The sequence below is a fragment of the Oncorhynchus tshawytscha genome, linkage group LG03 (genome assembly GCF_018296145.1).
Source record: "Oncorhynchus tshawytscha isolate Ot180627B linkage group LG03, Otsh_v2.0, whole genome shotgun sequence".
Classification (NCBI taxonomy): domain Eukaryota; kingdom Metazoa; phylum Chordata; class Actinopteri; order Salmoniformes; family Salmonidae; genus Oncorhynchus; species Oncorhynchus tshawytscha.
The window spans coordinates 30,824,322-30,968,500 of record NC_056431.1 but is presented as its reverse complement, the minus strand read 5'-3'; the positions used below and the strand labels follow the sequence as shown (position 1 = coordinate 30,968,500).

At 43.1% G+C, this 144,179-nt stretch overlaps 1 protein-coding gene across 5 annotated transcripts; it reads right to left on the bottom strand.

Moving 5' to 3' along the window:
- Positions 1 to 35,598: 35,598 nt before the first annotated feature.
- On the bottom strand, positions 35,599 to 128,619 carry LOC112234346 (transcription factor HIVEP3). Of its 5 annotated transcripts, none has more exons than XM_024402406.2 (7): positions 128,415 to 128,619; positions 52,184 to 56,872; positions 51,750 to 51,898; positions 43,202 to 43,377; positions 40,666 to 40,767; positions 38,347 to 38,978; positions 35,599 to 37,931 (listed from the first exon to the last, which is right to left on the bottom strand). In XM_024402406.2, exons 2-7 carry the CDS (start codon positions 56,459 to 56,461, stop codon positions 37,608 to 37,610), a joined length of 5,661 nt encoding a protein of 1,886 aa, XP_024258174.1. In that variant the 5' UTR covers positions 56,462 to 56,872; positions 128,415 to 128,619; the 3' UTR covers positions 35,599 to 37,607. The 5 variants fall into 5 exon arrangements, with proteins under 5 accessions (XP_024258174.1, XP_024258195.1, XP_042170201.1 ...); XM_024402427.2 differs by having other exon boundaries at positions 38,359 to 38,978; XM_042314267.1 differs by lacking the exon at positions 128,415 to 128,619 and adding an exon at positions 82,741 to 82,906.
- Positions 128,620 to 144,179: the final 15,560 nt, after the last annotated feature.

Here is a 144,179-nt window from a genome sequence, read left to right as displayed (position 1 = left end):
GATTGGGTTCAAGTCCTGGCTCTGGCTGGGCCACTCAAGGACATTCAGAGACTTGTCCCGAAGCCACTCCTGCGTTGTTTTGGCTGTGTGCTTAGGGTCGTTGTCCTGTTGGAAGGTAAACTGTCGTCCCAGTCTGAGGTCCTGAGGGCTCTGGAGCAGGTTTTCATCAATAATCTCTCTGTACTCTGCTCCATTCAATTTTTCCTCAAACCTGACTACTCTCCTAGTCCCTGCTGCTGAAAAACATCCCCACAGCATGATGCTGCCACCACCGTGCTTCACCGTAGGGATGGTGGCAGGTTTCTTCCAGACGTGACACTTGGCATTCAGGCCAAATAGTTCAATCTTGGTTTCATCAGACCAGAGAATCTTGTTTCTCATGGTCTGAGAGTCTTTAGGAGCCTTTTGGCAAACTCCAAGCGGGCTGTCATGTGCCTTTTACTGTGGAGTGGCTTCCATCTCTTCACTCTACCAGAAAGGCCTGATTGGTGGTGCTGCAGAGATTGTTGTCCTTCTGGAAGGTTCTCCCATCTCCACAGAGGAACTCTTGAGCTTTGTCAGAGTGACCATCGGGTCCTTGGTCACCTCCCTGACCAAGGCCCTTCTTCCCCGATTGCTCAGTTTGGCTGGGCGGCCAGCCCTTGGAAGAGTTTTGGTGGTTCCAAACCTCTTCCATTTAAGAATGATGGAGGCCACTGTGTTCTTGGGGATTTTAAATGATATTCAATGCATACATTTTTTGGTACCCTTTCCAAGATCTGTGCCTCGACACAATCCTGTCTCGGAGCTCTGTGGACAATTCCTTCGACCTCATGGCTTGGTTTTTACTCTGACATGCACTGTCATCTTTGGGACCTTATATAGACAGGTGTGTGCCTTTCCAAATCATGTCTAATTGATTTCATTTACCACAGGTGGACTCCCAATCAAGTTGTGGAAACATCTCAAGTATAATCAATGGAAACAGGAAGCACCTGCGCTCAATTTAGAATCTCATAGCAAAGGGTCTGAGTACTTATGTATATAAGGTATCTGTTTTTTTAATTGCTAAAAATGGCTAAAAACCTGTTTATGATTTGTCGTTATGGGGTATTGTGTGTAGATTGCTGAGGAAAATGTTTTATGTAATCCATTAGAATAATGCTGTAATCTAACAAAATCTGTAAAAAGTCAAGGGGTCTGAATACTTTCCAAAGGCACTGAACATTAAATAATTCAGGCAAGATGTGTTTTGAGAACATGATGCGTAATTTTGAGGTCTGAGTATTACGTTCATCTGATTAGTCATTGAACAAGATAAATGTGGTGCAATGGAAATTGAAGACCAGTATGGAAATAAGCTCTGGGCTTTGTTTTTTAATCATTTTTGATGTATTGAATGTTGTCTCCAGCTGGAGCAACTTACTACTTTTAATTATACAACCAATTCAGTCAATTAATCTAAAGGATGTGGTTATGATGAACACTTCACCTAATAATGGTAATTGGGTTGAAGAGAGTTAAAGACAATAGATGTGAGGCTAAGGCCAAGGTACAATACTCACAGTAAATCATAAGACAACCCTTATGACACACTACCTCAAAGTCAGCAACATACCACACAAAACATCTCATGCAATACAGAAGCAGTGTTTTGAAAATGAAGGCTACAGACCAACAGCAATATCTCTACTACCATTGCCAGCTATTACGTTGTCGTTGTTTTGACAACTGCACTGTCACAGAAGTAGCTAAACTGTTTCCGGAATTACATTTGACCAAAATATTCTTGGTGCATTCCCGAGAAAAAATATCCCTTTATCTCTTGTTCTGTGATGGCTGGCATTAGCCCATGCACAGATAAACCGACAGCTCTCTTCCCTGCCTGAGGGTAGTGGTGCCCCCAGTGCATTGTGCCACCCACACAGTGCGCGGTGAGTGACTGGCCCAGGAGCCAAGGGGGAATCTTACCACAGCCATGCAGATAGCCAAATGGTAGCACTCACTCATGCAAATGAACTGTGGCGTTAATCTCCCCACACACTCAGATTAGCCAGGTTAATCAAGAGGGATTTTATCGCTAACTCCATAAAGTAACTCAGGTGTTCGTTAAAGCCACCGGGGCATGGCCGATGAATAGATGGTCAATTATCTGATAGGAAAATATGGCTAATGTGTATGGAAATGCTGCGTGGATACAGCTGTCAGTCATCAGCATCAGTGTGGGCTGTGATGAGCTCTGTCAGATGTAGATACTGGGGGCCACGTGTCTCGATAACACACACACACACATATCTAGAGTATGATGAAAGAGAAAAAGAGTTGAGTGTGTTTTTTGTCCAGGCATATGTGTAAATCTGAATCAGTTTTACTTGTGTAATGTATGACCATAGGAGTCTCGACGCTCTTCTGAACATTGCTGATAATTTATGATAATATACGTATACTATACTGTGGTTCTTGTGGATGTGAATAAATGTATGTTATCTTTTTCAAATGGTCTATTCTTCACCGGTACTGTATCTAGTATGCAGTCTGTTGACAAATATAACATGACATAACACACATACACATTCAGAGGAGCACATGTATAGTGCAGAGATTTGAACCCGCAACCCTCCGCCTCTAACATCTAGGCTACATACTGCCTCACCTATTTGTGCAAATATTCCAAGATATGTTCCCAGAGTCAAAGGGATGGCAACTCTCTGTGAGTACTACATGTACTTTGTTTTGGTGAAATTGTGTGTGCCTGCTGGGAAATTACTTCGGTGAGAATTGGCACCTTAAGATGGAATATAACAGAGTACAAGTTCTTTAAACTGATACTTTTCCTACACAAGGATGCTTGGCATCTTTTGCATTAGACAAATTGTCCATGAAAACATGTATTATGCCACAATAGACAACATTTCCTGGGTAAACTAAAGACATAAATCAAGTATGACATTCACATTAATGAGACATAAACAATGTTTGGTACTATTCTATTTGTAGAATTTACAATCATGGAAGAATAATGGGGTGAATCATGAGATCCAAATGCTAAACTGTTGGGAATGAGAGATTAACAGATTTATCTATCAGGATCTCATAGTATCAACTGTCAGAGCTAATCTGCCATATCTACCAGAGGAAACAAGAAAAAACACTACCTCCTCTATTCCCCCCTCTATTATCCTGGCAAGTGTCTTCACTGATATTTTCAATCTCTCCCTGTCTGATTATGAAATACCAACATGTTTCAAGCAGACCACCATTGTCCCTGTGCCCAAGAACACTAAGGTAACGTGCCTAAATGACTACCGACCCGTAGCACTCACGTCTGTAGCCATGAAATGTTTGAAAGGCTGGTCATGGCTCACATCAACACCATTATCCTAGAAACCCTAGACCCATTCCAAATTGCATACCGCACCAACAGATCCACAGATGATGGAATCTCTGTTGCACTCCACACTGCCCATTCACACCTGGACAAAAGGAACACGTATTTGGAATGCTATTCATTGACTACAGCGCAGCGTTCAACACCATAGCACCCTCAAAGCTCAACACTAAGCCAAGGACCCTGGGACTAAACACCTCCCTCTGCAACTGGATCCTAGACTTCCTAACAGGCCTCCACCAGGTGGTAAAGGTAGGTAACAACACATCCGCCACGCTGATCCTCAACATGGGTCCCCACAGGGGTGCGTGCTCAGTCCCCTCCTGTACTCCCTGTTCACTCATGACTGCACGGCCAGGTACAACTCCGACACCATCATTAAGTTTGCTGATGACACAACAGTGGTAGGCCTGATCACCGACAACGATGAGACAGCCTATAAGGAGGAGGTTAGAGAGCTGGCTGTGTGGTGCAAAGACAACAACCTCTCCCTCAACGTGATCAAGACCAAGGAGATGATTGTGGACTACAGGAAACTGGGCTGTAGTGGAGCAGGTTGAGAGCTTCAAGATCCTTGGTGTCCACAGTAAACCAAAATGGTCCAAGCACACCATGACAGTCGTAAAGAGGGCACGACAAAACCTATTCCCCCTCAGAAGACTGAAAAGATTTGGCATGGGTCCTCAGATCCTCAAAAGGTTTTGCAGCTGCACCATCGAGAGCATCCTCTGGTTGCATCACCGCCTGGTATGGCATGCTCTCATGCATGTGCTGTTAGTAGAATAATCTATGTGTCAATGAAATCTGTTGCTGTATTTTTTATTTTTTTGTATTATCTGTGATCGTTTTGTTTGTCTTGTTTAGTTTTTTGAATCATTGTAACCAAACTGTATGTGTAAACATGTATATGCAGGGCCCAGCTGTAAAAGGGACCTTGGTCTCAGTCTGTGTTCCTTGTTGAATTGTTTTATTTTTTTAACTGCTAGGCCTCCGACCACAAAGCACTAGAGGGTAGTGCGTACGGCCCAGTACATCACCGGGGCCAAGCTTCCTGCCATCCAGGACCTCTATACCAGGCGATGTCAGAAGAAGGCCATACAAATTGTGAAATACTCCAGCCACCCTAGTCATAGACTGTTCTCTCTGCGTCCGCACAGCAAGTGGTATTGGAGCGCCAAGTCTAGGTCCAAGAGGCTTCTAAACAGCTTCGACCCCCTAGCCATAAGACTCCTGAACAGCTAATCAAATGGCTACCCAGACTATTTGCACCCCCCATGCTGCTGCTACGCTCTGCTTTCATCTATGCATTGCCACTTAACCCTACCTGCGTGTACATAATTACCTCAACTAACTTTTTGTATTTTCTTAAAAATGCATTGCTGGTTATGGGCTTGAAAGTAAGCATTTCACTCACCTATTTTATTCGGGGCTTGTGATTTGATTCCACCACAAACCAAATGCATGCTTTTCAACCGTTCTTGACCGAGGCACTGGATTCACTGGGCCGTGGAGGCGCACTGGAGGTCTCAAGCAATGAGCCTGCACAACATGTCCTTGCCGGGCTACAGGGGGTATCCAGCAAGTGTGGCGGGTTGGAACAGACCGCACTGGGCTGTGCTGGCGAACCGGGGACACCGTGCGTAGGGCTGGTGCCCTATAACCCGGGACGAGGAGACTCACTGGAGACCAGATGCGCTGAGCCAGCTTCATCCCTCCTGGCTCGATGCCCACTCTAGCCCGGCTGATTCGAGGAGCTGCGATGTAGCGCACCGGGCTATGTGTGCGCACTGGTGACACTGTGCGCCTCACTACATGCCCGGTCACTCTCTCGCCACGGTAAGCACGGGGAGTTGGCTCAGGTCTCCTACCTGAGTTTGCCAATCTCCCCGTGTGCCTCCTCCCCCAAAAAATTCTGGGGCTGCCTCTCATGCATGATACCTCGAGCCAATTCCTCGTAGTGTCGCCGCTCCACTTTAGCTGCCACCAGCTCCGCTTTCGGATGGCAAATCTCTCCCGGCTGTGCCCAGGGTCCCTTGCCATCCAAGATTTCCTCCCATGTCCAGGAGTCCACTCCACACTGCTTGGTCCTTTTGCGGTGGGTAGTTCTGTAACGATGTTCGTCTGAGGAAGAAGGAGTAGACCAAAGCACAGCGTGGTACGTGTTCATATTTCCTTTAATTAACTGAACACTAAATACAAAATAACAAGAGAATAAATGAAAACCGAAACAGTCCCATATGGTGCAAACACAAATGGAAAACAACTACCCACAACCCATATTTGGAAAACAGGCTCCCTAAGTATGGTTCTCAATCAGAGACAACGATTGACAGCTGCCTCTGATTGGGAACCATACCAGGCCAAACACCTAGAAATATAACACACAGAACCAAAACATAGAATGCCCACCCAAACTCACGCCCTGACCAAACTAAAATAGAGACATCAAAAAGGAACTAAGGTCAGGACGTGACATCTGCACGGTTCTGACTTATAATATGTGGACAACTACAAAGACCGAGGTGTCTGGCTAGACTGTAAACTCTCCTTCCAGACTCATTTTAAACATCTCCAATCCAAAATGAAATCTAGAATCGGCTTCCTATTTCGCAACAAAGCCTTCTTCACTCACGTCCCCAAACATACCCTCGTAAACTGACTATCCTACCGATCCTCGACTTTGGCGATGTCATTTACAAAATAGCTTCCAACACTCTACTCAAGCAAACTGGATGCAGCCTATCACAGTGCCATCCGTTTTGTCACCAAAGCCCCTTATACCACCCACCACTGCGACCTGTATGCTCTCGTCAGCTGGCCCTCAGTACATATTTGTCGCCAGACCCACTGGCTCCAGGTCATCTATAAGTCTATGCTAGGTAAAGCTTTGCCTTATCTCAGCTCACTGGTCACGATAACAACACCCATCTGTAGCACACGCTCCAGCAGGTATATCTCACTGGTCATCCCCAAAGTCAACACCTCCTTTTGCCGCCTTTCCTTCCAGTTCTCTGCTGCCAATGACGGGAACAAATTGCAAAAATCGCTGAAGCTGGAGACTTATATTTCCCTCACTAACTTTAAACATCAGAAGCTAACCGATCGCTGCAGCTGTACATAGCCCATCTGTAAATAGCCCACCCAATCTACCTACCTCATCCACATATTGTTTTTATTAACTTTTCTGCTTTTTTGTACACCAGTATCTCTACTTGCACATCATCATCTGCTCATCTATCTCCCCAGTGTTAATTTGCTGAACTGTAATTACTTCGCTACTATGGCCTATTTATTGCCTTACTTCCTCATGCCATTTGCACACACTGTATACAGACTTTCTTTCTTTTTTCTATTGTGTTATTGATTGTACGCTTGTGTATTCCATGTGTAACTCTTGGTTGTTGTTTGTGTCGCACTGCTTTGCTTTATCTTGGCCAGAACTTGTTCTCAACTAGCTTACCTAGTTAAATAAAGGTGAAATATATATATATTTAAATAAAACATTCCTGGATCAGACAGACAGCTGCGTCATGCCCATAGGGGGCACCAAGTCACATGCCCCCTGAGATTGTCCAGTTTAAACATTTTCAGATGTTACATCTTTTACTAAACTTGTATTTTCTTAGTCAAAGTAAAGTGAAATAGGGTGGTCATAATGTTTCATGACAGTCATAATGCTTCATGACAGTGTCATAAAGTGTATTTTAAATATGATGAAAAAAAACATGACCGTAAAGAATTCATTACAACAACAAAGGATTTAAGAAACAAATGTCATAATATGTAATGACAGCTGACATAACTTGTCGTAACCTGTCATAATATGGTCATAACACTGTCATGATCTATATATTTACACCTGTTGTGACACATATTGCATTATTTTATGGCTGCTTATGACACCTACGTAAGAGTGTCAAAACCCACATTTTGTTTTTTGGCAGAAAAAACTGTCATCCCAGGATGTCTGACCCTAACTGGGCTCAGGGGCGGTCCTCTGATTTAGTTCAAATCCAATTCCCTTTTTTTTTTTTTGTAACAGTATTTTTTATTGGAATTTCACAATTTTCACCCATATTAAGAGATACAACAACAGAGACAAAGCACACAGAACAAAAACAAGAAAAACAGCACCCACTTACACATATCTACGCGCATATATATATACACATACATACATACATACATACATACATACATACATACATACATACATACATACATACATACATACATACATACATACATACATACATACATACATACATACATACATACATACATACATACATACATACATACATACATACATACATACATACATACACACACATACATATACCCATGCATATACACACACATACGCATACATACGCGCACGCACGCACACACACACAAATCAAATCAAATTTTATTTGTCACATACACATGGTTAGCAGATGTTAATGCGAGTGTAGCGAAATGCTTGTGCTTCTAGTTCCGACAGTGCAGTAATAACCAACAAGTAATCTAACTAACAATTCCAAAACTACTGTCTTATACACAGTGTAAGGGGATAAAGAATATGTACATAAGGATATATGAATGAGTGATGGTACAGAGCAGCATAGGCAAGATACAGTAGATGGTATCGAGTACAGTATATACATATGAGATGAGTATGTAAACAAAGTGGCATAGTTAAAGTGGCTAGTGATACATGTATTACATACGGATGCAGTCGATGATATAGAGTACAGTATATACGTATGCATATGAGATGAATAATGTAGGGTAAGTAACATTATATAAGGTAGCATTGTTTAAAGTGGCTAGTGATATATTTACATAATTTCCCATCAATTCCCATTATTAAAGTGGCTGGAGTTGAGTCAGTGTCAGTGTCAGTGTGTTGGCAGCAGCCACTCAATGTTAGTGGTGGCTGTTTAACAGTCTGATGGCCTTGAGATAGAAGCTGTTTTTCAGTCTCTCGGTCCCAGCTTTGATGCACCTGTACTGACCTCGCCTTCTGGATGATAGCGGGGTGAACAGGCAGTGGCTCGGGTGGTTGATGTCCTTGATGATCTTTATGGCCTTCCTGTAACATCGGGTGGTGTAGGTGTCCTGGAGGGCAGGTAGTTTGCCCCCGGTGATGCGTTGTGCAGACCTCACTACCCTCTGGAGAGCCTTACGGTTGAGGGCGGAGCAGTTGCCGTACCAGGCGGTGATACAGCCTGCCAGGATTGTGCATCTGTAGAAGTTTGTGAGTGCTTTTGGTGACAAGCCGAATTTCTTCAGCCTCCTGAGGTTGAAGAGGCGCTGCTGCGCCTTCTTCACGATGCTGTCTGTGTGAGTGGACCAATTCAGTTTGTCTGTGATGTGTATGCCGAGGAACTTAAAACTTGCTACCCTCTCAACTACTGTTCCATCGATGTGGATAGGGGGTGTTCCCTCTGCTGTTTCCTGAAGTCCACAATCATCTCCTTAGTTTTGTTGACGTTGAGTGTGAGGTTATTTTCCTGACACCACACTCCGAGGGCCCTCACCTCCTCCCTGTAGGCCGTCTCGTCGTTGTTGGTAATCAAGCCTACCACTGTTGTGTCGTCCGCAAACTTGATGATTGAGTTGGAGGCGTGCGTGGCCACGCAGTCGTGGGTGAACAGGGAGTACAGGAGAGGGCTCAGAACGCACCCTTGTGGGGCCCCAGTGTTGAGGATCAGCGGGGAGGAGATGTTGTTGCCTACCCTCACCACCTGGGGGCGGCCCGTCAGGAAGTCCAGTACCCAGTGGCACAGGGCGGGGTCGAGACCCAGGGTACTATGGTGTTGAATGCCGAGCTGTAGTCGATGAACAGCATTCTCACATAGGTATTCCTCTTGTCCAGATGGGTTAGGGTAGTGTGCAGTGTGGTTGAGATTGCATCGTCTGTGGACCTATTTGGGCGGTAAGCAAATTGGAGTGGGTCTAGGGTGTCAGGTAGGGTGGAGGTGATATGGTCCTTGACTAGTCTCTCAAAGCACTTCATGATGACGGAAGTGAGTGCTACGGGGCGGTAGTCGTTTAGCTCAGTTACCTTAGCTTTCTTGGGAACAGGAACAATGGTGGCCCTCTTGAAGCATGTGGGAACAGCAGACTGGTATAGGGATTGATTGAATATGTCCGTAAACACACCGGCCAGCTGGTCTGCGCATGCTCTGAGGGCGCGGCTGGGGATGCCGTCTGGGCCTGCAGCCTTGCGAGGGTTAACACGTTTAAATGTCTTACTCACCTCGGCTGCAGTGAAGGAGAGACCGCATGTTTTCGTTGCAGGCCGTGTCAGTGGCACTGTATTGTCCTCAAAGCGGGCAAAAAGTTATTTAGTCTGCCTGGGAGCAAGACATCCTGGTCCGTGACTGGGCTGGATTTCTTCCTGTAGTCCGTGATTGACTGTAGACCCTGCCACATGCCTCTTGTGTCTGAGCCGTTGAATTGAGATTCTACTTTGTCTCTGTACTGACGCTTAGCTTGTTTGATAGCCTTGCGGAGGGAATAGCTGCACTGTTTGTATTCGGTCATGTTGCCAGACACCTTGCCCTGATTAAAAGCAGTGGTTCGTGCTTTCAGTTTCACGCGAATGCTGCCATCAATCCACGGTTTCTGGTTAGGGAATGTTTTAATCGTTGCTATGGGAACGACATCTTCAACGCACGTTCTAATGAACTCGCACACCGAATCAGCGTATTCGTCAATATTGTTATCTGACGCAATACGAAATATCTCCCAGTCCACGTGATGGAAGCAGTCTTGGAGTGTGGAGTCAGCTTGGTCGGACCAGCGTTGGACAGACCTCAGTGTGGGAGCCTCTTGTTTTAGTTTCTGTCTGTAGGCAGGGATCAACAAAATGGAGTCGTGGTCAGCTTTTCCGAAAGGGGGGCGGGGCAGGGCCTTATATGCGTCGCGGAAGTTAGAGTAACAATGATCCAAGGTCTTTCCACCCCTGGTTGCGCAATCAATATGCTGATAAAATTTAGGGAGTCTTGTTTTCAGATTAGCCTTGTTAAAATCCCCAGCTACAATGAATGCAGCCTCCGGATATATGGTTTCCAGTTTGCAGAGAGTTAAATAAAGTTCGTTCAGAGCCATCGATGTGTCTGCTTGGGGGGATATATACGGCTGTGATTATAATCGAAGAGAATTCTCTTGGTAGATAATGCGGTCTACATTTGATTGTGAGGAATTCTAAATCAGGTGAACAGAAGGATTTGAGTTCCTGTATGTTTCTTTCATCACACCATGTCACGTTAGCCATAAGGCATACGCCCCCGCCCCTCTTCTTACCATAAAGATGTTTGTTTCTGTCGGCGCGATGCGTGGAGAAACCCGCTGGCTGCACCGCCTCGGATAGCGTCTCTCCAGTGAGCCATGTTTCCGTGAAGCAAAGAACGTTACAGTCTCTGATGTCCCTCTGGAATGCTACCCTTGCTCGGATTTCATCAACCTTGTTGTCAAGAGACTGGACATTGGCAAGAAGAATGCTAGGGAGTGGTGCACATACACACCCATACATACGTACACCATTTTCCTCTTCCCGCTCGGTGCTTCTCTCACCCCATCACCATCATTGCGTCTCTCAATACATACATTTTAAACAAACTTACAAACAGAAATTAAACAAAAAAGCTCAGTTTAAACCAAGAGGTTAGGTTCCACACATGGAACGTACAGTGTAGTTCTGAAATACATAGATCCCTGCCGTTCTAAGAGAATCCTTGCAGCATAATAGCTGATACCTAAGGTTCTAGGTAATTTAGATAAAGTTCCAATACTTTGTAGAACTGGTCTGTTTTAGAATGCAATGTACATGTCAGATATTCCAGAGGCACCCATTCAAATAGTATCTTATGCCAATCTTTAATAGAAGGAACCTTATCACTAATCCACTGTAAAATAATGTTTTTTCCTCGCTGCGAAGGTAAGGATGTTGTAAAGCCTCCTTTTACCCACAGAAGTAACATGCCTACTAGGGAGACCTAACAGTAAAGAAACTGGGTCCAATTCTAGGTCAACCCCTAGGGTCTTTTCAATTTCTTGCAGAACAACAGACCAGTATCTTTGTATTTTGGTACATGACCATAAACAATGTGTTAGGGTGCCTGTATCAGTTTTGCATTTAAGACACTGAGGGGAAGAGGAAGTGGGGCTAAAAGCATGTCTGCGATTTGGGGATATATGCAATCTGTGTATTATTCTTAATTGGATTGCTCTAGTACGGTTACATATAGATATTGTTTTTGCATATCTCCAAATGTCCTCCCACATCTCTTCGTCAATAGTAACAGACAATTCTTTCTCCCACACTTGTTTCACCCTCTGTGTGTTGACAGCAGAAAAGGACCTTAAAGTATCATAAAACAGACTTACAGACATTTTCCTTCGTGGGAAAAAAGCATTATTTCAATGACAGACACATCAGGGTTACCAATTAAGGTGGTGCTCTTCAGAATATAATGTCTGACTTGTAGGAAGCGGAAAAAGTCCTGCTTTGGGAGTCGATATTTCTCGACCATCTGCTCAAATGACAACAAAATCTTATCAGCAAATAAGTCATTTAGCCTGCGTACGCCCTTATTAAGCCAAAAGTTAAAGCCAGCATCCAGCAATCCTGGACTGAAATCTGGGTTGTTAAGAATTGGGGTAAGAGCAGATGTTAGGTTGGACCTTCCCAGGAAGCGTTGAACTGACCTCCATACTTTGAGTGTGTTAAGTGTAACGGGATTATTGCAGTGATCTTCTACAGACTTGAAACTTCTGAAAAATAAAAGATCCTGTAAGGGGTATTTTGAAAGAGAAGTCTCAATGTCTAACCAAATAGAGGAGTCATCATTTGTGATCCAGTCAGAAATATAACAAAGGTGGGCACACCATTGATAGAACCTGATATTGGGCAGGTCCAAGCCGCCCATAGAACTTGGCAGCTGCAATATTGCCATCTTAAGTCTTGGCTTGCATTTACTCCATATAAAGGAACTTAGCCATCAATTCACATCCTTTATTACCTTATTGGAGAGTAATACTGGGATCATTTGGATTGGATAAAGTAGTCTAGGTAAAATGTTCATTTTCAAGAGGGATATTCTACCCAACCAAGAAATCGGGAGAGAGTTCCAACGCTCCAGATCCTGTCTTATTGTTTCAAACAAGGGAACAAAATTGGCTTTGTACATTAGCTGGAATTTAGGAGTTAGAAATATACCCAGATACATGAAACCTGAGGGAGACCATTTAAAAGGGAAGGGGGGAGAAGTATTAGGTACAGAGTGTAGGCTACCAAGTGGCATAGCCTCTGACTTAGTAAGGTTAATCTTGTAGCCTGAGAATTCGCTGAATAATTCAATAATATTAATAAGAGATGTAATTGAAGTCTCGGGACTAGAGATGAATATCAGGACATCATCATCATACAAGCTTATTTTATGGTGAACATCACCAATGAGCAGCCCCTGTATAGCAGGCATTACCCTGATGGCCTCGGCCAGTGGTTCCATAACGAGTGCAAAGAGGAGGGGGGATAAAGGACAGCCCTGTCTGGTACCTCTGTGTATAAAGAAGCTATTTGACCTTAGCCCATTAGTAAGGACAGCAGCCTGAGGATCATCATATAAAACTTTCACCCATTTTATAAATTTGTCCCCCAGACCAAATTTATTTAGAGCAAATAATAGGTAAGACCACTCCACACGATCAAATGCTTTCTCAGCATCTAGGGAGAGCACAAGACCATCCACAGCACTTTGTTGGTAGGCTTGAATTACATTAAGAAGCCGCCTGACATTGTTGCATGACTTACGGCCCCTAATGAAGCCAGTTTGGTCTCCTTTCACAATTAGTGGCAGTGAGTCCTCTAATCTGTGGCTAGAATTTTAGAAAGCAATTTTCTATCCACATTCAGAAGGGAAATTGGTCTGTACGAGGAACAAGACTCTGGACATTTTCCCTTTTTGAGAATGAGTGAAATGTTGGCTTCTCTCAGCGTTTGAGGGAGTTGGTCATTTGAAAATGAGTGGTTAAACATATCACGCAATGGCTCAAGGATCAGGCCATGGAACTCTTTATAGAACTCACTACAAGACCCGTCTGGTCCTGGGGCCTTACCATTTTGCAGATTCTTAATTGCGAACATTATCTCTTCCTTGGTAATAAGGGCATTAAGGAGGGACCTCTGCTCTTCGGAGAAAGTAGGGAGCTCAATCTTACAAAAGAAGTTCTCCATTAATTTGGGTGCATCCTTTGGCAGTTCTGAGGCATAAAGGTTTGTATAAAATTTCTTAAATGAGTCACTTATCAATTTATTTTCATATAAATGATTACCATCAGAATCAGTAATAGTAGCAATTGACTGAGAGTCAGCCCTCTTTTTAGCTAGGTATGCCAAGTACTTTCCTGGCTTATTGCCATGTTCATATAGCTTTTGCCTGACAAATCTCATTTTCTTTTCAGCGTCCTGTGTTAGGAGAGAGTCTAACGTTGATCTAATGACTGATATTTCCTTTAATAGGGCAGGAGTGGGCGTTTTAATGTAGTCCTTCTCTTTAGTTCCTAATTCACCCTCTAACATTTTTTGCTTTTCCCGCTTTTTCCGTCTCTTAGTAGCTGTGTATGACATAATCAGACCCCTGGCATACACTTTACAGGTCTCCCAAAGGAGTGAGGGCTTATCTGTTGATTGAGAGTTAATAGAGAAAAATGCTTTAAACTCTGTAATAAAATATGATGTGAAGGTATGGTCTTTAAGAATGGTTGTGTTCAACCTCCAATGTCTTGACCGATTGAATGCCCCGTTGAGTTTTATGTCCAGGATCACCTCAGCATGATCAGATATGACTATGCTTCCTATCCTAGCGGATAAAACAGACTACAAAGACGTCCTGGGCATAAAAAAATAATCTATTCTAGTCTGACATCCATGAGGTGCAGAGAAAAAAGTGAACTCTCTGTTGGAGGGATGAAAAGCTCTCCAGACATCCGCATACCCCAGATCATCACAAATAGCTTTAAGTGACTTAGCTTGAGGAGAGAGTGAAGCTATACCGCTGGGAAACTTATCAATAAGGGGGTTCAACAAGCAGTTAAAATCTCCTCCAACCACTGCAGTGTCCAAGTTTAATTCTGAAAAGTCTAGAAATGTCTTAGTGAGGAAATCAGGGGGGTGAGCAGGGAAGTAAATATTCATTATGGAAATGTTCTGCCCTTGTAAAGTACCATTAATTATAACAAAGCGACCAAATTTATCTTTCACATAATTCAAGACCTTAAGTGGTAAGTTCTTTTTCACCAGAATTGCTACACCTCTACTTCTGGATGTAAACGATGAGAAAAACACTTGACCAAACCCCCCTTGTTGTAATTTCAGGTGCTCCTTATCATCCAAATGAGTTTCTTGCAACAGGGCAATATCAACATTTTCTTTTTTCAAAAAAGACAGTACCTTCTTCCTTTTAATGGGGTTATGGCTCCCTCTAATGTTCCATGTACATACACGCAGTCTGTTACCTGCCATTGTATCTTGACCATTCAATATCCAGACTGGATCCTACTGTAAAAGTGGGGTGGCACCTTTTTCCATGTGTTGAACTCTCCTCTATCTCACTGAGCATAAACAAACGATATGAACCCTGAACTCGAACTATACTAAACCCAAAAATTAAACATCTAAAGATCCAAAAGGGGGTTTTCCCACTAGCTAACATGCAGGGGATTTCAACTCTCCAATGTAGACTCTTAAGTCCGCATTGCCGCTCAATAGCCTCATCCTTTATATGTATGGAATAGAAAATCAATAGAAGAAGATTGAGGCTCTTCCACCTAAAACCAAGCCTGGGCACCAATATGGATTCACACATATCTCAGCCTGAGCTATAGCGGCTATTACTTTAGCAAGAAAAATAATAAAGATATGAATATTACTGAGCCGGAGTACGTGAGGACTCACACCACTGTTTCATTATCAGATTCAACCAAAAATAAACAAAGTTATTCAATGCTGTGGAGGTGCAGCTTAAAGTTATTTACCCGAGAGAGTCAATAAACGCAGCAGCCTCTTCAGGTGTGTAGAGCTTTTTAGGTGATCCGTTGACCATAATCTTCAATGTGGCCGGGTACAACAGTGCGTAGTCCATCTTCATTCTCCTGAGTCGAGCCTTCGCCTCATCAAACGCTTTGCGTCTTCGTACAACCGCTGTGGAATAATCATTGAAGAATGAGACCTTTGGACCTTTATGTTGACTACCATCAGAGCCGATGTTTCTAGCCGCATCCATGACGCGCTGCTTGTCGGTGAAGTTGTGGAACTTTATAACCACCGGCTGTGGGCGCTGATTGGGACCGGGTATCAGTGCTTGAGAGCGATGGGCTCTGTCCAGCTTCACACGACCAGCCTTAGGGTCCATTTGTAGGTAGCCAGGGATCCATTCCTCAAAGAATTTTACTGAACGTGTCCCTTCAGAATTTTCCGGGAGTCCCACTACACGAATATTGCATCTGCGTCCTCGATTATCCAAGTCGTCAATGTGCTCCGCCATTTCGTGCACCTGTTTCTCAAATGCTTTTATCTTAGCGTCCATAGATGTAGTTGAAGTTTCCACTGCAGCAATTCTTCCTTCCGCCTCAACAACACGTTTCACAACCCTCTGTATTTCAGCTGAATGGGCTGCTATTGCTTCCAAGACCGTTCTTATCTTAGCATCGATCACTTTAGTAATGTTATCAGTCATCTTTTGAATCATCAGGTCCATTGTGCCTGTATCCGCAATGGTGTTAGCTTCGCTAACGTTAGCTAGCTCCTCATGCACATCCACAGGGGTGGTGGTTTTGGTCGACTTCTTAGTAGTCCTATTGGGCATGTTGTCGGAGATTTTTGCGAAATAGTTGTCAAGACTCATTATATGGTAACTTATTTAGCCAATTCTACCACTTTTTCAAGCTAGGAGATTAATGTAAGAATATAAATTTACGAATGCCACGAGAGCTCGCTGAAACACCGTGTTCTCTCTACGGCGCCCCAATTCCCTTTTTGAGTTTTCCTTCATTAAACAGTCCAAAAATCACATTGTAAAATTGTGTAAACAGTATCATACTCATTCATTAATCTTATACAACAATTAGATGTAAACCTCATATCTGAGGCTATTATATAAACAGCGTTATGGTAATGTGGCCACACTGTCTCCCATGAGCTTCCCAAGTTGTGACAAACAGACAGTTCGTAGCTGGATTCTTCATTGATCTTTTACACTTTCTCCGGAACATGAAATTTGTTCGTACCTCAAGTTCTGTGAGGTGGAAGGATTTCCTTTGTCCTCTATGAAAGTTTACCCTATCTCTAATACTGTGTGGCCATGAGGCAGGGTCTTCTGAGGAATTTACGACCTCTGACCACAGCAGCATAGTTGAAGGAGGAAAGTGGGGAGGCAGGGTGAGGTCGATGGGGTTGCTATACTCAGAGGCCAACGACATGACAGCATGTTAATATTGTATCTGAATTATTAATATTCGGCTCCCCTACTTCTTAATACATTTTAACACCTACTTTACCTAAAACCTCTGGGTGACTGCTTGTTCTCTGCTAAAGCAGGACCACTAGATGTCACTAATGATTCACATAGATATAAGAGCTGTTTGCACTTCACATTTCTAGCTACAGTTGTTTGCAATTTGTACAGCAGCAAGCGTCTGTCGGAGCTGGGCTGTTTTACTTCGAGAAGAGACACCTCATGGTTTGGTTTTTATCTAAGTGTAAAAGCACAGTGGAGCAGAGGTCACTAGAGATCCTCATCTGCCTTGTCAAAAGGAGATTATGCTTGTCATCCCAGAGCCATAAAGAGCCTTCAACATTTAAGTAACAGAATAATACATGTCAGTATCTCTGTTAGTTTATGGGTAAAGTGCAGTACACTAGAGCTGGGTGACATCTCCAGTAATGTTTTATTATGTCATACTTTTCTATCACTCTGTCTAAAAATTAACACTTCCATCACTGTAGCAAATATCTGACATGACAATAATTTAAAAATGCATTTCTAACTGCAGTAATTGCACTGATTTGTAAACCATTTATCATGACATGCTATTTTCAGGAATATAAAACAATGTTTATATTCACATAAAACTGTGCCTTTCCCACAGTGGTGGAAAAAGTACCCAATTGTCCTACTTGAGTAAAAGTAAAGATACGTACCTTTAATTAATAGAAAATGACTCAAGTCAAATTAAAAGTCGCCCAGTAAAATACTACTTGAGTAAAAGTATTTGGTTTTAAATATAGTTATACTTAAGTATCAAAAGTAAATGTATTTCTCTAAAATGTACATGTCACGACTTCCTCCGAAGTCGGTCCCTCTCCTTGTTCGGGTGCCGTTTGGCAGTCGACGTCACCGGTCTTCTAGCCATCGCCGATCCACCTTTCATTTTCCATTTGTTTTGTCTTCCCACACACCTGGTTTCAATTCCATCAATTACATGTTGTGTATTTAACCCTCTGTTCCCCACATGTCCTTGTCCGGTATTGTTTATTTTAAGTGCTTGCGCACGTTATGGCTGGTGTGTGTCGGGTTTTGTACCCATTTATATATTGTCCTGTTTTCCGGTGGTTTTTATTATTAAACTGCCGTTGCTCTAATGAGTCTGACTTCTCTGCAACCAGTACGCACCCCTTACAGTACAAGTAAAAATGATTTCTAATTGCTTATATTAAGCAAAGCAGATACCCACATTTAAATTTTTTTACTGATGGCGAGAGGCTCAATCCAATACTCAGACATAATTACAAACAAAGCATGTGTTTAGTGAGTCCACCAGAACAGAGGCAGTAGGGACGACCAGAGATGTTCTCTTGATAAGTGTGTGAATTAGACCATTTTCCTGTCCTGCTAAGTATTCAAAATGTAACGAGTACTTTTGGGGTGTCAGGGAAAATATATGGAGTAATAAGTACATCATTTTCTTTAGGAATGTAGTGAAGTAAAAGTAACATTTGTCAAAAATATAATAGCAAAGTAATGTACAGATACCAAAAAACATCTTAAGTAGTACTTGAAAGTATTTTGACTAAAGTACTTTACACCACTGCTTGCCCACCTGTCACGACTCTGACCGAAGGAGGCTTCCCTTCCCGTTCGGGTGGCGCTCGGCGGTCGTCTTCACCGGCCTACTAGCTGCCACTGATTATTTCCTCCCCCTCCTTATGTGTTTATTGAGTGCACCTGTTTTGAGTTAGGTAATATAGTAGTGAGGCTTTATTAGTCAGCCGGCCCGCCTGGTTCCTTGTGCGGGATTAATTATTGTGACCGTCTGTTTGGTGTACTTGTGTGCACGTCTATGGGTTTTGTGTTTTTCCCATTTTTGTGGTTTTTCCTGGACAGTTTAAGTTTAATGTCTCTGAACCATTGATCAATAATTCCCTATTACAGAAGAAAGAACACTATTTCCCATTTATCGTTAGTACTCTATTGACTCTCATCCTCTTGACCTCTCGTCCTCTGTCTCTGCGTTGTGTATTTATCTACATCCTCAACTGTATCCATCCACTCTTCATGATGGTCACTCACAAATCTACATAGAGACATCAGTAGGGTTATCTACACTTCAAACAGACTGTGGGCAGTCAGAGCACATCAAAGGGGAAAAAGGGGAATACTTTAGTGACTTGCACACAAAACATCTGGAGACACCCTATTTTGTAAGTTTCATGTCCCAAATAGAAGGGAGGAAGTGATTTGGAATTACTCCATACCTCCTCCACGGCAGTGTGCAGAGGAGGTGAAAGTTCAGAGACCGACAGGGAAGCAGGGGATGTTGGGTTGGGGAGTTTATTAAAGATTAGTAATTGTGCATGGGGGTGTGGTAGCAAATTAAAAACAAAATACCAACAGCAAGGAGCGAAGACTATTCAGAGACTCAGCCCTCTACTCTACTTTCTAAACAGAAGGGGGTTAGTGTATAAACTGCTTATCTTGCTTTTCCCTGACTTGAAGACACTCCATTGTTATTGATATGAAGTCGGCTGCTGCCTTTTGGCATGTGTTGTGGTGTGTTGCTGCTGCTTCTGCTGCTTCTGCTGCAGAGACTGAAAGGGGTTGTGCTCCTCATGGACTCATAACCTCTGTCTGCAGAGGTGTCATGCCCCCTCAGATTTTTCATTTTAAATTCATTACTTCAATTACTCAACTTCATTTCTAAGCCCACGTTTTATCAAAATTATTTATAAAAAGATCTGTCAGCTGTATTTTGCGGAGGGGGCACACTGACTGGACCAGGCAAAGAGGACCCATCCCTTGTTCTCCCTAGTAAGTGGTTCCTTCCAAGGTGCACCAAGCAACAGAGACACACATCGTTTGATTTGATTTTAGCTGCCGGTGGTAGGCTGGACAAAAATGTTCTGTTGTTTCTCTGTCATACTAGCCAGCTAGCCATTTTATGAAGTTGACTTTAGCTTTATCCATCAAGATAGGGAACCTATCTCTCAACCGTATCACTAGCTACAACCTCTCCCTCAACGTGATCAAGACAAAGGAGATGATTGTGGACTACAGAAAAAGGAGGACAGAGAACGCCCCAATTCTCATCGACGGGGCTGTAGTGGAGCAGGTTGAGAGCTTCAAGATCCTTGGTGTCCATATCACCAACAAACTATCATGATCCAAACACACCAAGACAGTTGTGAAGAGGGCACGACAACGTTTATTCCCCCTCAGGAGACTGAAATGATTTGGCATGGGTCCTCAGATCCTCAAAAGGTTCTACAGCTGCAGATGCTGCAGACAGCATCCTGAATGGTTGCATCGCCGCCTGGTATGGCAACTACTCGGCCTCTGACCGCAAAGCACTACAGAGGGCATTACGTACGGCCCAGTACATCACTGGGGCCAAGCTTCCTGCCATCCAGGACCTCTATACCAGGCGGTGTCCGTGGAAGGCCCAACAAATTGCCAAGGACTCCATCCACCCTAGTCATAGACTGTGCTCTCTGCTACCGCACGGCAAGTGGTACCGGAGCGCCAAGTCTAGGTCAAAAAGGCTTCTTAACAGCTTCTACCCCCAAGTCATAAGACTCTTGAACAGTTAATCAAATGGCTACCCGGACAATTTGTATTGTCCCCACCCCCCATTTATACACTGCTGCTATTCTCTGTTTATTATCCATGCATAGTCACTTTACCTCTACCTACATTTACATATTACCTCGACTATATGTAAGATGGCACCGTTTCTTAGATGGCACCGGAGAAGAAGGCAGGCGTTTTCCGTGCCCCCAGCCGATTGTGTTTTATGTTTGTTTATTTGAAACATATTTTTTAAACTTATTTTGTACATAATGTTGCTGCTACCGTCTCTTATGACCCCAAATAACTTTTAGACATCAGGAATGTGATTACTCACCACGGACTAGCAGAATCCATTTCTTCTTTCACGACTCTGACGAGTCTGACGCAAAGGATATACTGCCTCGTCGGGAACAGATCTCGATCCCCGTGATTTGCGTGAAGAGGAGGTGGAGAAAGAGGGGCTGAAGAGCGGGCTGCCCTCTGAGAATTTGTAGGAGATCGAATAAACATCCCACTTCCCTCCATTCTGCTTGCAAATGTGCAATCCTTGGAGAATAAACTCAATGAGTTAAGCAAAAGATTAAACTACCAACAGGACATTAAAAACTGTAACATCTTATGCTCCACAGAGTCGTGGCTGAACAACGACAATATCAACATACAGCTGGTTGGTTATACGATGTACCGGCAGGATAGAACAGTGGCGTCTGGTAAGACAAGGGGCAGCGGACTATGTATGTTTGTAAATAACAGTTGGTGCACAATATTTAAGGAAGTCTCAAGCTATTGCTCACCTGAAGTAGAATATCTCATGACAAACTGTAGACCACACTACCTATCGAGAGAGTTTTCATTCATCGTAGCTGTTTACATACCACCACAGTTTACATACCACAAGACAGCATTGAATGAGCTGTATTCCGCCATACGCAAACAAGAAAATGCCCACCCAGTGGCGATGCTCCTAGTAGCCGGGGACTTTAATGCAGGGAAACTTAAATCAGTTTTACAAAATTTCAAAATCAGAAAATCAAAATGACAAAATCAGCATGTTAAATGTGCAACCAAAAAACTAACTCTGGACCACCTATACTCCACACACAGAGATGCATACAAAGTTCTCCCTCACACTCCATTTGGCATATCTGACCATAATTCTATCCTCCTGATTCCTGCTTACAAGCAAAAATTAAAGCAGGAAGCCACAGTGACTACCTCAATAAAAAAGTGGTCAGATGAAGCAGATGCTAAGCTACAGGACTGTTTTGCTAGCACATACTGGAACATGTTCTGGGATTCTTCAGGTGGCATTGAGGACTACACCACATCTGTCATTGGCTTCATCAATAAGTGCATCGAGGACGTCGTCCCCACAGTGACTGTACGTATAAACCCCAACCAGAAGCCATGGATTACAGGCAGCATCCGCACTGAGCTAAAGGGTAGAGCTGCCGCTTTCAAGGAGCGGGACTCTAACCTGGAAGCTTATAAGAAATAGCACTACGCCCTCCGACGAACCATCAAACAGGCAAAGCGTCAATACAGGACTAAGATCGAATCGTAGTACACAGGCTACGACACTCGTCAGATGTGGCAGGGCTTGCAAACCCTTACAGACTACAAAGGGAAGCACAGCCGAGAACTGCCCAGTGACACGACAAGCTAAACTACTTCTATGCTCGCTTCGAGGCAAATAACACTGAAACATGCATGAGAGCAGAAGCTGTTCCGGAAGACTGTGTGATCATGCTGTCCGCAGCCTACATTCCCAAGCCCACAGGGCCAGACGGATTACCAGGACGTGTCCTGCGATCATGCGCTGACCAACTGGCAAGTGTCTTCACTGACATTTTCAACCTCTCCCTGTCCGAGTCTCTAATACCAACATGTTTTAAGCAGACCATCATATTGCCTGTGCCCAAGAACACTAAGGTAAGGTGCCTAAATGAATACCGATCCGTACTACTCACGTCTGTAGCCATGAAGTGCTTTGAAAGGCTGGTCATGGCTCACAATCAACACCATCAGCCCAGAAACCCTAGACACACTCCAATTTTCATACCGCCCCACCAGATGATGCAATCTCTATTGCACTCCACACTGCCCTTTCCCACCTGGACAATGCTATTCATTGACTACAGATGGGCGACACCTGGAGGGTCCTCAGATCCTCCAGGGCAAAGACAGCTGAAACCGATAAGGGTGTGACAGATACAAAATTAAATAAAACAACAAGTTACAACTTTTATCATTACAACCACAACAATCTCTTAAACTGACCTGGCGGCACCAGGGAATCAAGATGCAAGGAGATCTGCAGGCTATTCCAAGAATGGGGGGCATTAAAAGGCACTGTTTTATGTGAATATAGTTTTATATAAATATGGTTTTACATTCCTGCAAATAACATAGAATGATAAATGGTTTACAAAACCAGTTCACAGTCACTGCATTTAGAAATGCCTTTTTAAATGATTGTCATATCAGATATTAGCTACAGTGATGAGTGTTAATTTTTAGACAGAGTGATAGACATAATGATAGACATGTGTTGACATAATAAAACACAAATGGAGATGGCACCCAGCTCTCATGCACCCATACACTAACAGAGATAGTGAGATGTATTATTCTGTTAAATCTTGAATGTTTTTTATGGCTCAGGGATGACAAGCATTAATCTCCTTTTGACGGTAGATTGAAGGTAGATGAGGAGCCCTAGTGAGCTCTGTTCTACTGTGCTCCTGCACTTCGATAAAAATCTAACTATAAGGTGTCTCTTTTGAAGTAAAACAGCCCAACTCAGACAGACCAATGCTGCTGTACAGATTGCAAAAAATGGCAGCTAGAAATGTGAAGTGCAACCATCTCTTATCTTTATGTGAATCAGTAGTGACATCTAGAGGTACCGCTTTATCAGAGAACAACAGTCACCCAGAGGTTATAGGTAAATTAAGTGTTAAAATGTAGTAAGACGTAGGGGAGTAGAATATTAATATTGAAGGTGCAGTGTGCAGAAATTGCTCCTTTTCCTGGTTGCAAAAATTCTAATAGTTCACCTAATTTCAGTGTATGTGACAAAACAAGCAACAAGTGTACCATCTAAACCACTGTGAAATATATTTTTAAGAAGAAGAAATATTGTATTTTTCAGCTGTTTTAAACTAGTGTACAAATCTGAAAGTAAGCAAAAACAAAACTTAAGAATGGGAAGCACCTTTCTGCCTATTGAATCATACCGCTTGAGATGTCTGTATCCTCCTGACAAGTGGTTATTTTTTAAATTAAACTAAATATGTTTCTCTGCATCTCTGCTAAAATCTGGGTAAAATATTTAAATGAATGGAAGTCTTATTTAATACATGTAGATATTGCTTGATTTTCTAAAGTCTAGCAACCTTGCCAGGAGGCTTGCCAGCTCTGATAGTTAGACAAGCTACTCTAACTTGATTGATAGCTTGAAATGTCTTGGTAGCTAGTTATGAGGTTGGGAGATTGGGAATTTATCTAGCTGGCTAGCTAAAGCCAACTTCATAAAATTGCTAGGTGGCTAGTTTTACAGAGAAACAAAACCTTTTTGTTTTATTTATTCATCAAGAAGAAATAAATAGGCTACATAGCTTAATCAAAATGAATTTGCAAACCTACTTCCTGCCCATTACCAGCTGCTAAAATCAAATTAAACACTGAGTGTATATTTGTCTGTTTATTTTGATCCCCATTAGCCTTTCCAGAAGCAGCAGCTACTCTTGCTGGAGTCCACCAAAAAAACACAAAACTTGACAAGCAACAAAACACTGATACACTGATAGACAAGGAAAGTCACACAAATTTAAAATACAACAATATACAAACAATGCAACTAAAAAAAAAAGTTTGTTAAAGCGTGTCTGTGTGTGTGTTTGTGTGTCCCCACTGTTCCATGAGTTGCTTTTTAATTAAAAAATGTAAAGGTCACTTTGCTCTTTGCTTGAGTAATTAAAGATGGAAGGGAGTTCCATGCAATCATGGCTCTGTATTAAACTGTGCATTTCCGTGAATTAGTTTTGGACTTGGAGACTGTGAAGAGACCACCGGTGGCATGTCTTGTGGGGTATGTATGGGAGTCTGAGCTGTATGTTATTTGATAACGGAGAAAATCTGAAATTCTCAACCCGAATATTTCCCATAAAAACAAGGAGAAGCAGTTAATCTCTCGTCAACTCTCAACCAGAAAGACTGGCATGTATGTTGTTGATGTTAGTTCTGTATTCGCAGCTAAGGGCAAGGCGTGCCGCTATGTGTTGTCACTCTCTCTCCTCCTCCTCCTTGCCTCAATAGACCGGTCATTTCCATTTCTATTTTGTTGCCAACCTTACTTTGCTACCTGACAACTTTACGTTTTTTACTTTTTAATTACTGTTTATATTTTTTGTTTTTCCCTCACTCGACTTTTTTTCATTCAACTTTTTCACTCCGGACGCTTTATCTGGACATGGTTCATCAAGAATTCAAACAGCCAAAGCTAAGTACTAACATTAACATGGTGCCTTCTAATTGCAGTCGCTGTACTCATAATATACAGGAGAACGATCGCCTTACATCGAGGATAGATGTGCTGCAAGCCCAGCTTCAGATGCAATCGTTAGGCAAGGGTAATTTCAGTGTAGGAAATGATGAAACAGCGTCTGTGCCACCAGTAAGTACACATAGTAGTACAAATCCCCTCGCACGGTACCCACAGCCGGACAACATTCTCATGGCTTCTGGAGGGAAATGCTGTAGAGAGTATAGAGATATTGAGATATTGTTATCCACGTCAGCCCAAACGATGTTAGGATGAAACAGTCAGAGGTCACCAGGAGCAACATAGCTTCAGCCTGTAAATCAGCTAGAAAGATGTGTCGGCATCAAGTAATTGTCTTGAGTAATTGAGTGATGAGTCTCACAACTCAATTGCTGGTTGAAAACTGTTTTCTGCCCCTTCCAAAAGATAGAATTTGTAGATAATTGTCCCTCTTTCTGGGACTCACTCACAAACAGGACCAAGCCTGGCCTGTTGAGGAGTGACGGACTCCCTCCTTGCTGGAGGGGTGCTCTCATCTTATCTACCAACATAGACAGGGCTCTAACTCCTCTAGCTCCACAATGAAATTAGGGTGCAGGCCAGGCAGCAGGCTGTTAGCCAGCCTGCCAGCATAGTGGAGTCTGTCACTAGCACAGTCAGTGTAGTCAGCTCAGCTTTGCCCATTGAAACTGTCTGTGCCTCGACCTAGGTTGGGCAAAACTAAACATGGCGGTGTTCACCTTCGCAATCTCACTAGAATAAAGACCTCCTCCATTCCTGACATTATTGAAAGAGATTGTGATACCTCACATCTCAAAATAGGGCTACTTAATGTTAGATCCCTCACTTCAAAGGCAGTTATAGTTAATGAACTAATCACTGATCATAATATTGATGTGATTGGCCTGACTGAAACATGGCTTAAGCCTGATGAATTTACTGTGTTAAATGAGGCCTCACCTCCTGGTTACACTAGTGACCATATCCCCTGTGCATCCTGCAAAGGCGGGGGTGTTGCTAACATTTACGATAGCAAATTTCAATTTACAAAAAAAACAACAACGTTTTCATCTTTGGAGCTTCTAGTCATGAAATCTATGCAGCCTACTCAGTCACTTTTTATAGCTACTGTTTACAGGCCTCCTGGGCCATATACAGGGTTCCTCACTGAGTTCCCTGAATTCCTATCGAACCTTGTAATTATAGCGGATAATATTCTAATTTTAGGTGATTTTAATATTCACATGGAAAAGTCCACAGACCCACTCCAAAAGGCTTTCGGAGCCATCATTGACTCAGTGGGTTTTGTCAAATTTGTCTCCGGACCTACTCATTGCCACAGTCATACTCTGGACCTAGTTTTGTCCCGTGACATAAATATTGTGTATCTAAATGTTTTTCCTCATAATCCTGGACTATTGGCCCACCCTCTTATTACGTTTGCAATCGCAACAAATAATCTGCTCAGACCCCAACCAAGGAGCATCAAAAGTCGTGCTATAAATTCTCAAACAACCCAAAGATTCCTTGATGTCCTTCCAGACTCCCTCTGCCTACCCAAGGACGCCAGAGGACAAATATCAGTTAACCACCTAACTGAGGAACTCAATTTAACCTTGCGCAATACCCTAGATGCAATTGCAACCCCTAAAAACTAAATACATTTGTCATAAGAAACTAGCTCCATGGTATACAGGAAATAACCGAGCTTATTGATGGTGTTGGAGTCGTGTTTGACCACGCAGTCGTGGGTGAACAGGGAATATAGGAGGGGAATAAGCACGCACCCGAGGGGCCTCAGTGTTGAGGATCAGCGTGGCAGATGTGTTGAACGCTGAGCTGTAGTCAATGAACAGCATTCTCACATAGGTTTTCCTTTTGTCCAGGTGGGAAAGGGCAGTTTTGGAGTGTGATTGAGATTGCGTCGTCTGTGGATCTGCTGGTGCGGTATGCAAATTGGAGTGCGTCTAGGTTTTCCGGGATGAGGGTGTTGATGTGAGCACTTCATGGCTACCAACATGAGTGCTACGGGGGGTAATAATTTAGGCAGGGAGGTTGCAGGATCGGATGGAAGACAGAGGCGTCATACCCATAGGGGGCACAAGGGCACGTGCCCCCCAGATTTGTCCTGTTTTAAAAATAATAGTTCAGATGTTAAATTAATTATTAAACAGAATTTCTAAGCCCACTTTTTATCATAATTATTTATAAAAAAGAACTGTCAACAATATTTTGCGGAGGGGGCACACTGACTGGACCAGTCAGGAGGATACAGATAGCTCAAGAGGTTTAAATGTAATCTAGCACCTTATGATAATATCATATTTGTGTATTAATCATGATTTGATTTATTTAACTGTTATTTAGTTAAGGGAAACCCATTGAGACCAGCGTCTTATTTTCAAAGGTGCCCTGAGCACAGCTATACAACTATACAACAGTACAAAATTATAACTCTAACAAAAAAACTACAAGTTACAGTACAACATTCAACATTGCAACCACAACAATCTCTTATTTTAATCAAACCAACTGCAAATCTCATTCAACACATCTACAGTAATACTAGTCTTAAACTGCCCGGGCGGCCCCTGGGATTCAAGATGCAAGGATTTCTGCAGGCTATTCCAGGAATGGGGGGCATTAAAACTGAAAGCGATCTACCTAGATTGGTATGGATTAGCGGAACCTCGAGAGTTATCTATCCCTGTGAATGGGTTTGGTGTCTTATTTTAACAGTGAAGTATGTTGGAAGCTTTTTCAGCAGAGCTTTGTAAACAAAAAAGGAGTAATGAAGTGATCTACAAGACTTTAGTGATGGCCAGCTGACCTTCTGATACAGGATGCAGTGATGAGTATTAACCTGTCACCTGTGATAAAGCGAAGTGCGCTATGGTAGACTGGATCCAAGGGTTTTAGAGTGGTCCTGCTGCATTTTTATAAATAGTGTCATCATAGTCCAAAACTGGAAGGAATGTTGATTGTACAATCTGCTTCCCGCTGTTTAGAGAGGCAAGATCTATTTAAAAAAATCTTTTTAACTAGCTCTTCCGTATGTGTTTTAAACGTTAGATCTTTATCAATCCAAATGTCCAGATATTTATAGGCAGGAACCCGCTCGATGAGAGAACGATCCAATGAGTAAACATGTAGGTCATCAAATAAATTATTTTGTGAATTAGAGAACATACAGTATATTTCGTTTTGCCCGCATTAAGTACACGTTTTAAATCAACAAGGGCATTCTGTAATGTAACAAAATCAGATTGCAGCTCTAACATAGCTTGGTCAACAGTTGGTGCAATGGCATACATAACTGTATCGTCTGCATATTGACTAATATTACATTGGTCTATCTATATTAATAGATAGACCAATATTATTTATATAAATAGTAAAGAGAACAGGTCTCAAAACAGACCCCTGCAATATCATAATGCCATGATATGTGCCTGTGTTGATGATGTGTGGTATTATCCCATGTACTGTTGTAATTTGGATGTAATATTCTAGACATGTTAGTGCAGTATGAGATGTGTGGATGACAACAGTCAGAATGACACCCTCATTAAAATGCAATTTAACAGGTAAAGAGGTATGCTTACATAAACCACCACCTGTCCCCCCCTCCATCCATCATAACATACTTTGTGCCCCCTCTAAAACAATGGGTGATTGACACGCTTGGAAAGCATGGTCGGTCTGTAGCCTTTATCTTCCTCACAAATATTGTATTTAATTCACCAGAATATGTTACATCTTCATCCCATAAATATTGAAGGCAGTACAATGTTACAGCTACCTTTAGACATATAGCCAGTAGGCCTACCCCCCACCTGAGGTATATAATTAACCCACCCAAACGAGGCCTATCTGAAATATGTAAATTATCAAAGACATTGCCAGGTAGCCTATTGTTCTGTCAAAGATACCTTCGTAACAGATTGCTAAACTGCATTTTATATGGATAATATGAACGGTTTTTGCCAGGCAAAACCGGAGAAAATGAAACAAGCACTTTCTGGTCTAATCTGGATCTAATCTAATCTGGATATGTGCACCCACCTTTGCAAGCCAATTTGTCAAGACGCACAAATATTTGGTTCTTATGAAACAAAAATAGAACTGTTTGGCCATAATGACCAATGTTATGATTTCCCATTTAGTGCTAAAGTCGTGCACCCACGACTGCGTGGCTGCACGACTCCAACACCATCATTAAGTTTGCTGATGACATGACGTTGGTAGGTCTGAACACAGACGACGATAAGACTATAATAGGGAGGTCAGAGACCTGGCATTGTGGTGCCAGGACAACAACCTCTCCCTCAACGTGAGCAAGACAAAAGGAGCTGATCGTGGACTACAGGAAATGAAGGTCCGGGCACACCCCCATCGAGGGGGCTGTAGTGGAGCGGGTCAACAGCTTCAAGTTCCTCGGTGTCCACAACACTAAGGAATTAAGATGGTCACACACACCAACACAGTCACAAAGAAGGCACGGCAACTCCTCTTCCCCCTTAGGAGTTTGAAAAGATTTGGCACGGACCCTCAGATCCTCAAAAAATGATACATCTGAACCATTGAGACCATTTTGACTGGTTGCATCATCGCCTTGGTATGGCAAATGCTTGGCATCCGACTGCAAGGCGCAACAGAAGGGTAGTGCGTACGGCCCTACACATCACTGGGGCAGAGCTCCCTGCCATCCAGGACCTCTACACCAGGCGGTGCCAGAAGGCGGCCTTAACAATTAGACTCCAGCCACCCAAATCATAGACTGTTCTGTTCATAGACTGTTGATTACTTCCGGCGCCGACAGAGATGGCCGCCTCGCTTCGCGTTCCTAGGAAACTATGCAGTTTTTTGTTTTTTTACGTGTTATTTCTTACACTAGTACCCCAGGTCATCTTAGGTTTCATTACATACAGCCGAGAAGAACTATTGAATATAAGATCAGCGTCAACTCACCATCAGTACGACCAAGAATATGTTTTTCGCGATGCGGATCCTGTGTTCTGCCTTACAACCAGTGTAACCGAGTGGATCACATGCAGCGACCAAAAAAAAAACGACTCAGAAAAAGAGGGAAACGAAGCGGTCTTCAGGTCAGACTCCGGAGACGGGCACATCGTGCACCACTCCCTAGCATTCTTCTTGCCAATGTCCAGTCTCTTGACAACAAGGCTGATGAAATCCGAGCAAGGGTAGCATTCCAGAGGGACATCAGAGACTGTAACGTTCTCTGCTTCACGGAAACATGGCTAACTGGAGAGACGCAATCCGAAGCGGTGCAGCCAGCGGGTTTCTCCACGCATCGCGCCGACAGAAACAAACATCTTTCTGGTAAGAAGACGGGCGGGGGCGTATGCCTTATGGCCAACGTGACATGGTGTGATGAAAGAAACATACAGGAACTCAAATCCTTCTGTTCACCTGATTTAGAATTCCTCACAATCAAATGTAGACCGCATTATCTACCAAGAGAATTCTCTTCGATTATAATCACAGCCGTATATATCCCCCAAGCAGACACATCGATGGCTCTGAAAGAACTTTATTTAACTCTCTGCAAACTGGAAACGATTTATCCGGAGGCTGCATTCATTGTAGCTGGGGATTTTAACAAGGCTAATCTGAAAACAAGACTCCCTAAATTTTATCAGCATATCGATTGCGCAACCAGGGGTGGAAAGACCCTGGATCATTGTTACTCTAACTTCCGCGACGCATATAAGGCCCTGCCCCGCCCCCCTTTCGGAAAAGCTGACCACGACTCCATTTTGTTGATCCCTGCCTACAGACAGAAACTAAAACAAGAAGCTCCCACGCTGAGGTCTGTCCAACGTTGGTCCGACCAAGCTGACTCCACACTCCAAGACTGCTTCCATCACGTGGACTGGGAGATGTTTCGTATTGCGTCAGACAACAACATTGACGAATACGCTGATACGGTGTGCGAGTTCATTAGAACGTGCGTTGAAGATGTCGTTCCCATAGCAACGATTAAAACATTCCCTAACCAGAAACCGTGGATTGATGGCAGCATTCGTGTGAAACTGAAGGCATGAACCACTGCTTTTAATCAGGGCAAGGTGTCTGGTAACATGACTGAATACAAACAGTGCAGCTATTCCCTCCGCAAGGCTATCAAACAAGCTAAGCGCCAGTACAGAGACAAAGTAGAATCTCAATTCAACGGCTCAGACACAAGAGGCATGTGGCAGGGTCTACAGTCAATCACGGACTACAGGAAGAAACCCAGCCCAGTCACGGACCAGGATGTCTTGCTCCCAGGCAGACTAAATAACTTTTTTGCCCGCTTTGAGGACAATACAGTGCCACTGACACGGCCTGCAACGGAAACATGCGGTCTCTCCTTCACTGCAGCCGAAGTGAGTAAGACATTTAAACGTGTTAACCCTCGCAAGGCTGCAGGCCCAGACGGCATCCCCAGCCGCGCCCTCAGAGCATGCGCAGACCAGCTGGCCGGTGTGTTTACGGACATATTCAATCAATCCCTATACCAGTCTGCTGTTCCCACATGCTTCAAGAGGGCCACCATTGTTCCTGTTCCCAAGAAAGCTAAGGTAACTGAGCTAAACGACTACCGCCCGTAGCACTCACATCCGTCATCATGAAGTGCTTTGAGAGACTAGTCAAGGACCATATCACCTCCACCCTACCTGACACCCTTGACCCACTCCAATTTGCTTACCGCCCAAATAGGTCCACAGACGATGCAATCTCAACCACACTGCACACTGCCCTAACCCATCTGGACAAGAGGAATACCTATGTGAGAATGCTGTTCATCGACTACAGCTCGGCATTCAACACCATAGTACCCTCCAAGCTCGTCATCAAGCTCGAGACCCTGGGTCTCGACCCCGCCCTGTGCAACAACATCTCCTCCCCGCTGATCCTCAACACTGGGGCCCCACAAGGGTGCATTCTGAGCCCTCTCCTGTACTCCCTGTTCACCCACGACTGCGTGGCCATGCACGCCTCCAACTCAATCATCAAGTTTGCGGACGACACAACAGTGGTAGGCTTGATTACCAACAACGACGAGACGGCCTACAGGGAGGAGGTGAGGGCCCTCGGAGTGTGGTGTCAGGAAAATAACCTCACACTCAACGTCAACAAAACTAAGGAGATGATTGTGGACTTCAGGAAACAGCAGAGGGAACACCCCCATCCACATCGATGGAACAGTAGTGGAGAGGGTAGCAAGTTTTAAGTTCCTCGGCATACACATCACAGACAAACTGAATTGGTCCACTCACACAGACAGCATCGTGAGGAAGGCGCAGCAGCGCCTCTTCAACCTCAGGAGGCTGAAGAAATTCGGCTTGTCACCAAAAGCACTCACAAACTTCTACAGATGTACAATCGAGAGCATCCTGGCGGGCTGTATCACCGCCTGGTATGGCAACTGCACCGTCCTCTACCGTAAGGCTCTCCAGAGGGTAGTGAGGTCTGCACAACGCATCACCGGGGGCAAACTACCTGCCCTCCAGGACACCTACACCACCCGATGCTACAGGAAGGCCATAAAGATCATCAAGGACATCAACCACCCGAGCCACTGCCTGTTCACCCCGCTGTCATCCAGAAGGCGAGGTCAGTACAGGTGCATCAAAGCTGGGACCGAGAGACTGAAAAACAGCTTCTATCTCAAGGCCATCAGACTGTTAAACAGCCACCACTAACATTGAGTGGCTACTGCCAACACACTGTCAATGACACTGACTCTACTCCAGCCACTTTAATCATGGGAATTGATGGGAAATGATGTAAATATATCACTAGCCACTTTAAACAATGCTACCTTATATAATGTTACTTACCCTACATTGTTCATCTCATATGCATACGTTGATACTGTACTCTATATCATCGACTGCATCCTTATGTAATACATGTATCACTAGCCACTTTAACTATGCCACTTGGTTTACATACTTATCTCATATGTATATACTGTACTCGATATCATCTACTGTATCTTGCCTATGCTGCTCTGTACCATCACTCATTCATATATCCTTATGTACATATTCTTTATCCCCTTACACTGTGTATAAGACAGTAGTTTTTTTGGAATTGTTAGTTAGATTACTTGCTCGTTATTACTGCATTGTCGGAACTAGAAGCACAAGCATTTCGCTACACTCGCATTAACATCTGCTAACCATGTGTATGTGACAAATAAAATTTGATTTGATTTGATTTCTCTCTGCTACTGCATTGCACGCGGTACCAATGCACCAAGTCTGGAACCAATAGGACCCTAAACAACTACCCCCAAGCCATAAGAATGCTAAATAGTTAAACAAATAGCTTCCGAGACTATCTGCATTGATCTTTTTTTAAATAACTATTTTGCCTAATTAAATATAGTGATGCTACTGTTAATTATCTATCTTGTTGCCTAGTTACTTTACCCCTATCTACACTCAGTGACCAGTTTATTAGTTACCCGGTTGGAACCCCTTTGTTTCAAAGAACAACCCAAATTATTCAGGGCATGTAAAACATTGCACAATTGGTATCAAAGGACCTAACCGTTGACACCAGGCAGGAGGGGCCAAATCCTCAATGCCTGTCTGCCTGCTTTATATAGCAAGCTACAGTCATGTGACTCACTGTCTGTAGGAGAGAACCATTTTCATGAACAGGGTGGTGTACCTAATAAACGGACCTCTGAGTGTATATGTACGAATCTACCTCAATTACCTCGTACCCCTGAACATTGACTCAGCGTCACGATCGTCGTCAAGGAAATGACTGGACCAAGGTGCAGCGTCGTAAGCGTACGTTCTTTTATTTTAAATGTCACCAACAAAAACAAACAACAAAACGAACGTGAAACTCTGTAAGGCTATACATGCTACTAACAAAGACAACAACGCACAAATGAGAAAAGGAAAAAAGGCTGCCTAAGTATGATTCCCAATCAGAGACAACGATAGACAGCTGTCCCTGATTGAGAATCATACCCGGCCAAAAACAAAGAACCAGAAAGCATAGACTTTCCCACCTGAGTCACACCCTGACCAAACAAACAGAGAATAAAATGATCTCTACGGTCAGGGCGTGACAGTACACCCCCCCCCAAAGGTGCGGACTCTGGCCACAAACCTGACACTATAGGGGAGGGTCCGGGTGGGCATCTATCTTGGTGGCGGCTCCGGTGCGGGACACAGACCCCGCTCCACCTCTGGCTCCCCCCACTTTGGTGGCGCCTCTGGTGCGGGGACCCTCGCTGCAGGCCCCCCGGACTGGGGACCCTCGCTGCAGGCCCCCCGGACTGGGGACCCTCGCTGCAGGCCCCCCGGACTGGGGACCCTCGCTGCAGGCCCCCCGGACTGGGGACCCTCGCTGCAGGCCCCCCGGACTGGGGACCCTCGCTGCAGGCCCCCCGGACTGGGGACCCTCGCTGCAGGCCCCCCGACTGGGGACCCTCGCTGCAGGCCCCCCGACTGGGGACCCTCGCTGCAGGCCCCCCGACTGGGGACCCTCGCTGCAGGCCCCCGACTGGGGACCGTCGCTGCAGGCCCCCGACTGGGGACCGTCGCTGCAGGCCCCGGACCGGGGACCGTCGCTGCAGGCTCCGTGCCATGGATCGTCCTACAGGCTCCGTGCCATGGATCGTCACTGGAGGCTCCGGGCCATGGATCATCACTGGAGGCTTCGGGCCATGGATTATCACTGGAGGCTTCGTGCCATGGATCATCACTACAGGCTTTGTGCCATGGATCATCACTGGAGGCTTCTTACGTGGAGCCAGAACGGGTCTCACCGGACTGAGGAGACGTACTGGAAGCCTGGTGCGTGGAGCTGCCACAGGGCTTACCAGGCTGGGGAGACATACTGGAGGCCTGGTATGTGGAACCGGATCAGGTCTCACCGTACTGGGGAGATGCACTGGAAGCCTGGTGCGTGGAGCAGGCACCAGATACACTGGGCCATGGAGGCGCACTGGAGGTCTCAAGCGTAGAGCTGGCACAACCCGTCCTGGCTGGATGGTTATCTTCGCCCGGCAAATGCGGGGCGCTAGCACAGGATGCACTGGGCTGTGCAGATGCACTGGAGACACAGTGTGCAGAGCCGGCGCAGGATATCCTGGGCCGAAGAGATTCAGCCATGAGCGCTGAGGTGGCACAATCCATCCTGGCTGGATGCCCACTCTAGACCGGCCAATGCGAGGAGCTGGAATATAGCGCACAGAGCTGTGAACGCGCACTGGAGACAATGTGCGCTTCACCGCATAACATGGTGCCTGACCAGTACCACGCTCCCTACCGTGAGCATGGAGAGTTAGCTCCGCCAACCTCCCCGTATGCCACCCCAATTTTTGGGGGGAAGTGGCCTCCCGATCTTCCTTGCCAGCCGTGACCCTGTGTAACACTGGGCCCCTTTACTAGCTGCTTCTGCCTTCCTCGCTGCTTCCACGGCAGGCGATCCTTTCCAGCCAGGATCTCCTCCCACGTCCAGGATCCCTTTCCTTCCAATGTCTTCCCATGTCCACTCTGTCTGCTCCTTCTGGCCACGCCGCTAGGTCCGTTTGTGGTGGGTTGTTCTGTCACGATCGTCGTCAAGGAAATGACCAGACCAAGGTGCAGCGTCGTAAGCGTACATTCTTTTATTTTAAATGTCGCCAACAAAAACAATAAACAACAAAACAAACGTGAAGCTCTGTAAGGCTATACATGCCACTAACAAAGACAACAACCCACAAATGAGAAAAGGAAAAAAGGCTGTCTAAGTATGATTCACAATCAGAGACAACGATAGACAGCTGTCCCTGATTGAGAATCATACACTGCCAAAAACAAAGAACCAGAAAGCATAGACTTTCTCACTTGAGTCACACCCTGACAAAACAAACATAGAGAATAAAAGGATCTCTACGATCAGGACTTGACAATCAGTACTGGTACCCTGTGTATATAACCAAGTTATCATTACTCATTATGTATTTATTCCTTGTGTTATAATTTGATTCTATTATTTTTCTCTACATTGTTGGGAAGGGCCCTTAAGTAAGTATTTCACTGTTGTTTTCGAAGCAAGTGACAAATAACAATTTATTTGATTTTGTTGATATTAACTCCAGTTGTTATTTTGTGGAATTCAAACAGAAGCATTCTATATGTATTAATCAATCAGTATTTTTGTTGACCTATTAAAAAAATTATACAATTTTTCAAAAACAAGAAAACAAAACAAGTAAAATAGCCTCACAGAAGTCTGGTGCAATTTTTATTGGTTCAGAGAAAAAAAATGTCCTGTGTGAAAATCTTTTGGGCACTTGTTCCATATCCAATCTTAAAAGAGAACTTCCTCTCCCTCTCAAGTCTTTTGAGAATATTATGAAAAAGACAGACACATGACTAAATAAAAATGGCATGTTTTTTTCCTCCAAAAATGTCAAGTAAAAAAAATTAAAGAATAACTTTCATAGTTTTACAAAATAATAAACATGGAGCACTCTTCTCTGTACAGAGACATAACATTGACTATCTATTTTTTTTAAATATGACTTCAGTGCATTTTCTTTGCAAAGCGCTCACTGTTCCTTCAATATACCACCTCATATACCATATTTTAGAATACCCTGACATCAACGCAATGGCCTTAAAGGGATAGTTTGGTGTTTTGGCAATTAATTATTATGTCTCTGCATCCAGTATGAAGGAAGGTAGAGGTGCTGTAGTTTTGTGAGCCAATGCTAACTAGCTTAGTGCAAAGACTGGAAGTCTTCGGGTACAGCTAGTTAGCATTGGCTCACGAAACTACCTCTAACCCCAAACTATCCCTTTAAGGATACAAACAATCAATCATCACGCAACACAGGAACCCCCTTCTTGGAAACACAGAGTGTAAATCAAAACTTCACAGCCTTTTTTCTTTGTTGTCATCTCAAGACACAAACACAGAAAGAAAAGGCACAAGTAACTACAGTTTGGGTAATAGTGGACAAAGAGACAAAACAAATAAATGTGAATTTATTGTTCATTAACGATTTTGGTCATTTACAAATGTATTCATATTTATTTGACATATATATTTAAATATATATTAAGATAGCAGTATCAATAGAGATACAGGTAAGATCAAGAGATTTAAAGAAATCGTCAAAAATAAAAAAGTGCATTTTATAACAAACCTGAATATTGCAGAAGAACTAACATTTAATTTAACAATTGAATTTAAAACTGTGTAAAAACAAAAGCAATACAAAACCCAAAAACAAGAGTTGCAACAAAAAGCGTAAAGGATTCATGACGTATCAAAGTGCTCTGGCCTTGATTGGTTGAGTCTCCACCTTAGCTTCTTCCTCTACCAATTCTGAACCAGTCGTTCTGGACCGCAACCCTTGGTGGCTCCTGCCTCTCAGACAGCTATCCAATCCTGTGTGTGGGAGGGGGGACTGGCTGACTAGGGGGATGGTCCTGCCTGGCTGTGTGAGGGCCATCGTTTTCTGGTCTCTCCCTCAGACCTGTATGAGTGGGAGGAGCTGTGTAAGCTGTCCTTTTGCATTGTGTTTATCATCCCTGGGTCCATCCTACCCTGGTGCGAGGTGGAGGGTTTGGAACATATGGGTGGGGTTATACTGGGAATGCAGTTATGAGTTATGGGGGTCCTGCACCTGGGGGTTTCCCTCCTGGTCTGGCCCAGTAAAAGCCCCTCCATTGGGGGAGAGGAAGGTCGAGGTGGGGGTAGTGGGGTGGGAACGGGGACGAGCCTGCACCATCTGAATGCCCCCAATGGGGATCATCAGGTAGGGCACCCTGGCCTGCTGGGAGTGCAGAGGCAGGTGGCTGAAGATGCGGTCCATGGACTGGGACTGGGCTTTAGGGCTGTCAGTGGGGGACAGACGGAAAGCTGGGGGGAATGACAGGCAGGGCTCTGGACCAATCTGCCCTTTACTTGGTGTTCCTATCCTCTCCTGTATGGGGAGCAATTACCTCATCATCACTTCACACAGTAGAACAAAACACTGGACATGCTTTCACATTGCCTTTGGCTAAACTGGGCTTCCAATGCAGATTTTAAAACACAGTGGAGGGGAGCAAGCAAGACGCAACCACAGGCATTAAACACCATCAGCCGCGAGCCTGATGATAGGAAAAAAACTCTCAAAAGTACATTTACAAAGTGTTACATAGTTATGTATTTAGGTCTCTGCTATTCTCATATAGTGAGTGTTAGCTTAGTACCAAAAGGGAAATTACTCTGCAATAAGATGTGTTTACTACTGACCATTACTGACAATGTAGTTATGTGGAGGGATGGCTAATTACATCTAATTTTGTAACTGACAAAACTACAGGATCACCAAGTGAATTATATACATAACTTACCATTGAACCCACCTGTCTGCGATCGCTGGCCATCATACTGGGGATGTCCCATGGCAAACGACTGGGAGACCTGCGAGGTCTATGTTGCACCCCCAGGGACGAGGGAGAGGCCCGGGCCCACAACACCCGATACTGGCTAGGGGACAGAGGCCGCAGGGGGTACAGGGGGGATAGAGCTCTGATGGGGGATGGTTCTCTCTTGGAAGAGCGCGAGAGGTGTCGGTTGGGGGAGGCCAGCTCCAGTCTGGGGGAAAGGCTTCGGATGGGAGAGCAGCTCTCACTGCTAGGGGAGAAGGCCCTGGGGGAGGCGTCCCAGAACAGTGCCCTCCGGCTTTCTGGAGAGGAAGCATGCCCGCTGGGCCACAGTCTATGGGTGGGAGAGGGCTCCTGGCTGAGGCAGGGATCTGGCTGGGGTTCTGGGGCTGAGGGGTCAGGCGTGCCCTGCTGGGACCGTCTTCCGCTGCTGGAGTGCCCCCATGTGGACAAACGGCGGTCGGGTGAGGAGGACGGCTCGTTGTGAGATGAGTACTCCTCTTCATCATCCTCGTCATCGTCCTCCTCTGAATCATCCACGTCAGAGAACTGGTGCTCATCCTGGTCCTCGGAGCCAGATAAATGCTCTTCAATATCTCCTGATGAGAAAAGGGGAAAACTTACACTAAGCCTAATTCTCCAAACTCCAGTCCTCCAGAATGCACCTAAATTAACACAGTTGTGTTCAGTAGTCACGAAATGGAAGAAAGCAGTCAGAAACAGAGTGAAACGGGGAGGTACTATCTGAACTTGTCCAATACAGAACACTTGGTCTAAACTAGTTCCAGATTGAAAGGCAAGACTGAAAACCAGCAGACAATGCAGCTCTCCAGAAACTGAGTTCACCTAAGTCATTATGGACTTACAGTGAGCTCCAAAAGTATTGGAACACTGACACATTTGTTGTTGTTTTGGCTCTGTACTCCAGCACTTTGGATTGGACTATGAGCTTCAATAAAAATACAATATGTTTATAAACACTTCTACATAAATGTGGATGATACCATGATTACAGATAGTCCTGAATGTATCGTGAATAATGAAGAGAAAGAGAAAGTTACAGAAAGTTAGACACACAAATATGCTAACCTCCCCTGCTATTGTGAGAGGTTAGCATGTTTTTGGGGTATAATATTTGTGCGTCTAACTTTCTCACGGATCATTATTCACGATTCATTCAGGACTATCCCTAATCATGGTAGCATCCACATTCATGTAGAAGTGTTTAGAAACTGCTATTCTTATTTACAATAAAAGTGACTCCAAAATGACACAAAACATTATTTACCATTCCTTACTACTGGGCAAAAGAAATTCTGACCACAACTAAAACAAACAGAAAATGCATCCAACAAGTTTGTAGTCACAAGTTTGTAGTCACACGAGTCACAAGCCTGATGTAATCATTGCATGCTAGGTACATGGGTCCAAATACTAAACTTTTGACTACTTTAAAATACATAAGAGTAAATTTGTCCCAAAACCTTTGGTCCCTGAAAATGGGGGGGGACGGACGGGGGACGGACTATGTACAAAAAGGGCTGTAATTTTTAAACGGTTCACCCTATTTGGATAAAATGACCCTCAAATTAAAGTTGACAGTCTGCACTTTAACCTCATAGTCATTGTATCATTTCAAACCCAAAGTGATGGAGTACAGAGCCAAAGCATAAAAAATTGGGCACTACACCCAAATACCTTTGTATATAAACACACACTCATACACACAAACTCATGAAATGGGCACAAGGACCAGGACAGGGTGACTTCCTACCCAACATAACATTCTATCAACCTGATGCTATAAATAGCGAGCAGATTGGCAAGGTTTGATTTAATGGAATCGTGCTGCTGTTCCCATTCATGAAGTCTAACAGCTGGCATTTGAATGGAAGGGTTGTTTGAATGGGCTGTCCTTGGCTCAGTGTTGAGTGCAGTCTGCTACCGGGAGGGATGGAGAGAGGGATGGGTGGCATTGAGCCTGTACAGAGAGGGGGTGGATGTGAGTGTCTGGAATGCTGTTCTTTATAGGCCAGGACTGCCGCCTTGAAAACAACACTGTATATCTCTCCCATCCTGCACCAGAAACAGACTCTATGGAATGTATTTGGCCATGTATTCTTCATGTATTAATTTAATATTTGTAATTTCTCTTCAGCACAAGAGTAAGGAGAATAGCAACATATAGCCTTACATATAGCTTACATATAGATACAAGGCTAGCTATCGTGTCAGGTTTGAGGAAAGATGTTTGATGAGTGAAGTTTCCTCGCTATGGTATTGTACCTGCTTCCTCGGTCTCCGGCTCGTCCAGTGAAGACCCAGACGTTCCCATTGACTGGCACTTCTTCCCATGAGCCTTGGACTTCATGTGCTTGGTAAGGTTCCCTATGAAGACAAGGAAAACAAGAACAGCAAAGCCACATTAGACTGAACCAGAGCAGGGTAGATGAGGAATAATTGATGGTGGGGAGAGAGACCGGAGTACAACCAAATAGTCGAGCATAACAAGGTTTGCAAAATTCTGGGAACTTTCAATAAATCCTCTGTTTTTTCCAAAATCTTGGTTGGAAGATTCCCAGAATCAGGAGGGAATAAGCAGGAAATCCAGAAACTTCCAACCAGGATTTCTGTAAAACCAGGGAATTTATTGAAAGTTACCTGCATTTTGCAACACTAAGTCCGAGTTGTTTTTAGATGGAACATCACAGCCCGCCGATGGGGAAAACCACCTGTTGTTACCTAGGTTACCCCCATTGGCTCACAGCAAAAAACGTAACCTTTTTCAAACTGAATTTTCTTGTCGGCTTGTTTTAGTCAATTACAAAACTACATTTAAGAAAAGTACAACATGTCTAAAGATTACTTTTCAACATTGCCTACTCCCAAGCATTCTCATTACTAAAAGTAATATTGTAGGACATCCCTCATGCCCCTTTTCATTGTAAATAAGAATTTGTTCTTAACTGACTGTTATTTGCCTAGTTAAATAAAGGTTAAATAAATCAAACATTTGGGGAAAAAATGACGGTGCTAGCAGCCAAGTGAGTAAGTGCTAGCTACCTACTGACCGGAACATTATAAGCTAGCAAAAACCAACATAAACAAACAGACAATACAGTTACAAGTAGTGAGTGGAGTTACAAACAGACTATACTAAGCAAGTTTAATGTCTTAAACGTGATGAAATGTTTTTCACACACACATAGCTACAGTGCATTCGGAAAGTATTCAGACCCCTTTACTTTTTACACATTTTATTTACATTACAGCCTTATGACTTGGAAAAGCACACACCTGTCTATATACGGTCTCACAGTTGACAGTGCACGTCAGAGCAAAAACCAAGCCATGAGGTCAAAGGAATTGTCCGTAGAGCTCCGAGACAGGATTGTGTTGAGGCACAGATCTGGGGAAGGGTACCAAAACATTTCTGCAGCATTGAAGGTCCCCAAGAACACACTGGCCTCCATCATTCTTAAATGGAAGTTTGGAACCACCAAGATTCTTTCTATAGCTGGCCGCCCAGGGAGGTGACCAAGAACCCGATGTTCACTCGGACACAGATCCTCTGTGGAGATGGGAGACTCTTCCAGAAGGACGACCATGAAGCACTTCACCAATCAGGCCTTTATGATAGAGTGGCCAGACGGAAGACACTCTTCAGTAAAAGGCACATGACGGCCCGCTTGGAGTTTGAGAAACCATGAGAAACAAGATTATCTGGTCTGATGAAACAAAGATTGAACTCTTTGACCTGAATGCCAAGTGTCACGTCTGGAGGAAACCTGGCACCATCCCTACAGTAAAGCATGGTGGTGGCAGTATCATGCTATGGGGATGTTTTTCAGCGGCAGGGACTGGGAGACTAGTCAGGATCGAGGAAAAGATGAAAGGAGCAAAGTACAAAGAGATCCTTGATAAAAAAAACTGCTCCAGAGCATTCAGGACCTTAGACTGGGGCAAAGGTTCACCTTCAAACAGGACAACAAACCTTATCACATAGCCAAGATCAATGCAGAAGTTGCTTTGGGACAAGTCTTTGAATGTCCTTGAGTGGCCCAGCCAAAGCCCGGACATGAACCCAATCGAACATCTCTGGAGAGACCTGAAAATAGATGTGCAGCGACGCTCCCCATCTAACCTGACAGAGCTTGAGAGGATCTGAAGAGAAGAATGGGAGAAACTCCCCAAATACAGGTGTGCCAAGCTTGTAGCGTCATACCCAAGAAGACTCAAGGCTATAACCGTTGCCAAAGGTGCTTCAAAAAAGTACTGAGTAAAGGGTCTGAATACTTATGTAAATGTGACAACAGTTTCAACTTTTATTTTATAAATTGTTTTTGCTTTATCATTATGGGGTATTGTGTGTAGAATGATGAGGAGAATTTCTGAATACTGAATACTTTCTGAATGCACTGTACATGTAGCCTACTTGGGAACCAGACCCCATATTTTCCACGCCAAATTGCCTGAAGCCACAGGGCTCTTCTCGCAGGCTCCATTTCCTTATGTTGGAGCATTGCGAATTTACCTGGTTATATGTATATTGAACAACACAGCAGTTTTCCGGCATGTTTTGTTATTTCTGTATAATAATAAAATTGACAGTTGGCTCTTTTACAATGGGGGTCAATGGGGAGAAATGTTTGTTTTCCCCAATTTGTGGGCGTGTTCAAGAGGAATTCCTTCTTATGATGTGAATATCAACTTGGAGTATAGCTAAACTGCTCAACCATATACAAAGACAGAGTGACACTGATGCTGTATGACTTGGGTCCTATTTAGAAAGGTCACACCTCCTCCTCCTCCTCTTCCTCACCTTTGGTTTTAAAGGCAAAGTTGCAGTGTTTGCAGACATAGGGCCGGACGTCTGTGTGTGTTCGAATGTGCTTCCTTAGCATGCTGGGCTTCTTACAGCGGATCCCGCACTCTCCGCACACATACTTTCCTCGGCCACGACCCCGCACATACACATACTCCTCATTAGACTTGTATCTGATGGGAAAGAGGGGGAGAGGGACAGAGAGGGGAAGTGGGGGGAGAGGGAATGAGAAAAGAAAAACAAAATACATAGAGTTAAAAGTAGGTAAAGATTGCTCCCTGGGCCTACTCTACACAAGGCACTCTTTACATCAGAGCGGGGTAGCCCCACCAAACCCCTGCTTCCTCTAAGTCCCCTTGTAGTTCTCTCTCTCCAACCTGTCTATGCCCGTGGCAGGCAGGCAGGTCGGCAGAGAACCCAACCTTTATCCTAAGTTTGGGTGGCTCGGCCAACAACATCAGCAGCTACAGAGAGGGAAGCCTGACTTTAGCCAAATAGACAATACATACAAAATCCACCTCTACATTTAGCTCTACTCCTCTATAAAAGACTAGTTTATATTTTGTTTTTAATACTTGTGGAAATACTATGCACTACCCAACCTGATGTACACTTATCTTTAAATACAGAATTTGTTATACAGTATACTTTATCAACATGAATAAAGAACAGTATTCGCATTGAGCTCCAATGAGGCAACAACAGTACTTTGAACTTAGGTATGATTTTTCAACGCTGATACCGATTATTGGAGGACCAAAAAAAGCCGATACCGATTAATCGGCTGATTTTTATATATATATTTGTAATGATGACAATTACAACAATACTGAATTAACACTTTTATTTGAACTTAATATAATACATTAAAAAATCAATTTAGTCTCAAATAAATAATGAAACATGTTCAATTGGGTTTAAATAATGCAAAAACACTGTGTTGAAGAAAATAGTAAAAGTGCAATATGTGCCATGTAAAAAAGTTTACGTTTAAGTTCCTTGCTCAGAACATAGGAAAGCTGGTGGTTCCTTTTAACATGAGTCTTCAATGTTCCCAGTTAAGAAGTTTTAGGTTAGACAATACATACTATTGGATGTTCTTATAGGCACTATAGTATTGCCAGCCTAATCTCGGGAGTTAGGCTTGAAGTCATAAACAGCGCAATGCTTGAAGCACAGCGAAGAGCTGCTGGCAAACGCAGGAAAGTGCTGTTTGAATGAATGCTTACGAGCCTGCTGCTGCCTACCACCGCTCAGTCAGACTGCTCTATCAAATATCAAATCATAGACTTGATTATAATATAATAAACACACAGAAATACGAGCCTTAAATGTGATTTTCTGGATTTTTTTTCTCATTTTGTCTGTCATAGTTGAAGTGTACCTATGATGAAAATTACAGGCCTCTCTCATCTTTTTAAGTGGGAGAACTTGCACAATTGGTGGCAGACTAAATACTTTTTTGTCCCACTGTATAACATTCTATTAGTTGCAAGAATATTGTAGAGTAATTTAAATTGAAGAGGAATCCGGCGTTGTTTTGCGTATCAATTCATAAACCATGTGCCATGGAATCTCTTCCCAACTATTTTGCAATTTATATGGCACAGCTGTCAGTTTTTGGTCCTTAAATGAAATTGGTATATGTTTTTATTTATCACACTTTTCTTTAACCATTTATGTTCTTTAATACAGGGCCGATATACAAGTTCCTTACTTTTTTCCCCTTCTACTTGCCTCTTCCATTTTTGTGGTAATGCTGCAATTAATTGGTTGTAATTTTGGGTAGAGCAGACATTTCCATACGTCTGTGTTAGCTGCATGTGTGACATAACTCCACCAGTCCTATTTATGATATCATTCACTCAAATATACCTTTTTAAACATTTATTCGATAAATACAGTTTTTTTAATCAATTAGTATATTTGAATTTAACCACAATATTTGTTGTACTATTTGTTCCGTCCTTTTAGGTGGATTAAACTGAAATTGCAACCAACTTTCTAAGGCTTGTTAAAACAATAAAGATATTTTGGAGTTTTTTTTTTTTTTCAAACAACCGAAAGTGAGCAGGTGCAATCTGAATAAAGGGGAAAAGGCCCTTCCTGAATATAGGATGAGACATTCGTACCAATTGACTAGAGAACCAGTTTGGATTTAACTATAACTTTTGTATGACTGATGCCTTTAGTGAGAGGTCTAATGCTTTAATATTTAATAATTTCTGCCCACCGAATTCATATTCGTTATGTAAATAGGCACTTTTCATTTTATCTGGCTTGCCATTCATATAATTTAAAAAGCAGGGTCACTAGGTGTAGGCAAAACCATAAGCAAATAGGTAAACTGTGATATAACTAAAGAGTTAATCAGGGTGATTTTTCCACAAATAGACATGTATTTTCCTTTCCATGGTAGCAAGATCTTATCTATTTTTGCTAACTTTCTATAAAAATGTATTGGAGTGAGATCATTTCTTTCATTTTGGATTTGTATACCGAGTATGTCCACATCTCCGCCAGACCATTTAATTGGTAAACTACATGGTAATGTAAAATGTGCATTTTTTTAGTGATCCAATATGGTACATTTATCATAATTTGGTTTTAATCCAGAGAGGATAGCAAAAGTATCTAGAGCCTCTAAGAGGCAGTGGAGAGACTAATTGTGGTTTGAAAAGAAAACATGAATCATCAGCGTACAATGACACCTTAGTTTTTAAGCCACGGATTTCTAATCCCTTAATATTATTGTTTGATCTAATCTTAGCAGCTAACATTTCGATGGCAATAATAAATAGATATGCCGATAGTGGACAACCTTGTTTTACTCCTCTAGATAGTTTTAAACTTTCTGAGATGTAGCCATTATTTACTATTTTACACCTAGGGTTACTATACAGAACCGTAACCCATTTTATAAGAGATTCCCCAAAATTGAAATGTTCAAGGCATTTATATATAAACTCCAGTTGTACTTTATCAAAAGCCTTTTCAAAACCAGCAATGAAAACCAGGCCTGGTGTCCCCTCTCCTCCCTATTTGTTTGTGTTGCAAAATATTGCCGTGAAGACTGATTTGCGACAACAAAATAAACGATAGAGCATAATATGAAACTAGACGTTTTTCGATCGTCAAACGATATATACAGTGCCTTGCGAAAGTATTCAGCCCCCTTGAACTTTGTGACCTTTTGCCACATTTCAGGCTTCAAACATAAAGATATAAAACTGTATTTTTTTGTGAAGAATCAACAACAAGTGGGACACAATCATGAAGTGGAACGACATTTATTGGATATTTCAAACTTTTTTAACAAATCAAAAACTGAAAAATTGGGCGTGCAAAATTATTCAGCCCCCTTAAGTTAATACTTTGTAGCGCCACCTTTTGCTGCGATTACAGCTGTAAGTCGCTTGGGGTATGTCTCTATCAGTTTTGCACATCGAGAAACTGAAATTTTTTCCCATTCCTCCTTGCAAAACAGCTCGAGCTCAGTGAGGTTGGATGGAGAGCATTTGTGAACAGCAGTTTTCAGTTCTTTCCACAGATTCTCGATTGGATTCAGGTCTGGACTTTGACTTGGCCATTCTAACACCTGGATATGTTTATTTTTGAACCATTCCATTGTAGATTTTGCTTTATGTTTTGGATCATTGTCTTGTTGGAAGACAAATCTCCGTCCCAGTCTCAGGTCTTTTGCAGACTCCATCAGGTTTTCTTCCAGAATGGTTCTGTATTTGGCTCCATCCATCTTCCCATCAATTTTAACCATCTTCCCTGTCCATGCTGAAGAAAAGCAGGCCCAAACCATGATGCTGCCACCACCATGTTTGACAGTGGGGATGGTGTGTTCAGGGTGATGAGCTGTGTTGCTTTTACGCCAAACATAACGTTTTGCATTGTTGCCAAAAAGTTCAATTTTGGTTTCATCTGACCAGAGCACCTTCTTCCACATGTTTGGTGTGTCTCCCAGGTGGCTTGTGGCAAACTTTAAACAACACTTTTTATGGATATCTTTAAGAAATGGCTTTCTTCTTGCCACTCTTCCATAAAGGCCAGATTTGTGCAATATACGACTGATTGTTGTCCTATGGACAGAGTCTCCCACCTCAGCTGTAGATCTCTGCAGTTCATCCAGAGTGATCATGGGCCTCTTGGCTGCATCTCTGATCAGTCTTCTCCTTGTATGAGCTGAAAGTTTAGAGGGACGGCCAGGTCTTGGTAGATTTGCAGTCTGATACTCCTTCCATTTCAATATTATTGCTTGCACAGTGCTCCTTGGGATGTTTAAAGCTTGGGAAATCTTTTTGTATCCAAATCCGGCTTTAAACTTCTTCACAACAGTATCTCGGACCTGCCTGGTGTGTTCCTTGTTCTTCATGATGCTCTCTGCGCTTTTAACGGACCTCTGAGACTATCACAGTGCAGGTGCATTTATACGGAGACTTGATTACACACAGGTGGATTGTATTTATCATCATTAGTCATTTAGGTCAACATTGGATCATTCAGAGATCCCCACTGAACTTCTGGAGAGAGTTTGCTGCACTGAAAGTAAAGGGGCTGAATAATTTTGCACGCCCAATTTTTCAGTTTTTGATTTGTTAAAAAAGTTTGAAATATCCAATAAATGTCGTTCCACTTCATGATTGTGTCCCACTTGTTGTTGATTCTTCCCAAAAAATACAGTTTTATATCTTTATGTTTGAAGCCTGAAATGTGGCAAAAGGTCGCAAAGTTCAAGGGGGCCGAATACTTTCGCAAGGCACTGTATATCGTCATATCGCCCAGCCCTAATCCAGACCTTATGAAAGTGCCCAGTATACCCTTAATCCTGTAATAAATCAAATCTGGTGATACATAACTTGATATTTCTGCCATCCATTGTGACATTTCAATTAATGGCAATGCATTTCTTAGCCGCTATAAATGATTGGTTACAGTTTCTTTTGTTAAGTATCTAGTATCAACATTTCCAAGCAAACAAAAACAGGGAGAATCTGTAGAGATGCTGAGATAAAACAGCCTTCATAAGACCATAATGAGTTTCTAGAGTTGCATAACATATGAGTTTCCGATAGCAGCTGCCAATGTTCAGTTATTGGTTGGGAGACGACTCCTTGCCCGTCGACTCCCATTTCTGGGTGTCAAGCTTAGAATAGACTCCTCGACTCCTAAGATTCAGTATTTTTGCAATGGAGGAAATATTTTTTTTGTAGTGTACTAAGAGAACATAAACTCTCGCATCTTTCACAGCAAAGAAAGAGCGAGCTACTGAGGGAGAGAGAAAGGCATAAGTAGGCATGTCGGCTACCAGGCAGACAGTCAGAAGCGTGCAGGTGATCAAAATCTGTCGGCTATAGGCATGCTGTATTTCACAATTCCTTGGCTTGCAATGTCTTGTGCAAGTTCACCAAAGTAGAGGCTATCAATAAGTAAGCTGAGCTATTCTACACACAACAACTGAAGACCAAACACACACTAGCATTTTCATAGTGAAGAGAAAGAAGAGCAAGCGAGGGAGAGAAGTTCGAGGCAGGCAGACAGCCAGTCAGAACCGTGCGCCTAGGCTATATCTTGGCAATCTGTATCTAGCAATGCCTCATATATTCACCAAAAGTATATTCAAGTATATATTAGGCTATCAAAGAGTACGGCTAAGATATTCCTCATAGTGGAAGTGAATTGAAGTTGAACATCGCCAAATGCATAAATTAAATTAGGCCTAAATGTGCAATAAAATGTATTATTATTTAATGAAACCCTGGCTGGCTGTTGATGTCCTAGATCAGGGCTCTCCAACCCTGTTCCTGGAGAACTATCTTCCTGTAGGTTTTCGCTCCAACCCCAGTTGTAACTAACCTGATTCAGTTTATCAACTAGCTAACTATTGAATCAGATGCGCAAGATTAGTGTTGGAGTGAAAATCTACAGGATGGTAGCTCTCCACGAACAGGGCTGAAGAGTCCAGTCCTAGGAATTAGATCGCAAAACAGGATCCCCACTAAACTTTTTGGAAATGGCAAGTTGACTTTCTCATCCATAAACACGGTCAAGTGCAAATATGATTCAGCAGGTCAAATCAGCAGGATTGCTATTAGGAAGGAAGTCTACCATAGATGGATTGCTAAAATAATGATTACGATCACAATTCATACATTTAAATATTATGGGAAGACCTATACATTTGGAAGCCAACCACATTTGGAAGCCAAGTACGAGTTATCAGTATAGCCTATTATCGCCTGGACATGACTTTGAAATATCTTCACGCCAACAACAAAAAAAACTCCAGGCTTCCGTCATAAGAGTCGAATTCAATTAGAAAAATTAAGAATTACAGGGGGCAGTTTTGAAAAACGAATCCTGTGTGAATTCCTCTGGAGTAAAGCACATGCTTGGATAATAACTACAAAACCAACGTATCTATTAATATCCGTTCGAATAGGGCAATAACATGGCAAAGAATACGCTCATGAGCAGAGTGCACCACATCATCCCATGGGATCAGTCAAGGCGGTGCACAACAGAAATATCACTGAAATATTCGAGTTCCTACACATCACCTTCTATATTCAAACAAAATAGCCCTTTTATAGGCAAATGGGCAGAATCATGCTCATGTCAGTCCTCTAGAATACAAATGTAGTCTTTCCAGTAGGACTCTGCAACAATGAGGTGTATGTGTGTGCGCATCTGTTTCAGCGTGTTTTGGGAGTCGAGCAAGGGTCGACTCCTATGACTCCAAATACGACTCCTACAACCCCAAAAATCCTGGAGTCTTGCACCAGTATGTTCAACTCTCCCGGGCTGGTCCAGCCAGCCCTCCAGAAGCTTTGCCTTCACACAGCCTGTCCGTCCGCTTTGTGGCGTCGGCGCGTTCTTAAATCCAGCCAAACAGCCTACCCACCTATTATGCGTGGGAATACTTGGGAACAGATTACCAAAATGAAAATCACTTGAAGCCGACTTCCTTGTGTTTTTACAGTCTTTCATGCCCTCCCAAAAATATAAAATAAAAAGGGTTTTATTTATTTTCCTCAGACAAATTGATTGGCCATATAAAACCGCCGCCAGTTGGGGAACCCTGATTTTATCTGTATGTATTAAACACATAACTTATTTTCATTATATTTAATGGATTCATTCCTTTTATATTCCAAAACTGTGTGATCATGCCTCAAAAAACATGCTAACCTCTCACCATTAACAATAACAGGGGAGGTTAGCATTTTCGGGGGGTATGATATTTACTCTATGCCTCAAACTTTCATTACTCATTATTCATGATTCATTCATGTAGATGTGTTCGGAACCAACTATATGGAATTCTAATTTTTCAGATTTGCTAATTATAACAAAGCAAGCTCTCTATATTTGAAAATGATATGGTGATTTGTGGAAAGCTCTACTCCTATATATTATTTTGGCTGGAATTATCATTCTTCACAAATGTTATAATAAATCAATGTATAAGTAACAATTTTATGAGAAATCATTATTAATATCCTAAAAGTGTCAATAATTAGATCACAAACAGCATTGTATAAGCTTAATCACTCACCCCCCACCCCTCCGCCTACACACACCTCTGTTGTCCATCTGTCATTCGTTGTAAAAACTTCTCTATCACACATCTTTCTATCAACACCTATCGGTTTGTATTTCTGTCTCCATCTCTTTCGCACACATGCATGTATGTCCTTGTCTGTCAGGAAACTAAATGTTTAATGTTTCCTTCTAAATTACCCTCTCTCTACCATTTCCCCTCCATCTTTCCCTTTCAATTCCATCTCTATCACACTATATTTTACTGTGTTCTTGGCAGATCACTATCTGTTGGCTAGACTGCAGCAGCTGCCACAGGAAAAGGCAGCTTTGTGAGCTGCGATCAGAAGCAACAGTGAGAGCATATTCTGCAGTGGGAAGACTCTCACACACCTCACAGCAATTAGTCGTGTTCAATACCCACACCCAATTATTGCCTTTACTCAAGAGACTTTAGGTGATTTCTTTCCTACATATGTATGTACAGTACTGCAGCTAAACTTCTGTTGCTCTCGTGTCATTGAGAGGAAGGTATACCAGCACCCATGAGAATCTCATAAAACACATCTGGTGGGATGCTTTCTGCTTGTCTGCTGCACCGCACAAATCCCAACCCCATTCAACACTCCACTGAAAATTTACATTTTCTACCAGCTGTGAATGGGAAAGGCTCTGCTGTCGGTATAAATGAAGTCCCTGGGGGCTAGCTCACCTGTTTCTCTGTTATTCTGGAAGACTGAAGTGTAAAACATTCTCCACTGCTTTGTTTCCCCTTATAATGTGTCATTTATATTTTGAGACTCAGCATTTGGTGGCAACTCTTGTGCTTTCTGGTACTGCTACCGTATCTGAATACAATGACTCACATCTACTGTATTGCTACATCTCTACTGCCTTTATCTGTCAGTAACGTTGAATATATGCATGATGAATTTTGCAGAAAAATCTATCTGCTCATAGAAAACTCCACTAGTATTAGTTGATCCGGGCTTACCCGCCCTCGAAGATTTGGACACGGAGAGGTTCGCTCTGTTTGGAGGTGGAGGGCCCTTGCACCTCTCTCTTCTCCTTCTTCTCCTCCTTCTCAGGCTGCTGTGGTGGCTCCTTCACTTCGACAGGGGTGCTGGGTGGGGTAGCATGTACCTACACTCAAAGACAGATACGGGCAAATTCACCAACGCACCCTGACATCTTGGTTGGCAATGATGATATACAGTACATTGGAACAACAATTAATGTCAAACATTTCATGTATTGGTTGTGTATAATCTAACAGCATAGTGTCTGGTAATTTCCAGCTGTGAAGTTGTGGGGTATGCATTATTCTATATAATTCATAACTAAAACTGAATCAGGGGTTTTGGTAGTTTTGGTCTAATTTGCCCATGCTGTGGTTTGCTACATATTGAATATTGCTGTTATATTTACCTCTGAAATGTGGGGCTTTCTACTGCTGGCAGGGACCACCTTGCCTGTCGCCGGGGTTAGAGCTGTGGCCATGGTGTAGGTCTCTGAGCTGTGTTTCTGCTTAGAGCGCAGCAGGGACAGGGCCAGCTTGGTGGACAGGCCTGGCAGGTTGGGGTTGTGCACGCTGATGCTCCAGGAGGTGTAAACGGAGGTCTGTGGCTCCCTCTGGGCAGAAGGGTTGGGCTTCGCGTAGTTCAAGTAGCACCAGCTGACTGAGGTGGTGGTGTGGAGGCTGGGATACAAGGGGGCTTTGACTCGCTCAGGGCTCTGGGGTACAAAGGACGCACTCACTCCCTGGCCCTCATTCCCCTTTTCTTTCTTAGGTCCAGCCTTCCCTTGCATCTCCCTCTCTTCCCTGTGCCCTTCTGTGTCCCGTACATTCTCTTCCTCCTCGACTTTCACAGTTACTACTCCTATCTGGGCCCTTTCCGGCTCTTTCTTTTTGTCTTCCCCGACTTCCAGTTTTCTCCCAGAACCCCTATTTTCCTCTTCCTCTCCCACCTTCTCTCCCTCCTCCTCTTCCTCCTTCACTCGTTTCTGCTGGTGCTGGGCCTCTGTGCTGAGCTCCAGACTGGCTGCAGGAGAGAGCATGCGTTTGCTCCCTCCAGCCCCCAGTGGCTCATAGCCCTCTCCGGACACAGAGCCCAGCTCCAGGGGTAGAGACAGGGGCAGGTAGCTCTTGAAGTCCGGGGTGGGGATCTTCAGGTAGGACCTCTGCAGCTTTTCCTGCTCCAGCTGGCCCATGATAACCATGGCCATGCAGCAGATGGGCTCCTGGGAGCGGGCTGACGCCAGGATCTGGGAGAGGGTGGTGTACAGGGCACTGGCGTAGGTGATCATGTTGGTCTGGAGGCGCACTGGCACCATCAGTGACACAACTGGCGTCAGCTGTGCCAGGCATGTTGCGATGACAAGCGGGGGATGGTGGCAGGGCAGAGAGACTAAAGACTGAGGAGCTGGGGCAGGGAGAACCACGGTGGAGGGCATGGGGAGCTGTGTGGGGACTTGGATGGTGAGCCCAGGAGAAACAGGGAGGTATACAGCCTGGCCAGCCCCAGTGGGGTACTGCAGGGAGAGCAGAGCTGAAATAGGATGGAGGGGCAGGCCTAGGCGTTCTGCCATGTGAAGCTGCCCTGGGTGAACTTGTATGGTTGGAGGGGAAGGGTGTGTGTGTAAGAGGGCTCTGTGGATGATGTGGGTGGAGAGGACATCTGAGATGGCAGTGGTGACCGGATGGAGCTGGGCTAACTGGCCAAGAGGGAATCGATCATGCCCAGTTGGTCGCATGGGGAATGGGGAATGGGGCTGGTGGAACAGCTGTACGGTCTTCCGTATGGCCTCCGGGCTGAGCATAGAGGTGCTGGCTTCAGCTGGGTGGAAGGAAGGGTGTCTGGTGTAGGACGGGTCCGGCTTGGTGCTCCCTGGTCGGCCTGAGTGGCTGGCCACGGCCCCTTCCTCGTGGTCTGGCTCACCGAGGGTGGTGTGCTTTACCAGTAGGCACTTCCTCCTCTCCCTCCAGGCTGAAGCAGACTGCTGCGGGGATAGGGAACCGTAGTCAAATGATTTGCTCCTGGTCTCCACGATCTCATCCGTGTGCTGGGGGCTGACCGGGGCCTGATCCGAGGCTGAGCGCCGCATCTCTCTTTGGGGTTGGTATTGTTGGTGGGGGCCAGAGGGCACTGTTAGCATGTGGGAGCCCTGGGTGCTGCTGGAGCCCCAGGGGAAAGGCTCAGCAGGTTTTCCCCCCATGTCTTCAAAGAAGGCAGAGCGGCTGGGTGAATGGGAAATGCTGCTCTCCTGGCTGGGGCTCTGGGTCCCCAGCGATACCGACTCAAAGCTGGACTCCCCGGAAGACTGGTCAGCAGCCTCGGCTAGACGGAGACGCTTCTTCTTTGGTGGCAGCTTCTCGGCGGGGAGCTGAGCCATACTCTGGCTGCGCTGAGGCCACTGGAACTCCTCTACCACTCTCTCTGGCTCCTTGGACGAGGATGCCGTCGCCATGGGCGACACTGACACCATGTCAGCATCAGGCTCCACCGTCACTAGGATCTCTGGCACTTGGATGTTGTGCTGGCGGACCAGGCGGGACATGGAGGGCGATGATTTTGGCTGCGGCGGTTTTTGCGGTGTTAACTGGATCTCTCTAAGCTCTATAGACTCCAGGCTCTCCATGGATATACTTTCCTGCTTCTCAAAGGAGCTGGTGTGCTGGATGACCGAGATGCCCTTCCTGTCTTGCTGCTGCTGCTCAGCCTGTGAGGGAGCACCTGAGAAGGCCTCAATCTGCTGCACCCGGTTTGGCACTGCAGTGGTGGTTGCGGGGCTGCAGGTCACAACAGCTGTAGGCCTGGGTCTGGGAGGATCCTCCTCCAGACTCTCCTCTTTCCTCCTCTTCCTCACTGCCATGGCCAGTGCCCGGAATTTATAGTGCATCATCTGGGGGCGGTCATCCCGGAACGCCCCATCCACCTCTCCTCTCTCCAGCTCCTTTATTGGCTTGCCTGTGCAGAGACCCCTGTGGGCCTCATAACTCTCCCTTTGTTTACAGCGGACTCCGCAGGTCTCGCACTCATACAGCCTTGGACCTTTGCGTTGCTGCTTCCTGGTTAGGCCAATTTCTGTAGCTGCGGAGGAGGAGGGGCCAGCCTCCTCCAGGCTTAGCTCAGCCCCGAGGGGCAACTCGATGGCGGGCTGGCGCCTCAGCAAACGGTACTGCCCGCCCACCCTCATCTTGGCCACCACGGCCTGCTGCTCATCAAAGGAGTGGCTCAGATGAGAGAACCCCCAGGGAGAGGTGGTGGAGTGGTTTCCCTGGCCTGCTGAGGTGGGCATGGAGTGGCTTCTCAGCAGAGGCAATGAGGAGGACTTCTGGACCCCCGATGGGCCCACGTCTTGGATATGGGGATGGAATGATTGGCCTGCCATACTGGGACCTGGGCTTTCTCCCTTAGGCTCAAACACATAGGGGTCTTTGGGGGAGAAGAACTTGGGTGACTCCAGACTACTCTTCCTGGAGAGCGAGGAGCGCCTGGGCTTGACGCTGTCGATCTCGCTGGTGTCCACAACCGCCTTGTTGATGGTGATGAGTTTGGTGATGTGCTCGATGACCTGCGTCTTGGGCATGCTGAAGGGCATGCTGCTCTTCTCCTCCATCCCTGATGAAGAAGAGTGGGCGCGCTGCTGATGGGGACCGCGCTGCTGCCCTCCAAGCCGCCCATACTTGCCCAGGATGATCTCGGCATAGGTTTTGGCATTGGGGGGGCTCACCTGGGAGTCAGCTCGGCTCATCTCAGAGCTCCTCGAAAGGGAGAAGTAGCCTGACTCTTGGCTGCCTTTACTGCTGGGGCCCAGTGAGGAGGAGGTGGAGGGAGGGTCGTCCGGGGAGGCCATGGGGCCACGCTTCCTCTCGCTCAGCCTCATGGCCAGTCTCTGCTTCACGGCCTGGGAGTCGTCAGACCTTTGGCCCTCCTCTTGCCCTGACAGCGCCAAACTGCTGCTGCTCTTCTGCTTGCTCAGCCACTCCTTCCTGTACTGACCCATCTCCTCCTCAGAGTCTGTGCTCTCCCCCTCCGTGGGCTCCTCGGAATCCTCTCCCAGGGCGTTCATCTCGGGTCCGCTCAGGCTCAGCTCGTCCCGGCTGGATGCCAGGCCTGCCTTGATGCGGTGGGCGTGGGACTTGCGGTGCTTGTACAGGTTACTCTTGGTCTTGAAGGAGAAGCCACAGGGGACGCAAGGATAAGGCCTCTCCCCTGTGTGAGAGCGGATGTGTTTCTGGAGAACGCTGGGTTTGGCACATGGACGGCCGCAGTAAGTGCACACGTACTTCCCCGGTTTCTGGAGCTTCCTCTCGCCTCTTTTAGATGGGCTGCCCTCTAGGACTTCCTGTTTGGGCTGGGACTGCACCCCCTGAGTGTTGTGGCCTTGGTTAGAGGAGGATTGTAGGGATAAGGTGGAGGGGGAGGAGAAGCTGCCTCCTGAAGGACCTGGGGTGTCTGTTGAGAGGTGACATGCTGCTTGGGTCTTGTGCTGATGCTGAAGCCTGAGAAGCAGGTCGCTACGTTTAGGCTTGCGGTGGTGGAGACATCCCAGGCCACCGTGGACGGGGCGGGGGTTGGATGGCAGTTGCTGTGGCTGAGTTGGACGGGACCCTGTGGGGGGCTCAGCGGCCCCAGGAGAAAGAGGCTGCTGTTGCCTTCCGGATCGCTCCCCATCAGCAGGGTGGCTGGGCTCCGCCTCCATAGAGTGGGGAGGAGGCCTTACAGACACACAGGGATTGCCTCAGGGAGCAGTGCGCCACACAGCCTCATGGGGCTAGCCACAGTGCCGCAGAGATGCCTGGGACGAGGGAACATCTAACGGAGTACCTTTTTTATGAGCAGGCCAAAAGTCATTCAAGAGGACCAAATAAGACATAATTAAAAAGTGCCCCAGAGCAGCATAGAGGATGTAGGTAAACATAGATTCGCTCTCATCACAGAGTAAGTCTGAGCCATTGTGATAGGTCTTCACTGTGGACTGGGAGCTAGATGAGGGTTTGGCTTGGCATACTGCTGGACCGTTCTGACACTGTGGCTCTGGTGAGTAGAAACCTCTGGGTCTTCTCTTGTTCCTCTTAGGCCGTCTCTGGTCAAACCTAGTACCTCACTGGATCTGCAGAAACACAGAAATAAGCAGAAATGAAATCACAGAGCTTAGGCAGACTTGACAAAATACACCACGGCATTAGTTTCATCATTATTAGTTGTGACTCGTAACACTATCGATGACTAGGTGGCCAGTCCCTAAAGACCCCAAAAACAGACTGTCATGGGGTTTAGGCCTAGTCAAAGCCCTGTGACCAAACACTGACTCTCACATTGATATTGCTGCCACAAATCATACCCTGACAAATAAGGCCACATTTCCTTGGCCTGATGAGTGGAGGAAGTGCTCTAATGATCACATTAGCGAGGTAATTGCGGTAACACCGTGTTATTGCTCTGATCTATTCTTGCTCTACCTGTATGCTGGAGTCTCTGCCACATACAGCAACGGTCTATTTCAGTGTACTTCTACCCTGTAATGTTGTAACGTGCAACATCCAACATAATACCTCCTAGTTCCAAAAAGAGCTCAGACACAGTGAGAGAGAAAACTCTACCACACCACTGCGTATCTATCTACAAACCATCTGGCTAGAGCAGTCTGCATGAGACACCACTGCTCTGAGAAGGCCAAGCCAGGTCAACATCCAGGGCAGCAGCGCCAACAGAGAGGGTAAAAGTGTGACTCAAGTCAAAACAAACATTTGAAATTTAGCCTGAGCTTATTCAATCTTGTTCTCAAGCTGGGGGAAGAGGGGCTATCTTCTTGTAATGAGTAAAGCAACAGGCCTTCAGCTTCTCCCCCTGTGTTGCACTGTCATGTACAGCCACTAGGGTGCAGCATGGCAGGGATGAGATGCCAGATGAAGTAGTTGAAGATAGAAAAAAATAATGTAGGAAGATGGGGAAGTGTACCTCCCCTCTGTTATCAAGACATATCTGATGTTATATTTCCCACTTTAGGAGAAACCTAGGTCTCAACTCCACACACAGAATTATTGTACTGCAGCCAATTAAAACACATTCTGGGAGCAGCCAGAGCCAATCAAAAAATGTCACTGAGCTGTCGTAGCCAATTGCTGACAGTCCGAGCTGAGGCCCATCCACTGACATCCATCATCAGAACAGAGCCATCACCACACACGTCTCAGTAAATCATACTTCAGAATACCACTTTTCAGGGAGAGAATATAAGCTAGTGCATTTAACACTGTGTCTCCCTCCCACCTTCCCTAGGTAAGGCAAAAGCAGTGGCAGGTAGAGACTGATAAGTTGACAGGGTGAGTGAGTGTGCGAGCGAGAGAGAGAGAGAGAGAGATTACTCTCTGAGAGGCTGTGTGGAGTCATTCAGTGTCCCAGCGGCTGGCTAAACAGGCCTAGCAGAAGACTAGTCTGACTGACTCCAGCTGGGGCAGCGGTGACAGGTTTTTTAATGAGCCCGGGTTTCACTCGTTCTCCATATGTTCCTGAAAAACACAGCACAGTCTGGCTTTAACAGTGGAAAATAAAACAGAGAATAACACTTGAATTGACAGATTCTCGGCTCCATTTCCATGTTCCCCTACATCTGATGATCATACATTTAGTCTGTTTCTCCGAACAGAAGTTAACCCTTGTGTTGTCTCAAGGGTCAAACATGACCCGACACGGTTTAATAGCAGAGAAAACCCCCTAAATTGTATTTTTTTCAACTTGAAATTGTATGACTTTTCCGGCAGGGTAGCCTAGTGGTTAGAGCGTTGGACTAGTAACCGAAAGGTTGCAAGTTCATATCCCCGAGCTGACAAGGTACAAATCTGTCGTTCTGCCCCTGAACAGGCAGTTAACCCCCTGTTCCTAGGCCGTCAATAAGAATAAGAATTTGTTCTTAACTGACTTGCCTAGTTAAATAAAGGTAAAACATTTTTTTATAATAATAAAAAAAAATGAAAGCTGTACACCACCAGGGTACAAACATTTTCTTAGGGTGGTTATTGAACCAGCAGTTATAAAACAGCATCTACCCTCCACAACCCCACACATGACTCAAGTTCACAGACAAAACAAAAACAATTTCAGACAAAATACATTTATTGAAAGCATTGTTTACTAATGGGAAATGCAGTCAGAGGCTATAAAGGTGCTGCAGATGACAGTCCCCCCAGTTCTGTCTTTGCTGAAGCCATGAGTGCACAACAAGTCATAGATCTGATTTTTTCAGATGCCCAGGAGGAACAAGAGATCAATTATTTAGAAGGAGGAGGTATATGAAGAAGAAGATGGGGAAGAATACAACCCAGAGCACAATGCATCATCTTCAGATGAAGAAGAAATCCCCCAAGCTGAAAGAGAGACATTTTTGTCAAAGAACAGCAAAATAACATGGTCCTTGTCACCATATGATAACCAAGGCAGAATGGCAGCACAAAATGTCATAAGGATGACCCCAGGGCCCACAAGGCATGCAGTTTCCCATGCCCAGGACATCGCCTCAACATTATACATGTTCATCACACCAGCCATCAAGAAAATCATCCTGGATATGACAAATTTGGAGGGTTTCCGTAAATATAGAGAACTGGAAAAGGGTGGATGAGATTGACCTGCATACCTTCATAGGGCTGCTAATCTTAGCGGGTGTGTATAGGTCCTGAGGCAAGGCTACATGTAGTCTCTGGGATGCAGAGGGGGAGGGAAGTCTTCTCATCAACAAGGGGCAGAGAGGACTTCTCATCAAAGTTTGCCAGCCATCATTCTGGACTACAACCACAACAAAGGAGGCATGGACAACCTGGTCAAGGTGATTGGAACTTACCGCTGCAGGAGGATGACTGCCTGCTGGCCCCTGGTCATCTTCCATAACATCATTGATGCGTCCTCATACAATGCCTTCGTGATACGGAACAAGATCAACCCTACCTGGATGCTTGATAAGCGGAACAAGAGGAGGGTGTTCCTGGAGCAGCTGGGAAAGGCATTTGTAACCCCACACATTCAAATAAGGGAGCGCCTCCCCCGCACAGCAGCCTCTGCAGCGCTTGTGAAAGCTGTTCAGGGGGGTGAATCTTGTCCTGATCCACCTGAGGCTGCAGTTGGGGCAGGCAAGAGGAGGAGATGCAAATTCTGCCCCCCAAAGAATGACTGTAAAACAAATACTATGTGCTGCACATGTGAGAAATACATCTGCAAAGTCCATGCACACACACTTGCATACTGTCCTACATGTGCTAATTAGAGTTGATTGATTTATGTTCTTCACGTTTTTGTTTTGTATCTATTATCTTATTTTTTTCTTATTTATTGTTGTTGTTTATACACCTTGTGGGTGGGGGCAATGGTTTAAAAATGGGAGAAGACTAGTATTTTGTAGTTGAATTCCTCATTGTACAGTATAAGAATATATCGCTATGTTGCCAAAAAAGTTAAATACTGTCATTGTTTCCCTTCAATAAAATGCAATCAAAACTACTTTCTGCACATTTCTGCTACTTTCTTAGGCTATACAAGTGCTATCTCTTGCGAGAAAATGTATGTTTACACCTATGCAGTACCTTTAGCAATAATAATAATAACAATGATAATAAACCTTTACTTTAGTAAAGGAAACAATTATGATAGGTGTGTTGTAATAAAAACGAGTGGTGTCCACTGATTAAATGCAGTCTTTCTACATTGTGAAGAAGGGAAAACACAGATATTCAATGTTTGTGATGAATGACAGGTTGTTTCTTCATTCAAAATAGATTTGGGCTTTAAAATTCAATTAAGCTGCTTTATTTTAGTGGTTTAGTGAAGGCGGGTAATTTTTTACCCTTAGGACAAGGGGAGTATATAGGATGTTAAGACTACACAAGGGTTAACTTTGTTTGCAGCAGAGTAATATTAGCAGTAGCAATTATTAAGAATAACAGACATTAAAATGAACTCAAACGCCTCACAGTAAGAGAGGCAGACGAGAAAATGTTCTGAGCTGTCCAGCTTCATTGTGGTGTTTGCCTTGGGAATTAGCTAGAATAGTTAGAAAAGGGATTGGTTTTATACTGTAGCTAGGTCATGTACCAAAGTGGTCTCCTCACACACAATTCCCAAGAAAGAAAAGTGAGGGTGAGAATACTACAGGAGTGTGAGACTGAGAAATAAAAAAGGCATGAGTGGGAGAGACAGGAAAAGACAGGTAAAGAGTGGGAAGATGAATGGGGAGAAAAAATAAGGCACTATGAAGTCAGAGTGCGTAGGAGGGCGATACATACTGTATATAGAAATATACCGGTGAGAGGAAGAACGAAGATAGAGGGGAGGAAAAAAATCGAGAGAGAGAGAGAGAAAAAAGGAAAGTGTCTTCCCCCGTCCTACTTGTGTTGTTTGACCTGAGCACAAGTTGGCCATCACAGTGTAAGGCTTAATAATCTCTGGCATAGTACTTATGCAGTCTTTAACCAGAGTGATTAGGCGGTTTTAGGGTGGGGGAGAGAACCGTCTGAATTATGCATGGCAGTGCAGTCTAGACTCTAGCTCAGAGCAGGGAAACACGCATTAGGGCTTTGCCAGGAAGTTAAGGGGAAAGCCTGCCAGAGTGAGCAAGCACATCATAATCTCTCACACAAGCACACACATTTAAACAAGCATGCATACAGTATGTACGTACACACACACACACACACACACACACACACACACACACACACACACACACACACACACACACACAAAAAAGCATGTGTACACACTCGTTATCTACTAATGAATAGTCGTGGAGAGTCTACTCCTTGACCACAAGCGTTGGAGTTGACTCCAACAATTATGGAGTTATACAAAAAAGGCTGACGTAGGCTACCGATTAGCTTTCAATATTTTGGTCAGTATATTGTCAGACAGCTACATATGCATTGCTAATCAATCACTCAGTTCATTAGCGTGCAAGCACACACACGGACAATTTTTGCAAATTTTTGTCAGTTTGGTCAAATTGGAGTCGGCTTCGAGAGAGAGATTAGACTACAACGACGATAGCAGGAGACGGAGTCGACTCCCAAAGTCCTGGACAAATTTGGAGAGTGAGAGAGAGCATGGGTCCTTTCCCACTAGCAGGAGGGGGCCAAGGGAGACTAGGCAGCCCAGATAGAGTTCTCTGATGGGGAAAGAGAGGCAGATAGGGGCACAACAGGTTAAGTTGCCATGGTAAAAATTGGAATATACTAAAACATCTAAAAGTAAACAGAATGTATGTCACAAAGCAACATAATGACTTCACATACACTACAGTTCAAAAGTTTGGGGTCACTTAGAAATGTCCTTGTTTTTGAAAGAAAAGCTAATTTTTTGTCCATTAAAATAACATCAAATTGATCAGAAATACAGTGTAGACATTGTTAATGTTGTAAATGACTATTGTAGCTGGAAACGGCTGTTTTTTTATGGAATATCTACACAGACATACAGAGAGGCCCATTATCAGCAACCATTACTCCTGTGTTCCAATGGCATGTTGTGTTAGCTAATCCAAGTTTAGAATTTTAAAAGGCTAATTGGTCATTAGAAACCCCTTTTGCAATTATGAAAACTGTTATCTGATTAAAGAAGCAATAAAACTGACCTTCTTTAGACTAGCTGAGTATCTGGAGCATAAGCATTTGTGGGTTCGATTACAGGCTCAAAATGGCCAGAAAGAACTTTTTGAAAATCATCAGTCTAGTCTATTCTTGTTCTGAGAAATTAAGGCTATTCCATGCGAGAAATTGCCAAGAAACTGAAGATCTCATACAACGCTGTGTACTACTCCCTTCACAGAACAGTGCAAACTGGCTCTAACCAGAATAGAAAGAGTAGTGGGAGGCCCCGGTGCACAACTGAGCAAGAGGACCAGTACATTAGAGTGTCTAGTTTGAGAAACAGACGCCTCACAAGTCCTCAACTGGCAGCTTCATTAAATAGTACCCGCAAAACACCAGTCTCAACGCCAACAGTGAAGAGGCGACTCCGGGATGCTGGCTTCTGTATTCTTTTGCCCATCTTAATCTTTTTATTGGCCAGTCTGAGATATGGCTTTTTCTTTGCAACTCTGCCTAGAAGGCCAGAATCCCAGAGTTGCCTTTTCACGGTTGACGTTGAGATTGCTGTTTTGCGGGTACTATTTAATGAAGCTGCCAGTTGAGGACTTGTGAAATTTCTAATTGACCCCACACTTTTGAACTGTAGTGTACATCACAAGAGAAGGAAGTTTGGATTGCCATAGATACCAGCAATAACATTCTATAATTCTAAATAATTCTAAACACAGATTCCCCTCTACCTTAGCATACTCTCACCTACAGAGATAGCAAGCTTTTAAATCCTTTGGTTGACAGCATTTAACTTAAAAAATGTCAGCGTACAACTTGAGTCCGACTGAGAATGGCAACTTTTACTTTCAACTTTCAAAAGATGAGTCTGGTGATGAGGCATTCTAATGGTGCATAAGCTCAACAACCATACTGCCAATGGCTACTGGTCAGGCAGGCACACCATTGGAGAGGCAATGAATCACCTGGAAACTCATCTCAACTGGCTCAAATATATGGTTGGTTAGTGCTTGGAACTCCAGTTGGTTACTGCTGTTCAACAAGAGATGAATCAAACAACTAATCCTATACAGACTGAGTTAATTAAATGTATTAATAACATTAATTTCATTTGGCTACATTGTCATTGTATTCCTTTCACAATTATTTGAGATTGAATAAGGGATAGGAAACTACACTGTTTATAAATAAAAGGCTAATTCCTAATGGTTGTGCTACACACAGAACAATCACCTTGGGTAGGGGAGATATAGCAGAGACTGTCATGTTATTTTCTTGAAACACATGCACGCACCAACTCGCTCACACGTTACACTGCCCAGAACACCCTCCTCAGTAACCTGTCGGTCTCAAATCCATTCTGACTGTCAGATCAGGTATAGAGATCCTGCCATTCCCCAGTGGCTCTAGTTGCTCTCAACGTTTCCTCCTGTTGTTTCACAAAGGCTTTTCCTTCCCACTGACCCCCTTACCTTACATTAATGCTTTACGATAACCAGGTAGAAGGAACCATATGAAGGAAGTGAGACTAAAAATTTACAGCAGTTGAAGGCTGACAGTCCAAACACTTCAATGCTGGAACCTCAGGGTGGTAATTAGAAGTATACTGTGGATGAATGCAGATGGGGAAAGGTTGCTGATTCACTCATTCACAAAGATCTATTTATAGTCTATGGGGTATGACTGTACTGTTAGTGAAGCCGACGATGCAGCTCTGTTTGCTTTTCTTATAGTGACACATTCCTTTGATAGGAGTTGTCACAAGCAAAACTCCAGAGCTAATATTAGTATCAGGAAATGAAACAGCTAATCCTGTACTCTGCAGAATCAGGTCCTTCAGTATGGGAACCTGTAATGGGACACACCTCTCTGCTGTCTATTAGTGTCTATCTTTAACCTTTGTCTGTACAGTACATTCCTTTGCTGTCATCAGTTGGACACAGTACCAAGTAGACCTGGGGTGTGGTGTGAGTGTGTTTTTATGTCTGTGTGTGTGTGTGTGCATGCATGTGAGGCGTGCATATCATGGTGTGAAAGGGATTGCCTAGCTCCTGCCTAGTGCAAACTAGGAAGAGAGGAGAGGGGGTGTGGGTGGAGGAGGGGCAGTGTGAGTGCGGTGCATCGTCAGCAGAAACACAAACAGTGGTGAAGGTACCCAGGGGAAAGGAGACCCAGGAAGAAGCTTTCTGAGACTCCCTCTCTTATTGTTCCATGGAACACTTGCAGTGAGTCTGCAGAGACATACAGTATTTAAATGCAGGACAAGTTAAATATCCCTTCACTCTGGATATGTGTCATGCCTTAAAATGTCCTCACAAAGACCTGAGGGGTTACCCCTGAATTTCCAGGACTTTCATCAACACAAAAGATAGAAGACTGACACCTGACTAGATTTATTTTCCTAGACATTTCCAGGTGAAAGGAATGTTGTTGATAAAACTGCTAGGAAATGTTGTTAAAATTGTTTTAACACGTTGATAGTAAGTGGTTGTAATGTGTGGACGACATGAGAGGAACAGCGCTGACTATTTAAGCAAAATGTTCACTCAGGCTCCAATCTAATGTTCTAACCCTTCTTTTAGGCAGCAAGATTATTCTGACATTGGTGGGATGTTTGTAAAAGACAGAGGAAACCTGATCATGCCAATGACAGCTCGCAACATTGCGATTACATTGTAAGAGTTCTTTGAGCAATCGGGTCTGCTGCAAGTCCTGCTATGTTAACCTTGACATCTGAAGATTGAGACACAGCAACAAATCTTGATCTACTGTAACTTTGATAAGTTGAGGTCACATAACATGGGGCATCATCACAATCACCATTCAGTCACTCAATATGAATATACAAAAAGCTGCACTAGTACAACATCAGAACTGTTTTTCATATTAATATGAATAGACACCAAGAATACAGAGCAGTCCGGGTTATGTGTTTGTGCTCATTTTGGCAGGTCTTTCCACGCCTGGTAATTATGGATAAAAATATGGGCTAAACATTAAATGAGCTTGTGCCTGGAGAAGCGAACCCTCTTAAGTGAGTTAAAAAAATCAACAAAAAAAATTGTCTGTCATTCTTTCCGCCTCTCCTTTCCTTGCTGCAGCCTGGTGCTGTTGGTTTCCTTGGAGATGGGTCTACTCTGAGCTACGGCAGATGGAGAGAGAGCTGGAGGGCTACATTTATCACCCAGCATCCTCTCTGGGTACAAATGCACGCTGGCAGGAGGAAGTGGTGGAACAGCCTGACTTCTGCATCCATGCAGAACAGCCCCTAACCCCTGACCCCTGGGCTTGAGGGTCGCTGAAGGTAGAAAGCAGCCTGCAGATCTAGCTTACCTTCACCAAATTGTCATCGTAACCATCAGGTCATGACAATGCAACACTGGTGTTAGATCAGTGTCTCAGGGGCAACTTGTTAAGAAGTGACATTAGCTCAAACCATGTTCTTGGTTTTCTTTCTCAGAGAAAGTGTAAGCACTTTTACCAGATCAAATGCCCAAACCTGAACCTGAGGGTGTTTTTGTAACCAAGGGGCGAAAACACAATAAAGCTCTTTTTACAAGAACTTACAATTAAATAAACCCAGAGAACAGAAGCTCTAAAAATCAGATGGCATGTATAACCAACGTGCCCCAGACCCACCTAGGGTTACTCCCACTGTGTCTAGTAGTAGGAGATGTACACACCCACAGAGGGAATTTTCTTAAACTGCATACAAAGCAGTCTCTTTGAGGTCTGCTCTGCTGTGCCTCTGAGGCCGTGAGCAGGCAGAGCAGGATTTCAGAGGGCTTTGATAAGACAGGCAGTTCACAGCGATCACCATGTTCACTTTCATTAAACACAAGCCGATTGGACTAGGTCAATTCTACCCTTCAAATCAAACACAAGCAGCACAAAGGCATTATCGAAATGTACATCTAAACTAGGGATGTGACAAATGGAAAAAAAATCGCAATGTTTGAACTATAATAACCACGTGAATTCACAATGCAGCTGAGCTGCTACCAGCAACGGTTTGTGTCTCAGATGGTTATGCATTGCACCTGTACTACCATTACTGTACTTCACTTTCACTTCGTAAAGTTTGCATTTCGTTGTCATTTAACTTCTCAAAGTATTGCCATACAGGACTTTGCTGCTGATGACGAAGTGGTGGAGAGTAGACTCCAAAATAGTTGATTCCTCAACTCCTTGCATGTTGACTCCCATTTCTGACGGTCAAGATTCGATTACGCTAGAAATCGATTCCTAAGTATTTTTGGAACAGAGGAGACTGATTAGTCGCCGTACTTCTGAGAACACAAACACTCACATCTTTAATTGCAAGGGGGAGGGGCACAGTATAGGCAGGTCGACCACCAGGCAGACAGGGTCAGAACTGTGCACTAAGCCTATCGATCGGCAATCAAAAGCTGTACAGTTGAAGTCAGAAGTTTACAAACACTTTTAGAGTCATTAAAACTCATTTTTCAACCACTCCACACATTTCTTGTTAACAAACTATAATTTTGGCAAGTCGGTAAGGACATTTACTCCGTGCATGACACAAGTAACTTTTCCAACAATTGTTTACAGAAAGATTATTTAACTTATAATTCACTGTATCACAATTCCAGTGGGTCAGAAGTTTACATACACTAAGTTGACTGTGCCTTTAAACAGATTGGAAAATTCAAGAAAATGAGGTCATGGATTTAGAAGATTGACTAATTGACATCATTTGAGTCAATTGGAGGTGTACCTGTGGATTTATTTCAATTCCTACCTTCAAACTCAGTGCCTCTTTGCTTGACATCATCAGAAAATCAAAAGAAATTAGCCAAGACCACCAAACATTTTTTGTAGACCTCCAACAATCTGGTTCAACCTAGGGAGCAATTTACAAACATCTGAAGGTACCAAGTTCATCTGTACAAACAATAGTACGCAAGTATAAACACCATGGGACCACACAGCCGTCATTCCACTCAGGAAGGAGATGCGTTCTGTCTCCTAGAGATGAACATACTTTGGTGAGAAATGTGCAAATCAATCCCAGAACAACAGCAAAGAACCTTGTGAAGATGCTGGAGGAAACAGGTACAAAAGTATCTATATCCACAGTAAAACAAGTCCTATATCGACATAACCTGAAAGGCCGCCCAGCAAGGAAGAAGCCACCGCTCCAAAACCTCCATAAAAAAGCCAGACTACGGTTTGCAACTGTACATGGGGACAAAGATCATACTTTTTGGAAATGTCCTCTGGTCTAATGAAACAAAAATAGAACTGTTTGGCCATAATGAACATCGTTATGTTTGGAGGAAAAAGAGGGAGGCTTGAAAGCCGAAGATCTCCATACCAACCGTGAAGAACAGGGATGGCAGCATCATGTTGTGGGGGTGCTTTGCTGCAGGAGGGACTGGTGCACTTCACAAAATAGATGGCATTATGAGGCAGGAAAATTATGTGGATATAATGAAGCAACATCTCAAGACATCAGTCAGGAAGTAAAAGCTTAGTCGCAAATGGGTCTTCCAAATGGACAATGATCCCAAGCATACTTCCAAAGTTGTGGCAAAATGGCTTAAGGACAACAAAGACAAGGTATTGGAGTGGCCATCACAAAGCCCTGACCTCTATCCTATAGACAATTTGTGGGCAGAACTGAAAAAACATGTGCGAGCAAGGCCTACAAACCTGCCTCAGTTACACCAGTTCTGTCAGGAGGAATGGGTCAAATTTCCCCCAACTTATTGTGGGAAGCTTATGGAAGGCTACCGAAACGTTTGACCCAAGTCAAGCAATTTAAAGGCAATGCTACCAAATCCTAATTAAGTGTATGTAAACTTCTGACCCACTGGGAATGTGATGAAAGAAATGAAAGCTGAAATAAATAATTCTCTCTACTATTATTCTGACATTTCACATTCTTAAAATAATGTGGTGATCCTAAATGACCTAAGACGGACCTTTTACTCTGATTAAATGTCAGGAATTGTGAAAAATTGAGTTTAAATGTATTTGGCTAAGGTGTATGTAAACTTCCGACTTCAACTGTATATCGCAATGGAATGCTGTGGCATGCAATGTCTCGCAACTCCAGTAAAGCGGGCTTAGAATCAATGAATAGGTTAGGATATTCAACACGCAACAGACCAAAAACTGGATACACACACTCATCATTAGCGAAGAGAAAGAGCAGGCGAGCCAGCGCGAGGAGTTTTGTGATAACTGCAAAAGAATGTGACTTAATTTGGTGAGGAACAAAAAACAAAAACAAAAAAAAAACACTTATTTCGGTTAGGGATTTCTCTTCATGTTAAAAATCCTAATTTAGTTTACACGTTCACACCCCTAATCTAAACCACAAGAAAAGCCCAGGAGGATTTGAGGGGCTAGGATGAAGGTCATTGATCATGTATTCAGGTAACATTATAAGAAGAGGAACTGACCAAAGCTCTAACCGAAGTGCTGCTCTCATATTTTCACAAAGTCTAGGGATTCAACCCAATCCAGTGGGACCAGGCTGATTAGCCTGTAGAAGCTGTCAATACTTATTTTACTGCCCTTTGAACGTATTAAGAAAGGCAAAGAGCCCACCTACACCAGGAAGTGGAGGGAGTATGCCTGTATAACTGTGAATCATGCATATGTAGACGACTCATCACACACTCCCATACACGTGAGCACACACACACACACACACACACACACACTGATTAGTCATCCTCCCTCTATCCACCATTAACCCTCCAAAAACAAATGGAGAGTATTGAGGACTTGTTTTTCAGAGATGCCCTTTAATAAACTCACTCCCATTTAGCTGCACTCAAACATGAGGAAGAATGAGAACTCAGGTAGCTGCTACACTCACATCCAGTACATAACACACTCAAGCAAACTTGGATAAAGAAGACAATCAGGCAACCCATTCAGAGAAAGCACACAAATAGAAACACTACCTATGGTACAGCAGCGGATCACACAACAGACAGTTATGAGGACTATCAATCCCAATCTAACAGACTAATTCCATTACAGTGACCATTTAGCCTCAGAGAGAGGGAGTTGTGAGAGAGGAGAGCGAGTGAGAGGAGAGTGAGAGAGAAGAGTGAGATAGTGAAAGAGGACAGAGAGATTGAGGAAGGAGAGAGAGAGAGAATGAGGGAGCGAGGATGGAGAGCAGTTTACCTGGGAAAGAGTAGTCTGGTTTCACCCCTCAGAGGAGCTTCAGAGTCACTGAGAGACATTCGGGGAGAGAGTGAGCGAATATGTGTGCTTGAGTGGGTGTGTTTCTTAGAGAGGGAGGGGGTGAGGTGAAAAGAGAGTGATGGAGAGAAGTAGAGGGAATAGGTAGAGGGAATAGGGATGCAAACACTTAAATAACTAATAGAGAGTTAGGAGGGACCTACAAAGTTGCAACCTTAGAATAACCATCATCATTACAAACATTATCAAGATCATCATCGTTGTAACATCGAAGCACATTAACTAGGGATGCACCGATATGACATTTTTGGCCGATACCGATATCCAATATTTTTTGTTGGCATTTACGTATGTCCCCATTACCAGTAAAACATAATCAAAACCTAATTTCTTTCACTTACTTGCTGTGCTGTTTCGTTGTTCATTTGCCCAGTCGTTTCATTCTCAAACCAGGATTTCATCATACATGGCAAGCAGTGAAGTTTCAGCGGTCTGTCTGTCCGTGGCCTCTCTTCCTCGGTGCACAATGTCACTATGTCCGTTTCCATTCAACCCTCTTTCTTGTCTGTATCGAAGTAGCGGTCCTTATACCTAGCATCGAGCATGGTGGCGACACAGTAAAGAGGCTCAGAGAGTATGCCACCGAATCGCTTGTTCACAGCCTCTAGTAGAGTACTTTTACAAGTTTTAACCCCACAGTCTGTCGGCAGTTTTGTGGAGCAGGCGTTTCAATGCCATGACAGAGGGTATCACATCTGCTGCAGACGCAGTTGATGAGCTTACTATCGAGTCAGTTTGAATGGAACTGTGTGTTGATGTTTCCAAGTTTCAAACATGTTCTCAAATGCCATTGAAATGGCCGCAGCGGTATGAGAACCAGCACATTCTTGAGCATGCAATAAGGCTTTCCTCAGTACGAAATCCTAGTTGACCCACTGTGCTGTCAGACCCAGCATGCTCATGGGGCTGACACAGCTGGTCCAAATGTCAGTTGTGAAGCTAATAGCAGTGACGCCCATAGCAAGTAGCTCATGGATGTGTGTTTCAATAATACAGTGTAACTCTGGTAAGGCAACATCTGAAAAATAGCACCTACTTGGTAGTGTGTAGCAGGGCTCGAGGTGCTCAATCAGTCGGCGAAAGCCAACATCATCCACAGAGAGCAGTTGATTGTCAAGGTCAATGAATTCCATTATCTTGGCGTTACTGGATTTCGCCTTTGAGTTGTCTCACTGAAATGTTCTTACTCTTTCAAATGACTGCTCGACTTGAACTTGTTTAGTTGTTAGAAGTGTGCACTTTTTTTCTGCTTTTGTAGTCGCTGAACATCTGGGGGTGATGAACTTTCAAATGAGTAATTAGGTTTGTGGTATTGAATGATTTCACCTTCTCCCCTCCTCGAGAAATAATAGCAGCACAAACATTGCATATGGCCTTTTAGTTATCTTCCTTTGAAACTTCAAAATAGATCCACACAGCAGACATTGTGGGCTAGGTTAGGAATGCTGTATTGCACGTGTAGCGCTGTATTTTTCGTGGAGTCATTACGTCATCTACCAACGTAATATAGGTATGCATGTCAGCTTTGACATCGGTTTTGCACATCGGCGTTAAACTAGATTGTTAGCTAATATTGGCAGATTCCGATATGCTTACCGATATACCCTGCATCCCTAATATTAACGTTTGTGGTCAGACTTTATGAGGAAAATAAATATCGTGCCAGGACTATGAATGAAAACACACACACTCATTCAAACCAGGTCTGAGACCTCTCCTCACATTTACTCCTCTTTTCAAATTTAATAAACAGTGGCACAATGGCTCAGTCGGCTGTGGACTCCATTACAAACAGGTCTCAAAAAGGTCTTTCCCCCGGAGCAGAGCACAAGCAGGACACCGAAGGGAGACAGATCCTGGGGAAAAACCTAGCAACCCGTCATCATCGCCAACCATTATTGACTAAGTAAGCGATGAAGTGATGAAGGCATGATGAATTCCCAGAAGATTTCACTCAAGAAACACTGGAACGTACAATGACTGTGTCTAACGGCAGTCTTTTCCTGCTAACAAAACATCAGTCATATAAGACTGTGCTCTCTCCTTTACATATAAAAAATGTACCTTCCAAAGAAATCCACTGCGGTGCCTGTGCACTAGTAAATGAATTACAGAGCCACCTCATCCATTGAAGCCCCCGCAAAGTATTTCCGTGTGGAATTGAGAATGAGAGGAGGCCCTGCTGATCCATTGAGGATTGCCTTACTGGCAGGGCACAGGAAGTGTGAGTCACACTCGAACATAAACAGTCGCACAAAGCGAGCCGCGAGCCCAACCGACACACATACAGACAAGGGAGGGAGCGCTGTCGGCTAATTATTACCCAGTGGGACCATTGCCATTCTCCTTATTTGGCGGCAGGCATGAGATACAGTGAAAGACAGTGCAGGTCACTACGGGTGTTTCTACAGTCTCTCATCCTTGGAAAAAACAACTTTTCTTCTCTCTCTATATCCTTTGTCCCCTTGCTAGTTTTCCATTATCCACCTTTTCTTCACCCATCTTTGTCCCTCTTTTTTATTTCACCTTTATTTAACCAGGTAGGCTAGTTGAGAACAAGTTCTCATTTGCAACTGCGACCTGGCCAAGATAAAGCAAAGCAGTGTGAACAGACAACACAGAGTTACACATGGAGTAAACAATTAACAAGTCAATAACACAGTAGAAAAAAAAAGAGTCTATATACATTGTGTGCAAAAGGCATGAGGAGGTAGGCGAATAATTACAATTTTGCAGATTAAACACTGGAGTGATAAATGATCAGATGGTCATGTACAGGTAGAGATATTGGTGTGCAAAAGAGCAGAAAAGTAAATAAATATAAACAGTATGGGGAAGAGGTAGGTAAACTTGGGTGGGCTATTTACCGATAGACTATGTACAGCTGCAGCGATCGGTTAGCTGCTCGGATAGCAGATGTTTGAAGTTGGTGAGGGAGATAAAAGTCTCCAACTTCAGCGATTTTTGGCAAATCGTTCCAGTCACAGGCAGCAGAGAACTGGAACGAAAGGCGGCTAAATGAGGTGTTGGCTTTAGGGATGATCAGTGAGATACACCTGCTGGAGCGCGTGCTACGGGTGGGTGTTGCCATCATGACCAGTGAACTGAGATAAGGCGGAGCTTTACCTAGCATGGACTTGTTGATGACCTAGAGCCAGTGGGTCTGGCGACGAATATGTAGCGAGGGCCAGCCGACTAGAGCATACAGGTCGCAGTGGTGGGTGGTATAAGGTGCTTTAGTAACAAAACGGATGGCACTGTGATAAACTGCATCCAGTTTGCTGAGTAGAGTGTTGGAAGCTATTTTGTAGATGACATCACCAAAGTCGAGGATTGGTAGGCAGGTCAGTTTTACTAGGGTAAGTTTGGCGGCGTGAGTGAAGGAGGCTTTGTTGCGGAATAGAAAGCCGACTCTAGATTTGATTTTAGATTGGAGATGTTTGATATGAGTCTGCAAGGAGAGTTTACAGTCTAGCCAGACACCTAGGTACTTATAAATGTCCACATATTCTAGGTCGGAACCATCCAGGGTGGTGATGCTAGTCGGGCGTGCGGGTGCAGGCAGCGAAGGGTTGAAAAGCATGCATTTGGTTTTACTAGCGTTTAAGAGCAGTTGGAGGCCACGGAAGGAGTGTTGTATGGCATTGAAGCTCGTTTGGAGGTTAGATAGCACAGTGTCCAAGGATGGGCCGGAAGTATACAGAATGGTGTCGTCTGCATAGTTGTTGTGGCTGCATAGTGGTTGTTGAACCAGGCAAGGCAGTTATCAGAAAAACCGAGGCTACTGAGTCTGCCGATAAGAATATGGTGATTGACAGAGTCGAAAGCCTTGGCAAGGTCGATGAAGACGGCTGCACAGTACTGTCTTTTATCGATGGCGGTTATGATATCGTTTAGTACCTTGAGTGTGGCTGAGGTGCACCCGTGACCGGCTCGGAAACCAGATTGCACAGCGGAGAAGGTACGGTGGGATTCGAGATGGTCAGTGACCTGTTTGTTGACTTGGCTTTCGAAGACCTTAGATAGGCAGGGCAGGATGGATATAGGTCTGTAACAGTTTGGGTCCAGGGTGTCTACCCCTTTGAAGAGGGTGATGACTGCGGCAGCTTTCCAATCCTTGGGGATCTCAGACGATATGAAAGAGAGGTTGAACAGGCTGGTAATAGGGGTTCCGACAATGGTGGCGGATAGTTTCAGAAATAGAGGGTCCAGATTGTCAAGCCCAGCTGATTTGTACGGGTCCAGGTTTTGCAACTCTTTCAGAACATCTGCTATCTGGATTTGGGTAAAGGAGAACCTGGAGAGGCTTGGGCGGGTAAATGCGCGGGGCGGAGCTGTGTTGGCCGAGGTTGGAGTAGCCAGGAGGAAGGCATGGCCAGCCATTGAGAAATGCTTGTTGAAGTTAATAATCTTGGATTTATCGGTGGTGACCATGTTACCTAGCCTCAGTGCAGTGGGCAGCTGGGAGGAGGTACTCTTGTTCTCCATGGACTTCACAGTGTCCCAGAACCTTTTGGAGTTAGAGCTACAGGATGCAAATTTCTGCCTGAAGAAGCTGGGCTTTGCTTTCCTGACTGACTGCGTGTATTGGTTCCTGACTTCCCTGAACAGTTGCATATCGCGGGGACTATTCAATGCTATTGCAGTCCGCCACAGGATGTTTTTGTGCTGGTCGAGGGCAGTCAGGTCTGGAGTGAACCAAGGGCTATATCTGTTCTTAGTTCTGCATTTTTTGAACGGAGCATGCTTATCTAAAATGGTGAGGAAGTTACTTTTAAAGAATGACCAGGCATCCTGAACTGACGGGATGAGGTCAATGTCCTTCCAGGATACCCGGGCCAGGTCGATTAGAAAGGCCTGCTCACAGAAGTGTTTTAGGGAGCGTTTGACAGTGATGAGGGGTGGTCGTTTGACTGCGGATCCGTAGCGGATACAGGCAATGAGGCAGTGATCGCTGAGATCCTGGTTGAAGACAGCGGAGGTGTATTTGGAGGGCCAGTTGGTCAGGACGTCTATGAGGGTGCCCTTGTTTACAGATTTAGGGTTGTACCTGGTGGGTTCCTTGATGATTTGTGTGAGATTGAGGGCATCTAGCTTAGATTGTAGGACTGCCGGGGTGTTAAGCATATCCCAGTTTAGGTCACCTAACAGAACAAACTCTGAAGCTAGATGGGGGGCAATCAATTCACAAATGGTGTCCAGGGCACAGCTGGGAGCTGAGGGGGTCGGTAGCAGGCGGCAACAGTGAGAGACTTATTTCTGGAGAGAGTCATTTTTAAAATTAGTAGTTCGAACTGTTTGGGTATGGACCTGGAAAGTATGACATTACTTTGCAGGCTATCTCTGCAGTAGACTGCAACTCCTCCCCCTTTGGCAGTTCTATCTTGACGGAAAATGTTATAGTTGAGTATGGAAATCTCAGAATTTTTGGTGGCCTTCCTGAGCCAGGATTCAGACACGGCAAGGACATCAGGGTTAGCAGAGTGTGCTAAAGCAGTGAGTAAAACAAACTTAGGGAGGAGGCTTCTGATGTTGACATGCATGAAACCAAGGCTTTTTCAATCACAGAAGTCAACAAATGAGGGTGCCTGGGGACATGCAGGGCCTGGGTTTCCCTCACATCACCCGCGGAACAGAGGAGGAGTAGTATGAGGGTGCGGCTAAAGGCTATCAAAACTGGTCACCTAGAGCGTTGGGGACAAAGAATAAAAGGAGCAGATTTCTGGGCATGGTAGAATATATTCAGGGCATAATGCGCAGACAGGGGTATGGTGGGGTGCGGGTACAGCGGAGGTAAGCCCAGGCACTGGGTGATGATAGAGGTTGTATCTCTGGACATGCTGGTTGTATAATGGGTGAGGTCACCGCATGTGTGGGAGGTGGGACAAAGGTGGTATCAGGGGTATGAAGAGTGGAACTAGGGGCTCCATTGTAAACTAAAACAATGATAACTAACCTGAACAACAGTATACAAGGCATATTGACATTTGAGAGAGACATACAGCGAGGCATACAGTAATCACAGGTGTTGATTGGCAGAGCTAGCTAAACCAGTAGGTGAGACAACAACAGCTAATCAGCTAGCACAACAACAGCAGGTAAAATGGCGTTGACTAGGCAGAGAGGGTCGGATTAACTACACACAGAGCCTGAGTGTGGCTGGGGCCGACAGATAAAACAAACAAACAGAATGGAGTACCGTGATTAATGGACAGTCCAGCAGGCATCAGCTATGTAGCCAAGTGATCAGTGTCCAGGGGGCAGTGGTGGATGGGACAGGGAAGCTAGACTGGCGAGTATTATCCAGGCTAAAAAAACTGGCTGGCTGTGCAGAAGGTAAAAGCCGCTAGCAGTGGCTAACAATGACTAAATAGCTTGTAGCTAGTTGGCTTCTGGAGGTTCAGGAATGTGTTCTAAAAATTTAAAATAATAGCGATTCCGTATCACATTGGGTGAGGCAGGTTACCGGAAGGTATAATCGAATTAAAAATCGAAAAGAGATTGAAAGTAAATATGGGTCCAGTGAGTGGATGGGCTGGCTGGGGACGCGGCGATTCAGACAGTTAGCAGGCCGGGGCTAAACAAGCTAGCAGTTAGCAGGCCGAATTAGCAAGCAAGCAGATAGCAAGGGCTAGAAAGTTAGCCTTTGGGGGACGTCGCGATGGGGGTTAAGTCTGTTTATGCCTCTTCATGCGGTGACATCGATAGACTGGTCGTGGGTCCGGATATTGTAGCCCAGGAGTATGCTTCGGTGGTAGCACAGGAGCTATGGCCGGGCTAGCTTCAAGCTAAGTGGATGGAGACGCTAGCCAGGAGTAGTCATCCGGTGTTACGGTTAGCTAGTTAGCTAGTTGTGAAGATCCAGATGAAAAAGTTCCGTTTGCGGTGGGAATCCGGGGATAAAAATAATAGGTCCGTTATGCTCTGGTTAGAGTCGCGTTGTTCGAACTGGCGAGAGCTTTCTGAGCTAAAGGTTAGCTGATGACCGCTAGGAATGGTTTGCTGACTGATAGCTGGTAGTTAGCTGGCTAGTTTCAGTTGAGGGGTTGAGGGGTTCCTCTCTTACTCTCCTCTTTTTACTCACATTCCCCTCAACCCTTTCGCTGTCCCACTCTCTATTTTTCGCTGTCCCACTCTCTATTTTTAGTCCCATTCAATGCTAACCCTAACCCCAAACTCTGTGTAGCAGGCAGGCGTTGTGGTGCTGTGGTGGCCTGGGGCCGGTCCTGTCCTGTCCTGGCCGAAGGGCCTCTATAGTATTGTACTGTATTGTGTTTGGGATGAATGTGATCTTTGTGGCCTTCGTACGGCAGCCCCAGCACACACCTCCCATACTGTACTTCCCAGAGAGGGGGTTTCACCCATCCTTTTGTCCTCTGTTTTTCAAACTGGGGAAGGAGTGGGGCTTACAGTGGGTGGGCGGAAGGTAGGGACAATACAGCCTCTGTTGACAGGGAAGCTGCAACACATTGGCATGATGATGAGAAGGGCTGGGGACCAGGCTGCAAGCTCAGTGACACTCTGGAAAGTAGGAAATTCAATAATGCCACAAATGACAAAGGAATTTGGCCGAGGACTTTTACTGCAATGAATTGGAGGCAAAAGACATGGATTATCCTGGACCAGGCCCAAATCACCAGACACTCGAAGGAGGAGACGGAGCTATAGAAGCCGACGTGCAGGATACCTGACGAGATTACATTGGAGAGTAGACCAATCGGTCCCCCTGACAGGTGTGGCATATCAAGAAGCTGATTAAAACAGCATGATCATTACACAGGTGCACCTTTTTCTCGGGGTGATAAAATGCCACAATAAAATGTTACGTTTTGTCACACAACACAATGCCATGTCTCATGTTTTGAGGGAGCATGCAATTGGCATGCTGACTGCAGGAATGTCTAGCAGAGCTGTTACCAGAGAATTGAATGTTAATTTCTTTACCATATACCGCATCCAATATCGTTTTAGGGAATTTGGCAGTACGTCCAACCGGCTTCACAACCACATACCACGCCAGCCCAGGACCTCCACATCCAGTTACTTCACCTGCGGGATCATGAGACCAGCCACCCGGACAGCTGATGAAACTGAAGAGTATTTATTTCTGTAATAAAGCCCTTTTGTGGGGAAAAACTCACTCTGATTGGGTGTGCCTGGCTCCCAAGTGGGTGGCCGTATGTCCTCCCAGGCCCACCCATGGCTGTGCCCCTGCCCAGTCATGTGAAATCCACATATTACAGCCTAATTAATTAATTTCAATTGAAGGATTTCCTTACATGATCTGTAACTCAGTAAAAATCTCTGAAATTGCTGCATGTTGCATTTATATTTTTGTTCAGGATATTTACCAAGAGAGGTTTCGTCTATATTTTTCGTAGCTGTCTATTTACCAACACAAACTGATGCTGGCACTAAGACCGCACTCAATGAGCTGAAAAGGGCCATAAGCAAACAAGAAAATGCTCACCCAGAGGCGGCGATCCTAGTGCATCAGAAAAAACTGAAATCCGTTGTACCTAATTTCTACCAGCATGTCACCTGTGCAACTAGAGGTGAATTTTTTTTACTTCAAACACAGATATGCATATAAAGCTCTCCCTCCATTTGGCAAATCTGACCGTAAGTCTAAACAGAATGTACCAGTTACACGCTCAATACGGAAGTTGTCTGATGAATGGGATGCTAAGCTACAAGACTGTTTCGCTAGCACCCCAACAGATCCACAGATGACGCAATCTCCATTGCACTCCACACTGCCCTTTCCCATCTGGACAAAAGGAACACCTACGTGAGAATGCTGTTCATTGACTACAGCTCAGCATTCAACACCACAGCACCCTCCAAACTGATCACCGACGATGATGAGACAGCCTACAGGTTGAGAGCTTCAAGTTCTTCTGTGTCCACATCACTATGGAATTATCATGGTCCATACACACACCAACACAGTTGCGAAGAGGGCACAACACCGCCTATTCCCCCTCAGGATGCTGAAAGGATTTGGCATGGTCCCTCAAATAGTTATACAGCTGCACCATTGAGAGCATCTTGAATGGCTGTATCACCGTTTGGTATGGTAACTGCTAGGCATCTGACCGGAAAGAGCTACAGAGGATTATGCGTACAAGCCCAGTACATCACTGGGGCCGAGCTCCCTGCCATCCAGGACGTCCATACCAGGCGGTATGTCAAAGACTCCAGCCACCGAAGTCATAGTCTGTTCTTTCTGCTACCACATGGCAAGTGGTAATGATGCACCTCGTCTGGAACCAACAGGACCCTGAACAGCTTCTACACCCAAGCCATAAGACTGCAAAATGGTTAGTTAAATAGCTACATGGACTGTTGGTTAACTATCTGCATTTACCCTTTTTGAACTAACTCTTTTGACTCATCACTTATGCTGCTATTACTGTTTATCCTGTTGCCTGTTGACAGACAGCAATACAGATGGCATGTTTTCGGACTTGCACCCCGTAAACTGGAGACATGGGCCAAAAAGGAGCAGACTGAAGAATTCCTCCAATCCAGAAGGCAGCCTATTTAAGATGTGTGTTTACGTTAAACCAACCCTCTCTGTGCACAGACTGTGGTGTTATGATAAAAACAGGATCCATTTAGACTGTGCCCACCTAGTTTACATTTACATAGAGGGCCACTGCCTGGGTCTGTCCCATTTTCTGCCTGTTTTTTGTATTTGTGTAGGCTGGGGGTGAAAAACAGATACCCCTTACAAGAAGGCCTACCTCAACGCTGCAGATAGACTATCCTCAAGGAACTGCCACTGAGGGATGTCGTAGCTTTTTCATAACACATAGGCCTACAGGGAAAAGTATTGCCTTAACTAAGTAGGTAGAAAGCACAAAAGTAAACACACACCTATGAATACATACAAACACACAGCTCCACTCCAGTGAGAAGGAAAGAGAGGTTCAAGCTGACAAGCTTCTCTGGCAACTAATGGAGTCCTGCATGTGAATCTTTTGTTATTAATTCCAATCGATACTTATTCTCAGCCAGATCTGACATTATCACCCTCTGGGGACCCCACTCTCATTTTCCCTTTTTCTTTTCCATCTCACTGGGGCAGTTCTATGCTGCAGAGGATTCCTACACTTGACAAAAAAGGACAGAATGACAAACAGAAATAGGGAGAAATAGACTAATAATAGTATTTAAAACTCCCTAGTGCTGGCTAATTAGTGCTTTTGAGATCGGTTCTGAAAAAAAGGGTTTCGAAATAAAACATTAAATGCACTACACATTATGTGGGTTGAATGTTGTACCACCACAATATAAAACAATACAATTGTTTTTTTTATAAATAAAAGCAGGTGAGCTGGTTCTACTGTTTTTGGCAATTTTCTGGTGTTTCTGGTGGGAAACTGAGTGGGTCGAGCATAGATAGACAGGGTAAAATTGTTTTAGTAATTACATTTTTTTTGTGAAGCTTGCATTCAATTGCCACTCCCAGTTTGTATTTGTATTTATTAGGGATCCCCATTAGTTGGTGCCAAGGCAGCAGCTACTCTTCCTGGGGTGAAGTTACCTCTGGTGGCATGTCTTGTGGGGTATGCATGGATGTCCGATCTGTGTAGTTTAAACCGACTGCTAGGTACATTCAGCTTGTCAAAACTTATTACAAAAACAAGTAGTGTAGACATCAATCTCTCTTCCATTTTGAACCATGAGAGATTGACATGCATGTCATTAATGTTAGAGCTCTCCGTGTACTTTTAAGGGCCAGCCGTCCTGCCCTGTTCTGAGCAAACTGCAATTTTCTAAGTCCTCTTTGTGGCACCTGACCACACTACTGAACAGTAGTCGAGGTGTGACAAAACTAGGGCCTGTAGGACCTGCCTTGTTGATCGTGTTGTCAAGAAGGCAGAACAGCACTTTATTTTGGACAGACTTCTCCCCCTTTTAGCTAATGTATCAATATGTTTTGACCATGACAACTTGCTTAATTTCAACATTATTCATTACGAGATGTAGTTGAGGTTTAGGGTTTAGTGAATTATTTGTCCCATATTTAGGACTAACTTATTCCTTGCCAACCATTCTGAAACTAACTGCAGCTCTTTGTTAAGCATTGGAGTCATTTCAGCTGCTGTAGTAGCTGACGTGTATAGTGTTGAGTCATTTGCATACATAGACACACTGGCTTTACTCAAAGCATGTCGCTAGTAAAAATTGAAAAATGTAAGGGGCCTAGACAGCTACCCTGGGGCATTTCTGATTCTACCTGGATTATGTTGGAGAGGCTTCCATTAAAGAACACCCTCTATGTTCTGTTAGACAAGTAACTCTTTATCCACAATATAGCAGGGGGTATAAAGCCATAACACCTATGTTTTTCCAGCAGCAGATTATGATCAATAATGTCAAAAGCCACACTGAAGTCTAACAAAACAGCCCCCAAACTTATCATAAATTTCTCTCAGCCAATCATCAGTTATTTGTGTAAGTGCTGTGATTGTTGAATGTCCTTCCCTACAGTATAAGCGTGCTGAAAGTCTGTTATCAATTTGTTTACTGTAAAATAGCATTGACTCTGGTAAAACACATTTTTTTCCCAGAAGTTAACTAAGGGTTGGTAACAGGGTGATTAGTCAGCTATTTGAGCCAATAAAGGGGGCTTTACTAGCAGAATGACTTTAGGCCTGGAGGGAAGCTAAGGGCATATACTTTCTAGTAGGCTTAAATTGAAGATGTGGCAAATAGGAGTGGCAATATCGCACGCTATTAGTAATTTTCCATCCAGATTGTCAGACCCCGGGGGCCTGTCATTGTTAATAGACAACAATACTTTTTCACCTCTCCACACACACTTTACGGAATTTAAAAGTACTTGCTTATGCTTATTTTTCATAATTAGGTCAGATATACTTGGATGTGTAGTGTCAGCATTTGTTGCTGGCATGTCATGCCTAAATTTGCTAATCTTGCCAATGATAAAATAATTAAAATAGTTGGCAATATCAGTGGGTTTTGTGATTAATGAGCCATCTGATTCAATGAATGATTGAGCCGAGTTTGCCTTTTCCCCAAAATGTAATTTAAGGTGCCCCTAAGCTTTTTACTTTCATTCGTTATATTATTTATTTTTCTTTCATAGTATAGTTTATTTTTATTTAGTTTAGTCACATGATTTCTTAATTTTCAGTACATTTGCCAATCAATTGGGCTGCCAGACTTATTTGCCATACCTTTCGCCTCATCCCTCTCAACCATACCATTTTCAATTCCTCATCAATCCAAGGGGATTTGACAGTTTTTACAGTCATTATTGCTTATTAGTAACTGGAATAAGCCATTTCAGAAATGTGTCAAGTGCAGTGTCTGGTTGCTCCTCATTACACACCACAGACCAGCAAATATTCTTTACATCATCATAAGAATCACTACAAAACTTATTGTATGACCTCAACAAGCTTCCATTCCCCTTGTTACAAGGGAATTTATGACTGATTTAAGAATAAATAGTCAACCCCTTTACTGTCAATCCTGTTACTATATTTGCCACTTAATAGCCACATTTATTTATTTAACCTCTTTATTTGGGAAAACATGCCTTTTTTATGAAGTTGAACATGTGCTCTTTATGACAGAATTTTACCAAATTACACTTCTCAAAAGGCACTGAATTGGTGAAACGACCCAGCTGTGAACATGCACTGGCAGACAACCAAAGAAGGCCCACACAGAAAGCAAACAGAAGTAAACCAAACACTTAGTGTCGGTCTAAGTCTTTTCAACTGCCACAGTAGCTGTCTGAACCCAACCCAGAGACATAGAACTGACAAAAGAGATACACAAAGGAAAGAAAGAAAATGTGACGCATCATGGCATGAGGGAAAAACAGAAGACAAAAATAGAAAGAGGAAGTGTCATTTATAGACGCCGCTGCCCCCTCCACCCACAGGTTTCGCTGCTGTTGCGTAGGCGTCTGGACAGCATGCAAATATTTTTACACTTTCACCCCATCTTTCACACTCCTCTACTTACACTCTCTCAGTCTAGAGAAAACTCACACTCAGCCTATAGTCCCACAGAGCCAATAAAGTCCTTCTAAAGTCACCATAATCTGAGGTGAATGAGAATTTGAAAATAGAGAGGGAGTCATATGAAAAATGGAATAACTCACAGTACAACACAACAACTGAGCAAAGACATCCCATCACTTTCAACTAAAATCCAAAACCCGACAAGACATCAGGAACCGAGTGGCTGAAGCAACACTATGAAAGGCAGGGAAAGACCCATTCAAATTCCCTCCAGAGCTACCCTCGTATAGCAGAATCCCAGGCCTGCCATCACTATTGGTGCGTTGAGTGTAACCGGGCGCCATATCAACGGATCTTTGTAACCGCTGTGACTATGTTAAACTATGCTAATGAAGTCTAACCCGTTGGGCACTCCCCTGCACAAACACAGGCTCAGGGGAGAGTCAACAGGTGGGAGCTCCGTTTAAATGTGTTCAAACTAGGGCAACAGGTTGCTGGATGTCAGGGGTCTTCCCACACCACCGCCCAGCCAATCTAAGTAATAACTCTCTGCCCATAGCGACAAACACCTCCATTCAGACCCAGAGTTGGTTTACAGTTCACAAAAGCCTCCCCTCTGTTCCCGCTCTGCCCAGGCCAGTACACTGCATTGCCATAATGCAGAAATAGTGTTAGGGAGAGATATTCTCCTATGTCTTTAACAGTACCATCTAGTGGTCAGAACCTGGTAATACCAGGATGCTTGATGGGATATAAACCTAACAACTCTGAACATGGATAAAAAAACTATCCCCAAATTCAATGAGAATACATTACATAGGATAAAGAAACAATACTCTGAGCCGCAGCTCCATACTACTTGTCAGACATAGAGAACTGACACTGCATACTTATTGGGTTCGGATTGGAGTGGAGTGTCCGTGGGTGGGTTTTGTCCATTTGTTTGGATTCCATGTCTTACTCATAACCACGTTTCCATCCACAAAAGTCATATCGTATAAAAAAAAAATTATGACAGCTGTGATGGAAACTGGAAGTTTCAGTAGAATTTTATAAATGCAGACAGATAATGTTTTTGTTCGACATGGTGGGATGTTTGTGTCTGTAAACTTAATTACGTAAGAAATGACAGTGGAAATTTCTTTACGAGCAAATATTGATATAATAACCATCATGTCACGTGATGATATGGTGTGTGGTCCTCCCACTACAACTCGAGACATCCAGTTTATTATGTTACAGATTAAATAAGTTATGATGTTTCACAGGGTGCTGAAAGTGCATGGTGATGAGCTTGATGCTCTGTTCCTATAAATATTGAGTGTCTTATTCTGGTGACATGATAATCGATGCTTGACTGCCATTTGACAAATACAAATATTCTCTTATCCATAATATTCTCATAATGCAGACTTGCCTACCCGCACAGCCTACTGCGAGCTGTTTTTCTACAGTGCCCGTGCCAAAACCATAGTAGGCACATTTGCTATTTAACGCAAAAGTTTTTGTGACTAAACTATCGGTAGAGTTGAAAAAGTGATGGAGAAACATTGAACTTAGATCTTTATTCGGTACATGAAAACTTAAGCAAAAAAGTACATTTTGTGTGCACCACGTCGTCACACATTGATTATTACATTATTTTATATATAGATTTAAAAAAAAAAAAACTTGTACCCCATTTTCTCCCCAATTTCGTGACATCAAATTGGTAGTTAGTCTTATTCCTGCAACTCTCCTACGGACTAGGGAGAGGTGAAGGCCGGACGCTAATAAGAAATCCCGCAATGCCCTCAGACGAACGAACAAACAGGCAAAGCTTCAATACAGGGCTAAGATTGAATCCCACTACACCGGCTCTGATGCTCGTCGGATGTGGCAGGGCTTGCAAACTATAACAGATTACAAAGGGAAACCTAGCCACGAGCTGCCCAGTGACGCAAGCCTAACAGACGAGCTCAATGCCTTTTATGATCTTTGAGGCAAGCAACACTGAAGCATGCAAGAGAGCACCAGCTGTTCCGGACGACTGTGTGATCAAGCTTTCCGTAGCCGATGTGAGCAAGACCTTTAAACAGGTCAACATTCACTTGGCCGCAGATGGATTACCAGGGCGTGTACTCAGAGCATGCACGGACCAACTGGCAAGTGTCTTCACTGACATTTTCAACCTCTCCCTAGCCGAGTCTAATACCTACATGTTTCAAGCAGACAACCATTGTCCCTGTACCCAAGAATGTGAAGGTAACCTGCCTAAATGACTACCGACCCGTAACACTCACATTGGTGTCCCTGAAGTGCTTTGAAAGGCTGGTCATGGGCTCACATCAACACTATCATCCTGGAAACACTAAACCCACTCCAATTTGCATACCACCGCAATAGATCCACAGATGATGCAATCTCAATCAAACTCCACACTGCTCTTTCCCACCTGGACAAAAGGAAAACCTAGGTGAGAATGCTGTTCATTGAATACAGCTCAGTGTTCAACACCATATAGCCTACGGACCCTGGGACTAAACACCTCCCTCTGCAACTGGATCCTGGATTTCCTGAAGAGCCGCCCCCAGTTGGTAAGGGTAGGCAACAACACATCTGCTACGTTAATCCTCAACACTGAGGACCCTCAGGGGTGCATGCTTAGTCCCCTCCTGTACTCCCCGTTGACCCATGACTGCGTGGCCAAGCACAATTCCAACACCATCATTAAGTTTGCTGACGATACAACAGCGGTAGGCCTGATCACCGACAACGATGAGACAGCCTATAGGGAGGTCAGAGACAACAACCTCTTCCTCAATGTGAGCAAGACAAAAGAGATAATCATGGACAACCCGAAAAGGAGGGCCGAACAGGCCCCCATTAACATTGAGAGGGCTGTAGTTGAGCGGGTCGAGAGTTTCAAGAGTTTTCCTTGGTGTCCACATCACCATCAAACTATCATGGTCCAAACACACCAAGACAGTTGTGAAGAGGGCACGACAAAAAATGTTCCCCCTCAGGAGAGAAGATTTGGCATGGGTTCCCAGATCCTCAAAAAGTTATACAGCCTGACCGGTTGCATCACTGCCTAGTATGGCACTTGCTCGGCATCTGACCGTAAAGCGCTACAGAGGGAAGTGCGTACGGCCCAATACATCACTGGGGCCAAGCTTCCTGCCATCCAGGACCTATATACTAGGCAGTGTCAGAGGAAAGACCAAAAAATTGTCAAATACTCCAGTCGCCCAAGTCATAGACTGTTCTGCCTGCCACCGCATGGCAAGTGGAATCGAAGCGCCAAGTCTAGGTCCAAAAGGCTCCTTAACAGCTTCTACTCTGAAGCCATAAGACTGCTGAATAATTAATCAAAAGGCCACCTGGAGTATTTGCATTGACACCCCTCTTTGTTTTTACACTGCTGCTACTTGCTGTTTATTATCTATGCATAGTCACTTTACCCCTACCTAAAAAGGTACAAATTACCTCGACTAACCTGTACCCCCGCACATTGACTCAGTACCGGTACCCCCTGTATATAGCCTCGTTATTGTAATGTAATCTTGTGTTACTTTTTATTACATTTTTTAACTTTAGTTTATTTAGCAAATATTTTCTTAACTCTATTTCTTTAACGGCACTGTTGGTTACGGGCTTGTAAGCAAGCATTTCACAGTAAGGTTGTATTCGGCGCATGTGACAAATACAATTTCATTAGATTTTTTGATATGCATTTAAGTGCCAGACCACGCCCACATGAATGTTTATTGCTCAATAGCAGCCATGTTGTTTTAGGTACAAGTCTGACAAATATTGAGTTGAGAGACCATTGTAAATATATGCCACATATGAAGTTTTGTGATGATCAACCATTCCATGCCAGAAGAGTAGTGTTTGTTTTTTTAACAAAATTCTAAATGGTGGAAAATCCATCATGGAAGACATGGGTCCCGAGTCAAATTTGTTCCTTGTGAGGAGAGGAACACATGTCCCTAATTTCATGACTTTAGGTCAAACGGGGTAAGGGGCGTGACCTTTCAAAGTTTGAAAATGCTACCTTTGAAAGATCACGCTCCTCTCCCTGTATCTCGTTGTAGCCCACCATCTGGCCAATCAGTGTAAATTTGGAAATGCTAGATTTCTATGGCAAGACACATCATTCACATATGTTTCGTCAAAATTGGGCCAGTGGTGTCTGAGCTATCGTGTGGATTAGCTAAACTCATATCCCTGAGCATGTGTGCCAAATTTAATCTTCGGAGTCAAACAGATCACAAGATATAAACATGTGCCTGTTATTGCGCAACTGTAAGGTTGATATGAATGTTCTTGCACATGTTGATTCTTGACAGTGTTTGCAACATGTGTACCGGAGCGACCAAAAGGTTCCTGAATAGCTGCTACCCCCAAGCCATAAGACTGCTGAACAGTTAATAAATGGCTAACATTACTATTTGCATTTACCCTTTTTTTTTATTAGCTCTCTTGCACCGGCTCTATGCATACTCACTGGACTCTACCCACACACTCAAACATTCTAGACTGACGCAACAAACACACACACCCACATAGGAACACTTTCACACTGTTCACGTATGCTGCTGCTACTCTGTTTATCTATCCTGATCGCCTAGTAATTTTTACCCCTACATATTACCACAACTACCTCGCATTGACACTGTACCGGTACTCCTTGTATATAGTCACATAATTGTTATTTTATTGTATTATTTTCTTTTTTGCTCTGCATTGTTGGGAAAGGGCTTGTAAGTAAGCTTTTCACAGTGAAGTCTACACCTGTGGTATTCGGCACATTTGACAAATAAAATTTGACAGAGCAACCAGAGAGGCTGCACATGTGCAATTGTTGTTTGAGTATACTCAAGTACACACAGAGGGCTTACACACACACACACTGTTTACCATAATGTTACTCTTTCTGTTAAGCATTAAAGGAGTTCTGAGTTGCAGAGAAAGACATTTCGAGAGAGAGAGAGCGAAATGGAGAGATGTAGGGAAGGTGAGGCACTGTATCAAAGTAGAAGAGATGTTACAAGCATTGATTTTCTGTTAGCTCTTTCCAAGGAATGCACGGCTGATCTGCCACCCAATACTGACGGACTGTGAACTGAACCACAGCCTTCTGGGCTACTACATCCCTCAAACCTACACTGCATATGTTCACTGAGCTATCCCCGAGGTCATATCTATCAGCTTATATGAAACTGAGCCTGCAGAGTTTAACTACACCAGGGGGCATAGAAAACAGATATTATTAGAGGTCTCCTGTCATATTATGATTTCTATGGTAATACCAGGTCACTGAATGACCATGCAAGTATACAGTTTATTCAGAAAGTATTCAGACCCCTTGACTTTTTCCACATTTTATTAAGTTACAGCCTTATTCTAAAATTGATTAAATGTTTTTCCTCATCAATCTACACACAATACCCCATAACGAGAAGAGTAAAATCAGGTTTAGATTTTTTTAAACAAATGTATATATAAAAAATATATATAAAATATACAAACTTATTTATATAAGTATTCAGACCCTTTGCTATGAGACTCGAAATCGAGCTCCTTGAGATGTTTCTATAACTTGTTAGGAGTCCACCTGTGGTAAATGAAATTGATTGGACATGATTTGGAAAGGCCTGTCTATATAATGTCCCAAAGTTGACTGTGCATGAGGTCAAAGGAATTGTCTGTAGAGCTTCGAGACAGGATTGTATCGAGACACAGATCTGGGGAAGGGTACCCGGCCAAACTGAGCAATCGGGGGAGAAGGGCCTTGGTCAGGGAGGTGACCAAGAACCCGATGGTCACTCTGGTTGTGTTTCTGGAAGATTATCCCATGTCAAACATTACGCCTGGAAGAAACCTGGCACCATCCCTACCGTGAAGCATGGTGGTGGCAGCATCATGCTGTGGGGATTTTTCAGTGGCAGGGACTGGGAGACTAGTCTGTAATCGCTGCAAATTAACAGAGCAAAGTACAGAGAGATCCTGGATAAAAACCTGCTCCAGAGCGCTCAGGACCTTAGACTGGGGCGAAGGTTCACCTTCCAACAGGACAACGACCCTAAGCACACAGCCAAAACAACGCAGGAGTGGCTTCGGGACAAGTTTCTGAATGTCCTTGAGTGGCCCAGCCAGGAAGAAGGACATGAACCTGATCGAACATCTCTGGAGGCTAAAAATAGCTGACAGAGCTTGCGAGGATCTGCAGAGAAGAATGGGAGAAACTCCCCAAATACAGGTGTGCCAAGCTTGTAGCGTCATACCCAAGAAGACTCAAGGCTGTAATCGCTGCAAATGGTGCTTCAACAAAGTATTGAGGAAAGGGTCTGAATACTTATGGAAATGTCATATTTCATGATTATAAATTCATTTGAAATTGGAAAAAATATAATTTAAACCTGTTTTTGCTTTGTCACTATGGGATATTGTGTGTAGATTGACGAGGGGGGAAAACATTTTAGAATAAGGCTGTAATGTAACAAGATGTGGAAAAAGTTTTAAAAAGTTACAAACTGTTTGCACTTGGTGGCCTATAGCAACACCCTAAAAGAAGACTTTAGGTGAGGCAGGTCAACCTGCAACCACAACTATGCAGATGGCTCTGAATACATACAGAAACACCTTCCCGTATATATATATATCTTTGTATTGTTAAGTTTTATCCTTGTATTGCTAGTTGAAGTTTTCTTAGTCATAAGTACACAAAAAACATTTAAATATTTTACTTCATGGTCTCAGGGCACCATTGAAAATGAAGACCCTGGTCTCAATTGAGCTCCCCTGATTAACTTTTAAAAAGCATTACGTTAAAGTAGGGGGATAGGGTGCAAGTGTATAAATTGAGCAGTATAATAAGAGTCTGGTAGCAGCAGCACATGCATGAGAAGGACTGACCAGGTGAATCCAAGTGAAAGCTATGATCTCTTATTGATGTCACTAGTTAAATTCCATTTAAAAATCATTGTAGATGAAGGGGAGGAGGTGGCTTAAAAATAATTAGTTCAAACAGGTGCAGTTAATACAGGTAATGAGTGGAGAACAGGCGAGCTTCTTAAAGAAAAACTCACAGGTCTGTGAGAGCAGGAATTGGTTGGTAGGTGATCAAATACTTATGTCATGCAATAAAATGCAAATGAATTACTTAAAAATCATACAATGTGATTTTCTGGATTTTTGTTTTAGATTCCGTCTCACAGTTGAAGTGTACCTATGATAAAAATTACAGTCCTCTACATGTTTTGTAAGTAGGAAAACCTGCAAAATCGGCAGTGTATCAAATACTTGTTCTCCCCACTGTATATTGTGTATGTGTGCCATTAAGGGGGTGAATGAGCAAGAAACAATATGGAAGTGCCTTTGAATGGGGTATGGTACTAGGTGCTGCTGCTTTTTTTTACGCTCAACAGTTTCCCGTGTGTATCAAGAATGGCCCACCACCTAAAGAACATCCAGCTAACTCGAATGAACTGTGGGAAGCTTTGGAGTCAACATAAGCCAGCATCCCTTTGGAACACACTCTCGACACCTTGTAGAGTCCATGCCCTGACAAACTGAGGCTGTTTTGAGGGCAAAGGTGGAGGGGTTAAACTCAAGGTGTTCCTAATGTTTGGTTTACTCCGTGTATGTGGGTGTGTGCATGAGCGAGTGCATGTGTGCTAAGGTGCAGATAATCAAAGCAGGTGGTCAGTCCAGTTTAAGTGTTCAGCAGTCTGATGGCTTGTTGATAGACACTGTCTCTGAGCTGTTGGTATCAAACCTCATGCTCCGATACCATCTGCCCGACGTTAAGGGAGAGAACAGCTTGTGGCTGGGGTTTGTGGGGTCCTTGATGATGTTGTGTGTTTTCCTTAGGCATCATTTAGTGTAGATGTCCTGGATGGATGGGAGCATGGTCCCAATAATGTACTGGGTTGTCTTCACCACCCACTGTAGGGCTTTACAGTCCTGGACGGAGCAATTCCCGTACCAGGCCATGATGCAACCTGTCAGGACTCTCTTGATGGTGCAGCAGTAGTATTTGCAGAGGACCAGGGGCGACATGCCGAATTTCGAATTCAAGCTACTGCTTTATCAAAGGAATTATTTAACCGAGTTTCAGAAAAGGCTCATATATAAACATTATCTGATGTTAGCATGTTATTGATTTCATAAACCTTATTTCTAAGGATATATATATTAATGTGGGCTATTTTTTGCCCTTTCCTGGATAGCTTATCAGAGATAAGAGATAAGAACAAACAAAGCAAGAGAAGAAAAAAAATATTCAGCAATACATCAACCAGTTGGTGTGTGTGTGCTGCAGGGTTGACGCTACAAACCCACAGGCTTGGCTTTCTCATCCCATCCAGGCTTTTGGACAATGAGCCTGTCATAGCGGATGTAAGCTATGTCCCCACGCGCTCTGGCAGCTTTCATAGCTGGGATAAGTTATTTCCTCTTCTGGCGCACAGTTTCAGGATAGTCCTTGTTGAGGAAGATGCACATTCCTCTCAAGTTCTTGGCTCTTTCGAGAACAGCTACCTTGTTGTTGAACCTCAAGAACTTGACCACTATGGGCTAGTGCTGGGTTTTCCAGTCCTGTGTGCGCACTCCACCACAATCTTCCTTTGGTTTCTCAGTGATCATTTCCCTCACTTTGTCCTCAGACTCCATCCAGGTCTCATATGGAGATTCTGTAAATCCGTCCACAAGAATGCTGTTCCACCTTGATTGTTCCTTGAGATAATCAGTTCTCTGTCATTGTCATCATGGGTTCACAGAGAACTGATGTCCTCTCTCAATGACTTGCATATTGCAGTCATCACATTACCCCCCAAAAAACTGTTCTGTAAGGAATGAGGTTCATGCAGAAGGCAGGTGTTATACATTATCACAGAATATTGGCTATATGCCTGGCCTGCCAATATTGTTCTTCTCAGACCATATTATATTTCAAAACTCAAGCTTTGGTAACAAAATAGTAAATTAGACCAACTTTTATGCCTGTGCGCAGCTCTTCTACAAATGTATCTTCACTTCAATCACAGTGCACACAGCTCACAGCCAGGCAGCAGCTCTTTCTCCCGACATTGGAAGGATAAAGTGGCCAGTTGATAATCACCCCAATAATTGCCTCGAAACAGAACCTAAACCGAAACTAATTTCACACATAACAACAGATGAAAAACATTGAAGTAAAGTATAATGTGGGAGAAAAAGGGAGAATGGGTGGGTTGATGAGCGAGGGAAAGTGGATAATGCATTTGTATTTATTAGGGATCCCCATTAGAGGCGGTCAGGGCAGCAGCTATTCTTCCTGGGGTCCAAAAACATTAAGGCACTTACATTACACATAAAACAAAAAAAGTACATCATGTAACATTATTACACAACTAAATATCAACAATAGAACATGTACAATACCAATTTCCAACAATATTACAATGAACATGTGTGTAGAGTGCGTGGGCTAGTGAGCACGCGCATATGCGTGTCTGTACTTGTGTATATGTTCCATAAGGTGTATTTTTATGTTTTTTAAATTTGATTCTACTGCTTGCAGATACCTGATGTCAAAGAGAGTTCCATGTAGTCATGGGTCTATGTAGTACTGTGCGCCTCCCTTAGTCTGTATTTGACTTGGGATCAGACCTCTGGTGGTGTCACACCCTGACCATAGTTTGCTTTGTATGTTTCTATGTTTTGTTTGGTCAGGGTGTGATCTGAGTGGGCATTCTATGTTGGATGTCTTGTTTGTCTGTTTCTGTGTTTGGGCCTGATATGGTTCTCAATCAGAGGCAGGTGTTAGTCATTGTCTCTGATTGGGAGCCATATTTAGGTAGCCTGTTTTGTGTTGGGTTATGTGGGTGGTTGTCTCCTGTGTCAGTACCACACGGGACTGTTTCGGGTTTTCACGGTTCTTGTTTTGTAGTTTATTCATGTATAGTTTCACTATTAAAGAACCATGAATTATAACCACGCTGCATTTTGGTCTGCCTCTCCTTCCCAGGAAGAATCCTGTTACAGAACCACCCACCAAAACAGTACCAAGCGGCGTGGTGACAGGCAGCGGCAGCAGGAGCAGCACAAGGAGGACTGGACATGGGAGGAAGAGTTGGATGGAAAAGGACCCTGGGCACAGCCAGGAGAATATCGCCGCCCCAAAGAAGAGCTGGAGGCAGCGATGGCGGAGAGGCGCCTGTATGAGGAGGCAGCACAGCGGCGTGGATGGAAGCCCGAGAGTCAGCCCCAAAAATGTATTGGGAGGGGGCACACAGGAAGTATGGCGAAGCCAGGTAGGAGACCTGCGCCAACTTCCTGTGCTTACCGAAGGGCGAGAGAGACCGGGCAGGCACTGTGTTATGCTGTGGAGCGCACGGTGTCCCCAGTGCGGGTGCATAGCCCGGTGCGGTACATACCAGCTCCGCGTATCGGCCGGGCTAGAGTGGGCATTGAGCCAAGTGCCATGAAGCCGGCTCTACGCATCTGGTCTCCAGTGCTTCTCCTTGGGCCGGCTTTACATGGCACCAGCTTTGCGCATGGTGTCCCCGGTTCACCTGCATAGCCCAGTGCGGGCTATTCCACCTCGCCACACTGGCAGGGCGACCGGGAGCATTCAACCAGGTAAGGTTGGGCAGGCTCGGTGCTCAAGAGCTCCAGTGCGCCTGCACGGTCCGGTCTATCCAGTACCACCTCCACGCATCAGCCCTCCGGTGGCAGCTCCCCGCACTCGCCCTGAGGTGCGTGTCCTCGGCCCAGTACCACCAGTGCCTACAGTGCGCCTCGTCTGTCCAGCGCTGCCAGAGTCTCCCGCCTGTCCAGCGCTGCCGGAGTCTCCCGCCTGTCCAGCGCTGCCGGAGTCTCCCGCCTGTCCAGCGCTGCCGGAGTCTCCCGCCTGTCCAGCGCTGCCAGAGCTTTCCTCCTCTCCAGTGCTGCCGGAGTCTCCAGTCTACCCAGCGCCGCCTGAGCTGCCCGTCTGCCCAGCGCCACCAGAGCCACCAGTCTGCAAGGAGCCACCAGTCTGCAAGGAGCCGCCAGTGCCGCCAGTCAGCCAGGAGCCGCCAGTCAGCCAGGAGCCGCCAGTCAGCCAGGATCCGCCAGTGCCGCCAGTCAGCCAGGATCCGCCATTTTTTTCAAAAGTTTACTAAGAGTTGGTAACAGGATGATTCGTTGGCTATTTGAGCCAGAAAAGGGGGCTATTCTTGGGTAGCGGAATGCCTTTTGCTTCTCTCCAGGCCTGAGGGTACACTTTCTACTAGGCTTAGATTGAAGATATGGCAAATAGAAGAAGTGGCAATATCGTCCGTTATTATTCTCAGTCATTTTCCATCCACATTGTCAGACCCCGGTGGCTTGTCATTTTTGATAGACAACAAAAAGTCACCTCTTCCACACTCACTTTACGGAATTCAAAATTTCAAAGCTTCTCTTTCATAACTTGATCAGTTATACACGGATGTGTAGTGTCAGCGCTTGTTGCAGGCACGTCATTCCTAAATTTGCTAATCTTGCCCATGAAAAAAATTTAAGTAATTGGCATGACCCATGGTGGCATTATTTTGCGATGAATGAGCCAACTAATTTGCCTTTTGTCCCAACATTTAATTTAAGGTGCTCCAAAGCTTTTTACTATCATTCATATTTGTTTCATTGTATAGTTTCTTGTTTCAATTCAGTTTTGTCACATGATTTCTCAATTTGCAGTACGTTTGCCAAATCGGTTGTGCAGCCAGACGTATTTGCCATTCCTTTTACCTCATCCCTCTCAACCATACAATTTATCAATTCCTCATCAATCCACAGAAATGTATCAGTTTTCACAGTCATTTACTTAATGGGTGCAAGCTTATTAGTAACTGGAATAAACAATTTCATAAATGTGTCAAGTGCAATGTCTGTTTGGTCCTCATTACACACCAGCAAATATTCTTTACATCGTCAACATAGGCATCACTACAAAAGTTCTTGTATGACCTCTTGGAACTTTGGTTTCCCTTGATATGGCTACTATATTGTGATCACTACATCCAATGGATTTGGATACTGCTTTAAAGCAAATTTCTACAGCAGTAGTAAAGATGTGATCAATACATGTTGATGATTTCATTCATGTGCTGTTTGTAACTACCCTGGTAGGTTGACTGACAACCCGAACCAAATTGCAGGCACTGGTTACAGTTTGAAGCTTTTTCTTGAGTGGGCAGCTTGATGAAAGCCAGTCAATATTTAAAATCACCCAGAAAATAAAACCTCTTGATATCAGATACATTGTCAAGCATTTCACACATTATCCAGATATTGACTGTTTGCACTTGGTCTGAAGCAGCTTCCCACAAGAATGGGCTTTATGTGAGGCAGACAAACCTGTAGCAATATTACTTCAACAGTATTTAACATGACACCCTCTCTAAGCTTTCCAGGAATGTAGTTCTGAATACAAACAGCAACAACACCATTGGCAGTTCTGATTTTCCTGTAGATGTTATAACCATGTATTGTTACCACTGTATCAAAGCTATTATCTAAGTGAGTTTCAGAGATAGTCAGAATATGAATGTCATCTGTTACAAGCAAGTTATGGATTTCATGAACCTTGTTTCTTAAGCTATATATGTTAATGTGGGTTATTTTTAGCACTTTTCTGTGATGCTTGATCATTTTCATTGCTTTACTGGGAAGCTTAGCAGAAGTAGACAAGCTTGGGTTGTTTATGTTACTGCAGGGTGAGCTGCACACAGTGGACTTCCTACTAGGGCACACCGCCTCAGTGCTAACTGTATAACTCTGGTTAAAAAGGAACATAATTACTGCATACAGCTGTAGGATCAGCAGAGGCATTCAGGGCAGTTAAAGGGACAGTGGCATCATACTGCAGAATTCTATTGCACGTTATTTAATTGTCAGCCATTGTTGCCATTAATGCTAGTTAGGGCTAGTTTGACCACCAGAGGCCATCTTTGAAAAGCATTTGACAGTCATTAATATTGGCTGTACGAGAGAATTTAAAACCTTTTTTGTAAGAATTGAGTAATGTCATCAAAAAAAGAAACGTCCTCTCACTGTCAACTGTGTTTATTTTCAGAAAACGTAACGTGTAAATATTTGAATGACCATAAGATTCAACAACAGACAACAACAAACTGAACAAGTTCCACAGACGTGACTAACAGAAATGGAAAAATGTGTCCCTGATCAGCAACAAAAAAGGGGGGGGGGGGTCAAAATCAAAAGTAACGGTCAGTATCTGGGGTAGCCACCAGCTGCATTAAGTTCTACAGTGCATCCCCTCCTGATGGACTGCACCAGATTTGCCAGTTATTTTTTTAACTAGGCAAGTCAGTTAAGAACAAATTCTTATTTTCAATGACGGCCTAGGAACAGTGGGTTAACTGCCTGTTCAGGGGCAGAATGACAGATTTGTACCTTGTCAGCTCAGGGATTTGAACTTGCAACCTTCCGGTTACTAGTCCAACACTAACCACTAGTCTACCCTGCCACCTTGCTGTGAGATGTTACCCCACTCTTCCACCAAGGCACGTGCAAGTTCCCAGACATTTCTGGGGGGAATGGCCCTAGCCCTCCGATCCAACAGGTCCCAGACGTGCTCAATGGGATTGAGATCCGGGCTCTTCGCTGGCCATGGCAGAACACTGACATTCCTGTCTTGCAGGAATTAAAGCCTCTTGCACTGAGATGCAGTGCCTTAGACCGCTGCACCAACTCGGGAGCCATGACCAATATATATATACATTTTTTTCATAACATTAACCATGTGTGTTCTCTTGTTTTGTAGTTTCAACCCAATGATTTGTCTGACAAACAATAAGCCACATTTTCCTCGGGATTCATCCCAGTTGGTATTCTGTGGAACCATGCGTTTTTTCGGTGCGGCCCGTTGTCCAGCCCTTTGTCCACTGATCTCCACGGATGGTTGTCGGTATGGTTGTAAGCTCTGTCAAAACACATTCACGTTTTAGTACACAATTATCAATTTTATTATACAGTATGCATACACAATGATAAGTTATAAATATATTTTTTAAAGAAATTAAACTTAAACCAAAATACCTTTAGTTTTGGTGATCCTCTCAGCTCCGGCTCATTTCCAAGTCCACTGGTGGTTACAGTCCTAACCCTGGAACGGGTAGCACCAAAATAAATAAATAAATAAAATACCTACGGTAGGCCTACAGTATATCTAAAAATATTTATTGCATCTTTACATGTAGGTCTCCTGATTTAAACTTGATCAAACTTGTTTGGCATCAACTGAAAACATTAATCCGTAACAATACAATTCTCCCCCTACCCTCCTTGGCAAGAGTCTATTGTCCAGCTAATAGGACAGTCCGAGACTACCGGAATGGGTGGATGGATGGCTTCTTTTGTATTCCAATGTACTGAACGAATGTATTACAGTCATTTACCATTCTCAGACTGGAAAGGTTGTTTGCAGACTTCACGATCTCATTTTCAAGTCCTTGTTTAAAATATAATGATATTTTGGAGATTATTTATTTTTCAAAAAACCAGAAGTGAGAGGTTGTAATCTGAACACAAGAAAAAAAAGTATTGTCCTGCTAATAGCCCATTCTAGAATTCACAGCCTGCTATGCTTGTTTTCTCTCCCTGTTTTTAGAGGGAGAGAAACCAAAAGCCTACCGCCCGGCCAATTGTACGTTGTCTCATGGGTCTCCCGGTCACAGCCGGCACAGGTATCGAACCGGCATCTGTAGCAAGGCAGTTTGCACTGCAATGCAGTGTCTTAGATGACCGCACCACTCAGGAGGCCCCATCCAAAGTTTTTAATGCTCATCAACTGCCATGCTAAGTATGAAAATACTAAAATACTACTTAAACAGGACTCTTAAATACTTTAATTGTAAATATTTTTTGATCACAGAAACAATGAGAAAATATGGAAAAATGAATAAATAATGAAATGTTAATTATATGAAAGCAGCCCGTGTAATCATCTGCCAGAGAGTAGCCCCAATCAGCCCAAGCCCCAAGTAATACATTTGGGCCAGATAACTCACAAAGGAATTAGCCCGAGCATCATCGAGATATGCTGGACCTTATGTCAGAGAGGTGTTTTTGGGACCACATCGTGTCTATTGTCCTGCTAATAGCCCTTGTGAAAACATGTTTTCAAAAGGCCTCCAGGGCCAACAGGGAAGTTCCTCACTTTCCCCCCTTCCACTTGCCTCTTCTATTTATTCCCCTAGTAATTAGTTGTGGTTTACATTGCAAATGAGGGCATAAACTGGGTCAAGACGCCAGCAGAGTAAGTACACCATTATGTAGTAAAATAAACGTTAAATAAAAATAAAAAGCCCTACAACACTTTTAAAAACACATTACTCAACACTAGTGAGACTTGTGTCGCCTACGGTAAGGCCTACAGTATATCTAAAAATGCTTTTTCCAATGGCATGACTCTCCACCAATAATTCAATTTAGAGGATTGGAGGATTCTAAATTCATATCTAAGGGGCATTTTTGTTAGGGCAAATCTGATCTGTGAGAATATCTAAGGAGCTTTTATATAATTATAATGCAGGGTTAATAATAATCACATTGTTTAAAAAATAATATTTGAGATGATCTTGTTTCAAATAACCAAAAGTGAGTGATTGTAATCTGAATAAAGGGAGAAATGCCATTCTTGAACATGGGTTGAGACGTTCTTACTAATTTGTAAATAAAGCCCTATGTTATTTAAAATTATTTATTTCTGTTTTTAGAGGGAGAGAAACCAAAAGCCACCGTGCCTATTTTTGGGAATATCGTCAGTCAAGTGAAATTTCCCCCATTGTATTTACCCAAGTTCTCTCTTAACTCCTGGACCACCGACAGTTTGTTATTTTTACTTGATGCAGGACTCTAGTGCCAGAGGAGACTCTCAGACTGAAAACGTCTCCATTAATTGCCGCAGTTGAGACTACTGATAGATCATCATTATAACTCCCCCTTGTGATAGTGTTGTGCAATGACAGAATGCCACCATTTACCACAGTCACAGCATAAGCTCATAACTTTTAAATTGAGGAACCACTGTAAATTTGGTTACTTACATTGTGTCTGCCAACGCCTCTGGGATAATGTACATTTGCGCAAGCATTATCACAACTCAGAAAAACAATGGAAGGGATTAACTGAGCTGGGCTTGGGTCAATAAGTAATTGTATTGGGTCATTGATAAGTCAACGCAGCATTAGAATGCTGTGAAATTAACCCAAATTATTTGAGTGGATCCCATTCTCCTTAAAAAAAGTTACACCCATTGAGCTGCAATAATCACGTAGCCAGTTGAAGAGAAAGAATCCTGCTAAAGCGTTCAATGCCATGATTCAGAGAGGGCACAGGGACAGATATGATGGGTCTTTATTAGTGTGTAGCAAATAGTCAAATCAGCTCTTTAAAATCCAGTTCCAACTGTTCAGAGTTGCCCTTCATAATGTCATTAAAACCCACATGGACTAAAAAAATCGATTTCCATGTCCTGGCATAGAACATTTGGGACCAGTTTAGGAATGTAATTTACTCAGCTCCAGGATAAGTGCTTTTGCACCAGGAACAGTGACATTTCTTACCATGGAGTTACCCAAAATCACAGCTGGCAAGGAGGATGAGGAAATCCGCCCACTCCCATGCTTCACAGGATTCGGAGAACCCTTTAAGGACGACGAGAAGCAGGATAACTTGAGCCCATAGCTCCTGGCGTCTGGTGCAGGCTGCCGACAGATGGGAAGCCCTGCTCGATCCAGAGCCGGGACGGAAGATTGCCGTCGTTGACTTGGGAATCGTAGGGGAAGGAGTAGGCACAGCGGCTGCAGGCACAGGTACCCCAAGCGACGAAGGTGCAGGAAGATCAGGCTACAGGGAGGCAAAACTATTCGTTGTTTGTATCCACTCCGGGCCTCTGGTTGGGAGTGTAGCCTGTTTTGCTGGAGGCCACTGTCACGAGCTGAAGACATGCGACCATCATTGATTGCCATGCTCCTATTGCTGTACTCCTTCAATTCCGCTATCAGATGGGGGAGGAGAGGAAGGAGATGGCTCCCCTGGTGAATGAACTCCAGGCCAGTCAGACAACGACAAAAAGCAAGACAGAGATGCATCCAACAAGCCCGAACACCATCCAGCCACCGGCATAGAGAAGGTAAACATTTGTTTTCCCCAGTTTCTTACATAGACTGGCGACCTGCATGATCAAGGAAGCCATCTCAAGCCTATAATCCTCAGCAAACAAACAATTGCTGCATTGGAACTTCGAGTGATCCAGTTTGTCCCAAAACAAAGCGTAGTACTTCTCCAGACAAAAAGGCCTCCATTGCAAAACTCAGCTGGGACTAAGTAATTTTTTTCTTCACCTCACACAAAGTATTTATTTTTTATTTTCTACATCCATTCAAATTATAATAGTTTCACAGTATTTAAAAATATTTTCCAACACACTCCCCCTAGATAATCAGCATTACTGACAAATGGGCTATGGACATAATTTTCATTTATGTCAATTTCATCTTCATACTATAGCATAGCTGTAGCTTTCATACTTTAAATCGTCAATTCATTATCTTATAGCCTACTTTCAGAGAAGCATAACGTAGGCCTAGGTTTTTAAGAATTTGCTGGTGTGTCTGATATACACTGGTGGCTTTGATTGACGGGTGCTTTTATGGGGGTGTGCATGTGTGAGTTAAAGGATTCTCTCAATAGGCCTACATGTCCATTCAAAAAGTTTCCTAAATTACCCGTCTGGACTCCATCTCTTTAACAAGAATCAAACGCTCCCCGTCATGATTTCATCTGGTAAAAAGACTGTTTTCAGTAGCTCAGGATACATTATTTCTCTTATTAAGTCATCCACTATTTAAAGAAAATATTTTGATGCCACTGCTGCATGGTTTGTGACATTATGCAAATATTTAGGGAAACCCCAACGTACTTTGTTTGAATGGTTTTGTGCATGGAAATAGGATCGGCTCTCAGATTTGAACCAGCGACCTTTTGGTTACTAGCACAAAGCTCTTAACCTCTAGGCTATTGCTACGATTTACGAAGATTGATGTCGTTTGTACCAACACTAATGCCTACTGTGTGAGCACTTGGGTTCTTCTTCATCACAGCAAGGACCTCCCATGACCACCACATCCTTAATATGGAGCTCCCTATAACAACCACCACTGGAGGAAAAAGAGAGGGTCACTGTGAGCCTGTCGGGCGTGCTATGGTGGTTGATCCAGGGGATGGCAGGTCGGGCGTGCTATGGTGGTTGATCCAGGGGATGATCCAGGGAGGACCAGATCCAGAGAAGCTAGCGCTGGGTGCTGAAGTGGATTGGGAAGGACGTGAGGGCGGCCTCGGAGAGCCCTGGTGAAGTCAAGGGGCTCAGAGCCGTAAAACGATTAGAGAGTCGCAGGTCTGGACGAGACTTCAGAGAAAGGACACGTTGGAATATTCCTACCTCTAATTGGATGCAAAATTGCCTCCGATGATGTAGAGCAAGACGCAGTAGTCCTCCGGTTCTCATTGGTGGGATGTGTTAATACTGGAAAGTGGTCCAAGATAGTATCCTCAGTGGCCCAATCTCGTAGAGCACGCTAGATTATCCCCTCAGTCATTTAGAATTGTCCCATTCAAAATGGAACGCAATCTTGAAATCTCCTTAGCAAAAGCAATACATTCTCTTAGGACCCTGTACTCTAGTAGTTCAATGAATCAGTCTTGAGCCATTGTACAATTTTTTTTTTGCAAATAAACAAGTGTATAAATCAGTAAATTCTTCCTCGTTTACTAGGGTGAAGAGGTCTCACATTTCATGGTTTCACCGTCCATCCCCGGATCCGACTCCAAATCAGAGGAGTTCGAGCTGCATATACTCGGGTCAGAAACAGCGGTCCCAACTACAAGAGCCAACCGCGACATGAAACAAGCTTTGCTGGTGACAGCTTTGCTGGTGACAGCCAGGTAGCTTAGCTAGCCAGAGCTAGCTGGGGCTAACCTGCTAACAAGGATACAGTAACATACAGTAAAACAAATGGTGTGTTAAGAACAGTAGGTCATTTCCATGTAAAAGGACCCATGAAAACCAACATGGGAAGTTCATAGGAGCATATCAAAATGGGTGTCAAATGAAAGTGGAGTGTATATATTATTATTTATTTTTTAAATAAAACGCAAATACACATTTTTTTTTAAATGTTCAAAGGCTTTAATTTCTGGTCTACCAGAAAAAGTCTTACATTTCAGAAATACATCAAAAACAAGAACCCTGCCAACACTTATATTTCATTTTGGAGAAAGAAAATTCTGCCTTCTGTAAGTGTAAGAAGCATTACCTTGTGCCTTGAAATTCCTTTACTAAAAATGTTGATATGTTTAGAATTACTCTCCCTCATGAGGGAGGATAATGAAAGTTCACAGAAGTAACAAGGTAGACGTATCAATTAGTTCAACAACAAAAAAATTCGCCAAAAATTGGTCATGGAATTTTTTTTACAATTGACCCTTCACTCAGCCCCGCACCCCTTGGTTTGTGTTGCAACCTCTGACAATATTTTTTCAGGAAGCTGGTAAAATGAAGGTTGTAATGTGGCTAGCCACTGGATGGCGCTGAATGCACTGTCAGTATGCAACCAAAGTTACTAACCACTTTTGGAGCCAACTAGTGCTCTCAAATCATATCCTCATGTTGACAGCATATGAGAGTTGTATTCATAACATGGCTATGTGACGACACTCCCACTCAGTCTGCCGAATTCTTTCTCTTTGCTCTTGTTTTCCTTAATAGGATGTCGGTGGGCGGAGCCGGGAGGGTCGTCAGCGAAATGGTACACACCTGGGCTCGGGTGTGTCCCAGGATAAATGCACCTCTTCCCCATCCACTGGGAAGACTCTCTCCATGCAGATACACTTACAGATTTTGGTTGTGGATGTTTTGTTTGTGATGGCACCTTTCAACACCCCTCATTATCACATTTATACACGCAGCCACTCACACATCATTGTTAATTGTATTTACTTTAGTTAATATATATTTTGTTATTCCTTATCTCCACGTTGTCTCCCATTTGTTACGAACTTCGAGCTGGTACGTGACAAGTGGGGGCTCGTCCGGGATCTTGAAGGTATTGTGTTTGGGAGAAAATGTGGAGTTAATGTTAAACTCTGTAGCTTCTTTGTTTGCATTTTTTGTTACAGCTTGTTTGAGTTGTAATGTTTGGTGCCCACTATTGGTTATCTTTGTTTGTTTGGTAAATTTGCCACTGCAGTGGATAGTTGGTTGTGTGCTGCATTGGAGAGAGTACATTGGTTTGTTTCCAAGCCCTTGCCCAGGCTTGAGACTCTCTTGATCTACTCGCTGTTGGGACATCGGTCCGAGGAGGTGAGTACAGTCAGCTGTGTACCTCAGTGGGATATTTAGGTATGGTAGTGACACTTACTACCCGGAGCTATAGCCTTTTTCCCCGTTAGGCTTAGCGACGCGTTTCATTTTGGAATACATTGGGCATGGTTATTTTGTTTTACTTTTTGGTGTGGTGTCTGTAGACTGAGCAGACAGGGCACATCTGTGGCTTGGGGGAATCTGCTAGCGTGCTGGGTGGTTTTATTTCCTCCAGTGTGTAATTACCCACTGCAAATCTGCACGAAGACTAGGGTTGAGTTACTGTAGGTTTTGGGGAAGCTCCATATATATCTCACCTCCTGTGGTGCCCAGTGTGATTGCCACTTCTCTTGTGGTCTGGTGAGTTCAGCAGAGGTGACGAGTGAGAAGTAAATACAAAAAAAATTATAATCTGACTATGGTGTCTAATGTAGACAAGTTCATTTGCTTTCCATGAGAGGAACCATTAGAATGATGTACTAAAGAACAGCTGTTGCAGATTGCTGAACACTACAAGGTTGAAATTAGTGATAAACGTCAATTCTAATAGGTTAATAATGAAGGCCAATCTGCTGGAGAGTGGTATTCTTGAAGTTACCACTGGGGCAGCCTCTACTGAGGACTCGCCGTCTCCAGGTAACGGGCACAAATGGCCGCTCCATCTGTTAGTCCTAGTAGTCTTCTTTTTTGAACAGCTAGAGCATGATTGTGTAAAATATGAAAAGGAATTGGGAATTTAAACAGGATTTGGAGCTTGCTAAAATCAAGCTGCAACAAGAGTGATTAGGGAAGGACAGCTCTCAGGGGGAGTTTGTTCTGGGAAGGTGACCCAGATTTACCTAGGGGTCGGTCCTCTTTTGGTCGTGCCCCGGACACATTTGATATTGTTGGGAACTTACGGTTGTTGCCTAAATTTACTGAGAAGGACTCAGACATTTTGCGCTGCTTTTGATGTGCTTCTCACCTATGGGAACTAAAGTTGCAACTAGACAACAGTACACACGGGAAAGCCTACTTCCTTTAAAACAGTGGTTCCTAAACTTTTTATAGTCCTGTACCCCTTCAAACATTCAACCTCCAGATGCGTACACCCTTTAGCACCTGGGTCAGCACACTTGAGAGCCTGCCACAAACACTCTACATCTAAACATAAGAGTGAGTGTCATGTCCTACAAGCTGGGTTGTGACAAAGAGCTCTTATAGGACCAGGGCACAAATAATATTTTTTTTCTGTTTTCCAGAAGAGGATACTTTCCTTAATTGACCACCCCCCATAAACATAACGGACATAAACAAGGAGCTGTGCCAGGCCCGCCACGTCTGTTGACTCATCCAGCTGTAACGCATAGAATTCACTGGGTTGTATGCAAAGGAGTAATTGTTTCAAAACATCTCTTGCCATGTCACTTATGCATCATGAAAGTGTTGTTTGATGGAGGCATTGTCTGTAGTTTTTTGGTCTTTTCCCTCAGCATTGTCCCAGCCATATCCACGGCAGCAGGAAGAATTAAGTCCTCCACAATAGTATGGGGCTTGCCTGTCCTGCCACTCAGTAGCTCACTATATAAGACGCTTCTAGCCCCTTCTTATTAATGGTATCTGTTGCTTCTATACATGTTACTACTCTAAATGTATCTATATTCTCGCTCAAAAAGCTCCTGTGGCTTATTTTTCATATCATGTTTCATTTCTAAATGTTTGCGCAAGAGTGAAGGTTTCCCGTGAGAGAGTAACGGTTAATGTGAGTGGATGTTAATTATTTAACTAGGCATCCTGTACTTGACAGTGTAATTTTGCTGAACACTAGATGGTTTAATTACATTTTTGGCAGTGAAACGAGGCAACTCAGGCGAAGGGGGGAGGAAAAAAACCTCACCCAAATGTATAGCCTCGTTTGTAAAATATAAATGTACCGTTTGAAAATGAAGGGGAAAAATGTGGCTTATTGTGGTTTATTTATTTTTCTGCCGTACCCCCGACGGCATTGTAACCCAGTTTGGGAATACCTGCTCTGAGACATCAATTCTAAGTCACACCAGCAAGCCCATGTAGGACAGCCAAGGGAGCGAGGGGGAGTGAGGCTAGAGACTCACTGCGACCAACACTGGCAGGTGCCATGTGGAGGGGGTGGTCGCTCCACCATCCGAGGAAGAGGCACAATGTTGCGTGAAGATGGCTAGAGTTGAACCCTTTGTGGGAGAGCGGACAGAGGACCAATCAATTTAGTCAGCAGACTTCCTTGGTGAAGAGAACTTGCGGGATATTCAACCAAGTGCCCCAAACTGATCTTGAGGTGCTCTTTCTCGCCTCCAGAGTTTTGCTTTGTTTAAAATGTTCATTTACTCAGTCTACTGCCAAAAATAGTTGAGATTTGCTTGCTCGCCAGAAAGAGGAATGCAGGGGTGTTACGTTTCTGTGAAACTTGGCTAGATCCTTCTGTGAAAAACATCCCAATTACCCGAAAGGACAGAAACTGGAGAGGGGGTTTGTGCATCTATTTCAAAGTGGACATATGTTTTAAACCAGGATCACATGGAAGCAGTTTGGTTGGATATATTATTTCCAAAGAGCAAACCAATCTGATGTACTGAAAATGAGCTGTTCCCTGTATAAGGCCTCATCTAACTTTTGCAAAACTGACTCAGTTGATAAATGAGCCCACAAGAATCTGTGTAACCAGTCTTACTGCCATTGATCTCATTATGGTATCCAATAATCACAAGATATCCCTAAGTGGTGTAATTGCATAAGGGAATAAACTGCACTAGGAAAGTAAGAATAAAAACCTGGTAAATTGTCACAATACCATCAGGACCAGATCACTCAAACTGTCATAGAACAATTGAATAAACTGCTAGGACAGGTAGACTGGTCTGATGTTATGGAAAGTGAGGATGTTGATAGAGCATAGGAACTCTTCCAGGGTAGATTTCTCAGCACTGGACAAGCTGGCACCCCTAAAAGTACGGATGCATGATATATCGGTGAACATATCGGAATCGGCTGATATTAGCTAAAAATGCCAACATCGGTATCGGCCATATGTCTAGTTTAACGGTAATGTTAAAAACCGATGTCAAAGTTGCTGTGCATACCTATATAAACGTAGGTATGACGTCACGTAAAATTTGACGTCACGTAAAATTTTGCGCATATGCGTGCAACACAGCATTCCTAACCTACACAATGTCTGCTTTTTGTTCTGTTACATTTTCTTTTCCTTTATTTAACTCAGTTAAGAACACATTCTTATTTACATTGACTACCTACCCTGCCCAAACCCAGAAGAAACTGGGCCAATAACGCGCCGCCCTATGGTACTCACAATCACGGACGGATGTGATAGAGCCTGGATTCGAACCAGGGACTGTAGTGACGCCTCTTGCACTGAGATCCAGTGCCACTGCGCCAACAAGCTCTAAAGGAAGCTGAGAGGTATTAGAAACCTTCAGCCTTACATGTAGAGGTATATTGGTGGCATGCAAATGCAGGGATTTTCCTGCCATTGTAATCCTTGGGGGTGAAATATAAAGTACACTACCATTCAAAAGTTTAGGGTCACTTAGAAATGTCCTTGTTTTTGAAAGAAAAACAATGTTTTGTCCATTAAAATAACATCAAATTGATCAGAAATACAGTGTAGACATTGTTAATGTTGTAAATGACAATTGTAGCTGGAAACGGATGATTTAAAAAAAAAATTGAATATCTACATAGGTGTACAGAAGCCCAATATCAGCAACCATCACTCCTGTGTTCCAATGGCACATTGTGTTAGCTAATCCAAGTTTATAATTTTAAAAAGAAATTGATCACTAGAAAACCCTTTTGCAATTACAGTATGTTAGCACAGCTGTAAACTGTTGTTCTAATTAAAGAAGCAATAAAACTGGCCTTCTTTAGACAAGTTGAGTATCTGGAGCATCAGCATTTGTGGGTTCAATTACAGGCTCAAAATGGCCAGAAATAAAGACCTTACTTCTGAAACTCGTCAGTCTATTCTTGTTCAAAGAAATGAAGGCTATTCCATGCCAGAAATGAACAAGAGACTGAAGATCTCGTACAACGCTGTGTACTACTCCCTTCACAGAACAGCGCAAACTGGCCCTAACCAGAATAGAAGAGTAGTGGGAGGCCCCAGTGCACAACTGAGCAAAAGGACATTAGTGTTTAGTTTGAGAAAGACGCCTCACAAGTCCTCAACTGGCAGCTTCATTAAATAGTACCCGCAAAACACCAGCCACAACGTCAACAGTAAAGAGGCGATGCCGGGATGCTGGCCTTCTAGGCAGAGTTGCAAAGAAAAAGCCATATCTCAGACTGGCCAATAAAACAAAACAGTAAGATGGGCAAAAGAACACAGACACTGGACCGAAGATTGGAAAAAAAGTGTTATGGACAGACAAATCTAAGTTTGAGGTGTTCGGATCACAAAGAAGAACATAAGTGAGATGCAGAAAAAATGAAAAGAGTGCTTGACGCCATCTGTCAAGTATTGTGGAGGCAATGTGATAGTCTGGGGGTGCTTTGTTGGTAAAGTGGGAGATTTGGACAGGGTAAAAGGGATCTTGAAGAAGGAAGGCTATAACTCAATTTTGCAATTGGAGCCAATTGCCTCCTACAGCAGGACAATAACCCAAAGCACAGCTCCAAACTATGCAAGAACTAATTAGGGAAGAAGCAGTCAGCTGGTATTCTGTCTATAATGGAGTGGCCAGCACATTCACCCGATCTCAACCCTATTGAGCTGTTGTGGGAGCAGCTTGACCGTATGGTACATAAGAAGTGCCCATCAAGCCAATCCAACTTGTGGGAGGTGCTTCAGGAAGCATGGGGTGAAAATTCCTTCAGATTACCTCAACAAATTGACAACTAGAATGCCAAAGGGCTGCAAGGCTGTAATTGCTGCAAAAGGAGGATTCTTTGATGAAAGCAAAGTTTGAAGGACAATTTTTTTCAATTAAAAATCATTATTTATAACCGTGTCAACATCTTGACTATATTTCCTATTCATTTTGCAACTCATTTCAAATATGTTTTAATGGAAAATGGGGACATTTAAGTGACCCCAAACCTTTACGTATTATTTGTTACTTTTCGGGGTGGAAAAACACTTTCAGTGTCAACTTAAACCAGATATAAACTATGTAGAAAATATCAAATTGTGTAATTTTGACAATGAACCCTTTATCAACTTCCCCAGAGTCAGATGAACTCGTGGATACCATTTATGTCTCTGTGTCCAGTATGAAGGAAGTTATTTTTGCAAACCAATGCTAACTAGCGTTAATGCAATGATTGGAAGTCTATGGGCAGATGCTAGCAGAGATATAAAAATGGTATCCACGAGTTTATCTACTTCTCAAGAGTCAGATGAAGAGCCTCATTGCCAAAATCCCAAAGAATCACTTTAAAACAATTCTCTCAGTTCCATGGAGAAAATTGTAGCATTGCAGGAAAATGGCTTAAAAATGCAAACATCTCTCTAACGCCAATATGAGGGTGTAAGAAATGTAGCCATGACGATTGGCTGACCAAGCCCATTGCCACGCCCCCTGCCACACCCACCCTACAAATGTGTGATTGTGTTGAACCAACATGGATTAACTCTTAAACTGTGTTAAATCAAGGTTTAGCTATCAATCATGTTGTGCCAAACCATACATAGACCTAGTTGTAAAATAATCATTGTTCAATGTAATACTTCTAAAATACATTTTATTTAATCCAAACCAGGATCAAATGTAATATTTTTGAGCCATTGTTTTAAAATAAAACTTAAAAAATAATAATTTAGAGATGAAATCTAAAACTGCCACTGGAGGTTCAAAGGGTCATTGCAGTTAAATGAGCAAGGGTTTTATTTTTTACCTTTTTCAAGCTTGAGCTCTAAATATCTCTAACAGTCACCCCTGCATGAGTTTTTTTTAATGCGCATGATGTCAGAATGCACTCTCCGTTCCAAAATGTGATTGTTACGCAACAGGACAGTTAACCCCCACTGCCCTCAAACCAAGGCATGCTGCCTGCTAATTATTTATAGGCTGTTTCAACTTGTCAATTTCAAATGATTTTCTGACTAAGTTTTATTTTCTAACAGTTTGAATTGAGGTGTGTTCCACCTCCTCATATGATTTGTAAATACTTTTTTGAAGGTTGTACTGATTATGATGAGCTAATGCAACAATCTGGCCTTAATGGCAATGTACTCTTATAATCTCCACCCAGCATAGCCAAAAGAAGACTGGCCATCCCTCAGAGCCTGGTTCCTCTCTAGGTTTCTGCCTTCCTAGGGAGGTTTTTTGTAGCCACAGTGCTTCTACATCTGCATTGCTTGCTGTTTGGCATTTTAGGCTGAGTTTCTGTGTAAGCATAATCTGCTCATGTAAAAAGGTCTTTAAAAATACATTTGATTTGATTGCCAGTTGTGTGGCGCCATGCATTCTGGTTGTCACAAATGTCAGTCAGACTAAAGATGTTGGCAAAATGAGGTGAAGGGATGGTTCACTCGTCTTTCAAGTAAACTTCCGTAAGTTATTGATGGTAGACGACACACCCCCTTCAACATGCATACTGCACACAGACCCATCTCCTCTTGTAACTGCTCATCTTTGATGGTTGCGGAAAAACAAACATGGCGGCGTGCAGACATCAAAACTATGAAATAACACATGATCATGTAATAACCAAAAAAAAAAAGTGTAAAATAAATCTAAATATATTTTATATTTGAGATACTTCAAAGTAGCCACCCTCTGCCTTGATGGCAGCTTTGCACACTCTTGGCATCCTCTCATCCAGCTTCATGAGGTCACCTGGAATGCATTTAAATTATAAAAAGGTGTGCCTTGTTGAATTTAATGTGTTTGAGCCAATCAGTTGTCTTGTGAAAAGGTGTGGGGGGTGGGGGGGGGGATACAGAAGATATCCCTATTTGGTAAAATACCAAGTCCATATTATGGCATGAACAGCTCAAATAAGCAAAGAGAAACAGTCTATCATTCACAGATGTAGAAAATTGTAAAAATAAAGAAAAACCCTTGAATGAGTAGGTGTCCTAAAACTTTTGACCGGTAGTGTGTGTTATTTTCATTAAATAAACACAGATTTACTAGACATACAGTGGTGATTTAAAAATACAATTACAAAGACTGAATGGGGGGTTTAAATTAATCAAATTTCAGTGTAGGTGCTGTTTTTGGTGTGATTGAAATGCTATTTCCTTTAGCTTATGTTTGTAAAACTCAACGAGCTAGCTAACTACTTTGACAAAAAAAGTGCAATTAATTTCAGAATTTAGGACAAAGTGAAAACTCGCCTTGCAAGCAAGCATAGGCATATTTTTTCCATAGGAAAAAGAATTAGAACAAATTGCTATGCTGAACCCTTATTTATGTTTTTTTTTATTTTTTTTTATTTGACCTTTATTTTACTAGGCAAGTCAGAAATTCTTATTTTCAATGACGGCCTAGGAACAGTGGGTTAACTGCCTGTTCAGGGGCAGAACGACAGATTTGTACCTTGTCAGCTCGGGGATTCGAACTTGCAACCTTTCGGTTACTAGTCCAACACTCTAACCACTAGGCTACCCTGCCGCCCCGTGTATTGATTTAACCTTAGATTAGCCTTAACATTAAATTGTGCAACACATCTCTGATTAATTATAACCCTAAATTTACAAAGTCTAGATTAGGTCTAATCTAAGATTAATTTAAACCATGTTGGTGCAGCCCACCCTGTGCTGCACACACACACACCAACACACCTGGGGGCAACAATTAAAAGTGAATGCGTGTGTTTGTCATACAAGCACACCAGGCAAGACAGACGGCATTACCGTGGGCTGAACAAGGTGCACCACAGACAGTAGTGTTGGAGAGATTTCATTTAACTAGGCAAGGCAGTTAAGAACAAATTCTTACTTACAATGACGGCCTACCAAAAGGCATCCTGCGATTAAAACATGTCAAATATGCCCCTGTCCACTCGTCGTCCCCACAGTTCCAGTTTGGCTTTGAATGCAGCCACTTTATCTGCCAACTTAAAGACAGTTGTCATTCTACCCTGAAGTGACAAATTGTTTGTTGAGCAGGTTGAATATGTCGCACAGGTAAGCAAGTTTTTGCGACCCATTCATCGTCATTGAAATGTGCTGCCAGTGGTGACTTTTTTTCCTGAAAGAAATTTCTGCAGTGTCTCTCATAACACAAACACTCTGGCAAGCGATCTCCACATACTATGCACAGGGGGTGTGGAGCATGCGAGTTACCTGTTGCAATAAAGCCATATTTTAGGTAGGACTCATTTTCTATTGAATGAGGCTCTCTTTTTTTTTCAGTCTCGGGCTCTGCATTGTCGACATCATTGTTGGGGCCTTTTATCTCCCTTACCCCTTCCGAAGAAGCTCTCCAGCAACATTGTTTGTTTTTATTCATGTTAGCTAGTACAAAGTCAGTGGGCAACACAGCGCACACAGACCGTGATGAACTCGCGGCGCACGCATTTCATTTTTTTATTTAACTAGGCAAGTCAGTTAAGAACAAATTCTTATTTATAATGACGGCCTAGGAACAGTGGGTTAGCTGCTTGTTCAGGGACAGAACGACAGATTTTTAAGATTTACTGGCCCAACACTCTAACCACTAGGTTACCAGCCGCATTAATCAAGTTCAAAATCTGTAAACTGTTGTGGACGTGACAGAGATATTAGTGGTGAAAAAAGGACCAACAGACTGCATCAAGTTCAATGTAATTACTGCACAAATAGCCTATAATTATTATTTTACAGATTAAAAAAAATACATTATTTATCATTTCCGTGCAGCCCGGTAGTGAATTTGCCGGGGACCGGCACGCGGCCCAGTGGTTGGGGACCACTGACCTAGACGGCTTCCACACAAGCACAAAGGAACACAGAGACAGCCTTGCTCAGAGCACTGCTACTCTCACAGGGGAGACAGGTTACAGAGGAGTGGAAAGCTTGATCGGGAAAGAGATACTGAGGAGGTGTAGCCTAGTCTGCTTGGCTCCTGTATGTTTTGGTAATTTCTCCTTTTTTCTCTGGTATGCACAGGCACAGACAGACACATACCTCCCTCACTTAACCACTGAGGTGTGACCAGGCTGAGCCTAAAGAGGACATGTAGATACTACACATGGACAGAAAAGGGGGTGTGGGGAAGAAGGGTAGAGGGAGAGAGTGGCAAAGAGAAGAGCGAGCAAGAAAGCGAGAACACATTTGAGATGAACAGATTAGGGAGGTAAAGTACAAGACAGCTGACATATTGTGTCCAAGTTTTGGCTTCGAAACAAGCTTTTTTTAGTTAATGTTTTGCGCAAAAATAGCTTTACTTGATTTTCAGCAATTATCTTCACTGAATAACGTGTCACTAGTCAGGAAGTTAAATGGTACAATTAAGATGAACAATGAAGACTTGTTAAAGTTAAGTTCTGGGAAGTTGTGAAAACAGGGTGTACCCTCCAACACACTCAGCTGAGGGCCTGTGTATCCTGGGACCTATAAAACCACTGAAATGCAATGCCTTGCCTGCAAGACCAATCGATAAATTTGCAAGTAATGCATCTGGCCTGATCTTAATGCAACACAGAGTAGCCCCAGCACCTCACACAGGAGCAACGGACACCCTTCCCAGACCAGTGAGACACCCTCCCAGACCTCCTGAAGGACCTGAACTGAGAGAACCCATGCCAAGAGGACCTGCACCCAGACCATAGCATCACCAGCCACACCCCAACCAGCAAAGACCGCCCCAAGCAATCCCTGGCCACACCCTGTATAGCACCCCACACCATATCAGACCTATAGCAGACCTAATAAATTCGTCAAAACAGGAACATTTTACATCTGGCTAGAAATTAATAAGGAAATAATCTCAGAGAAAAATGTCCTCATGTATACTACCTATATCCCCACAATAGAATCTCCATACTTTAACGATGACAGCTTCTCCATCCTAGAAGGGGAGATCAATGTTCAGGCCCAGGGATTTACTATTCTGTAGCAACCTAAATGCCAGAACCTGACACCCTCAGCACACAGGGGGACAACCCCCTACCTGGAGGTGACAGCATTCCCTCCCCCATATGTCCCCTAGACACAACAAACTAACCAACAAAAAAAGGGTCACAACCCCTGCAGCTCTGTCGGACGCTGGGTATTGTCGTGACTCTAGTATGATTAAATTATATGACACGCTATTTCATCAAACCTGGGGTACCATGGAATCATTAATTTACATAGAGCTGTTATCTCCCGAATCCACTCTTAAAGATCTGAAGATCTTTTATATCAATAGCAGTGAATTATTAATCGTCACCTCGATCGATCTCATTCTGATTGTCGTAATTACTTGGTTATCTGCACAAGCTAATAAGGTAAATAACCACACACACATCGATTACTAATAATGTCATGAAAAGCCCCTAGTGGACTAACCCGATATGACGGCTGGCTACACAAAGGAAGGGGGTTGGGTTTGAATGAAAGAGAGGGAAGACTGAGGGACAAAGGGATTGAATCTATCGGATCTTGAGAAGCTATGCTACAGTAAATACTTACTAATAATACTTACGCATTCTAATAAGCCCATTCATAAGAGGAAAATGCAATATATATATATATATATATATATATATATATATACACACACATTTCCTCTGAGCTGCGCTTCGATAGATGGGTCAAAGATGGAAGACTGGTTTACCCAGCAGAGATCACCATTGTCTTTTGAAGAATCTTTCTGGTCGTAGTGTTATAGAGCGGATAGGTTAAAGTACCCTGTCGTTCTTGAGATTGTCTGTCCTTTCCTAGGCCACGTACGTTTACAGCTGATATCTCGACGTCTAGGAGGTATCACTTCTTCTTCAGTGAATAATCATTCAAAGTTCATACCAAGTTGCCATAATCAGCTCGCGCTGTATTCTGGTTGGTCTCGTCAAAATTCTCAATTTCAACGTGGTGATCATCACCACGTTGAAATTAGCCCTTTTAAACATATGGACACCAGTCCTCACGTCGTCGGGAACGAAGTTTGACTTCCACCAATAGGCTTTTGTACCGGGGGAGAGAATGGCGTGTTTTATAGTTCTCAACCAAAGTCTGTTCACTTGGGCCTACGTTTTACTATGAAACAATTATCCTATTTCACAAATAGTTTCATATTTAAACATTTAAATTGCACAACAATTCCATGTGAATCTGATCATTAGAACGTGTAGTCTTTCCAAGATACAATTTATGTTGTCCTATCATCAGATATAATGTCCCAGAAACAAACTGATCTGACATCATATTCTTTAAGTACCAACGGACACTTTCAACTGGTTGTGAAGGGAAAATATTGTTCCATTCCCAAAACCTTTGCTGTTACCATGGTATTAACCTCACCCAACAGGGCAACATCTTGACAGTATGTACATACTCAATGGTAGGTACACATTTAGCTCATATCTTGGCAGTAGTACTGTAGACTACTTTATCACTGACCTCTACCCATAGTCTCTTAGAGCATTCACAGTCAGTCCACTGACACCCGTATCAGATCACAGCAAAAGTCACACTACTTGAACAGAGCTATGGTCAATCATAAGGCATCAAAGCCAAAAAGAACTGAATCATTTTAAGAAATGCTATAGGTAGAAGGAAAGTCGTGTGGAAATCTACCAAAAAACAATTAGGCAACAACAAATTCAATCCCTTCTAGACAATATGTTTCACTGTAATAGGGAAGGTGTAGACTTGGCAGTAGGAAACCTAAACAGTATATTTGACCTCAGATTCCCTAGCAAATCTACAACTGTCAAATCAAATCAATCAAATCAAATCAAATCAGCAGACAACGTAAGAAAATTAACCATGACAAATGAAGAATGCAAAAACCTATGAAAGAAATTGAGAAACCTATCCAACCAAAATCAGAGACCCAGAAAATCTGAGCATACGCCATCACTAGAACACAGAAATACACCACGGAAAAAGAAGGTACAGCACATCAGAAATAATCTCAATGTAATTGAAGAATCCATAGAATCTAACCACTTCTGGGAAAATTGTAAAACTAAACAAAGATGAGTTATCCAACCAAAACAGAGATGTATGGATAAACCACTTCTCCAATCTTTTTGGCTCTATAACAAAGAACAAACAGAAAAATATATACATGATCAAATACAAACCTTAGAATCAACTATTAAAGACGACCAGAACACACTGGATTATCCAATTATATGTAATGAACTACAGGACAAAATACAAACCCCCCATCCCAAAAAGGCCTGTGGGGTTGATGGTATCCTAAATGAAATTATAAAATATACAGACCACAAATTCCAGTTGGCTTTACTTCAACAGCATCCTCAGCTCTGGCATAATCCCCAATATTTGGAACCCAGGACTGATCACCCCAATCCACAAAAATGGAGACACATTTGACCAAAACAACTACCATTGGTTTCTGTATGCATCAACAGAAACCTGAGCAAGTGTCAAATACGCTTTTTACCAAATTACCATACAACAGACCACATTCACCCTGCACACCCTAATTGACAAACAAACAAAGGCAAAGTCTTCTCCATGCTGTGTTGATTTTTTTTTAAAGCTTGAGACTCAATTTGGCATGAGGGCCTGCTATACAGATGTATGGAAAGTGGTGTTGGGGGAAATAAAAACATACATTATAAAATCCATGTACACAAACAACAAGTGTGAGGTTAAAAATTGGCAAAAAAACCTTGCTCTCATGAGGACCACCATAGGGAAGGAAGACCCAGAATTACCTATACTGCAGAGGATACGTTCATTAGAGTTACCAGCCTCAGAAATTGCAGCCCAAATAAATGCTTCACAGAGTTCAACTAACACATTTCAACATCAACTGTTCAGAGGAGACTGTGTGAATCAGGCCGTCATGGTCAAATTGCTGCAAAGAAACCACTACTAAAAAGGTACACAAATAAGAAGAAGAGACTTGTTTGGGCCAAGAAACATGAGCAATGGACATTAGACCAGTGGAAATATGTCCTTTGGTCTAGAGTCCAAATTGGAGATTTTTGGTTCCATCCGCCGTGTCTTTGTGAGATGCGGTGTGGATGAACGGATGATCTCCGCATGTATTTCCCACCGTAAAGCACAGAGGAGGTGGTGTGATGGTGCTTTGCTGGTGACACTGTCTGATTTAAAGATTTAAAAAAAAAATCAAGGCACTTAACCAGCATGGCTACCACAGTATTCTGCAGAGATACACCATCCCATCTGGTTTGGGCTTAGTGGGACTATCATTTGTTTTTCAACAGGACAATGACCCAACACACCTCCAGGCTGTGTAAGGGCAATTTTACTAAGAAGGAGAGTGAGGAGTGCTGTATCAGATGACCTGGCCTTCACACCCGACCTCAACCAAATTGAGATGGTTTGGGATGAGTCGGACCGCAGAGTGAAGGAAAAGCAGCCAACAAGTGCTCAGCATATGTGGGAACTCCTTCAAGACTGTTGAAAAGCATTCCAGGTGAAGCTGGTTGAGAGAACGCCAATAGTGTGCAAAGCTGTCATCAAGGCAAAGGGTGGTTATTTGAAGAATCTCAAAAATAAAATATATTTTGTTTAAGACTTTTTTGGTTACTACATGATTCTACATGTGTTATTTCATAGTTTTGATGTTGTCATTATTATTCTACAATGTAGAAAATAGTAAAAATAACAAAAAAATTGAATGAGTAGATGTTCTAAAACTTTTAACCGGTAGTGTATATCAACGAATTGGCCAGGGCACTAGAACAGTCTACTCTCCTGGCCTCACCCTACAAGAAACTGAAGTCAAATGTCTACTGTTTGCTGATGATCTGGTGCTTCTGTCCCCAACCACACAGCACTATCTAGCCCTGGTCATTTGGACCCTGTATCCACAAGGCTATAGGATTCCATGAAAAATGTTAACGTGTGAAGGTTACAGGTAAGCCTCCATTTCAATGGTATCCCATGTCAATGAGATGAAAGAGACCAGTCACCAGCTCTGGACAGCAGACACTGCATGGGCAGTAGCTTTCTTATCCATTCCTAAAACAAGACACCCCTCCAAAACACTGTTCTTACCAATAATAGCCTGCCACTACAGACATACAGTAATTGTGGTGTATGACACTGCAGTCACACTGCCACTGTTGCACAAGAGACTAAGCAGACACACACACTTTCTCTGCATTCCCTCTCCCAAAAGGAGCCTATAACATGAGGGATTGTCACAGACAACTTCAGTTTACACAAAGATATCACCCAGGCAGAAGTAGAACAGACAATATTTTCCCCACACACTAAACCTCAGTGGGAGAGCTGTTACCGAAAGGCCTTGTGTGTTTACAGGCATTGGGTACCGTTAGACCATTTCATGTAGGGAGCTATTTGACAATTGAGCCATGCAAAAGCCCTCATATGAGCCCATGTTCTGTTGGTAGATATGAGCACATGTAATGATTAACTACTGTGGGTGTAAGGAGGGTTACAGTAACAACATCCTCCCCATCTACGCTTACTGCAGAACCAACCACAATAACATCAGTCGAGTCTGCTACCGAAGACTCATTCGTTGAGGTAGCCAACACACTAGGATGGGTCTGGGCCATGGATATACAAGGCATTCGGAAAGTATTCAGACACCTTCCCGTTTTCATCATTTTGTTACGTTACAGCATTATTCTAAAATGGATTAAATAAAATGCTTTCCTCATCAATCTACACACAATACCCCATAATGGCAAAGTGAATACAGGTTTTTAGAAATGTTTGGCCCGCAGTTGAATCTAATTGATGATCTCTGGTCTACATTTTAAGGATGCATGTTGTGCCTTCACAGTTAATTAATGACCTTACTGAAATAATCAGGCTAGTGGGCCAGTTGGCTTCCTGAACAGTGCTCCAGGTCTCTTGTTTTCAGCCCCCCCCCACAAAAATCTGTGTGTCCAGGGCCTTGTTCCTGGCTCCCTCTTCTCTGAGGGACACAGTGGTTCTATTATTCCCTTGTGTTTCAGAGAACAGGATTAATGACCAGCAGCAGGGACATGAAAAGGTTGTCTACGCCTGTTTACATCTGTCCCTAGGACCAGTCTCTGGGAATAAACACTGTGTGTGTGTGTGTGTACTTTTAATGAACACAGGCAGGCCAAAGCAAGGGAAATGTACAACTACAATAGCAACCACAGAGTCATGGTCACAGTTACTCAGACACGAACATAAACACAAGCTACACAGTAAAGAAGACAGACAGCATTTAAATCGGCATGTTGTCACCTGGTTTGCAAGGTGTGTGTGTGTGTGTGTGTGTTTGAGAGAGAGGTTCTGTGTTAATTGGCAGAAAATCGCTGTCACCCATCTGAAGCACTGTGTGAGCCAGGGACACGAGAACTACAGGAACAGACATGATGCACGCACCCACACACACAATACCTGTACCTGTGTGCTGCACAGCCTGCGTGCTGATATATTGGGACTATTCAAATTCCTATCAAACAGTGAATGCCAAAATCTTGAATAGCTAGTATATTTAGCTTTCACCCCTATAAAAATCACCCACTGGTAAAGTTATGAGAGGTTCTCCAATAACATTCAGTTGAAGTTTTATATCAAAGTAATCATACTTAACAAGTCTAGTAAAATAAAAGGTTACACAAGCAGGTGTTCCTCTTCTGCCAACTTATAAAAACTCAACCTATAACTTTTGACCATTTTCACCACAACCATTTAGTGCTTATCGGAGTAAGCACTAAATGGTTTTAATGATCAAGTGGTTTACTTTACAATGACTTCAAACAATTGACCTTCCCGAAGAAACAAACCCAAAATCTCCCAGGCTCCATGCTGAGCTAGTGCTGCTGTCCCCCACCAGCACAACAAGTGGCTCAAACACCATTCTCTGAGGAAATAATTTCATATTGGCTTCTCTACAGTGATCCCCCTCAGCACAAGAGCATAACTGTACTTCACTGACTTCACTGCAGCCCCAGAGCTAAGGAAAGACTGTGTAGCAAGGCCTGGATCTAGGCCTTTAGACTAGGGGCCATTGACCATGCTTTTTAGTTCAGAACTAGGCTTAATCTGTATCAGGGAAACTGGCCCCTAGAGGTTAACTGTTGTCTCTTTGAAGTTTAGAGGTGGTGTTTTGTTGGTGCAGTATAGGCAACCTTGATCAGAGCATGGCAATGATATCATAACCAGATCATTTATCTTAAGAAAACTGGCTGCTTCATCGTGGAAGTTTGGAAACTTAACCACTAAATTCTTCTTGGGATTTTGGCAATGAGGCTCTTTATCTACCTCCCCAGAGTCAGATTAACTCATGGATACCATTTGTATGTCTCTGCATCCAGTATGAAGGAAGTTTCTAACTAGCGTTATCGCAACTGGCTCACAAAACTACCTCTAAATTCCATCACACGGGACACAGATACATGAAAAAAGGTATCCATCCACGAGTTCATCGGACTCTGAGGTCCGAGGTTCTGCCAAAAGGTTCTGCCAAAATACAGAACTATACCTTTAATAGTGCATTTATCTTCTTCTGTTCATTAGCTTAAACTGGTATTACCAGCCAAGTGCCACCTTAAATAGTCATAAATCCACCTACATTTTATTTTGCCTGCTTTTCCAAGCATGTCCTAAGGATAACCCCTGCGTGTTATTTTTCAGCAAAGCAAGACCGCCACAATCCAGCAGTGATTGCGGGCAGCCAACTGTTAAGCCAGGCCAGAGATAAGATTTGTAGGTGGCATGTGCTGAGGGAGAGCTAAACTAAAACAGCTAGTATATACATCACTCCACATAACTAGTGAGTATGTTCTTAATCTGCCTGTTAGTTCAGGGCTGTAAGGCCCATGTCTGACTCAGCACTGCCTCTCTTAAAATGAGACCATGGCCAGATATCCAACAAGTGGTGCTTCCTGATCCTGTCAGATCACCAATTATTTCCACTTTCACTACAAAAGGCATGTCCAACATATAACACATGTCCAACATATATATTTTTTTATCTAAGCAAATCAGTTAAGAACAAATTCTTATTTACAAATGGACTACCCCGGCCAAGCCCTAACCTGGACGACACTGGGCCAATTTTGCGCCGCCCTATGGGACTCCCAATCACAGCCGGTTTTGATACAGCCTGGAATCTAACCAGGGCTTGTACTGACGCCTCTAACACAGAGAGACTGCTGCACCACTCGGGGGCCCAAACTGCTAAATACAGTATGTGTATGCGACCAACATAAACACATGTCAAACAATGAGTGTCTTCTTGAATGTTGCATCACGGCTGTTGTGTATAGTTTATCAAATCAAATTTGTCACATGCACCGAATACAACCGGTGTAGACCTTACAGTGAAATGCTTACTTACAAGCCCATAACCAACAATGCAGTTCAGAAAAATACCAACGAAAAAGACATAAAAGTAACAAATAATTAACTTCTTAAGGTATAGGGGGCAGCATTTTCACTTTTGGATAAATAACGTGCCCAATTTCAACTTCCTGCTACTCATGCCAAGAATATAAGATATGCATATTATTAGTAGATTTGGATAGAAAACTCTGAAGTTTCTAAAACTGTTTGAATCATCTCTGTGAGTATAACAGAACTTATGTAGCAGGCAAAACCAGGACTAACCGTTCAATTTTTTTATTTTTTTTTAGGTCTCTGTCTGTTCAGTGAATTCTCATTGGGAAACGATATTTCTTAGGAACTTGTTTTCAGTTCCTACCACTTCCACTGGATGTCACCAGTCTTTGGAATTTGGTTGAGGTTATTCCTTTGTGCAATGAAGAAGTATGGTCATCTAGGAACTTCATAACACTGTGGAGACTTGAAAAGTAGCTTGGTTTATTGTCTTCCTGTATTGAACACAGATAGACCCGTATTCAATTTGATCGATTATTAACGTTTACAAATACCTAAAGTTGTATTACAAAAGTAGTTTGAAATGTTTTGGCAAAGTTTACAGGCAACTTTTGAAATATTTTGTAGTGACGTTGCGCAATTTGGAAGCTGTTCTTTTCTGGATCAAACGCGCCAAATAAATGGAAATTTTGGATATATATGGACAGAATTAATCGAACAAAAAAGGACCAATTGTGATGTTTATGGGACATATTGGAGTGCCAACAAAAGAAGTTCATCAAAGGTAAGGCATGTTTTATATTTTATTTCTGCGTTTTGTGTAGCGCCTGCAGGGTTGAAATATGCTACCCTCTTTGTTTACTGGTTGTGCTATCATCAGATAATAGCTTCTTATGCTTTCGCCGTAAAGCCTTTTTGAATTCTGACAAAGCGGCTGGATTAACAAGAAGTTCATCTTTAAGCCGATGTATAACAATTTTTATGAAAGTTTATTATGACTCTTTCTGTATTTTGAATTTGGCGCCCTGCAATTTCACCGGATGTTGTCGAGGTGGGTCGCTAGCGGAACGCTTGCACAGAGACTTTAAAGAGCAGCAGTAAAATAAAAGCAAGGCCATGTACAGGGGGTACCGGTACAGAGTCAATGTGCGGGGACACCGGTTAGTCGAGGTACTATGTACATGCAGTGTAAAAGAAGGGGGGGCAATGCAAATAGTCTAGATGTTCAAGAGTCTTATGGCTTGGGGGTAGGAGCTGTTCAGAAGCCTCTTGGACCTAGACTTGGCGCTCCGGTACCAGTTGCTGTGCGATAAAGAGAGCAGTCTATGACTAGGGCCTTCCTCTGACACCGCCTGGTATAGAGGTCCTGGATGGCAGGAAGCTTGGCCCCAGTGACGTACTGGGCCGTAAGCACTACCCTCTGTAGTGCCTTGCGGTCGGAGGCCGAGCAGTTGCCATACCAGGCAGTGATGTAACCCGTCAGGATGCACTCAATGGTGCAGCTGTAGAACTTTTTGAGGATCTGAGGATCCATGCCAAATCATTTCAGTCTCCTGAGGGGGAATAGGCTTTGCCGTGCCCTCTTTACGACTGTCTTGGTGTGTTTGGACCATTCTAGTTTGTTGTTGAGGTGGACGGCAAGGAACTTGAAGCGCTCAACCTGCTCCACTACAGCCCCATCTATGAGAATGGGGGCGTGCTCGGTCCTCCTTTTCCTGTAGTCCACAATCATCTCCTCTGTCTTGATCATGTTGAGGGAGAGGTTGTTGTCCTTGCAGCACATGGTCAGGTCTCTGACCTCCCCCGTATAGGCTGTCTCATCGTTGTCGGTGATCAGGCCTACCACTGTTGTGTCATCGACAAACTTAATGGTGTTGGAGTCGTGCCTGGCTGTGCAGTCATGAGTGAACAGGGATTACAAGAGGGGACTGAGCACGCACCCGAGGGGTCCCGTGTCGATGATCAACATTGGTGAATGTGTTGTTACCTACTCTTACCACCTGGGGGCGGCACGTTAGGAATTCCAGGATCCAGTTGCAGAGGGAGGTGTTTAGTCCCAGGGACCTTAGCTTATTGATGAGCTTTTGAGAGCACTATGGTGTTGAACACTAAGCTGTAGTCAGTGAATAGCATTCTCACATAGGTGTTCCTTTTGTCCAGGTGTGAAAGGGCAGTGTGAAGTGCAATAGAGATTCCATCATCTGTGGATCTGTTGGGCCAGTTATGAAAATTCCAGTGGGTCTAGGGTTTCTGGGATAATGGTGTTGTGAGCCATGATCAGCCTTTCAAAGCACTTCATGGCTACAGACGTGAGTATTACGGGTCTGTAGTCATTTAGGCAGATTGAATTAGTCTTCTTGGGCACAGGGACTATGGTGGTCTGCTTGAAAGATGTTGGGAGAGGTTGAAAATGTCAGTGAAGACACTTGCCAGTTGATCAGCGCATGCATGGAGTACACGTCCTGGTAATCCATCTGGCACTGTGGCCTTGTGAATGTTGACCTGTTTAAAAAGGTCTTACTCTCATCGCCTGTGGAGAGCATGATCACAGTCATCCGGAACAGCTGATGCCCTAATGCACGTACCAGTGTTATTTGCCTCGATGCGAGCATAGAAGTAATTCAGCCCATCTAGTAGGCTCGTGTCACTGGGCAGCTCGCGGCAGTGCTTCCGTTTGTAGTCTGTAATAGTTTGCAAGCCCTGCCACATCCGACGAGTGTCGGAGCCGGTGTAGTACAAATTGATCTTAGTCCTGTATTCACGCTTTGCCTGTATGATGGTTCGTCTGAGGGCAGAGCAGGATTTCTTATAAGCTTCCGGGTTAGAGTCCCCGTCCTTGAAAGCAGCAGCTCCTAGCCTTTAGCTCAGTGCAGATGTTGCCTGTAATCCATGGCTTCTGTTTGGGTTATGTACGTTGTCACTGTGGGGACGAAGTCACAGATGCACTTACTGACAAAGCCAGTGACTGATGTGGTGTACTCCTCAATGCCATCGGAAGAATCCCAGAACATATTCCAGTCTGTGCTAGCAAAACAGTCCTGTAGTTTAGCAACTGCTTCATCTGACCACTTTTTTATTTACAGAGTCACTGGTGCTTCCTGCTTTAATTTAAGGAGGATAGAATTATGGTCAGATTTGCCAAATGGAGAGCGAGGGAGACCTTTGTACGAGTCTATGTGTATGGAGTAAAGATGGTCTAGAGTTATTTTCCCTCTGGTTGCACATTTAACATGCTGGTAGAAATTAGGTAAAACGGATTTAAGTTTCCCTGCATTAAAGTCCCTGGCTGCCTCTGGATGGGCGTTTTCCTGTTTGCTTATGACCGTATACAGCTCATTGAGTGCGGTCTTAGTGCCATCATCGGTCTGTGGTGGTATGTAGACAGCTACCAAAAAAATGCAGATGAAAACTCTAGGTAGATAGAGTATCTCATAAGCTGTAGACCACACTACCTCAGGTGAGCAAAACCTCGAGACTTCCTAAGATATCGTGCACCAGCTGTTGTTTAGGTAAATGCATAGGCCCCCGCCCCGTGTTTTACCAGAGGCTACTGTTCTAATCTGCCGATACAGCTGTATGTTCATGTTGTCGTTCAGCCACGACTCAGTGAAACAAGATATTACAGTTAATGTCCCATTGGTAGGATGTACGTGCTTTTAGTTTGTCCACTTTATTCTCCAGTGATTGTACGTTGGCCAATAGTACCGATGGCAACGGCAAATTAGCCACTCGCCAACCGGATCTTCATAATGGACCCCAATCTCCTTCCACAAAATCTCAAGTCTCTTTTTCCCTGCGAATGACGGGGATGAGGGCCTGTTCGGGTGTCTGGAGTAAATCCCTCTCGTCCGACTCATTAAAGAAAAAGTATTCATCCAATTCAAGGTGAGTAATCGCTGTTCTGATGTCCAGAAGCTATTTTCGGTCATAAGAGACGGTAGCAGCAACATTATGTACAAAATAAGTTAAACAAATAAAATAAAAACTTATTTTTTATTTTAAATAGCACAGTTGGTTAAGAGCTCATAAAATCGACAGCCATTATCCTAAGTATTCTTCAGATACACATTCTATCCTACTGCTGCTAGCTACTGCTGCTGCTAGCTAGTATTGTGAGCATTGAATTGTTAAAAGCAATGATGTCATCTGAGCGAGAGACCTCGGTATATTGTTTTTGTAAAGTTCTGACAGTGTTTCATTGTAAAGTTTGATATGTGCATTCGGAAAGTACTCAAGACTCCTTGACTTTTTCCAAATTTTTTTATGTTACAGCCTTATTCTAAAATGGATTAAATAAAAAATGTCCCCCTCAATCTACACACAATATCCCATAATGACAAAGCAAAAACAGGTTTAGATTTTTTTTGCAAATTTATTTATCAAAAAAACCAGAAATACCTTATTTAAATAGGTATTCAGACCCTTTGCTAAGAGACTCAAAATTGAGCTCAGATGAAACCTGTTTCCATTGATCATCCTTAAGATGTTTCCACAACTTGATTGGAGTCCACCTGTAGTAAATTCAATTGATTCGACATGATTTGGAAAGGCACACACCTGTCTACAGTATAAGGTCTCACAGTTGACAGTGCATGTCAGAGCAAAAACCAAGTAATGAGGTCAAAGGAATTGTCCGTAAAGCTCAGAGACAGGACTGTGCCGAGGTACCCTTCCGGGGAAGGGTACAAAAACATTTCTGTAGCATTGAAGGTCCTTAAGAAAACAGTGGCCTCCATCATTCTTAAAATGGAGGAAGTTTGGAACCACCAAGACTCTTCTTAGAGCTGGCCGCAGGACCAAACTGAGCAATCAGGAGAGAAGGGCCTTGGTCAGGGAGGTGACCAAGAACCCCATGTTCACTTGGACAGAGCTCCAGAGGTCCTTTGTGGAGATGGGAGAACCTTCCAGAAGGACAACCATCTCTGCCGCACTCCACCAATTAGGCCTTTATAGTAGAGTGGCCAGACGGAAGCCACTCCTCAGTAAAAGGAACATGACAGCCCACTTGGAGTTGCATAAAAGCACCAAAAGGTCTCTCAGACCATGAGAAACAAGATTCTCTGGTCTGATGAAACCAAGATTGAACTCCTTGGCCCGAATGCCAAGATTCATGTCTGGCAGAAACCTGGCACCATCCCTACGGTGAAGCACGGTGGTGGCAGCATCATGCTGTGGGGATGTTTTTCAGAGGCAGAACTGAGGGAAAGATGAAGATGAACAGAGAAAAGTACAGAGAGATCCTTGATGAAAACCTGCTCCAGAGCACTCAGGGCCTCAGACTTGAGCAAAGGTTCACCTTTCAGCAGGACAACGAGCCTAAGCACACAGCTAAGATAACGCAGCAGTGACTTCGGGACAAGTTTCTGAATGTCCTTGAGTGGCCCAGCCAGAGCCCGGACTTGAACCTGATTGAACATCTCTGGAGAGACCTTAAAATAGCTGTGCAGCGACACTCCCCATCCATCCTGATAGAGCCTGAGAGGATTTGCAGAGTAGAAGAATGTGAGAAATTCCTCAAATACAGGTGCGCCAAGCTTGTAGCATCATACAAAGTATTGAGTAAAAGGTCTGAACACTTATGTAAATGTGATCCATTTTTTACATTTTATATATTTGCAACAATTTCTAAATACCAGTTTTTGCTTAGTCATTATGGTGTAATGTGTGTAGATTGATGAGGATTTTTATTTATTTAATCAATTTTAGAGTAAGCCTGTAATGTAACAAAATGTGGAAAAAGTCAAGGGGTCTGAATACTTTCCGAATGCACTACACACACACACAGCTCCTCCTAAAATGTCTAAATTCCATTATTTGACTTTTTTTTGTGTGTGCGTCTTAGATATTACTGCACTGTTGGAGCTAGGAACACAAGCATTTCACTACACCCGCAATAACATCTACTAAATACAGTATGTGTATGCGACCAATACAATTTTATTTGATATTAGTTACTAGAGGAACACAATTTTTGTTTTAAAATACAATGTTTATGTTTCAATACAGTACACATTGTAAGTGAAATAATATATTTCAACACATTATTGAAGTGACATCCTCTACTTAGCTGTTAGGAGAGGGGCAGAAATCAATTATAAATCAAATCGAACAACAAAATGAAGCGACCAACCAACCAATTGCAGAGGACGATCAGAGAGCATCTTGGACACATTCTGTCAGAAAATGTCTTGGTGGTGCTAGTCAGTACTACAATTAAACTGTAATGACACTTGTACAGGGAAAATAATAAAGAGGGAGGCAACAGATGATTGAAATGGGTAGATTTATTTGTAATGAAACACTGTTGGGTTTTGAATGAGATTGTTAGGAATGTGCACAGTGAAAATTCGAAACTTCCAAAAGAGCAAGCTACTTCTCTCTGAATGAAGGACAGTATAAAAAATGAAAGAAATGTATGCAGATTTTAAAATTACACACACTAATAAGTAATGACCCATTACTATATTAGGTAATATAAAAGGAAATAAGGAATAGATGCAAAGCAAACGCTTCAGGATTTCATTCAAAATATATTTTTAGATCATGGGCATGTCATGTAGGCCTACAGTATAGTCTAACTTTTTGTCCTAAAATGCCCCTGGCCCCTTTAGCGTGCGTAGAAAGGAACCACGAACGCATCGCACCAAACGCAGACAATAACAAAAATGTATTTGACCATGTCCTATGACCAATGCACAGAAAATGTCATATCACCAGTATAAGGAGATCTCATACGATCAACATTATTGTAATGTGTGTTTTCAGCCAGGCGACCCACTACAGTGCACCGACTCAAGTTTCCCAACAAAGCAGCCCATCACTAGGCTATGCGTAATTTCATTCTGGGCAGTGGGCGCTCTCCAGAATTCATCATCAACAGTAAACCAAAACTGGCTGAATGCATGCTTTGCATTCACATTGCAAGATTATATTTCTAGAACTCGCATCTTGGCAGATGTAGGCCTATGTAGACTATTCTAAGCTATTATTCACTGTATAACATGATCAACTGCAATCATCAAGACTATGTTGAGCAAGTTAGCACATTCATTCATATAAATGGTCAGACTTGACGTTGGTGAATGAAGGCAGGTAGGATTTTTTGCCACCCTTCTTTTTCCCGATTACACAAGAATGTAACCAAAAACAAAAACAAAAAAATGCACATTTATTTTACGCACACAACTGATACTAGAAATGCAAAATATTAGGCTATATTTTTAAAAAACGGTCTGTTTTCAACAGACAGTTGCGCGCATGTCAAATATATAGCATATTCTTGTTTTATCCTATGTCAAAATACAACATTCCTATCAATAATAACATAACATATTCAGAATTTGATCAAAGACAGTACAGTATGAAGATAGGCAGAAACTGCTTCTTCAGTAGAGATCCACGATCACACTTGGCGATGTCATGGCGACGTTAGCTCGCGAAACTCATGCGCAGAAACACGTAAATGGGTCTAACGGTCGTCTCGCGCCAAACTGCGCACGTGCAAGCCGTCAGATAAAGAACCTCCTTCGATAATGAAGTCGTTTCTGAATTAAATGAAAACGTCCGTTTGTCACCTTCAAGAGGCTGGAGTGTTCAACTACTTAAAGACATTGGCTCGAATCAAGGTTGTGCCTTTACATTTCAAGAACATTAACTAAGGAAGAATTACTCTCATTGAGTTGTCAAACACCAAACCTGGAACTGGCCTGTTTCGCAAGCGTTCCCGAAAGTCTTGCGATGTTGTGACTCTGGGTTTAGAAACTCTGTGACTTGACAGTCCGGAAGTGCAATTCAATTCACGGCATGTACCACAGTTCCAATACCGTTACAGTAACAATATAATACTGTCCACTTTACACTGAGATTAGCAGCTCAAATACTGGAAAAATATACTTCACAGCATTAGCCTACAACTGCCATATTTATTCATATTTCATAGAGCTTGGACATAATGGCATCAAATTATTCACGAACTCAAGCATTCGAAAGACTAAAATACATAGCGTGAAGTTACACCGTTTGGCACTACTTACCAGCTTGCTACGGTGTGGGTACTGTAGCAATGTAACCCGTAGCGAAAGGGCCAGAAGTCCGCATTTCCTCAGCGGTGTGTGCAGCGCAGATCTTGCACTAAACAAACTGGGGGGGCGCTTTCCCTACGCCTTGTCAAACTGGAACTACGAAACCACATTCAGCCGATTAGAACAACAAAAACCCAATCTCGCGCTACACAAACACTCAGCGTCGCCGCACGAGACGTCAAAAGGATCCCGCCCCCTTTCCTCGTCTCCCATTGGCCTGGCTTGCTAGGACATTTTAAATAGATGGGACTTGTGAAGCAAAAGCTCCAACTTTAAATCTTCTTCATACTTCTTATTAATGGGGTTTGCAAGGCAAGAGTCCCCACTTTAAATATTCGTCATACTTCTTATAATTACTACCTGGAAAACGATTCCTCTTACACGTTTACCAAATTTCAGTTTATGTGACAAAAAAAAAAGCAAGTATAGTGTAGAAAATCATTGTACAATCTAAACTGCTGTGAAATATATTTTCCTATTTTCCATATTTCAAGCTGGTGTATAAAACCAAAAGATGCAAAAATGAAACTTAATCACGTGAATCATAGCAATAGCGCACATAGTAGATATGTTCTATCTCTACTTAGACTTGCTGTCAATGAGAATGACAGATCTATAATTGATATTTCTATGTGAATTGGGTCGCCCAAAAAGTTACATATTGCAGCTTTAAGCTAAACACCTCATTCAAACTTTAAAATGTGCAGACCGGTCTAAAGGCCCTGTTGTGATATAATCAACTCCCAGACTTCCAACATACCATTCACTGTGAACAACACAACTTTTGACAAAAATATGCTACACTGAACACTTTCCAAAGTTAAAGTTAAACAGAAAGCATATGAAATCTAACCTCTACTTCCAAACAATTTACATTTTTACAACTGTCACAGAACTTTAGACAAAAACTTAGGGTGTGACATATTGGTCTACTTATCTGCTATTCAAATCAGGAATCCGAACATAATTATCTGCTACCAATAAAAAAGACAGCTTAGTTACCACATCAACTACTTTTTGTCTCAACCTTTACAAACTGACATTTTCACCACTTTCCCAGAATTTTAGAGGGTATAACACATTGGTATACTTCTCATATAGTTCTCTTTAAAAGAACCGGATCTCAGTCCTATTTAGAGTGAACTCTGTTCAAAATAACTCAGTTCTCTTTGTATTCACATTGACTCAACTCTTTTGCCCGTTCACGTCAACTATTTTGTGGAACAAGTCCTCTTTGCATTCGCATTGCTATGTTTAGAAAGGAAAGTTTGTGGTCATACGCACATCCTTAAAAACAATAGGTGCTGTGCTAATAAAGAATACTAGTATAGAACAAGTTAAAGCTCCCAATTCACCACTTATTGACAACATTTCGATCCGAAACAGATCGTCGTCAGGTCAAGCACATAGTGTTCACATCCCAAAATATACACATTTCACCTCACATGACCATTGAAGACATGACGCATGGTGGGTGCAAAAAACATTTGTATATCTCTAATAGTTAAAAAAACATTTAAAAAATTAGATGGGTGCATGTAATGGTTCCAGAAAATAATAATATGTATACAAAATGTGTCATTCCTCTAGGTAACCCTGCTGTCTGAAACGCTCATCCAGATGGTCAGTTTGTTTGACATAGTCACTCTGGGTATTACAAATCCTACATATGCGACTGTATTGGCTAATGTGGAGGCTCTTTTTTAGCGGAGTAGGGGGGAAGCTGTCTTCGAGTAACAGGGAATTCCTGTCTGTCGGCTTCCTGTATAGATCCGTACCCCCCCCCCATCCCTCTTATTCAAAATGTCAAGAAAACGTATTTCATGCGCATCAAATGTAAAGGTGAATTTCAAATGTTAACTGCTTGTAATTGATGAAGGAGTGGAATCAATGAAGTTCCTCTGCTGTGCCCTGAAATAGAACGAATACGTCATCAATTAAGCATTTTCAGAGTCTAATATGTTGCTAATATGTTAAAAAAAATACAGCAAGAGTCGCAGCACAGAATGAAGAAATAAAATACTAAAATGTGTATTGGTTAGTTTCACCACTGTTGTTAGGGAAAACAATAACATTTCTCTTAACTCCCCGCCAATCAATACATGTCTAAGATTTCTTCCTGAGATTGCTATAATAGGTCAGATCTAGCCAGTAACTACAGGGCTGAAAATCACATTCTTCTTCTAAAAAAGAAAAAAACACATACAGATTGGCATAATTCGGTGACATTTTACTACCCATAGCAGTTTGCCAGTGGGTCATTGACTGAGGTAGTGTGTCATGGCTTCTAGGCCTCCCTGGTGAGGGATGTTAGTATACAGTGATTCAACATCAAAACAAGCCATAAACATCTCCCCATTGATATTGTGCATGTCTTGAGGGTGTTAATCATGTCCATAGAATCATGTACATGTGCAAGGAGTCACACCACACTGGTTTTTAAAAAGAAATCTATAAAAGCAGAAGTATTTTCAGTCAATGAACCAATTGAGGCCACAATAGGTCTCTCTGGTGGCTTATCCAGTCGTTTGTGGATTTTTGGTAAGGTATGAATGATGCTCCTGATTGGATAGTCTACTTTCATGAACTCATATTCTTTTTGCATAATGTTTCCACTTTCCATAAGAGACATCAGCTTGCAGTGAATCTCTTCTTTGAACAGTGGTGTAAGGTCAAGTGACAATTTCTGATAGAAAGCGGTGTTGTTCAATTGTCCCCGGATCTCATTCACATAGTCATCACGGTTTAACAACACCACAGCTCCGCCCTTGTCAGCATTACTCACTATCAAAGTGGAATCATTTTTTAAAATGTCAAATGCTTGCCTCTGTTCTTTAGGGAGATTATTGTAGACTGTATTCTCGTTTCTTATTCAAAATCGGAAATCTTTTTCCACCAATCTGCAGTATGTTTCTAGGGAGGGATTTCTGTATCTGGGTGGACAAAAAGTGGATTTAGCTCAAAAAGGGGTTTTGGTTCTATGGAAAATGGCATTCTACATTGTGTCACCCATAGTCTGAACACTCGTCTCACCCATACTTGACAAATCCACATTTGGAGTCTTATCATTTATGGGACAAAATAACTCCATAAGTCTCAATGTACGAAATCATTTCTAAATCTCTATTAGAGATATACAAATGTTTTTTTGCACCCACTATGCATCATGTCCGCAATGGTCATGTGAGGTGAAATGTATATATTTTGGGATGTGAACACTCAGTGTGTTTGACCTGACGAAGATCCGTTTCGGATCGAAACATTGTCAATAAGCAGTGAATTGGGAGCTTTAACAGTAGCCTTCTTGTTCTATACTATGTTTAGAAAGGAACCAATATTTTTCCCAACACGCAGTCTGGGTTTTTACAAAGTGCAGGACAAGCCATTTAATCAGAATGCATTAGATAATGCCTACTTACATTTTGGAAGCTAATAGAGTGCATTTAGTTGAACTATGACATTTACAGTATATTTGGAAAGTATTCAGACCCCCTTTTTTTTTTACCAAACAGCCTTATACTAAAATGGATTAAATAAAAACATGTCCTCATCAATCTACACACAATAACCCATAATGACAATGCCAAAACAGGCTTTTAGAAATTTTTGCAAATGGAGAAAAAAACTAAACAGAAAAACCTTATTTACATAAGTATTCAGACCCTTTGCTATGAGACTTGAAATTGAGCTCAGGTGCATTCTGTTTCTACAACTTGATTGGGGTCCACCTGTGGTAAATTCAATTGATTGGACATGATTTGGAAAGGCACACACCTGTCTACAGTATTTAAGGTCCCACAGTTGACAGTGCATGTCAGAGCAAAAACCAAGTCTTGAGGTCAAAGGAATTGTCCGTACAGCTCTGAGACAGGACTGTGTCGAGGCACAGATCTGGGGAAGGGTACCAAAAAATGTCTGCGTCACTGAAGGTCCCCAAGACCACAGTGGCCTCCATCATTCTTAAACGGAAGAAGTTTGGAACCACCAAGACTCTTCCTAAAGCTGGCCTCCCGGCAAAACTGAACAATCAGGGGAGAAGGGCCTTGGTCAGGGAGGTGACCAAGAACCCGATGGTCACTCTGAAAGAGCTCCAGTTCCTCTGTGGAGATGAGAGAACCTTCCAGAAGAACAACCATCGCTGCAGCAATCCACCAATCAGGCCTTTATGGTAGAGAGGCCAGATGGAAGCCACTCCTCAGTAAAAAGCACATGAGAAGCACCAAAAGGACTCTCAGACCATGAGAGTCATCTGGTCTGATGAAACCAAGATCGAACTCTTTGTCCTGAACACCAAGCGTCACGTCTGGAGGAAACCTGGCACCATCCCTACTGTGAAGCATCATACTGTGGGGATGTTTTTCAACAGCAGGGACTGGGAGACTAGTCAGGATCGAGGGAAATATGAACGGAGCAAAGTACAGAGAGATCCTTGATGAAAACCTGCTCCAGGTTCACCTTCCAACAGGACAACAACCCTAAGCACACAGCCAAGACAACACAGGAGTGGCTTCGGGACAAGTCTCTGAATGTCCTTGAGTTGCCCAGCCAGAGTCCGGACTTGAACCCGATCTAACATCTCTGGAGAGACCTGTGCAGTGATGCTCCCCATCCAACCTGACAAAGCTTGAGATCATCTGTGGAGAAGAATAGGAGAAACTCGTCAAATACAGGTGTGCTAAGCTTGTAGCGTTATACCCAAGAAGGCTCGAGGCTGTAATCGCTGCCAAAGGTGCTTCAACAAAGTACTGAGTAAAGGGTCTACGTAAATGCATTTTTCCCCGTTTAAAAAAAAAAAGTGTTTTTGCTTTGTCATTATGCGGTATTGTGTCATCATCTGCACAGCATCATCTTCTCTCTTTTGTGGGCACCAATGTGAGGGTTTATGGTAGGAGAAATGGTGAGTTCTGTACACTGAGTTCACAAAAATTGTCGTAAAGGGACCAAATATGGAATTGGAACAGAGTTATCTTCTACCAATAAAAATGTACAGCTGTTTGTAGGAGTTTAGAGTGACGAAAAGTAGCTAGCTAATGTCAGCTAACAGCTTTGTCATGTCTCGTCATTGAGCAGCCCAATCGGAGCCGTTGCTATGGTTACTCACAGGTTGACGAGGGTGAATACATTTAGAACAATAGTGTAGTGATGATGAAGAATTGTAAACACCAAGAATAGCAGTTAGGAGGCAGCGTGTCATCTTTTTCAGCATTGTGCACCATTCTCTAAATAACTGAACTGCCTAGTTTGCCTGTCTGTAAAGAGAAGGGCGGGCTGTATGTTAATCCTGCTACTCTGATTCAATAGAGCGAAGCAGTCTCCACTCACCCAAAAAACGAAATTTCTTCTATTTGTCCCAGACAATTTTTCACAGACCTCAAAACCAGTCTCCTGATGTGGTTTAAGCATTGTTATTTTTCTATTTAAAAAGTGTAATTTTCAGAGCGAATGAGCGCAAACCAAACCACAAATGAGCGCAAACCAGATGGGATGGCGTATTGCTGCAGAATGCTGTGGTAGCCATGCTGGTTAAGTGTGCCTTGAATTCTAAATAAATCACTGACCGTGTCACCAGCAAAGCACGCCCACACCAATCACACCTCTCCCTCCATGATTCACAGTGGGAACCACACATGCAGAGATCATCCGTTCACCTACAAAGCCATGGTGGTTGGAACCAAAAATCTCACATTTGGACCCATCAGACCAAACGACAGATTTTCACCGACCTAATGTCCATTGCTCGTGTTTCTTGGCCCAAACAAGTCTCTTCTTATTGGTGTCCTTTAGTAGTGGTTTCTTTGCAGCAATTCAACCATGAAGGCCTGATTCACACAGTCTCCTTTGAACAGTTGAGATGTGTATGTTACTTGAACTCTGTGAATGGTTTATTTGGGCTGCAATTTCTGAAGTTGGTAACTCTAATGAACTTATTCTCTGCAGCAGAGGTAACTCTGGCTCTTCCTTTCCTTTGGCGGTCCTCATGAGAGCCAGTTTCATTATAGAGCTTGATGATTTTTGTGACTGCACTTGAAACTTTAAAAGTTCTTTACATTTTCCACATTGACTGACCTTCATGTCTTCAAGTAATTATGGACTGTCGTTTCTCTTTGCTTATTTGAGCTTTTCTTGCCATAATATGGACTTGTTTTTTTACCAAATGGGGCCATCTTCTGTGTACCACCCCTACCTTGACACAATACAACTGATTGGCTCAAATGCATTAAGGAGGAAAGAAATTCCAGGCACACCTGTTATATGCATTCCAGGTGACTACCTCATGAAGCTGGTTGAGAGAATGCCAAGTGTGCAAAACTGTCAAGGCAAAGGGTGGCTACTTTGAAGAATCTCAAATATATTTTGATTTGTTTAACACTTTTCTGGTTTCTACATGATTCTATGTGTTATTTCATAGTGTAGCAGGTTCAAGGGTGTGGGGTTTCCATATCACCAAGTTCAATAACAAAATATGCAACGGTAGCACAACTAGAATGCAAGTGGAAGTTTATTAGGAATTTTTGTAAACTGGGGAAGGGGGAATTCACCAATTACTTCACAGTCCACGAGCCATTCTTGTTGTCCGCTCCGTTTTCCAGGGTAATCCTAAAAGTCGAGTCCTCAAACAATCCGGTTCGGTACACAAGGGGGGTAATCCGACAGTCCAGGTCACAACAGGTAATCTCACAGATATTGTTCTCTCTTCTCCCACTCTTCATAACACACAATTTTCCCTCCTTTCTCTGCCCCTTTGTGCAGGCCACTTCCTCTTTTATCCCCAAGCACTCATTGGCTTAATGACCCATAGCCACGCCTCGTTGGGGCAGGAAGTCCATATAAGGCTCGGGGGTAAGAGCCAGCAGGCTGCAAGATATTTCCCTTCAATAACCACTCCCCTCACCTCTCCCTGCCATCTGCCACAATAGTTTTGATGTCTTCACTATTCAAATAGTAAAAATAAAGAAAATCCTTGAATAAGTATGTGTGTCCAAGCTTTTGACTGGTACTGTACATGTTAGTGAGATTCAACTTTCCACAGTCAGAAGCTACAGACAGAAGTTGGCAGATCGGTGGTACCGACTTCAGACGAGTCCCACAACACTTGTGGAGGGTCGTAGGGCAAAACAACCAATATGTTCATGTTAGTGAGAGTCACGTCTTTCCACGGAGGGGGTCATAATAGTTTGTCGGCCAAACCGTTCGGACGCTACAGAAGAAGTTTTGAGAAAAACTATTTTCAGGATGTCTCATCATAAGCCGTGGGAAGTAGGGTACTGCACTGGGACATTAATAGTCCTGTATTAGCTGACTGATATAGCCGTCTGCAGCCCAGGCAAAACTCTAGCTCTGAATTTTAAGTCAAATGTTGAGTAACTGATGTTAACCAGCTCGTTGCCAACCTAGCTAGTTAACATGTAGGACAAGATAGCTAGCGAGCAGGCGATATCATCCTGCTTATCGGCTGTTTAGTATGAAAGACCAGAGAGGACATATTACAAAAAAAAGATTCCCTTGTTATGTCGAGATCACAACTTATGTACAGTATCTCACGATCAATACATAAAACACTTTTTGTTGATCACAAGATAATTTTCTAATGATCACGACATAACACAAGTTGTTTAGTTAATCACAATATCATTTTCTCATGGACACAACATAACAAAAGTTGTTTTGTCAAGATCACGAGATAAAGTCTATGAATAGGAGTGGATGTATTGATGATAGATTGACAGTGTGGCTGAGGAAGGTGGATCAGCGCATATGTTTTTATTGATTGCTACACTAAGGGATGATACATGTCATTGCTAACATTATGCTTTCATTTGTGTTTGGAGCTTATCAGTTTATAAGTTAAAATGTTAGTAAGCTAAATGTCCCTTACCTTGAACGAAGAGCTCATGGGTCAATTAAGCCTTATTGGGACATTTAGGCCCTGAACAATGCCTGACAGGCAACACTGTGCCAACCCCAAGACCACAGCCAATCGCATGCAAGCAACAATGCATCTAATTTGGCTAGTCTTGTGAGCGAGCTAATCTGCATGTAGTTTATATTAGGATGAAGTAGCCTTCCAATCTAATATTGCATCATATCACCTTTCAATATTAGTTATCAACTAATATAAAAGCATGTTATCTTGAACATCAGTGTCATTTAATAATATGCACAGGTGTGATAGTTGTATAAATTAATCACAATCTACGCCTACTCATTAGAAAAAAACATCAGCAGCTCTAATGCAATATTAGCTTCACATTTATACACCACTGTTCTGGCTTTTAATCATTCTTAAACAGTCAGTAAAAGTTTATTTAGCTATTTATAAAAATCATGGCCTGTATGATATGCATGCAAGTTTACCTGTAATGTCCATAACGATGGAGCAGCAGACCAGGCAATATGCCAGAGGAGGACTCTATACCGTAGGATAATTATTCTGGTCGCTGTCAACTTCATTCATTAACCGGTACTCAAGAGATTGATTGTTACTTGTTTATTTGTTATTCATGTCAGATATTTCCATTTTGGGATAGTTGTTCACTGAATTGCTAGTACTAGTTGCTCATGCTGCTACAGTGACTATGTGACACGTTCATTTAACCCTCCATTTTTCTCTCTGAAATATGTAGTTGATTTATTTTGATTGTCATAATGCTCCATGACTTTGTCCACACAGGGCATCTGAACACACAAAATACATTTTGAGGATTTTCGTAACATTTTGGGTGTTATATTTAACTTTTGTACACCTGTGGTGCTCCCGGTCATATATGACCGGTCATTAGAAATGAATGGGTGAGACTACAATTAGTGTATAAAATTGAGTTCAGGCACATGCCCATTCATCAGATGGGCACACTTCCTCTCACAGACCCCCACATGAATGTGTGTTTGAGCACACACACACACACACCTCACTCCCCTTCTTGGCTTCCATGGCAACCCCCACAGGAACCTTTCCCTAATAGAATCTTTCCCCCACGGGAACCACACCTTTTGGCATTCTCACAAACAGTCGCAACATTGTTTCAATAATATATACAACTTTTCTCGCAGTTCTGGTATATAAAGCTTTTTTGAGGCCTTTCTCACAATTCATTCAGTGGCAGCACAATAACCAAACGATAAACTGTATGTGAGGCTCTTGATCATATCTTTGATCATGACACTGGTGAGGAGAGTCCTTGTAAAACTTTGACACAAAGTAGTCTGTTATAAATATCACAATATGTTTCATCTGATTATTTGTTATTGTTAGGAATTTAATTCCTCTATATGTTTAATACCCAATTAAATTAATACACTCAGCCCATTTCTAAGGATTTGTAAGAAACTTATTTGCATAAAATGGGCGGAGACCAGTCTCAAAATCAAGCACTAGCGTTTATTCTCGAGAGTACTGAACACGATACAATTTACAACAGGTTATAAACTGAAAATGACGTCATTAGGTTTCGAACTGTCCCGTCTCTCCTCCACTCCGGTACAATGGCAGTATAGTTCTCAAGCCTTCCTACATCGACCCCCACCAGTATAGATAATTTATGACCAAGCCAAGTTCTTCCTGTGTAGATAAGCATTCTAGCCAGTCTGACGATAAGTTCATTCGTTTCTACCAAGGAACAGACAGTCATTGTTCTAATTCTTGATTATAATTACACACATTATATTCAGTACTAGGATTAAAATAAAATTCATACATCGATACAGTAACATAATAGTATTCTGATTAATCAGTCCTGATTGAAATGTATACATAATTAGTCATTATTGAGAAAAAATCCCTTAACAGTTATAGTCAAAATAACCATACATTATGCTTTTTTTCTTTTCAAAAATGAATTGTATGAGCTCAGGTCAAGGAGGCCTACATGCCATAAATATCAAATAGAATTTCAAAACTTGTTCAAACAAACTTAAGTTGATAAAAGATCAAAGACAACATTAGGTGATAATATATGTATTATTATTGATTTATAAATCAGCTATAATGGGGCGGTCATTTTGGACCGGGAACACAGAATTAATTAACATGAAACGAACACAACAGGAGGGGTAAAAGGCTGCATGGTCAATCTGATGTCTGTCTATATTGTAATTGTTTTTAATAACCTGCCCAGTGTCTGTGGTTAGCTGGCTGGCTAAAACCGGCACTTTTACTGAAACGTTGATTAATGTGTACTGTCCCTGTAAAAATAAAATAAACTCAAACATCTCAATTTCGAACCCCCCCCCTCCCCCAGCGAAATTAGCCTAAATGTTAGCCTATTCTTAGCCTATTGTTTTTGTGTATTTCAATAAAATTGGAGAATAAGGCTTGTTCGTCATGTCATCATCAATCAACTACATTACAATTAAAAACGACTTTAACTACCACCACCGATTTCTGTATGCTAGCTATGCTACCAGCTTAAAAAAAAGAAAAGATTTAGATTTAAGTAAATATATATATTTTTTTACATTGAACCTTTATTTAATTTGGCACGTCAGGTAAGAACAAATTCTTATTTACAATGATGGCCAATCGGGGAACAGTGCAATGGCAGTATAGTTCTCAAGCCTTCCTACATCGACCCCAACCAGTTCAGGGGCAGAACAACAGATTTTTTTTACCTTGTCAGCTCAGGGATTCGATCCAGCAACTAGCCAGTTACTAGTCCAAAGCTCTAACCACTAGGCTACCTGCCGCCCCTGCCGAATTCAAAATGTTATGCAGCACAAACAGCCCAATTTATCCTAGATGGATTTTAGTAAGCGCATTGTGGGTCAGTTACAATACATCAATCATTAAGGATTTGACAAATATCCACTTTGTTAGATCAGATTTGTTGAATGTGCGCTAATCCATTGTCCTTCTATCCCCCACAGTCTGATTACTTCAACAGGATTAATACATGCTCTTTCGTCTCCGGAGACGTGCTCCGAACAGCTACTTTCTATCATGTGCGCATAGGCAAGAAAAATGCATGTTTAGAACTGATAATTGATCGCATGGTGCAAGAATGAATGCAATTAATTGATTATTGTATGTTATGATGGACACAGCTTTGTAGAACCAAGGATACACAGCCTCTGCTCAACAAACTCAAGAACAAATTGTTTGGGGGGGCAGCAGTTCGCAAACAATATTTTGCATATCAAGCCTTGATTACATTACCAATAAACAAATATAATGCCCCCTTGCAGTAGAAGGCTGCGCTGCTCGATGGATGCAGTGATGCCAATTTAGCAATTTTGTTGCTAGGTTTAGCAACTTTTCAGAGTACCCTGGCAACTTTCTTTTCAACCAGCACTTAGCAACAAATTTAGCTACTTTTAAAAATTTCCCAGCACTTTAGACAAAAACTTAGAAGGTATGAAATCTTTCTCTACTTCTCTGCTATTCAAATCTGGAAATAAGAACATAAATATCTACTGCCAATCAAGAGGTGCAGCTGTTTTAGTCACCACATCAACTAATTTAGCTAACTTCCCAATGTTGAATGAATTGCCATTATATAAAATTGTAACAATGGGGGAGCAGATCCTAAGCATGAGACAATGAGTAAACATTGTGACTTTTGAAACAAATGAGCTACCTTGACCATTAACTGGAACTGTCATACACGTTGATCCAGAGCTTCCCAAACATGCTCAATTGATGACATGCCTGGTAAGTATGCAGGCCATGGAAGAACTGGGACATTTTCAGCTTCCAGGAATTGTGTACAGATCCTTGTGACATGGGGCTGTGTATCATCATGCTGAAACATGAGGTGATGGCTGCAGATGAATGGCACAACAATGGGCCTCGGGATCTCGTCACAGTATCTCTGTGCATTCAAATTGACATTGAAAAAATGCAATTGTGTTCATTGTCCATAGCTTATGCCTGCCCATACCATAACCCCACCACCATGGGGCAATCTGTTTACAACGTTGACATCAGAAAACCTCTCGCCCACACGTTATACACTTGATCTGCGGTTGTGAGGCTGTTTGAACGTACTTCCAAATTCTCTAAAACAATGTTGGAGGTGGCTTATGCTTGAAGAATGAAAATGTAATTATCTGGCAACATTTCTGGTGGACATTCCTGCAGTCAGAATGCTAATTGCACACTCCCTCAAAACTTGAGATATCTGTGGCATTGTTGTTTGACAAAACTGCACATTTTAGAGCCATTTCATTAAGGTGCACTTGTGTAATGATCATGCCGTTTAATCAGCTTCTTGATATACCACACCTGTCAGGTGGACGGATTGTCTTGTCAAAGGAGAAATGCTCACCAACAGGGATGTAAACAAATTTGTGCACAACATTTGAGAGAAATAAGCTTTTTGTGCGTATCCTATTTCAGCTCATGAAACGTGGGACCAACATTTTACATGTTGCATTTTTGTTCAGTGTATTTAGACAAAAAGTGAGGGTGAATGAAATCTTCCTCTACTTTTCTAATCTGAAGTCAGAACAAAAAGGTATTCTACTGATAAAACGACACAGCTGTTTTGCTAGCTGCATCAACAACATTTCCTCTAACTTTTTATTAACAGAAATATTGATACATTTCGCAAAAATGTAAAAGGTATGCAATCTTCATATACTTCTCTGCTATTCAAATCTGAACTCAGAACAAAAATATCTTATTCCAATCAAACGGTACAGCTAGTTTAGTAACTGCATGAACTGCTTTTTTCCCTAACTTTTTGAAACAATTTCCATTTTGACCACTCTCCCAACAAGTAAGACAAAAAAGTAGAGCATATGAAATCTTCCTCTACTTATCTGCTTTTCAAATCTGATCCGGAAGAGCTTCCACCAGTCAAGAAATAAAGCTGTTTTAGTAACCCATCGACAGCTTTCAGATGCAGAATGTAATGTCAGATGCTAGCAGATTCATTACCAAAAATAACTGCAAATTCCAATAGAACAACATCACGTTTTGAAATGAACTTTTCTTGCTTTGTCTAACAATGCTATCATGAATCTAGCAAAGAAGTTGAGTGTCAGAGCGGAGTATTTATTTATTTTCATAGCACAAACGTTTGCCAGCATGTTCTTACTTACCAAAACTACAGACCACAACCACACAACTAGTGACCACTACTGAACAGAACGACTGACCATAACCACACAACTACTGACCACAACTACTAAACCACACAACTACTGACCACAACTGCTGCTCTGGTCTGCACTAGCTCTAGTCCAGCACTAGTCCTGGGCATAGCTAGGTAGCTCAGGTTTGCACTAGCTCTGGTCTAGCTCTTGTTTGCACTATACATTATTATTATTATGTTACAGCTAGTTTAGTAAGTGTATCAACTGCTTTTGTGTTGTTGAAATAACTGCTGTTTTGACCACTTCCCCAACACGTAAGACAAAAACTACTGTCCACAACTACACAACTTCTGACCACACAACTACTGAACCACACAATTAAATGACCACAACCACAAAACTACTGGCCACAACTACAAAACTACTGACCACAACTACTAACCACTACTGAACACAATTATTGACCCCAGCTACTGACCACAACCACACAACTACTTACCAAAACTACTGACGAGTACTGGCCACACAACTACAAACCACAACTACTTACCAAAACTGTTGACCACAATCACACAACTACTGACCACAATTCTACAGAACCACACAACTAATGATCCCAACAACACAACTACTGACCACAATTACTGACCACACAACTACTGCTGTGGTCTGCACTAGCTCTGGTCCAGCTCTGGTCTTAGGTGTAGCTAGCTAGCTTTGGTTTGCACTAGCTCTTGTTTGCACTAGAAAATATAACTACATAAGTGTGCATAGATTAATATATAACACCCAACAACAATAATTGTAACTCTTGAACCTTTCAAGTTTTAAACACCAAACTAACTTTCACATGTTAAGGCTATCCTATCATATCAGCCATCCAATCAATCTACTTTTTCAACTATAACCATTCACCACCATTACTACTGCAGACACTATCACAATTATAAGTTATTTCAAAACCATACTTTAAAACATACTTTCCTTCAGAAAATGTACTTTTCAGTGATCACTGTTAGCCTAAAGAGCTTATTTATTAGATAGACCTACTGATAGCTAGCTGTAGCTCTACATATGAACCTGCTCTACATAGTTCAACTACCACAAAAATGATTTCAAGAGCTGTCATCACTAGATGCACCATCATATTTCTCTCCCCAAATAATAGCCTAAACGTTCTACATTCAACTAAAATGAAACTTATGTAACAGTATAAATTTAGACCGTCCCCTTGCCCATACCCGGGCGCGAACCAGGGAACCCCTGCACACATCAACAACAGTCACCCACGAAGCATCGTTACCCATCGCTCCACAAAAGCCGCGGCCCTTGCAGACCAAGGGGAACCACTACTTCAAGGTCTCAGAGCAAGTGACGTCACCGATTGAAACGCTATTTAGCGCGCACCACCGCTAACTAAGCTAGCCGTTTCACTCACCCCCTTTTTGACCTCCTCCTTTTCCGCAGCAACCAGTGATCCGGGTCAAGGCACCAATGTAACAGTATAACTTTAGACTGTCCCCTCGAACCAGGGACCTTCTGCACACATCAACAACAGTCACCCACGAAGCATCGTTACCCATCGCTCCACAAAAGCCACGGCCCTTGCAGAGCAAGGGGAACCACTACTTCAAGGTCTCAGAGCAAGTGACGTCACCGATTGAAACGCTATTTAGCGCGCACCACCGCTAACTAAGCTAGCCGTTTCACATCTGTTACACTTACACAGAACGTTTTACGTTGCTTCACGGCAAGCAACACTGAGGCACGCATGAGAGCATCAGCTGTTCCAGACGACTGTGTGATCACGCTCTCCGTAGCCGAAGTGAGACCTTTAAACAGGTTACAGATTACCAGGACGTGTGCTGACCAATTGGCATGTGTCTTCACCGACATTTTCAATATGTCCCTGATTGAGTCTGTAATACCAACATGTTTCAAGCAGACCACCATAGTCCCTGTAACCAAGAAGACTAAGGCAACCTGCCTAAATGACTACAGACCCATAGCACTCACGTCCATAGCCATGAAGTGCTTTGAAAGGCTGGTAATGGCTCACATCAATACCATTATCCCAGAAACCCTAGACCCAATCCAATTTGCATACCGCCCAAACAGATTCACAGATGATGCAATCTCTATTGCATTCCACACTGCCCTTTCCCACCTGGGAATGCAATTCATTGACTACAGCTCAGCGTTCAACACAGTCCAAAGTAATAAGGTTATAAAAAGTAATAAGTAATAATAAGTAATAAGGTTGATATAGTCTATCAAAGTAATCAGACCAGATATTTTAGTATACTGAACTTTGACTATATTTCACCGCTTCGCTTAATTAAAACTTTTAAAACTTTTTCCACTACTATCAAAGTGTACAAATACTTTCAAAGAGCTGAAGCAAGTCACACAAAATGGTATAAATGTGGAAACGAAAGCACCAGCCATACACCTTGATGGATGACACTTCCTGCAAATGGACCCATGCTCAAGCAACAAGGAGCCCTCTCTGAAGCATAGCTTATAGATGGGTTGGTTGTTTAGTAACAAAACCGATGCGGCAAAACAGACAGGCTTGGCTTAGATTGTTAATAACATGTAAACTATATGGAAAACATAAATAAAGTTGCACAATGAGCACTTGTCTCGCAAATATATTGTTAAAGTTGTTGGTTAGTTAGC

Excerpts from the sequence above, each read along its gene's own strand:
- LOC112234346 (XM_024402406.2), bottom strand. The coding sequence starts at position 56,461 with ATGGAGGCGGAGCCCAGCCACCCTGCTGATGGGGAGCGATCCGGAAGG. Across the intron at positions 38,979-40,665 it reads GCCGGAGACCGAGGAAGCAG|GAGATATTGAAGAGCATTTA; the intron begins GTACAATACCAT and ends TTTTCTCATCAG. Across the intron at positions 37,932-38,346 it reads GCAGACAGGTGGGTTCAATG|GAGAGGATAGGAACACCAAG; the intron begins GTAAGTTATGTA and ends CTCCCCATACAG.